The sequence below is a fragment of the Dendrobates tinctorius genome, unplaced genomic scaffold, assembly GCF_039654945.1.
Source record: "Dendrobates tinctorius isolate UK_male_01 unplaced genomic scaffold, ASM3965494v1 ptg000134l, whole genome shotgun sequence".
NCBI lineage: Eukaryota > Metazoa > Chordata > Amphibia > Anura > Dendrobatidae > Dendrobates > Dendrobates tinctorius.
This window is the reverse complement of record NW_027361802.1, coordinates 1,191,591-1,335,769: the sequence shown is the minus strand read 5'-3', so window position 1 is coordinate 1,335,769 and position 144,179 is coordinate 1,191,591. Positions and strand designations below refer to the sequence as shown.

Sequence of the window (144,179 nt, the reverse complement as noted above, 5' to 3'; positions counted from 1 at the left end):
CGCGGCACGGCTCCGCACACCTTGTACACACATGGTTTTGCTCCGTACACCTCAAACACGCTTGGCTCTGCTCCATACACCCTGTACACACATGGCTCTGCTCTGTACACCTCACACACGCGGCTCTGCTCCGTACACCTTGCACACGTGGCTCCGCTCCGTACACCCTGTACACGCGTGGCTTTGCTCCGTACACCTTGTACACACATGGCTCTGCTCCGTACACCTCACACACAAGCGGCTCTGCTCTTTACACCTTGTACACACATGGCTCTGCTCCATACACCTTGCACATGTGGCTCTGCTCCGTACACCTCACACACACGGCTCGCTACATCCACTCTGTAAAACTCCCCTGACCCCACACATAAACTTACTGATCCAGCACCATGACAACCAGCACAGCAGAGTCCTGCACACACTGAGGACTGTGCCACAGGACCTGTGATGAGGTCACAGGAGGGGAGGAGTCAGGGGTCACATGATCAGGGGGCCCTGACTCCTTCCCTCCTGTGACCTCATCACCAGCGTGCAGAGGCTAAATTGTAGGTGCTGCGGGTAGCAGAGTGCATAATGCCGCCCCCTGCTGCCTGCCGCTTCAGCAGCTGGCTCAAATCGCCTTATTAAAGGTGCAGCCCTGGGAGTGCTCCAGGTATCCGGGTTCCCGATGCAGCTGTTCGTTAAGTGCTATAGTTATTCGGATAAACTCTAATCCGAAGCTATTCGGTCAACCCTATGTGACAGTTAAAAACACATGTGACATGTGTTACAGAACCACTCAGCACCCAGAATATGTTGTGCAGTTATATGTATATATAATAGGTTCCATGTGAGATGCATGTCCCTAATGTATCAGCAGTGTCCGCCCTCCCCCACCTTTGTAATTCCCACAGTAAACATCCGCAGGCTCCGGCCACCTGCGGCTTTTGTAATGCATGTCTGGCCTGACGCTTGTCTATTAGCCGGCCCTCTGTATCTGTGTGATATATTCTGTGTCCTGTGAGTAAAGTGTTGTCAGACTGGAAATACATGGAGAAGCAGTGATCTTTTATATGCGCCCATGCACTCAGAGGAATTCCAGCCAGCGTCATTCATTCAGACTCCAGTCAACGCAAAGCGGACCTCCGAAAACACGGGGTGGTACTTGGAAGACCCCATTAGACTGGTGGCAGACAGCGGGATTTGATACCCCTTCTACAGTAGGAAAGGAATGAATGGAAAATAACTACCAGAAGTTAAAGAGGACTACATTAAAAGATCTGGTGGAAGCCCGAGGGTTGATCGCCAGCAACAAAACAAAAGCGGATTTGATAGCAGCCATCTTGGAACACGACAGTGCAGTGCCCCCCAATGTGAACGTGGAGGAGACCGAATTCCAGAGGGAGGTAAAGAACAGACTGGCGTTCTATGGCCCAAAACCTGCAGTAGAGATCATACGAGAGGTGATGGCTGATGTGCGTACTGATCTGAAGGAAAAGATGGCCGAGCGGACCAGGATAGAGCTAGCCAAGATGGAAATGGCAGAGCGGACCAAAGTGGAGCTGGCCAAGATGGAGATGGCAGAGCTGAGAGGAGAGTCAGCGAGCAGGGGGAGCTCTGGCCTTCGACCAGGTACCTTCAACAGTAAGCCACAAAAAGATCCAGTACAATGCCTTCCGCCAGTTGGGGGAGGCAGAGGAATACATTGATGGCTTTCTGCAGGACTTTGAACGGCAGTGTGCCCTTCATCAAGTAAATCCGGAGGAACGGGTTCAGATTCTGGCCAGCAAGCTGACAGGCCAGGCAGCGGACGCCTATCGCACGGTACCTGATGAGGACGGTATGGACTATGAGCGGATCAAAGAAGTGATCTTGGCCCGGTATGCACTGACACCAGAGGCCTACCGCCAAAAGTTCCGCGGACTTATAAAACACGTAACCGATACCCACGCTGAATGGGCCTGTAAATTACGGCAGTCACTGCTACAGTGGGTACAAGGGAGCCAAGCAACCACTAAGGAGGACGTCCTCCAGCTCTTCCTGTTAGAACGATTCTTTAACCCCTTCATGACCCAGCCTATTTTGACCTTAATGACCTGGCCATTTTTTGCAATTCTGACCAATGTCCCTTTATGAGGTAATAACTCAGGAACGCTTCAACGCATCCTAGCGATTCCGAGACTGTTTTTTCGTGACATATTGGGCTTCATGTTAGTGGTAAATTTAGGTCGATAATTTTTGCGTTTATTTGTGAAAAAAATGGAAATTTGGCTAAAATTTTGAAAATTTTGCAATTTTCAAATTTTGAATTTTTATTCTGTTAAACCAGAGAGTTATGTGACACAAAATAGTTAATAAATAACATTTCCCACATGTATACTTTACATTAGCAGTTTTGGAAACAACATTTTTTTTCGTTAGGAAGTTGTAAGGGTTAAAAGTTGACCAGCGATTTCTCATTTTTACAACAACATTTACAAAACCATTTTTTTAGGGACCACCTCACATTTGAAGTCACTTTGAGGGGTCTATATGGCAGAAAATACCCAAAAGTGACACCATTCTAAAAACTGCACCCCCTCAAGCTACTCAAAACTACATTCAAGAAGATTATTAACCCTTCAGGTGCTTCACAGGAGCTAAAGCAACATGGAATGAAAAAATTGACATTTTAATTTTTCCAACCAAAATGTTCTTTTAGCATCATTTTTTTCATTTTCTCATGGGTAACAGGATAAAATGTATCCTAGTATTTGTTGGGCAATTTCTCCTGAGTACACCGATACCTCATATGTGGTCATAAACCACTGTTTGGGCGCACGGCAGGGCTCAGAAGGCAAGGAGCGCCATTTGACTTTTTGAATGGAAAATATGCTTGAATAATTAGCGGTTGCCATGTCGCCTTTGGAGAGCCACTGTACGCCTAAACATTGGAGCTCCCCCACAAGTGACCCCATTTTGGAAACTAGACCCTCCAAGGAACTTATCTAGATGCATAGTGAGCACTTTGAACCCCCAGGTGCTTCACAAATTGATCCGTAAAAAAAAAAAGTACTTTTTTTTCACAAAAATTTTATTTAGCCTCAGTTTTTTTTATTTTCACATGGGCAACAGGATAATATGGATCCTAGAATTTGTTGGGCAATTTCTCCTGAGTACATCGATATCTCATATGTGGTCATAAACCACTGTTTGGGCGCACGGCAGGGCCCGGAAGGGAAGGAGCGCCATTTGACTTTTTGATTGGAAAATTAGCTCCAATCGTTAGCGGACACCATGTCGCATTTGGCGAGCCCCTGTGTGCCTAAACATTGGAGCTCCCCCACAAGTGACCCCATTTTGGAAACTAGACCCCCGAAGGAACTTATCTAGATGTGTGGTGAGCACTTTGAACCCCCAAGTGCTTCACAGAAGTTTATAACGCAGAGCAGTGAAAATAAAAAATCATTTTTTTTGCTCAAAAATGATTTTTTAGCCCGCTATTTTTTATTTTCACAAGGCTAACAGGAGAAATTGAACCACAAAAGTTGTACAATTTGTCCTGAGTACACCGATACCCCATATGTGGGGGGGAACCACTGTATGGGATCACGGGAGAGCTCAGAAGGGAAGGAGCGCCATTTTGGAATGCAGACTTTGATGGAATGTTCTGCGGGCGTCATGTTGCATTTGCAGAGCCCCTGTGTGCCTAAACAGTAGAAACCCCCACAAGTGACCCCATTTTGGAAACTAGAACCCCCAAGGAGCTTATCTAGATGTGTAGTGAGCACTCTGAACCCCCAGGTGCTTCACAGAAGTTTATAAACGCAGAGCCATGAAAATAAAAAAAATATTTTTTCCCTCAAAAATGATTTTTTTAGCCCGCTATTTTTTATTTTCCCAAGGGTAACAGGATAAATTGGACCCCAAAAGTTGTTTTCCAGTTTGTCCTGAGTACGCTGGTACCCCATATGTGGGGGGGGACCACTGTTTGAGCGCACGGCATGGCTCAGAAGGGAAGGAGCGTCATTTGACTTTTTGAATGGAAAATTAGCTCCAATCGTTAGCGGACACCATGTCGTGTTTGCAGATCCCCTGTGTGTGTAAACTTTGGAGCTCCCCCACAAATGACCCCATTTTGGAAACTAGACCCCCTAAGGAACTTATCTAGATGCATAGTGAGCACTTTTAACCCCCAGGTGCTTCACAGAAGTTTATAACGCAGAGCCGTGAAAATAAAAACATTTTTTTTCCTCAAAAAATATTTTTTTAGCCTGCTATTTTTTATTTTCACAAGGGTAACAGGATAAATTGGACCTCAAATGTTGTTGACCAGCTTGTCCTGAGTACGCTGGTACCCATAAGTGGGGGGGGACCACTGTTTGGGCACACGTTGGGGCTCGGAAGGGAAGTAGTGACGTTTTGAAATGCTGACTTGATGGAATGGTCTGTGGGCGTCATGTTACGTTTGCAGAGCCCCTGATGTACCTAAACAGTGCAAACCCCCCCACAAATGACCCCATTTTGGAAACTAGATCACCCAAGGAACTAATCTAGATGTGAGGTGTGCACTTTGAACCCCCAAGTGCTTCACAGAAGTTTATAACGCAGAGCCGTGAAAATAAAAAAATATTTTTTTTTTCCTCAAAAAATGATTTTTAGTCCACTATTTTTTATTTTCACAAGGGTAACAGGATAAATTGGACCCCAAAAGTTGTTGTCCAGTTTGTCCTGAGTACGCTGGTACCCCATATGTGGGGGGGAACCACTGTTCGGGGACACGTTGGGGCTCGGAATGGAAGTAGTGACGTTTTGAAATGTCGACTTGATGGAATGGTCTGTGGGCGTCATGTTACGTTTGCAGAGCCCCTGATGTACCTAAACAGTGGAAACCCACCACAAGTGACCCCATTTTGGAAACTAGACCCCCCAAGGAACTTATCTAGATGTGTGGTGAGCACGTTGAACCCCCAAGTGCTTCACAGAAGTTTATAACGCAGAACCGTGAAAATAAAAAATCATTTTTTTTCCACAAAAATAATTATTTTAGCCCCCATTTTTTATTTTCCCAAGGGTAACAAAAGAAATTAGACCCCCAAAGTTGTTGTGCAATTTTTCCTGAGTACGCTGATACCCCATAAGTGGGGGTACACCACTGTTTGGGCACACGTCGGGGATCGAAATGGAGGGAGCACCGTTTGACTTTTTGAACGCAAAATTGGCTGGAATAAATGGTGGCTCCATGTCGCGTTTGGAGACCCCGTGATGTGTCTAAACAGTGGAAACCCCTCAATTCTATCTCCAACCCCAACCCCAACACACCCCTAACCCTAATCCCAACCCTAATCATAACCCTAACCACAACACTAATCCCAACACACCCCTAACGAAATCTCAACTCTAACCCTAACCACAAGCCTAACCGTAATCCCAACTCCAACCCAACCCTAATCCCAATTACAACCCTAACCCTAATCCCATCCCTAATTCCAACCCTAACCCTAAGTCCAACCCTAACCCTAAGTCCAATCCTAACCCTAAGTCCAACCCTAAGTCCAACCCTAACCCTTAGTCCAACCCTAACCCTATTTCTAACCCTAACTCCAACCCTAGCCCTAACCCTAGCCCTAACCCTAGCCCTAATGGAAAAATAAAAAAATATATATATTTTTTTATTTTATTATTTGTCCCTACCTATGGGGGTGATAAGGGGGGTGGTGATTTACTTTTTTTTTATTTTGATCACTATGAAAGTTTATCATAGTGATCAAAATAAATGAATGAATCTGCAGCGTTGCAGATTCGATTTGGTGCACTGCGCATGCTCCCGCCATCTTCCAAGATGGCGGCGCCCATGACGCTGGACGGCGGGACACCGGGACGGATAGTGGGAGGTCGGAGGCACAAAGGAGGGAGTGATCGGAGGGTGAGAGGGGATGATCGGAAGACGGGGGGCAGATTATGACGGCGGCTGCTGATCGGTGCCGTCAGACGGTGGCGACAGCTGATCGGTGCCGTCAGTCGGTGTGGGGGGGGGGGTCGGGTCTCGGTCTCCAGCCATGTCTGATGCTATTTCATCATCGGCCATGGCTGGATTGTAATATTTCACCAATTTTCATTGGTGAAATATTACAATCGCTCTGATTGGCAGCTTCACTTTTAACAGCCAATTAGAGCGATCATAGGCATGTGGGGGCTAAGCCACGCCCCCACGTGTTAACTCTGAAGTGTCCTTTGTGTGTGGATCGGGTGACCTTTCAGTGACCCCGGTCACCCGACCCGCAGGGGGGCGATCAATTCATGACGCCACATAGGCGTCATGGGTCGTATTGTCACGACTTTTCATGACGCCTACATGGCGTCAAAGGTCGTGAAGGGGTTAATGGACTAAACCCCGAGACACAGGAATGGCTTCGGGACAGGCGGCCAACGACTCTTGAGGAAGCCGCTCGTCTGGCCGATGAACATCATGATGCCAAGAGGCCGCAGTTCTCCGGAACAAAGGTGGTCACTAGGGGCCCGCCCATGGACCTGGAGGGCCCCAAACCACCAAAGATTGTAGGGGGATCAGCTAGAAAACCGGCCTACCACAGTCCCCCTGGGGCGCGATGCCACACCTGCCGTCAGCTGGGCCACCTGCAAAGACAATGCCCCAACCGGACTCAGCATACCCAGTGGCCAAAGGCGGGAACAGCTACCTTCATCCGGGCTGCTGTACACTGCTACCAAGGCAAATCTGACCCGGCATTGGGGGCTACGACTAACCAAGGGGTGGAAGAGATGGAGGAAGTGCTGCATAAAGTAGACCCCGTGTAGGCAGCCCAGGCAGATAATCGACAACAGCATCGACAGGTCGTGTGGGTTAATGGGAAACGTATGCAGGGACTAAGAGATTCCGGACCAACTTTGACCCTTGTGAAGCCTCATCTCGTCCGGGACCAAGAGAAGACTGACCGGACAGTGGCAGTCCGTGTAGCAGGGGGAGCCATACATCGACTATCCACTGCCAGGATTCACCTGAACTGGGGAGTCGGGGATGGCCTTGTTGAGGTCGGCTTGATGGAGGATTTGCCTGCAGACGTCTTGCTGGGAAATGACTTGGGGCCCATGTTGTCTGCATTCTCGGTCACCCCTCTGGCTGAGACCTATCCTGTGACCACCCGGAGACAAGCTCGAGCTGCGGAGGCGGAATCACACTCAGAGGAGGCCCAGGTAAGACATCCCAGCCCTGCACGTATTCCCATAGCCAGACACATTTCTTGGGCCACCCCAGATGAATTTAAGAGGGAGTTACTTGAGGATCCTTCATTGGAGGGATATCGTGGGAAGGCACAGGAGGGGAGAGGAGTACTAGAAGGGGAACAGTTTGTATGGAAGCAGGGACTCCTCTACCGGATCACAGAGCAGCACCACACAGGGACGAGCCCCACTATAAAACAACAGCTGGTAGTTCCCAAGAAGTATAGGCAGGAGCTACTGCGAATCATGATATACCCTTGGCCGGGCACTTCGGCGTCAGTCGCACCAGGCATCGTCTGACACAAAACTTCTTTTGGCCGGGGGTAACCTATGATGTTCGTCAGTACTGCCAGACCTGTGACAGTTGTCAGCGCATTGGCAAGAGGGGGGATCGATGCAAGGCCAAATAACGCCCCCTCCCCATTGTGGAGTAACCATTTAGCCGAGTAGTGGTCGATTTGATAGGGCCGTTAGCCAAACCCAGTCCGTCCGGGAAAAAGTATATATTGACAGTGGTAGATTATACCACACGGTATCCAGAGGCGGTTGCGTTACCTAACATACTGGCAGAGACGTGGCGGCCGCCCTGCTCCAGGTTTTCTCACGGGTTGGATTTCCCCGGGAGATTATCTCGGCCTAGGGTACCCAGTTTACAGCAGAGGTGACCAACCAACTGTGGAAGCTGTGCGGCGTAAAGTCCATTAGAAGCGCCCCGTACCACCCACAAACCAATGGGTTGTGTGAACGCTTTAACGGGACATTAAAACAGCTCATTGGGACTTTTACCAGGACCTACAGGGACTGGGAGAAATTCTTGCCAAACCTCCTGTTTGCCTATCGGGAGGTGCCCCAAGAATTCACGGGGTTCTCCCCGTTCGAGCTGGTATATGGGAGACGGGTAAGGGGACCCCTAGACTTAGTGCTGGAACACTGGGAAGGGGAGGGCCTCATAGAAGGGGTACCTATCGTACCCTATGTGCTTGAATTCCGGGACCGCCTACAGGAGCTGACTCAGGCTGTACGTGAGAACATGCAGGCGACCCAGCGGTGCCAGCGCATATGGTACGATTGGAGGGCCAGAGAGCGCACCTTGGAAATAGGACAGAAGGTCCTGGTGTTAGAGCCCACTCAGCAGAATAAGTTTCAAGCTGCATGGCAGGGGCCCTACCAGGTAGTGGGGAAAATAGCCGACACAACCTATAATGTCGCCGATTGTGACGACCCCAGGGTTATCCGCATGTTCCATGTGAATATGCTGAAGCCCTACCGGCTTGGGGTAGTGACCTGAAGAGGTAGTGGCCATCTGTGCACCTGAAGCAGAGGATTTAGCCGGACTTCCCTTGTCGGATGTCTTAGGGGAAAGGACTCAGTCTAAAACATGGGACCAGGTACACTTAGGTGAAGACCTAGGCCCCCGGGAGAGACAGCAGGCGGAGGCGTTGTTGAGGCTGCGACAGAATGTTTTCAGAGAGACCGGGGTACACTCGCCTGGCACAACACAAGGTTGAGACCCAGGATCAGACCCCCCTGTGACAAAACCTCTTCCGCGTCCCTGAGTCTGTACGAGAGGGGATGCGACAAGAGATACAAGAGATGTTGCGTTTAGGGGTCATTGAAGAGTCAGATAGTCCCTGGGCATCCCCCGTAGTGTTAGTGCCCAAGAAGGATGGGACTACACGGTTTTGTGTAGACCATCTCAAGCTCAATGAGAAAACAGTGACGGATGCATACCCCATGCCGCGTGTGGATGAGTTGTTAGAACGGCTGGCGGGGGCAAAATATTTGACCACCATCGATCTATGCAAAGGCTACAGGCAGATTCCCCTTAGTCCTGACGCTATTCCCAAGTCGGCATTTGTCACCCCGTTCGGCTTATTCCAGTTTCGAGTTATGCCATTCGGGATGAAGAATGCCTCGGCGACCTTCCAAAGGCTGGCTGACCGGCTTCTGGATGGTCTCCAGGACTATGCTTTTGCCTACCTGGATGACATCGCCATCTACAGTGCGACATGGGAAGAGCATCTAAATCACCTAGAAACAGTATTGGACAGGATCCACCAGACCGGAATCACCCTGAACCCAAACAAGTGTCACGTGGGCAAAGCAGAGGTTCAGTATTTAGGGCATTGGGTGGGAAGTGTGAAACAGCGACCAGAACCAGCCAAGATTGAGGCCATAGCCAAATGGCCCATGCCACGCACTAAAACCCAGGTCATGGCGTTTCTAGGGACAGCGGGATATTACAGGAAATTCGTTCCCAATTACAGCAGCGTAGTCAAGCCCCTCACTGATTTGACCCGTAAGAACCAACCCCGCCAGGTAACCTGGACCTCAGAGTGTGAGGAAACCTTCCGCCAACTAAAGGACGCCCTCAACAATACCCCTGTATTGGCTGCACCCGATCCAAGTACACGTTTCCTTGTTCATACAGACGCTTCTATGTTTGGATTGGGGGCAGTACTGAGCCAAGTCGGGCCGGACGGCCAAGAACACCCGGCAGCTTACCTGAGTCGGAAACTACTGCCCCGTGAAGTAAGCTATGCGGCCATCGAGAAGGAGTGCCTGGCGGTGGTATGGGCACTCATGAAGTTGCAACCATATTTGTATGGACGACAGTTTTCCCGCCTAACGGACTATAATCCCCTAGTCTGGCTTAATCGGGTCTCTGGAGACAATGCCAGATTGCTGCGGTGGAGTTTAGCCCTACAACCTCTGGATTTCACCATCCACTACAGACCCGGCAAACAAAATGGTAACGCTGATGGACTAAGTCGACAAACGGAACTTGTACCAACCCCATAAACTTCGGTCATCCCCAAACCGATCCGTTGAGGAACAGACTGTGTATGCCGATCGCGTCGCTGAAAAGGAGAGCCGTGTTACAGAACCACTCAGCACCCAGAATATGTTGTGCAGTTATATGTATATATAATAGGTTCCATGTGAGATGCATGTCCCTAATGTATCAGCAGTGTCCGCCCTCCCCCCACCTTTGTAATTCCCACAGTAAACATCCGCAGGCTCCCGCCACCTGCGGCTGTAATGCATGTCTGGCTTGACGCTTGTCTATTGGCCGGCCCTCTGTATCTGTGTGATATATTCTGTGTCCTGTGAGTAAAGTGTTGTCAGACTGGAAATACATGGAGAAGCAGTGATCTTTTATATGCGCCCATGCACTCAGAGGAATTCCAGCCAGCGTCATTCATTCAGACTCCAGCCAACGCAGAGCGGACCTCCGAAAACACGGGGTGGTACTGAAAGAGGTACCCCAGCTTGGAAGACCCCGGTACACCATGCACAAGTGTGAACAAGTCTGTTGGACAATGTTCACACCATCCGTTGACCGAAACACAAACAAAAAGCACAGAATGACAAATGTGCAGAAATACCTTGCAGTAAGACATATGACAGTAGTCAGCAAGTGCTGATAAAAGGTAACAATAAATACAGGGTATTTAGTCGATACGTTATTTTGCAAAAAAATGTATGCCAAGCTGCTCCACCTCGTCAAGGTAACCCGTATTGAAGCAGTCCCTATCTAATGTATTTAAAACCTGAACATGTGAACAGTGTCTAAATGAGCAGGATTAAAACAGGTGCTTTCTAGTATGGGCACGTGGTGTAAGACAGCTCCTTATGTGCATGTCACACGAGAGGGGTGGGGTCTCTCAAACCATGCATAAGCACGGAAAAAACTGGATTAACCCCTTCATGACCAAGCCTATTTTGACCTTAATGACCAGGCCATTTTTTGCAATTCTGACCAGTGTTCCTTTATGAGGTAATAACTCAGGAACGCTTCAACGGATCCTAGCGATTCTGAGATTGTTTTTTCGTGACAATTGGGCTTCATGTTAGTGGTAAATTCAGGTCGATAATTTTTGCGTTTATTTGTGAAAAAATCAGAAATTTGGCGAAAATTTAGAAAATTTCACAATTTTCAAATTTGGAATTTTTATTCTGTTAAACCAGAGAGTTATGCGACACAAAATAGTTACTAAATAACATTTCCCACATGTCTACTTTACATCAGCACAATTTTGGAAACAAAATTTTTTTTGTGCTTCGAACATACAACACTGCCCTTCACCTCTTCAAACAAACCTATTTCAACACCCTCATCACTTCACTGTCCAATAACCCTAAACGTCTCTTTGACACTTTTCATTCTCTACTCAACCCAAGAGTACAGGCCCCATCCACGGAGCTTCCAGCTGATGATCTGGCCAATTACTTCAAAGAAAAAATTGACCAGATCCGAAATTGTTCTGGCTGCTGGTCTTATTCCCCTGGTGCTGGGTTTGTCTTGGGTCAGGTGATTGTATCAGCCTTTATTAACCTGCACAAGTCTCCCATTCTTTGCTGGACAACAGTGTTAATCCGCTTGAAGTCTGGCTTGGAGTTTTGCTGTTAGGAGTGGCGGAAGACACTAAATAAAAATAAATAAAGTGCCTTCGCCACCCGGGGTCCACCGTGCGGTGGATGGAAAAACCGCTGCTAGAGAGGCAGAGCATAAGGCGGTAATGTGCACAAGGGTTAGACGGCACCCAGTGCACAAAAGCAATTCTGTTATTCTCACAGAGCTGCAGGCAAATAAGCTCAAATTAAATGCTGAGTCTGTTCAGAGTCACAGACACACAGCGATAGTCGCGATATTCGCGGTCACAGGAGTAGCCTTAAACAGCAGGACTACTCCGTCTAGACCTACCGTCAAATAAGGTGCGAAGCGTCGCAACCGCAGACACAGAGAAAGCTGCAACTGCAGCGCGGCAAGAACTGAGCCGCTGGCAAGGCGCTGCAATAACGCTGGCGCAATGCAGACGCTAAGCTGCTGAGCAAGATGGAGCATATGCGCGCTGGCGCTAGCGCTACTACTGGCTGAACCCAAACACACAATCGTATTATCAGAGGGAAGGGGTTTCTTAATAAGTCAGTCACCAGTCCAAGCATCCATCACCATACATACAGCAGCAAGTATGAAATACTAGCGCATGGCGGAACAGCCGTGCACGCTTTTATACCAAACGGGACCTTCCGGAAGTCTCCAAGGCTCCAGGAGGAGCCAATAGGATTAGACACAGGACCTGAGCATGTGACTCCCGAACTCCAATTGGAGCTCGTCCCATGAGCATGCTCAGTGGAGGGAACAGAGGACTTAGCCTCTGGAGAGAGTTGCCGCAAGGCACTCTCCTCTGCAATCTCCTCTACCGCAGATGAAACGCTGGAGACTGCAGCATGTAAGGGTCTAGATTTAATCATAGGGAAGGAAGAAATCAGACTCCTAACATTACCCCCCCTCCTAGGGCCCCCTCCTCCCTGAGCCTTCCGAACCATCAACCTGGGCTCAAACTCACCCGAAGGCGAGCTTGATGTCCTGGTAGGTGTTACAGTAAACCGGGACACCTGGAAGGCATCAGTGGAAGTAAAGTCACCAGGTTTCAACAGAGACACCTGGGAGATGGCAGGAGCTGGCAATGCAACTGCACACCGCCGCGAATCAGCGACCGTCACCACTCTCCGCTTAGGAAGGTTAACCTGGGCACATGAACTGCAAGCCTGGATACATTTTTTAATATCCCGAGCTCTATGAGGCCACCAATACGCTCCGGCCAAGAGCTTCGAGATTTGCATGTAACCTCGATGTTGAGGCGCATGGGAGGCATGCGCCCATGCGAGAACTTGAGCCCTAAGATGAGGAGGGACAAAAGTCTCGGTGACCGGTTCAGATTCTGACCATTGCGGGGAGCTGGCTTCCGGAGAAACCGCACCTACATGGGGACAACCGCAAATGGATTCCTGATCAGAGTCTGTGTTGAGATCGGTACGAGACACCTCCATGGGCTCAGGGGGTATAACCTCTGGCTCAAACAGCTCAGGAGGTACAAAAAAATTTAGGAGCTGAGGCAGCTCTTCGCTTGGAGTGAGCCCTCTCCATACTGCGCTCCTAAAAACGGAGGTCGATACGTGAGGAGACAGAAATTAGCTCTTCCAAACTGGTGGGGATCTCTCTAGTGGAGAGAGCATCCTTCATGTGCTCTGCTAGACCTCGCCAAAAAACGGGGATTAGCGCTCTATCGGACCATTCCAACTCGGACGCCAGTGTCCAAAAACGGACGGCATACTGGCTAATCGAGAGCGACCCCTGAGTAAGGGCGAGCAGCTGCAGAGACGTATCGTGCGTGACCCGAGGAATACTTGCTTGATGGCTGTTAGCAAGTTGGCCGCAGTCCGAATCTCGAGGTCACCACGTTCCCATAGAGGCGTAGCCCATTCCAGAGCCTTGCCCGACAGTGGGGAGATAATGAAGGCCACCTTAGCCTGCTCTGTAGGGAATTGCGCAGCCAGCAGCTCCAGGTGTATAGAGCACTGGCTGATGAAACCCCTGCAGGAGGCGCCATCCCCAGAGAATTATTCGGGCAATGGGAGGCGGGTAACTGTCGGGACAAGGGAGGACACGGACATATGCCCCACGGCATCTGTGAGTGCCTAAACAGCAGCATCTGTGGCCTGCGCAGCTGCGCGAGATCTCTCAAGGGTGGCCATGCGAGCCTCGAGCTGTTGCACACACTGCACCAGTTGCTGCTGATCTGCCATCTCTAGCCAGACCCTGGCGCTAGTATTATGTTAGAAGTGGCGGAAAACGCTAAATAAAAAATAAAGTGCCTTCGCCACCCGGGGTCCACTGTGCGGTGGATGGAAAAACCGCTGCTAGAGAGACAGAGCACAAGGCGGTAATGTGCACAAGGTTTAGACGGCACCCAGTGCACAAAAGCAGGCTCTGTTATACTCACAGAGAGCTGCAGGCAAATAAGCTCAAATTAAATGCTGTCTGTTCAGAGTCACAGACACACAGCTATACAGTCGCGGTATTCGCGGTCACAGGAGTAGCCTTAAACAGCAGGACTACTCCGTCTAGACCTACCGTAAAATAAGGTGCGAAGCGTCGCAACCGCGGACGCAGAGAAAACTGCAACTGCAGCGTGGCAAGAACTGAGCCGCTTGCAAGGCGCTGCAATAACGCTGGCGCAATGCAGACGTTAAGCTGCTGAGCAAGATGGAGCATATGCGCGCTGGCGCTAGCGCTGCTACTGGCTGAACCCAAACACTCACACAATCGTATTATCAGAGGGAAGGGGTTTCTTAATAAGTCAGTCACCAGTCCAAGCATCCATCACCATACATACAGCAGCAAGTATGAAATACTAGCGCATGGCGGAACAGCCATGCGCGCTTTTTATACCAAACGGGACCTTCCGGAAGGCTCCAAGGCTCCAGGAGGAGCCAATAGGATTTGCCACAGGACCTGAGCATGTGACTCCCGAACTCCAATTGGAGCTCGTCCCATGAGCATGCTCAGTGGAGGGAACAGAGGACAGCCTCTGGAGAGAGTTGCCGCAAGGCACTCTCCTCTGCAATCTCCTCTACCGCAGATGAAATGCAGGAGACTGCAGCATGTAAGGGTCTAGATTTCATCATAGGGAAGGAAGAAATCAGACACCTAACACTTCCTTTGCCTTCTGTGTGTTTAATTAGTGCAGTTCAGGGACCTCTGGTTTGCTAGTCTTAGTTTCTGTTTTCAGTTTGTTTCTGCAGCCTTCTCGTTGTTTTCTATTAGGAGGTGACCCGTTTTTGTACCCAGTCCTTAGATCTTTCAGGGACCCCCTTCCCCCAAGCTATAAGTGTTTGCTTAAGATTAATCTATGATCATTGGTGGGTCTATTCACAAGGAATGGGTCGCCCACTCCATCGTAGGGTCTCAGCCTAGTTGCAGTGCAGGGTCAGTTTTCCCCCTCAAGGAGGTTTAGATGTAGGCCCTTTTTCCTTCTGGAATTCTGTGATTAGAGGGGGGAATGACCACTCACTGGAGTTGCTTTATGTATTTTAGTGTTTTCTATGACAAATAGCAAGACTGCAAAAGTGTAAAATGCAATAGAAGTCCGTGACAGGTAGACAGCGTAATTACACAACACGCCCCCCTTAGATATGAAGAAAGTAATTAGAGCTTTTGATACACTTATACTAATGCAATGCGTTATTTCCTTGGGCCGGTGTTCAAAATCAGTACAAGGACTCTTCAAGAAGTGTATGATATATAACGTAGTGCTTCGGCTCTGTCATGTGGAAAAATGGGTGTTATTTCAGGAACTAGAGTCGAAATGTAGTCTCTGTCCCCCCCTATAGCTTGCTTCTGGCCAGAGTAATAATTCTGCTGTTTCTTTTGTAAGAACAGTGTCAGTGGTACTGAGCTAATAATTATAAAAAAAAACTTGTTTGGCAGACATAGCAAAAGGCGTGAAGGAAACATATTGTTGCAGAAGTGCTTTCAGTCCAGTTGAGCCCTTTAAGTTGTACATTTTGTTATCTTCTATTGTAATTAAACATAAAAAAATGAAGCTTAGCTGTACGTTCACAAAAAATGTAGTAAGTGATCAGTACACAACATTTGCAACCTTTTATTTCTTTAATCTCTCGGGACACTCGGCTGAACAAACTAATTCAAGAAAGCAGCATGTCGCATTAGCAGTGCTAAACTAATAAATACTTTGGTAAGGACTGCAACATTATGTTATATATGGTGTACATCTCCATCTCCAGAGAAAACAAGCAGACTCAATGCACCTGGTAGGAAAGCGTAAAAATAATATTACAGGCATCCAGCTGCTCTGCTTGGTAGGTGGATAAAGGGTCTGTAGTCCATAGTCTAAGATGATGTTGATCCTAACCAAAACCCATTATCTGCTTCAGTGGCCTGGAACGATTGCGTTCTACATGCTGCAGTGTTTTGAGTCAATTACAGCCAGCTCTGGGATGGTACTCTTGCATATGATAGCTTGCTGCCTTCTCTACCGTTTAGTTCTGTCTTGCTGAGCAAGGAGATGAATATTGCTGCTTAAAGGGCCAATTGAATTTGTATAGCACAGATTCTATGTATTTATCAGTGGGTGATAGTCTGTGTACAGCTTTTGCTTTCCACATGGTCTGTTACAATTCAGTGCTCCTATATTTCCAGCTGCACTATCCTTACGAAAATCTTACAAATCAATTTGTTATAAAGGTATATGTAAACATGTCTACATATTATTGATGCTTTCACTGTCGGAATGTGTGACGCAGATAGGTCTCATAGAAAATAGCAACATTGCACAATATATTAAAATCAAAACTACATTAAAAAAGTATGTAAAAAAAGCAAGTGGCATATAATGACACGTTATGCAATTTTCTAATATACTTTGTGTTTCAGTCTTTTAGAGTTTCCAAAATCAGAGCTTTGTTATCAGGGCATGAAAACTTCATGAATTGTGCTTCTTAAGGCCCCGTCACACTAAGCGATATCGCTAGTAATATCGCTAAAGCGTCACCGATTTTGTGACGCAGCAGCGATATTGCTAGCGATATCGCTATGTGTGATACATACCTCCGACCGGCTCCCCCGCTGGTTATCGCTGATTGCGCGAGAACGTCCTGGACCGTTTCTCGTCGGCCGCTTCCTGCTGGCGCCGACGAGCGACGCGAGGAAGCGGGCGGGAGGACATCTTCATCGCCGCGTCTGACAGGTAAGTAATGACCGCTGCTGCGTCGCTACATCGCTAGTGATATCTGCCTGTTTGGCAGCTCACTAGCGACCACATAGTGATGCACCAGCGATCCTGACTGCGTCATATCATTGTGGGGATCGCTGGTGCATCGCTTAGTGTGACGGGGCCTTTACATAAGACCTATTACAACAGTGCAGGAAATCTTTGTCCTATCTTAATAACGCTTCCCAATATATACTAGGATTTGCAGATAAGATATTTGTAAGGGGTGCCAGGGACCTTTGGAGTGGTATATGCTCAAATCGAGTTTTCCAGATATACATTACAATAGTGTTCAAAATAATAGCAGTCCAATATGACTAAGCAGATTAATCACCGTTTTTGGTATAAATTATATTACCATATGTCAAACAATTTACCAGTTGGTGCGGTAGATTCTAAGAAAACCACCAGACTCAGCATTCATGATCTGTATGTTTTTTAGTTTATGTATTAGAATAATTAATAGAAAGGGGGGTGTTCAAAATAATAGCAGTGTGGAGTTCAACTAGTGAGGTCAATCATTGTGAAGAAACAGGTGTGAATCAAGTGGCCTTTTTTTAAGGGTGAAGTCAGGACATGTTGTACATGCAGTTCGCCTTGAAAGCCTGAGAAATATGGGTTGTTCAAGACATTGTTCAGAAGAACAGCGTACTCTGATTAAAAAGTTGGAGAGGGTAAAACTTATAAAGATGTGCAGGCAATGATAGGCTGTTCGGCTAAAATGATCTCCAATGCTTTAAAATGGAAAGCCAAACCAGAGAGACGTGGAAGAAAACGGAAGACTACCAATCGAATGGATGGAAGAATATCAAGAATGGTAAAGGCTCAGCCAATGATCAGCTCCAGGATGATCAAAGACTCAGGTTACCTGTGAGCAAGGTGACAGTTAGAAGATGCCTGAGTGAAGATAATTTTTAGCAAGAATTCCCTGCAAAGTCCCACTGTTGAAAAAAGACATGTACTGAAACGGATACAATTTGCCAAAGAACACATCAACTGGCCTAAAGAGAAATGGAGAAACATTTTGTGGACCGAGGAAAGTAAAATTGTTCTTTTTGGGTCCAAGGGCTGCAGACAGTTCATCAGACGAGCCCCAACATTCAAGCCATAGTACACTCTGAAGATAGTGAAGCATGGTGGTGCAAGCATCATGACATGGGCATGTTTCTCTTATTATGGTGCCAGACCTAGGGATCATGGACCAGTTTGCATATATTAAAATACTTGAAGAGGTCATGTTGCCTTACGCTGAAGAGAATATGCCCTTGAAGTGGATGTTTCAACAAGACAATGACACTAAACACACCAGTAAATGAGCAAAATCTTGGTTCCAGTCCAACACAATTGAGGATATGAAGTGATCATCCCAAGAACATTTATGGGGCAACATTAAAAATGCCGTTTCTTATGCAAAACCAACAAATGCCAAAAAATTGTGGAATGTAGTCCAAGCATCCTGGGCTGGAATAACCATTGACAGGTGCCAGAAGTTGGTTGACTCTATGCAGCATAGATATGAAGCAGTTCTAAAACTGTGGGTATACATCTAAATATTAAGTTATTGATTCAGAGGAATGTTAAATGCACAAAAAAAGTACATATTGTGAGTTTGTAAAGACAAATGCAGACACTGCTATTTTTTAGAGCTGCTCAATGTTCTTTTTTTGTTTTCTGTAAAGGAATGAAAATTCTATACATTTCTCTTCATGTTGTGAAGTAGAAGGTGGTGTGCAATGTTCCCAATGCAAGGAAATAAAAACTAGTATAAAGATTTTGTGATCAACTCATGTTTTTGAACACATTGCAATTATTTTGAACACTACTATAAAAGAGAATATTTTCAATGGAACTCTCTGCAATGCTTGACACAATGGATCACCAACTTCTTATTTTGCTCTGCTCTTAAGGATACCACACTTTCTTGGTTCTCTAGCTACCTTTCAGACTGCATGGCTTCTTCAGGGCTTAGTCTTTGATCCCCTCCTTTTCTCTCTCTATACTCTGACAATTAAACACATCTTTACATCATTCACTGACATCACCCCTGCACCATTACAAAATACCAGTGGCTGTCACTCTGACTCTAACATTAAGCCCTCTCACTATCTGAAATAGATTCTTTCCAAATTTGAAGTTTTGTTGTTTCTACAGTCTACTAACCTACATAAATTGGATATTTTAATTTCCATGTGTAGTAATATCATAACTCACAAGCAGTATGCCTACTTTCTTGGGGTCATACAGGTGCTTGTCACAAAATTAGAATATCATCACAAAGTTAATTTATTTCAGTTCTTCAGTACAAAAAGTGAAACTCATACTATATACAGGGTGGGCCATTTATATGGATACACCTAAATAAAATGGGAATGGTTGGTGATATCAACTTCCTGTTTGTGGCACATTAGTATATGGGAGGGGGGAAACTTTTCAAGATGGGTGGTGACCATGGCGGCCATTTCGAAGTCGGCCATTTTAGATCCAACTTTATTTTTTTCCATGGGAAGAGGGTCATGTGACACATCAAACTTATTGACAATTTCACAAGAAAACAATGGTGTGCTTGGCTTTAACGTAACTTTATTCTTTCATTAGTTATTTACAAGTTTATGATCACTTATAAAATGTGTTCAAAGTGCTGCTCATTGTGTTGGATTGTCAATGCAACCCTCTTCTCCCACTCTTGACACACTGATAGCAACACCACAGAAGAAATGCTAGCACAGGCTTCCAGTATCCATTGTTTCAGATGCTGCACATCTCGTATCGTATCTCCTATCCACACCACCAGATTACAGCAGCACATTCAATAGTTGAATGAGGCCTGCGAATAGTTGCATTCAAGGGTCTATGGATGACTGTATGACCCCAGTTATAATTTTTCCTGGCTTTGCACTTTGTGCCTTTATGTTTGTAGGAGTACATCAACTACACTTTTAAAATATCATAATAAGGCCCGCAAGTTGTTGCCTTCAAGAGTCTATGGATGACTGTATTTCTCTTATTTTTTTTTCTTGGCTTTGCAGAGCCTTTATGAGTATAGAAGAGCCACAATTACACTTTCTTAATTTTTTTATGAGGCACTCCAGTTGGTGCTTTCAAGGGTGTATGGATGACCTTGCTTGTAATTTTTGGCATGCTTTGCACAGTGTACAGAGCTTTTATGAGTGTTGAAGTACCACAACTACACTTTGTTCATAGTATTTGAATGAGGTACTACAGTGCCTTCAAGGGTGTATGGATGACCCTGCTTGCAATTTTTGGCAGTCTTTCCACTTAGTGCATAGCCTTTTTGAGTCGAGAAGTACCAATACATGACAATTTGAACAGAATGTGTATGATATTTTCCTTTTTCTCTCATACAGGGTGTAGCAGAGTCGCTCTTCCATCGTATTCTTGCTTCCTTTATAAATTACACTAAAATTTACAGTGTTTTATTACAAACTTTTTGGCCTACTTAAATTATTATTCCTTTTTAAATAATTTTTTACATTTTTCTTTATATAAAAGTCATTATACAGGAAAGAATGTTTATTAATTTTTTTTTACTGTAAACTCCAATTTCTCGTCGATTTTGAATGTTTTAATATCGGTCCTTAAAGTGGAGTAAAAGTGTGACACCATTGTTCTCAGCTGTTATCTCAGAGACAACGATGTTTGCAAGGGTCTTCCCCATGCTGTTCTCCTTCCATGCAGCATTTTTTCAATCCATTTCTGTATTTTCACTGTGCCCAAACCTCCCTATAGGGTCTGCCGGAAAAATGCTCAGATTTCCTATTGACTCCTATTATACTCGTTACTCGAAATGAGCATCCAAGCATTAGGAATTGCTTGGTTTGAGTAACGAGCATCTGAGCATTTTGGTGCTCACACATCTCTAGAAGCTATATAAACGTAATGCCAAGCTCAAAGAATGATGTGCTTAACCAAAAAGTTCTATCTTGGTCTCATCTGTCCACATGATGCTTTCTTAGAAGGATTTTGGCTTACTCATGTACATTTTGGCAAAATGCCTTCTAGCTTCGCACGCTGTTACCAGTGTCGACAGTTTGGTCACCCGGCTAACAGGTGCCCGCAGCGCTCGAAAAAACGAGCACGTACCATGGTAGTAGGTAGGTGTCTACCTGATATGAAACCATTTTCCCCCAAACCAATATTCCAAGGGACGCTAGATGGCGGTGCTTCCACTTGGGAGGTAGAGGTCACGGTGGATTCCGGGGCAGAAGATTTCATGTCCTCGTCCTTCGCCCAAAAGCACACTATTCTGCTGGTACTACTGCCCCATTCCATGACCATCAGGGTGGTTAATGGTGCGCCTTTACCGTATCAGGTTACCCACCAGACAGCACCTCTTGGTCTCTCAATCGCACCATCGCACCACGAGACCTTGTCCCTGTTCATTTTACCAGATGGCATCGACCAGGTGCTTCTCGGAGTTCCGTGGCTCCGTTGCCATTCCCTTCATACAGAATGGTCTTCGGGGAGTATACTGGGTTGGAGCAAGGCCTGTGAGGGAAGGTGCATGAGGGGCAGTGTTCAAGTAGCCTCCACGGAAGTTCCCACGGATCTTTCCGCGCTTCCTAGACACTACCGGCAGTACGCGGACGTCTTCTCCAAAAAATCTGCGGAGACGCTTCCGCCGCACCGTCCTTACGATTGTCCGATAGACCTATTGCCAGGCGCGGAACCTCCAAGAGGACGCGTGTATCCTCTATCTCTCCCGGAGACGGAGGCTATGTCACAATATATTCGTGAGAACCTGGCAAGAGGGTTTATCAGAAAATCGGTGTCACCGGCTGGTGCAAGGTTCTTCTTCATGCAGAAGAAGAATGGAGAGTTGTGCCCCTGCATTGACTACAGAGGTCTCAACGCCATTACAGTGAAAAACAAATACCCTCTCCCTTTGATCTCTGAGTTGTCCGACAGGTTGCGAGGGGCCCGGATCTTTACCAAATTGGATCTACGATTTTGTCTCTGCCAGGCAGGATGACTGGGCATCCTTACTGCCGTGGGCTGAATTTGCCCTAAATAACGCAGTGGCTGATTCCACTGGTCAGATGCCGTTCCTTCTTAATTACGGCCAGCATCCGCGCATCCCCGTCCCGATGCCAGTGTCTTCCACTGACTCCAGGGTGGCAGACTGGGCTGTGGAGGCTCGCGACATTTGGGATCGCACCCAGGATGCCATTCGAGCCTCTAAAGAGAGAATGAGAACGTCTGCCGACACACATCGGCGCCCCGCTCCAACTTTTGCCCCTGGCGACTTGGTGTGGCTCTCTGCCCGAAATATCAGGCTGTGAGCTGAGTCCTCCAAGTTCGCTCTGTGATACATTAGTCCCTTCAAAGTCCTCAAGCGGATCAGCTCAGTTTTCTACCGTCTGGCTCTTCCACCACACCTGCCCATCTATGACATCTTCCACGTGTCCCTTCTCAAGCCTGTTCACATGGCCCGGTTTTCCGAGTCATCTGCTGGGACATCAGACTTGTCTTCGGACGAGTTTGAGGTCAATGCCATTGTGGGACGCAGGATTGTGCGTGGCAAAAAATTTTATTTGGTGGACTGGAAGGGTCATGGTCCAGACCTGGGAACCAGTGGAGAACATCCACACCCCGTGTAGCGAGGCTCAGAGGAGAGGGGGCCAATGTTAGGCGTCGGGTTCCTGTAACTGCACAGCAGGAATCCAGAGCCTTGCATTCAGTGGTCTCCCATTCTCCACCGACCGCTCAGGAGCCTGCACAGCAATCCCAACGTTCCAGACGCCCTGCTCAGACCAGCTCTGTGGGTCTGGCTGTTGCTGCCACCGGTGGGCCAGCAATAGCAGTGCAGGCTGCTCAGCAGCAAGCTACTTCAGAGGCTAAGTCCTCAACTCGCGCTACTGGGCATGCTCATGAGACGACCTCCCATTGGAGATCGGGAGTCACATGCTCAGGTCCTTCTCGTGATCTGATTGGTCCATCTCAGGGATCTGGAAGCTTCCGGAAGGTCCTGGCTATAAAAGGTTCGCATGGCCGCTCGGCCATGCGCTAGCATAGACTCTACTTGCGTGAATGATGACGGATGCATGAACCTGCAAATGACTCATTTAGGCTAGTTTCACATTAGCGCTTTGGAGCGCAGCGACGGCCTGCGCACGGCCGCCGCTAAGCCCCGCCTCCGCCGGTAGCTCCGCCTACCGGCGCATGACGCTGCATGCGTCCTGCGTCCCCTATCTTTATCACTGGGGGCGCAGGCCGTGCACAGTATGCGTTTGGCGGCGCATGCGCCTTTTTGACGGTGCGCCGAGCGCAACCAAACTGCAGCAGGTTGCGTTTGGCGCAGGTCGGCGCACCGTCAAAAGGACGCATGCGCTGCCAAACGCATACTGCGCACGGCCTGCGCCCCCAGTGATAAAGATAGGGGACGCAGGATGCATGCAGCGTCATGCGCCGGTAGGCGGAGCTACCGGCGGAGGCGCGGCAGGGTGCGGGGCTTAGCGGCGGCCGTGCGCAGGCCGTCGCTGCGCTCCAAAGCGCTAATGTGAAACTAGCCTAAGACTCCCCTCCTTCTGATATTACGTGTGTGGATAGGGACTTAGTCATAGAGTCAGCGCCAGTCAGTGGCACGCTACAGGCCACGGTGCATATCATCACCTAACTAGCGTCCGACAGTGCGCCCCTCCTGGGTACTGTCGCATATCGGCTGTATCAGTAGCTGCGCTGCAGTCTGCAGCACCTGTGGGCGTCCGCGGTAGCGACACCGCACGCACAGTAGGTCTAGACGGACCCTGTCCCTCTGCTTTGGGCCCAGCTCCTGTGACCATATACCGTGAGTGCATTTCTCTGAGACCTGCGATTTCAACAGGTTCAGTACTTATGTTTATGTCTAAGGCGTCTCTGTGAAGCTAACAGAGTACGCCCAGTGCACACCGGGTGACGTTCAACCCATGTGCGATATACCGCCATATTGTGCGTCTGCCATTATTTAGCAGCAGTTTAACACCTCTGCACGGTGGACCCCGGGCGGTGAACGCACTATTTTATATTTAGTGCGTTCCGCCGTCCCTAACACTGATGCCCTTGAGCCTGCAGGACAGCTTGCATTTCTTTGGAACTTGATTTGGGCTGCTTATCCTCCATCTGGGCTATCCTGCGCTGCAACCTTTCATCAATTTTTCTCTGCCGTCCACGTCCAGGGAGATTAGCTACAGTGCCATGGGTTGTAAACTTCTTTAATGTGTTGGACAGAGCAATATCAAGATCTCTGGCCATGGACCAGTAACCTTGAGATTGTTGATAGTTTTGAACAATTTTGTTTGTCAAGTCCTCAGACAGTTCTCTTCTCGTTCTTTTCTCCAAGGTTTTAGGTGCGATTTTTAACATTGCCGACACCTGTTAATTGCCATAGGTGAGTTTAAACAAGCATCACATGCTTGCAACAAAGTTGTTTACCCACAACTTTGAAAATGTGCCACTCATTTTGTCAGGCCCATTTGTGAGGTTTTGAGTGAATTCAATTCCAATTTGCCTTTTTTTCTGTTTTTGCGTTGTTTCAATAAACACAAATGAAATAAAAGTATATATCAATACACAGGTGATTGCAATAATTTTCTGGGAGAAAAACTTCATTTACTGGAACAATTTCAAGAGTGTCAACACTTTCCGCCATGTCTGTGTGCATACATACGCGTACACACACACACCTTGTTCCAAGTTATTATGATATTTGGATTTAAGTCTCATAAAGATGTCATTTGTTTTTCACAAATTTATAGATGGTATTGTGTCTCAGGGATCTTTGGAGCAATGAAATTATGTCACAGGTTTCAAGCAATGTGGGAAAGAAAAAGGATCTCTCTTCTGTCAAAAAGCATCAAATAATGCAATGCCTTGGACAAAGTATGAAAACTTTAGATATATCACGAAAACTTAAACATGATCATCCTACTGTGAAGAGATTGGTGGTGAACACAAAGCACTGGCTGGTTTATGCAAAAGCATAATGAGGGATTTTTCTGCCAGACAAATTCATTAGATTAAGAGAGCAGCAGCAAAAATACTATTACAAATCAGCAAACAGGTATATGAAGCTGCTCGTGCCTCTGGACTCCGGCGAACCTTAAAATGTAGGATCTTCCAGAGGCTTGCAGTTGTGCATAATCCTACTATTGGGCCATCCTTAGCCCCTTTACCCCAAGGGTGGTTTGCACGTTAATGACTTTGCCAATTTTTACAATTCTGACCACAGTCCCTTTATGAAGTAATAACTCTGGAACGCTTCCATGGATCCCGGTGATTCTGACACTGTTTTTCTTGTGACATATTGTACTTCACGTTAGTTGTAAAATTTCATTCATATAACTTGTGTTTATATGTGAAAAAAACGGACATTTGGCCAAAATTTTGAAAAATTTGCAATTTTCCTACTTTGAATTTGTATGCCCTTAAATCACAGAGATACGGCGCAGCACAATATTGTTATAAGTGTTAAGTGACCAGAGATTTCTCATTTTTCCAACAGCATTTTTTTTAGGGACCACATCACATTTGAAGTCACTTTGAGGGGTCTATATGATAGAAAATACCCAAAAGTGACACCTTTCTAAAAACTGCACCCCTCGAGGTACTCAAAACCACATTCAAGAAGTTTATAACCCTTCAGGTGCTTCACAGGAATTTTTTGAAGGTTTAAAAAAAGGAACAATTAACTTTTTTTCACCAAAAAATTACTTTAGGTCCAATTTTTTTAATTTACCAAGGGTAACAGAAGAAATTGGACCATAAAAGTTATTGTGCAATTGGTCCTGAGTACGTTGATACCTGTTATGTGGGGGGGGGGGCACTGTTTCAGCGCATGGCAGAGCTCAGAAGGGAAGGAGCGCCGTTTGACTTTTTCAACGCAAAATTGGCTGGAATTGAGATGGGACGCCATGTCACATTTGGAGAGCCCCTGATGTGCCTAAGCAGTGGAAACCCCCCACAAATGACTCAATTTTGGAAAATAGACCCCCCAAGGAACTTATCTAGATATGTAGTGAGAACTTTGAACCCCCAATGGCTTCACAGAAGTTTATAACATACAGCTGTACAATTAATCATATTTTTTCCAAAAAAATTCTTTTGACCCCCAATTTTCATTTTCCCAAGGGAAACAGGACCCCAAAAGTTACTGTGCAATTTGTCCTGAGTACGCTAGTACCCCATGCATGGGGGTAAACAGCTGTTTGGGCACATGGCAGAGCTCGGAAGGGAATGAACGCCGTTTGATTTGTTCAGTGCAGAATTGGCTTGACGCCATATCGCATTTGGTGAGCCCCTGATGTGCCTAAACATTAGAAACCTCCAACAAATGACACCATTTTGGAAAGTAGAGCCCCCAAAGATCTTATCTAGATGTGTGATGAGAACTTTAAACCCCCAAGGGCTTCACAGAAGTTTATAACGTACAGCCGTACAATTAAAAAATCATATTTTTTCCACAAAAATGATCTTTTCACACCCAATTTTTATTTTCCCAAGGGTAACAGGACCCTAAAAGTTATTGTGCACTTTGTCCTGCGTACGTCAATACCCCATATGTGGGGGTAAACCACTGTTTGGGTGCATGACAGAGCTCGGAAGGGAAGGAGCGCCATTTAACGCAAAATTGGCTGGAATTGAGATCGGGCACCATGTCGCGTTTGGATAGCCCCTGATGTGCCTAAACTGTGGAAACCCCCCACCAGTGACCCCATTTTGGAAATTAGACCCCCCCAAGGAACTTATCTAGATGTGTGGTGAGCACTTTGAACCCCCAAGTGCTTCACAGAAGTTTATAACGCCCGGCGTGAAAATAAAAAAATCATATTTTTTCCACAAACATGATCTTTTAGTCCCCAATTTTTTATTTTCCCAAGGGTAACATGAGAAATTGGACCCCAAATGTTGTTGTCCAATTTGTCCTGAGTACGCTGATACCCCATATGTGGGAGAAAACTACTGTATGGGCACACGTCGGGGCTCAAAAGGGAAGTAGTGACGTTTTGGAATGCAGACTTTGATGGAATGGTCTGCGGGTGTCATGTCGCATTTGGAGAGCCCCTGATGTGCCTAAACTGTGGAAACCCCCCACAAATGACCCCATTTTGGAGACTAGACCCCCAAATAACTTATCTGGATGTGTGGTGAGCACTTTGAACCCCCATATGCTTCACATAAGTTTATAACATAGAGCCATAAAAAAATTATATTTTTTCCACAAAAATGATATTTTTGCCCCCAATTTTTTATTTTCCCAAGGGTAACAGGAGAAATTGGACCCCAAAAGTTGTTGTACAATTTGTCCTAAGTAGGCTGATACCCCATATGTGGGGGTAAACCACTGTTTGGGTGCATGGCAGAGCTTGGAAGGGAAGGAGCACCATTTGACTTTTTCAACGCAGAATTGGCTGGAATTGAGATCAGATGCCATGTTGCGTTCGGAGAGCTCCTGATGTGCCTAAACAGTGGAAACCCCCCACTTCTAACTCCAACCCTAAACCCAACACACCCCTAACCCTATTCTCAGCCCTAACCCTAACTCTAACCCTAATGAGAAAATGGAAATAAATACATTTTTTTATTTTATTTTTCCCTAAGGCGGTGATAAGGGGGGGTTTGTGGCGGGTTTTTATATTTGGCAGCTGTCACTGCTAAAAGAAGCTTTTTATTGTAAAAATAGTTTTTGCATCGCCACATTTTGAGAGCTATAAATTTTGCATATTTTGACCCACCGAGTCATGTGATGTCTTATTTTTTGCGGGACGAGTTGACGTTTTTACTTGTACCATTTTTGGGCACGTGACTTTTTTGATCACTTTATTCAGAATTTTGGGTGGGACGCAGAATGAACAAAAACCAGCATTTCATGAATTACATTGGGGGGGGGCGCTTACACCGTTCCGCGTGTGGTAAAATTGATAAAGCAGCTTTATTCTTTGGGTCAGTACGATTACAGAGATACCTCATTTATAGCACTTTTCTATGTTTTGGCGCTTTTATGCAATAAAAACAAGTTTATATAAAAAATAATTATTGTGCATCGTTTTATTCTGCGAGCTATAACTTTTTTATTTTTTTGCTGATGACAATGTATGGGGCTCGTTTTTTGCGGGACAAGATGACGGTTCAGCAGTAACATGTTTATTTATATACGTCTTTTTGATTGTGTCTTATTGCCCTTTTTGTTTGGCGGTATGATGATAAAGCATTGCTTTTTGCCTTTTTTTAGGGGTTCACTAAAGGTGTTAACTAGTGGGACAGTTTTATATTGCGGGTCGTTACGTACGCGGCGATACTAAATATGTGTATTTTTATTGTTTGTCTTTTTATTTACAAAAAAATGGAATTAGGGAATTTTTTTATTTAGGATTTAAAAAAAATATTTTTACACATGATTTTTCTTTTTTTTTTTACACTTTATTATATTGTCCCAAGTGGGGACATCACTGTATAGGGTCAGATCGCTTTGCAGTGCACTGTGTCAGATCAGCGATCTGACAGACACTGAGGATGCTTTCTCAGCGCCTGCTCTTAGCAGGCACTGAAAAAGCCATCTCCCTGCAGGACCCCGAAGGCCTCCGCGGCCATATAGAATCCGGGGACCTGCAGTGAGGAGGCCCTCGAAACAGCACGATCACATTGCGCTGTTCCGAAGGGCTCAGGGAAGCACGCAGGGAGCCCCCTCCCTGCGTGATACTTCCTTATGCCCCAATACACTGCAATCATATTTGATTGCAGTGTGCCAGGGGTTAATGTGTGGTCCATGACAGCCCCTAGCAAATAGTGCCGGGTGTCAGCTGTGATAATCAGCAGGTCACATGGACAGGATAGTACGTCATATGGCAGAAAGGGATTAAACAGTGCTCACAAGCAAAAACGTTTACTGTGGGTCCAGACATACATGAAGATTAATGTTAAAAAAAAAAAACGACTTTTAACAGGGGAAAGCGAGAATGCAGTCCCCCACCACCACAAATTATGAAGTTGAGTTTCCCGCATTTGGGGAAATTGCAGGTGTCAGCACACCCGGAGTGCAATGGATGAGCCTCACCCTGAGAGTGCCATGCAACCCTGGATGGTCCACGTGGATGACTGGTGGATAGCCACCATGTCCCAATAAGGCCTGTTTCACACATCCGTCTGTTACCATCAGTCAAAATCCGCCGTTTTGCAAAAAACCATTTTACTTGGCGGATCCATTTTTTTCCCATCGAGTTGCATTACTGGCAGATCTTGATGGATGGCCATCCGTTGGATCCTTTTTTTGCGGATCTGCCAAAATTTTGGCGTCCGCCGACATGCCTGGACGGACAATGCAACGTTTTTTCGGCCGGCCGGATCCGTATTTTACATTGTGCATGCCCGGAGAACCTGACTCAGCTGCAAATTTAACCCTAAACTCTGTTCTGGTGGCTGAAAAATCTCTCTCTCTCCAGACAGCGGTTCCTTTAAATTTCCTCCTTAGCCGGATCCGTCAAAAAAAATGGTCCGGTTGCACACGATGATGTCCGCACGCAGGCGGATCCTTTTTCCGCCATTTTGGCAGATTACAACTGACAGAAAAAACTGATGTGTGAAACAGGCCTAAGGCTGCAACATCAGTAAGGAGGTGGCAGAGTCATATTTAGGGCTCGAATCACGGTGAGAGGGTTGATCAGCCAGTTAACCCCATAGTGACAGAGCCAATTTGGTCCTTAATGACTTTGCCAATTTTTACAATTCTGACCACTGTCACTTTATGTGGTTATAGCTCTGGAACGCTTCAACGTATACCACTAAATCTACGATTGTTTTTTCTTGACATATTGTACATCATGTTAGTGGTAAAATTTCTTCTATATAACTTGCGTTTATTTATGAAAAAATGGAAATTTGGCAAAAATTTTGAAAATTTTGCAATTTTCAAACTTTTAATTTTTGTACCCTTAAATCAGAGTGGCCCATATGAGAATGCCTTGACATGGCGAGGTGGCACAAAAGAATTGATCAATTGTTTGCTAAATGTCTCATTTTGAAATACAGTTAGATATTAATATGTGCATATGCACTTTATGTATTGCGTTCTGACCATAGGCAGTGCTGGCTTCTCTCTCTTTTTTATTTGATATTGGTTGTGGCTGACCACCACTGTTGCCGTGCTCGCTGGGTTATGCACGCGATCCTCTCTGTATTCTTTGTGATTGATCTAGGCTGCTGTACACACATACAGCAGCCCTGCCCTAGGCTCTGATTGATTGTGCACCTGTGTCTGGGCCTGTTTCACACTTCATCTGTTGTTGCTGGTCAGGCAGTGTGGAGGCTGGACCTGAAATGTCTGTCCGGACCTGGTCAACCTTTATCTGCGCTTGCCCTTGCTGGCTCCATGGAAGTGATTCAGAAACTCTTCAGGTACAGTTTGCATTTAATGTGGTCTTGCTTTTAATACATTTAGGAAGCCGTAATGGCACAGTGAATATCAAAAACGTAGAGTAGGACTGCCCCATATGAGAGTGCCCTGACGTGGCGGGGTGGCTCAAAAAATTGATCAATTGTTTTCTAACTGTATTTCAAAATGAGACATTTAGCAAACAATATGTGCATATGCACTTTATGTATTGCATTCTGACCATAGGGAGCGTTGGCTTCTCTCTCTTTTTTACTTAAATCAGAGTGGTGTTACACAAAATAGTTAATAAATAACATTTCCCACATGTCAACTTTACATCAGCACAATTTTGGAAACAATTTTTTTTTGCTAGGAATATAAGGGTTAAAAGTCATTTTTCCAACAAAATTTACAAAACCTTTTTTTAGGGACCACCTCAAATTTGAACTGAGTTTTCGGGGTCAATATAACAGAATATACCCCAAAGTGATACCATTCTAAAAACTGTACCCCTAAAAGGTGCTCAAAACCACATTCAAGAAATGTATTAACCTTTCAGGTGCTTCACAAGAAAAGCAATGTGGAAGGAAAAAATGAACGTTTTACTTTTTTCACAAAAAATTTACTTTGGAACCAATTTTTTTTATTTTCAGAAGGGTTTCAGGAAAAAATGGACCACAAAGTTTGTTGCGCAATTTCTCCTGAGTACGCCAATACCCTGTATGTAGAGGAAAGCCACTGTTTGGGTGCATGGCAGGGCTCAAAAGGGAGAGAGCACAGTTTGACTTTTTGAACGCAAAATTGGCTGGAATCAATGGTGGCGCCATGTCGCGTTTGGAGACCCCCTGATGTACCTAAACAGTGGAAACCCCCCAATTTTAACTCCAACCCTAAGGGTATGTGCACACGTTGCGGATTCCATTGTGGATTTTGCTGCATCTGCAGGTAAAATGACCTGCGTTTTAGCTGCGGATTCCCTGCGGGTTTTCTGCGGATTTCACCTGCGTTTTTACACCTGTGGATTCCTATAATGGAGCAGATGTAAAACGCTGCGGAATCCGCACAAAGAATTGACATGCCGAGGAAATGAACGTGCAGCGTTTATGCTGCAGATTTTTCCGCAGCATGTGCACAGCGTTTTTCATTTTAGATTGACTTTAATGGTACTGTACAACGCAGGAGAATCTGCATTATCCTAACCATAACCCTAACCACAACACTAACCCCAACACACCTCTAACCCTAATCCCAACCCTAACCACAAACCTAACCCCAACACAGCCCTAACCCTAATTCCAACCCTAACCATAATCCCAACCATAACCACAACCCTAACCCTAGCCCAACCATAACTTTATCCCAACCCTTTAACTCCATCTATAAACCATAACCCTAACTCTAATGGACAAATGGAAATAAACACTTTTTTTACTTTATTATTTTTATCTAACAAAGGGGATGATAAAGGGGGGTTTGATTTACTATTTTTTTTATTTCGATCGCTGTGATAGAACTTATCACAGTGAATAAAATGAACCAATAGGAAAAATCTCCTATTGTAGCCGTGTGCTGGCTGGCAGATCTCGGCAGGCACACTGCACATGCAACCGCCATTTTCTTCCCGTAAGAAGACATTTGCTGCCGGGGGGATGGAGGAGGGTCATAGGACAAGGGGGTGGGAACAACAAGGTTGGAAATGTCTTGAGACAGCCCTTTGGTTTGGAAGTTTCTTGTGTGGCACTTTGGTAATGAGACATCTTTTTATAGGCCATGAGTTGAACCATCTGATGAGATTTTTCACTAAGTGGCAGGATTGCTTTCTAATTACTGATAGATTTCAGCTGGTGTCATCACTCTCCATGGCTTTTGCACCTCTCTTTCATCATGTGTTAATACTTTTCCCTGTGTCATTGCTCATAATTACATATAACTTAATTTATGGATATCTGTGATTTTATTTCTTTGGCTGTGTGAATTGGATGGGTTGTTACAGACATCTAGTGAGAACTTCATGTCAATAGCACCTTTAGAAATATATTTACTTAGAAAATTGTTGACGTGTTCAATACTTATTTCACGTGCTATATATATGCACACGCAACAGGAAAGGTGCAATAAATGGTACATGTACAGCCATTTATATTTATACACAAGCACACACTACATCTACTACAATCATATTTGTATACATATAGACAGACATATATATTTATATAATGTATATATATTTATACACAAGTTCACACTACATCTACTACAATCTACTCTAGACCCTGAGCAGGCAGTAGAATCTTGCTACCTGTGCACTATGGGAAATCTTTGCCTGTTTTCCCAGTCCTAATATTAGCAGCTTATCAGGTCATATGAAGTTGACCCTACGGTTTTTGGGGGGCAGTGATTAGAAAGTGGGACTTTATTACACACAAAATGTTGTCCTATCCATTTTTCTGCATTTACAGTAGACATAAGTGATGCGACTCATGATCATCTACAATATAATACTTTGAATATTAGACAGACTTCTTTCCACACTATTGCATCTAAATGGGTTTGGATTATTTGGGTCTGGTATTCTTTATAGTCCTCCTCCAAGTCTAATAGAAAGAAGAACCTTTTATCTCCGGTCATACACCCACAAAAAAAGAGCAGCATATGTTAGGTGCAGTGAAAAACAGAAAATGAATAACATTGATTTCTATAAAACCACCAAAAAAGCAATCTGAAAAACAACCATCACGACAAGAGAAGGCTAACAAAACCCACCCAGTTTTATTACTGAGGGATGTTATTAGCTTTTAAATTGCATTCCTCTATTTTTATATTTTAGGATAACCAATAACATTTTTATTCACGAATGTTTGCTCAACCTCTGTTGTGATCCAACATATTTTACCAAATATATATTTTATATTCGCAAAGCAAACAAACAAAAAACAATACAAATCTGCAGTACAAAATCGAGCTTGAACCAATAGATGATAAAGCAAATCTCTTAGGGCATTTGTGCCGAAATCCACGGTAAACTCCCCACATGTTCCATGTAGGTTTTGATAAATATTTTACCTTTTAAATGTACTTTTTGCTGGCACATTTTCCATACAGGCGGTAAATGGGGTCACAAACCTCGTTTGAAGAGGTTGTCCTCTACAGGGCCGGACTGGGACTAAAAGTCAGCCCTGGCATTTGAAGTTACACAGGCCCACTAGTCACATGGTGACTATATAATATTTTTGCACACTTGTAGGTAAATGTCCCAAAAGTATTTTGCTGTGTTCCAGGACATAGTGCACCAGCGCATGCACAGTAATGATTTTCGGCTTTTCCCGCAGTTGGGCAAAGCATACTGCGCGTGCGTGAGGCAAGATTGCTTTGCGCACGTGCAAAATATGGAGAACTACTCTAATTCCAGAAAATATTGCGGACGGCGGTCACGGATGGGGTGGAGAAAAAAGAAACACCGCCCATCGGACCGGACAAAGGGTATTTAAATACCCCGCAAATTTCTGGTGACAGATTCCCTTTAAGAACTGGGAAAAGCGCACAAGGCAAGCCACCGGGAGACCTGTATGAAGAACACAGACCCAGAGCAGGAGGAAGCACATCAGAGAACGAGGATGCTGCTCTTGCCTAGGCGGTATGTTGGCAACTCTGCGTCCCTTCCAGGAGGAGAGAGGAACCACGCAACCACACAGGGACTCCTGAAAAGTATTACATTACCCAGCTACCTTTAACCCTCCCTTATTCAAACCCGCAAGGCACATCTGCAGGGCAAGCGAGACATCAATATTTTCCGTGGACTCCCACGATGTATCTTCAGGACCAAATTCTCACCAGATCATTAGAACTTCGGGCCTCAGGAGCACAGGAGTAGTAGAGACCTGTTCTAGGGAAAGAATTGAAGATACCTTCTCCTGGTCCATCTTTGGTTTGGGTTCCAGGATGATATGTTCTCGAAAGGGTGAGGATCCCAGAGGCAGGTTAATGGAATAATTGTACTGCCTGTGTGGTGGCAACAACTTTGCTTCTTTCCCATTGATGACAGCAGTACTCGACCAACAAGCGGATGGCAGACCTGGCTTAGAAAATGGCATCACCAGCGGCCGGACTGGATGTACAGGGACCAGACAGCGCTCATGAATGGACTGTCCCCAACAATGCACCTCACCTTCAGTTTAGGACGGGCTCATGAGTACACAGCCATGGAAGACCCATGAGTACGCAGCCTTGGAAGACCCATGAGTATTGGGCGCAACAGACCAGGCAGCACATAAAAAAAGCAATCTTCTGCATACGCAACATTCCTACACTAAGCTATAACTGCTCCGTGATGACTTGAACGAATTTGGATAGGGCCTTTCCCTCGACAGAGGACACCATCAAGGGACTCTGGATGCATTGAACAGGAATCTGATACCAATCCACTATGGCTTGCTGAAGGAATTTTTCTGCCAAACCAAAGCTGAGGTAAGTCAAGGTAAACAAATAGTGTGCTTCCACATGATATGAATACATTTAGGGTTAACAGTGGAGAGGAACTACACCAGCTCAGGGTAACATACTACAGACCCAAGGCTTCGGATTTTCTATGGCTTCTCAGGACAAGAACGGATGTACAGTAGTAGCATAATACCTTGGCACAACAAAGATCCTGCTGCTGCTCGATTGACTTGCATAGGTTCATAGAACACTGCCCTTGTAAACAAAATAGTACAGCCACATATGGAGTATTGCTATGTTCAGCAGAAATTGTGTGATGTATTTTGGTGTCTTTTTTACCCATTTTCCCATGTGAAAATGTAAAATCTAGGAATAATTTTTTTTTTCAGTGCCCAATGGAATAAAATCATGCGAAACACCTGTGGTTGGTGTCAATCTGATCACCCCACACTTAGATGAATTAATTGAAAGGTGTAGTTTGTATAATGGCATCACTTATGGTGGAACTCTGCTGTTTTGGCACCTCAGGGGCTCTGCCAACTTGACAAGGCAGCCCCAAACCATTCTAGCAAAATATGGTGCTCCTTCCTTCTCGAAATTTTAACTTTGCCTGAAAAGTATTTCTCAATTACATGTAGGATATTGGCATACCCCGGTACAAATCGCACAAGCAGTGAGGTCCATTTTTTCCTATTAGTCCTTAAAATTTTGGGGCTAATACAACATTTTAGTGGTAAAAATGTAGTTATTCTTTCTTCATCGCTCAATGCCATAAAATTCTGCTAAAATTCTGTGAAGCACATGTGGTGTCAACATGCTCACTGCACCCCTAGATGAATTCAATTAGGTGTGTAGTTTGTAATGTGGGGGTCAGGTTCTGCCATGCAGGGTCTCTGCCAATGTAACATGGCACCCTCAAACCATTCCAGCAAAATCTGCACTCCAATATTGTACTCCTTCACTTGTTTTCCCACCACATCCTGTATGGGGTATTGTCGTACTCAGGAGAAATTGCGTAACAAATTGTATCATTCATTTTCTCGTATTTATTTTGAAAATTTAAAAACGGAGGGCCAAAGCAATATTTTAGTGGAAAAAAAAATGGTAATTTTCCATTTACTCAGCCCAACATTATACAATTCTGTGAATCGCCTCAGGATTAGTAAACCTCACTAGATGAATTCATCGAGAGGTGCAACTTCCAAAATGGGGTCACATGTGGTTTCTCTTGGTTTTGGCATATCATGGGCTCTTCAAATGTGACATGTCGTCTGCAATATATTCTAGCCAATCTTGTGCTCAAGAAGCCAAATGGTGCGCTTTCCTTTCTGAGCTCTGTGCCCAAATATTAGTTACCCCCAACATATGGGGTATCTGTTTACGCTGGAGGAATCACACAACAAAATGTATGGTACATTTTCTCCTGTTACCTTTGTGAAAATGAAAAATTTTGGGCAGAAGTAACATTGTTGTGGGAAAATTTATAATTTTTTTTTTTTTGTATTCCTTGTACATTGCTTTAATTCCTGTGAAGCACAAACTTATTGAATGTGGTTTTGCATTTTGAGGGGTGCAGTTTACCCATGTTTACAAACATATGCATAACTACATGCACACGCACACACACAGCTACATACATACAATAAATTATATATATATATATATATATATATATATATATATATATATATATATATATATATATATATATTCATATATATTCCAAACCAAGGTGAGTACACCAAAATGCATGTGTTATAAGTATAGTGATGTTCGCCCATCATATAGCCCAAATATACAGAAGGGACAAACCTGCACCAGAAAAGTGAAAGAGACCACTGCACTTAGATCTGTATGATTAATATCTATGTTCCCCTTTTCTCACAGATCTAAGTGCAGTGGTCTCTTTCACTTTTCAGGTGCATGTTTGTCCCTTCTAAACTGTGTTCCAAATTATTATGCAAAAGAAGTTTAGGAGTGATAAGGTTAGAATTTTTTTGTTTGTCATTTAAACTCATTGATCGTGATGTGTGTCAGGGCTCTTTATATATCACTGAAAGCAATTGCAGATACCTGTGCAAATTAGTTTGGCAGGTGTGTCCAAATAAAGGCAAGACTACTTAAGAAGGCTCTTCCACATTATTAAGCAGCCTACATTTTTTGCCAAAATAGGAAGGAAAAAGGATGTGTCGGCTGCTGAGAAGCAACAAATTGTGGAGTATTTAGGTCAAGGCATGACTACAATCAACATTGCCAAGACACTTCATCGTGATCATCGCACAATCAAGAAGTATGTAGCTGATTCCCAGCACACACGTGTGCATGCTGATAAGGAAAAATTGAGGACTCTTTCCAACAGGCAATTCCGTCAGGTTAAAAGAGCAGCTGCAAAAATGCCTTGTCATAGCAGCAGACAAGTTTTTGAAGCTGCTGGTGCCTCCAACGTCCCCCGAACAACAAGATGCAGGGTCCTTCAGAGGTTTGCAGCTGTGCGTAAGCCATCCTGTCGACCACCTCTATCCACTGCACACAAGCGGAAACGGCTCCAGTGGGCCAAACGATACATGAAGACTGACTTCCAAACTGTTTTGTTCACCGATGAGTGCCGTGCAACGCTCGATGGTCCAGATGGATGGAGTGGGGGATGGCTGGTTGATGGACACCCCATGAAAACACGGCTAAGGCGCCAACAAGGAGTAGGTGGAGTAATGTTTTGGGCTGGAATCATGGGGAGAGAGAGATTGTCGGCCCCTTTAGGATCCCTGAAGGGGTAAAGATGAACTCCATAATCTATGTGGAGTTTCTAAAACAGCACTTCCTGCCATGGTTCAAGAGGAAGAACCGTGCTTTCCGCAGCAAGATCATTTTCATGCATGACAATGCACCGTCTCATGCTGCAAATAACACATCTGCATCTCTGGCTGCTATGGGCATAAAAGAGGACAAACTTATGGTGTGGCCACCATCTTCCCCTGACCTCAACCCCATTGAGAACCTCTGGAGCATCATCAAAAGGAGTGTCTATGATGGCGGGAGGCAGTTCACATCTAAGCAACAGCTCTGAGAGGGTATTCTGTCCACATGCAAAACAATTGAAGCACAAACCATCCAAAAACTGACAAATTCAATGGACGAGAGAGTTCAGAAGCTTCTTTCGAACAAGGGGTCCTATGTGCAAATGTAACATCACCTAGAATAAAGTTTTGACTTGAAAACTGTTTGATTTCATTTTGTAATAAGCTGATAATGCTTATAATTTCACAATTGACCATTTTTTGTTCAAAATAAAAAAAAAAGGTTGAAAACTCTGCTGTGCATAATAATTTGGAACATGCATTTTGAGTGTTTCTTATTTTGAAAAATATACTGTTTTCATAGACATTTTTTTCAAAAACATTGCAATTATACTAGACTATTAGATGACTGGAAAATAACTGACTGCAATTCATATAAGTAATTTAGAGAAAATAGGAGGAAATATTTTTTGCATAATAATTTGGAACACAGTATATATACTTGGGCTATATGATGGGCGAACGTCACTATACTTATAACACATGCATTTTGGTGTACTCATCTTGGTTTGGAATATATATATATTTATTGTATGTAGCTGTGTGTGTGCATGTGTGTATGTGATTATGCATATGTTTGTAAACATGGGTCCATATGCACTTATGTATCCTTACATTGGTATGGACGCATGTAGGTATTAGCATATATACTTTTTCTATATATGTTCTCTTTTGACATATACCATTTTAATAGGACTATTTTCCTTCTATTAGCTCGCCCTCTTCATTATTGATTAACCCTCATGTGCACGACGTGTAGTTGGGAAGACATTACCATTTAAGTAACAGAATATAAAGTGCTTATACTTGTTAGATTTATGTGGAAAATCCCTTTAACTTTTGGCATGCTGCATATTTTCCAACATACAGTACGTTGTTTTAACCTCCGTGAGATGGATTTATATGTAATGTTTGCTTCTTAGTTTAAAAACAGTAAAACAAAAGATCCTATTTAAAACATTTCTGTTCATGGTGAAGAACACGGAGACTATTGTATGTGAATTCATCAGCCTGCGCTACAAATAAAAAAAAGGTGGGTTCCGCCGGGACGATGAACTGCGGTGACCTTTTTTATAATTATTTATTTAAATAATTAAAAAAAAAAAATTGCTTGGGTTCCACTCTATTTTTGATAACCAGCATGGCAAGACTGACAGCTGCGGGCTGCAACCCTCAACTTTATCATGGCTGGTTATCAAGATTAGAGGGGTACCCACACTGTTTTTCTAATTTAACCCCTTCCTGACATCAGACGTACTATCCCGTCCATGGGACCCAGGCCCCTATGCCCATGGACGGGATAGTACATCTACCGCAATCAGCGGCGCCCACGTGGTGAGCGCCGCTAATCGCGGCCGGGTGTCAGCTGATTATCACAGCTGATACCCGGCACTGTGTGTCAGGGGCGGTCACGGACCGCCCCCGACACGTTAACCCCTTGCACACTGCGATCAAACATGATCGCGGTGTACCGGGGGTTAAAGGGAAGCATCGGCAGGGAGGGGGCTCCCTCCGTGCTTCCCTGAGCCCCCCACAGCAGTGCAATGTGCAGCGCTGCTGCGGGGGTCTCTTTCCCGACAGGCCCCCGAATCCAAGATTGCGACGGGGCCTTCGGGGGCCTGTAGGGAGCTGACTTCCTCAGTGCCTGCAAAGCGCAGGTATGAGGAAGTCTGCAGCACTGCCTGTGACAGATTGCTGATCTGTCACAGTGATCTGTGATGTGACAGATCAGCGATCTGTCACAGGACAGTGATGTCCCACCTGGGACTATGTAATAAAGTTAAAAAAAAAAAAAAGTGTTAAAATAATTTAAAAAAAAATTCGCCAAATAAATTAGAAAAAAAAAAAAAATATTCCCCCAATAAATCCATTTTTTTGAAATAAAAAAACAATAAAAGTACACATATTAGGTATCACCGCGTCCGTAATGACCTGCCCTATAAAACTATCCCATTAGTTAACCTCTTTAGCGAACCCCTTAAAAAATAAAAAACGAAGCAAAAAATAATGATTTATTATCATACCGCCAAACAAAAAGTGCAATAACGCGCGATCAAAAAGATACATATAAATAGCCATGGTACCGCTGAAAACGTCATCTTGTCCCGCAAAAAACGAGCCGCCATACAGCATCATCAGCGAAAAAATAAAAAAGCTATAGCTTGCAGAAAAAAGCGATACAAAAATAATTTTTTATATAAAATAGTTTTCATTGCATAAAACCGACAAAACATAAAAAAACGACCTAAATGAGGTATAGCTGTAACCGTACTGACCCGAAGAATAAAACCGCTTTATCAATTTAACCGCAAGTAGAACGGTGTAAACGCACCCCCCCAAAAGATATTCATGAAACGCTGGTTTTTGTTCATTTTGCGTCCCAAAAATCGTAATAAAAAGCGATCAAAAAATGTCACGTGCCCGAAAATGGTACCAATAAAAACGTCAACTCGTCCCGCAAAAAATAAGACCTCATATGACTCAGTGAGTCAAAATACGGAAAAATTATAGCTCTCAATATGTGGTGATGCAAAAACTATTTTTACAATAAAAAGCGTCTTTTAGCGTGCGACAGCCGCCAAAAATAAAAACCGCCATAAATAGTAAATCAAACCCCCCATTATCACCCCCTTAGTAAGGGGAAAATAATAAAATTAAAAGAAGATGTATTTATTTCCATTTTCCCATTAGGGTTAGGGCTAGTGTTAGGGCCAGGGTTAGGGTTAGGGCTAGGGTTAGAGCTGAGATTAGGGTTAGGGGTGTGTTGGCGTTAGGGTTGGAGTTAGAATTGGGGGTTTCCACTGTTTGGGCACATCAGGTGCTCTCCAAATGCAACATGGCGTCTGATCTCAATTCCAGCCAATTCTGAGTTGAAAAAGTCAAATGGTGCTCCTTCCCTTCCATGCTCTGCCATGCGCCCAAACAGTGTTTTACCCCCACATGTAGGGTATCAGCCTACTCAGGACAAATTGCAAAACAACTTTTGGGGTCCCATTTCTCCTGTTACCGTTAGGAAAATAAAAAATTGGGGGCAAAAATATCATTTTTGTGGAAAAAAATGATTTTTTTTTATTTTCACGCCCGGGCGTTATAAACTTCTGTAAAGCACTTGGGGGTTCAAAGTGCTCACCACACATCTAGATAAGTTCCTTAGGGGGTCTAGTTTCCAAAATGGGGTCATTGGTGGGGGGTTTCCACTGTTTAGGTACATTAGGGGCTCTCCAAAGACAACATGACACCAGCAGACCATTCCATCTAAGTCTGCATTCCAAAACGTCACTACTTCCCTTCCAAGCCCCGACGTGTGCCCATACAGTAGTTTTCTCCCACAAATGGGGTGTCAGCGTACTCACGACAAATTGGACAACAACTTTTGGGGTTCAATTTCTCCTGTTACCCTTGGGAAAATAAAAAAATTGGGGACTAATTGATCATGTTTGTGGAAAAAATATGATTTTTTTATTTTCATGCCCGGGCATTATAAACTTCTGTGAAGCACTTGGGGGTTCAAAGTGCTCACCACACATCTAGATAAGTTCTGTGGGGGGTCTAGTGTCCTAAATGGGGTCACTTGTGGGGAGTTTCAATAGTTTAGGTAGATCAGGGGCTCTCCAAGCGCACATGACAACCGCAGACCATTCCATCAAAGTCTGCATTCCAAAACGTCACTACTTCCCTTCCAAGCCCCGACGTGTGCCCATACAGTAGTTTTCTCCCACAAATGGGGTGTCAGCGTACTCAGGACAAATTGGACAACAACTTTTGGGGTCCAATTTCTCCTGTTACCCTTAGGAAAATAAAAAAATTGGTGACTAAAAGATCATGTTTGTGGAAAAAATACGATTTTTTTATTTTCACGCCCGGGCGTTATAAACTTCTGTGAAGCACTGGTAGGGTCAAAGTGCTCACCACACATCTAGATAAGTTCCTTGGGGGGTCTAGTTTCCAAAATGGTGTCATTTGTGGGAGGTTTCTACTGTTTTGGTACATCAGGGGCTTTCCAAACACGACATGGTGTCCGATCTCAATTCCAGCCAAAAACGTCAAATGGTGCTGCTTCCCTTCCGAGCTCTGCCATGCACCCAAATAGTGGTTTACCCCCACATGTGGGGTTTCAGCGTACTCAGGACAAATTGCACAATAACTTTTTGGGTCCTGTTACCCTTGGAAAAAAAAGAATTGAGGGTGGAAAGATCATTTTTGTGGAAAAAATATGATTTTTTAATTGTACGGCTGTATGTTATAAACTTCTATGAAGCCCTTGGGGGTTCAAAGTTCTCACCACACATCTAGATAAGTTCCTTGGGGGGGTCTAGTTTCCAAAATGGTGTCATTTGTGGGGGGTTTCCACTGTTTTGGTACATCAGGGGTTTTCCAATCGCGACATGGTGTCCGATCTCAATTCCAGCCAAAAACGTCAAATGGCGCTGCTTCCCTTCCGAGCTCTGCCATGCGCCCAAATAGTAGTCTACCCCCACATGTGGGGTATCAGCGTACTCAGGACAAATGGCACAATAACTTTTAGGGTCCTGTTACCCTTGTGAAAATAAAAATTGGGGTGAAAAGATCATTTTTGTGGAAAAAATATGATTTTTTTCATTGTACCGCTGTACGTTATAAACTTCTGTGAAGCCCTTGTGGGTTCCAAGTTCTCACCACATATCTAGATAGACTCCTTGGGGAGTCTAGTTTCCAAAATGGGGTCACTTGTGGGGGGTTTCCACTGTTTAGGTACATCAGGGGCTCTCCAAACGTGACATGGCGTCCGATCTGAATTCCAGCCAATTTTGCATTGAAAAAGTCAAACGGCGCTCCTTCCATTCTGAGCTCTGCCATGCACCGAAACAGTGGTTCCCCCCAACATATCAGGTATCAGCGTACTCAGGACAAATTGCACAATAACTTTTGCAGTCCAATTTGTCCTGTTACCCTTGGTAAAATAAAAAAATTGAACCTGAAGTATTTTTTTTGTGAAAAAAAGTTAGATATTCATTTTTTTTTAAATATTCAAAAATTCCTGTGACGCACCTAAAGGGTTAATAAACTTCTTGAATGTGGTTTTGAGCACCTTAAGGGGTGCAGTTTTTAGAATGGTGCCACTTTTGGGTATTTTCTATCATATAGACCCCTCAAAGTGGCTTCAAATGTGATGTGGTCCGTAAAAATAAAATGGTGTTGCAAAAATGAGAAATCGCTAGTCAATTTTTAACCCTTATAACTTCCTAACAAAAAAAATTTTGGTTCCCAAATTGTGCTGATGTAAAGTAAACATGTGGGAAATGTTACTTATCAAGTTTTTTGTGTGCCGTATCTCTGTGATTTAAGGGCATAAAAATTCAAAGTTGGAAAGTTGCGAAATTTTCATAATTTTCGCCAAATTTCCATTTTTTTCACAAATAAACGCAAGTTATTTGAATGAAATTTTGCCACTATCATGAAGTACAATATGTCACGAGAAAACAATGTCAGAATCACCGGGATCCATAGAAGCGTTCCAGAGTTATGACCTCATAAAGGGACAGTGGTCAGAATTGTAAAAATTGGCCCGGTAATGAACGTGCAAACCACCCTGGGGGGTGAAGGGGTTAAATAAATCGCAGTTCGTCATCCCGGCTCACAGTGAAGTGTGGGGACGCAGCCTCAGTGACCTGAAGTAACTTCGATGATGTCACAGCTATTCACTGAGGCTGAGTTCGCAGTTCATTCTCCTGTTTTCAGCCTCAACGCTTGCATCATAGCACCGTACAGGTTGTAAACCACATATCGCAGACATAGATTACGGAGTAGGACATCTTCACTTCCTATAGCTGTTGGCTGCTATTTTTAGGCTGTGGGGCCCCCCCAATATCCATGGCCCCATACCAGCCTGAAAATACCAGCCCACAACAGTCTGCTTTAGCTTGGCTAGTTGTCAAAATGTATGTGTGTGGGGAACTCCACGCCATTAATTTTTTAAATAATTTAGAAAAAGCAGCGTGGGGACCCATTTATTCTTGATAACCAGCCATGATAAAGCTGACAGCCGAGGGTTGCAATCAGCAGCTGTCAGTTTTGCCCTGCTGGTTATCAAAAAGAGAACAGACCCGTCTTTTATTTATAGCGCCAGCTAATGATTACTCCTCCCATCAGCAGCGCATGCTCTCCTAGTTATCAACAACAGCAGGCATAGACTGATGGGAGTAGTACGCTCATCAGCCAACACCTGTTACTGGAGGTGCAAGTGAAGGAAGCGCAGCTCTCTGACTGGCGAGCATAGCCACTAGTGCTTCTCGCGTTGTCCCATGAACCTGAACAGTAACAGACTTCATGGAGAAGTCAGTGTTCGGGATCTATGCCCGAAAGTAGGTGTTCGGTTCAGACCCTGAACTTTACTGTTCGGGTTTGCCCATCACTACTTATGTGCAAATTAACTATGACGCCACTCAATGTGGCAGATATATCAATACTCTAAATTCCTAGACAGTGCAGACTTAAGACTACAGTTTTAAAATGCCCCAAATGTATCTTTGTGGCTCACACTGCTTGATAAATCTGCTTTATTTTTAGACTAGCTATATTAGTCGCTAACTTTGGTGCAAATTTGTGCACATTTCTGGTACACAGCGTCACACATTATGCGATGCTACACCACGCCTTTTCAGCTTAGGCATGCCCTCATGTGGGCCAAAGCCTAGTAAGTGTGAAAGTCATGACAGACATTATTTGGGGAGGGGAGCACAAATCACAATTATATTAATAAATCACCCCCCCAATATATTGCCATAATGGCAGTTCCACTATCACAAAATGTCATATGTGATTCATCTATACATATAAAATAGTGTGTGTGTGTGTGTATCAGGCCACACCCACGTCACATAGCAACCAATCACTAAGCATCTTTCATTTCACCAGAGCTGTTTAAAAGATGAAAGCTGAGCTGTGATTGGTTGCTATGAGCAACAGTTTTCCTTGTAAACAGTTGTGGTAACTGAGGCCTATTATTCTTACCATTTCTATGGTGCTATTGTCCTTCTGTAAAGCTGGAAATAACACAATTTATTACCGTGCCAACACAGACCACCCTCTGACAGACTGCAGGGGGTGCCCAAGGGGAGCCCAGTATCAGCAGACAATAACAGGAGAGGATTAGATCTACGGCTTAGCAGTCAGTATCACATAGGATAGGATTAGATATATGCTCAGCACACAGTATCACACAGGATAGGATTAGCTACACGGCTCAGCATACAGTATCACACACGACAGGATTAGATACACTGCTCAGCACACAGTATCAACAGGAGAGGATTAGATACATGGCTCAGCAGACTATCACACAGGACAGGATTAGATACACAGCTCAGCAGACACTAACACACAAGATAGGATTAGACACAGCTCAGTTGACAGTATCCCTCAGGATAGGGTTAGATACACAGCTCAGCAAACAGCATCACACAGGATAGGATTAGATACACAGCTCAGCAACAGGATGTGCCAAAGGAAAGGACATTTTCATTCCAAGAATTCCACTCGTTCCATCTGATTTGCCTTTTGATTTTAAAACGCCTCCAGTTTCCACTTCGACTGGCATTTGCAATGTCCATAAGAAGGCTCAGGGACAGTCCTTGAAAGTAGTAGGGATCTATTTGCAAACTCCATGCTTTTCTCTTGGTCAACTTTACGTGATCTGTTCAAGAGTTGGAACTGCCAAAAATCTGTTCATCTCTGCACCGAAAAAACCCCCCAAAAAAGTTGTTTATCAAAAGGCTCTTGAATCAATTGAAAATAAAATACTATCAATACTTGGGTAATCGTTTAGTTAATTTGTGTTGCAAATCTGTAGTGTTGAATATATGATGTGAAATGTTTTTATTTGCAATATAATCATTATAATTTGTTATAACGAACCACAGTTAGTTACTATGCCTGGGCAACGCCGGGCTTTTCAGCTAGTACTTACTAAAATCAAGCAACTTAGATGTTATTTGCCTTCACTAACACAGGCAATGTAGTATTTGAAAAACAATAGCTAAATCAGTATATAAAAAATACAGACATCTGTATGATACCAAAAGAAGCGGTTCCAATTAAAAGGTAAATAGATAACCATGGGCCCCTACGCCAAACCTTAAAAGGTGCCTCGCAACAATTTCCACTAGACTCAACAATTTCCACTAGTAACAGCAAGTTCATTTGAAAAACTGAAAATAATAATCACGGTCACTTGTTTATACTGCAAGACAAGTGGGCATTATTAGCTGTCAAAGGGGTATTCTCATATTGAGAAATTGCTTTTGTTAGACAGTATGAAAATAAGCAAGTTTGCAGTTTACTTACTTTTTTACACTCTTCTGCTGTGAGCACTTTTACCTTTCATAGTGTATTTTATCTCTGTAAAACTTAGCCATTAGTGCCTAGCCTAGTACATGTGGTAAATTCCAGGAGGAATTAACCCCTAATATCCCAGTCAGCTCTCTTCAGCCCATTGATTTCTATAACAGACAGGGCTTTAATCTTGCCTTGCAAGTTTCCAGAGCAGATCTCTTAATCATAGCTCTCACGTTCCTGAGCCCAGCGCTTGTTCAAAAGTCCAGTTATCTCTGAGCACGGTGGCTCAGTGGTTAGCTCTTGGTGGGTTCGAATCCCACCAAGGACAACATCTGCAAGGAGTTTGTATGCTCTCCCCGTGTTTGCATTGGCTTCCTCCGGGCACTCCGGTTTCCTCCCACACTCCAAAGACATACTTATAGGGAATTTAGATTGTGAGCCCCATCAGGGACAGTGATGATAATGTGTGCAAACTGTAAAGCGCTGCGGAATATGTTAGCGCTATATAAAAATAAAGATTTATTTATTTATTATTTATCATGACGCATGAAGAAAGTAAGAGAGGGTAAACATATCAGGGGAGTTTTATAATATTTATTTAGAGGCCTAACATATTGCATACATGGAAAGTTAGCCTACGGCAGACCAGCGAGACAAGGCTTTCTACATATAGTTTTAACATTTTATTTTTAGACAGCGTATAAATAATAATCACAGTTGTAGCAGGAACATATTAATCCACATTAGTTACTACAGAATTTTGTAAAAAAAAAAAAAAAGACATACACAACCTGAAGTCAATGTAAGAATTTAACAGATTTCACGACTTTGGCGAGAAAACCTGGTGGCTCAGAAGTAACAAGCTAACCGGATGACTTTATAAAATTCGTGCAGCTGTACACTGGAAAGCATCACAGTCTGCAAATAATTACTGACAAAGGAAAACAAAGTCACAACAATAATCTTGCAAAATCTTTAATATTCTAGGAAAATGCTTGTTGCTTTGCTCACATTCCAGACAGAATACTCAGCTGGACAGATCGGAGCATACGGTAAGAGTTTCTTTAAATGGAATCTGTCCCCAGGATTTGACCCCACAAATTGTTCATATAGGCGAGACAATTCCATCCTTACCTATATAGCTTGCTATTCTATTCTCCTGTGAAATCACCATGAGGGTATAGTGCTCTGGGCATTACAAAGTACTTTCCATGCCTCAGTCTGCTCAGTTCTATTCCCTGGATGGCATGTCTGTATTTTTCCTGCTCATGCTTCCTCTGACGCAAGTCTTCTAAGTGCATTTTAAGGAGGAGCAGTGCATGCGCAAATGCACACTGAAGCCAGTGTCCACAGAAAGGAGACAAGCCATCTGAGCATGTGCAACATTTGCATCCCTGCTTCCAGATGTAGAGCAGTGACCAACCAGCTCTGAGCGGGGGATAGAGCCAAGGAGGCTGAAGCTTAGACAGAGCTTTGACATGTCTTTGTAAGAGCTACAAGCACATATGAACAGTCAAATCTTGCTGACAGAATCCCTTTAAAAGGAATATGTCAGCAGGGTTTTGCTATGTAATCCGAGGACAGCATAATGTAGCAACTGAAGCACATATTTCAGGGATGTGTGGAGTTGTTTCCATACAATGAATGTTCTCTCAGCAAGAGATTATCACTGATTCATCCATCCCCCCCCATGATAAGCAGCTCACTGTGAATATACAACATACATAGGAATCTGTGGAATGGATGGGGTTAGCTTTCTGAACTCCGCTGCATCCAAAAACTCTGACAGTTTACTGGGTGCAGCAGTTGTGACACTAAGTGATACATTGTTAGAATCAGGGTCTTTTCCTACATTACGCTGCTCTCAGATGAGGTAGCAAAACCCGCAAACAGGAGTTTTCTAGGAAGTGTCATTCCTTGTGCAGAAAAACAGGATATTTGGTTACTCTACGTAAAGTCTGTTTCTCAGAGCCTTCATTGGGGGACACAGGAAACCATGTGTGTAAGCTGCTGCCACTAAGAGGCAGACACTGTGCTAAAAAAAACTTAGCTCCTCCTCTGCAGTGTACACCCCACCGACTGGCACTAGGGTAATCAGTTATTGAGAAAGCAGTAGGAGAAGCAACATGAAAAAGAAACAAACACAACTCTAACTGCAACAATATAACAAAGTAAGTAGAGCTGATAAACATGGTAGGATGCTGTGTCCCCCAATGAAGGCTCTGAGAAACAGATTTTACGGTGAGTAACCAAAAATCCTGTTTTCTTTATCGCTTCGTTGGGGGACACAGGAAACCATGGGACGTCCCAAAGCAGTCCCTGGGGAGAGAAAGTCTTAGTTACTCACCGGTTAACGGTATTTTTCGGAGTCCATGACAGCACCACCTGAGAGGGGATCCGCCCTTTAGGAACAGGAAACCTACAGATACAAAAGGGTGGCACCTCTCCCACGCATCAGTTGGATTACAGAGCACAAGAGGACCTCCAAGGTTAATGCATGATTTATGTACAGTATTCTTATTATTATTATAAACGTTTGTCACCAGTGGGCATATACAAGAGGAAGACGTGCACACCCAAACTAAACTAAAGGGAGGGAATATACGGGTGCGTGCTGTCATGGACTCCGAAAAATACCGTTAACCGGTGAGTAACTAAGACTTTATCGGTCGTCCATGACAGCACCACCTGAGAGAATTACAGAGAGTAAAACTATTTAGGGAGGGACTACAGCCTGCAGTACCCTTATACCAAAAGAGAGGTCTGTGGAAGCACCCAAGTCTAGCCTATAATGACTATAAAAGGTGCTCGGAGAGGACCAAGTAGCCGCCTTACATATCTGGTCAATGGAGACTTCTGATCTTTCGGCCCACGAGGTCGCCATGGCCCTGGTGGAATGCGCCCTCAGCTTCCCTGCCCTTTGAGGTGTATGCTATTGAAATCGCCTCTCTAATCCATCTGGCTAGTGTATTTTTTGACGCTCTACAACCTTTCCTAGGGCCTTGATGGGAGATAAACAGGGCATTATCTTTCTTCCAAGGGTCGGTGACTGCCAGATATTCTATGAGGCATCTCCTAACATCCAGGGTGTGTAGTTTCTCTTCCTTCTCGTTAGCTGGATTAGGGAGGAAGGATGGGAGGACTATTTCCTGTGTCCTATGAAAGCTAGAAACTACCTTAGGTAAGTACGCTGGATCAGGTCTAAGTATTACCCTATCCTCTTTGAACTGTAAATAAGGAGGACGCCTAGATAATGCCTGGATATCGCTTACTCTGCGAGCTGATGTTAGAGCTACCAGGAAGGCTATTTTGAGGGACAGGTTTTTTATGGAAGCCGATGAGATAGGTTCGAATGGGGTTTCCGTCATAGCAGTGAGGACTAGGTTCAAGTCCCATGGCATGACTCTATCCTTCACTATTGGTCTGGTTCTGCCTGCTGCTTTAATGAACCTGCTGACCCAGTAATTACCAGCGATGTTGCAGCTAAAAAGGGCCCCCAAGGCTGATACTTGTACTTTGAGGGTACTGGTGGAAAGCCCCATGTCCAGACCTTTCTGTAGAAACTCTAATATTTGAATTATAGGTGCTGAATCCCCAGCGACTACTCCTGAGTTTTGAAGGAATTTTTTCCAAATTCTAACAAATTTTCGTGGTAATGATTTTTCTACTTTTAAGTAGGGTGTTAATTAGGTCTGCGGAGAAGCCTTTCTCTTCTAGCAGTGACCGTTCAAACTCCACGCCGTCAGATGTAGGCCAGCCACCTGAGGATGGAAGACTGGGCCCTGGGATAGGAGATCCGGGATGTCCGGAAGGACCCAAGGATCGGATACCGACATGGTCCTGAGACAAGAGAACCATGCCCTCCTGGGCCAAAATGGAGCGATAACTATGACCCTTGCTCTGTCTTTTCTGATTTTCCTCATCACCAGGGGTAGTAGAGACAGAGGAGGGAAGGCGTAGGCTAGCCTGAAGTCCCACTTTATCAGAAAGGCATCTACCGCCAGAGGATTCTCTCTGGGATTTAGGGAGCAGAATTGTCTCAATTTTTTGTTCTCCTTGGTGGCGAAGAGATCTACCTCTGGATGTCCCCACTTTTGTACAATCAGGTTGAATATGGAGGTGTTTAGGGACCATTCTCCTTGCTTTAGCTGATTGCGGCTTAAAAAGTCTGCCGTGACGTTGTCCTTCCCCTTTATATGTAGAGCTGTTAAAGATAGAAAATGCTGCTCTGCTAGTTGGAACAACTGCTCTGCTACAATCATCAGGGGTCTGGAATGGGTCCCGCCTTGGTGATTGATATACGCCACGGTGACCTGATTGTCGGAGAACACTCGCACGTGATGGCCCTGTAGATACACAAGGAGCTTTTTAGCCGCCTGTTCTACTGCTGTCAATTCTTTTAGGTTAGACGACATTCCTAACTGATGATGTTCCCATTGGTCCTGGACTAGCATTTCACCCATATGAGCCCCCCAACCGGAAGGGCTAGCATCCGTGGTGACTATGCGGGTTATGTTATACTCCCAGGGTACTCCTTTAGATAAATTATCCTTGTCTAGTCACCACTCTAGGGACTCTCTTGTGTTACGGGACAAGGTTAGCTGGCCCTCCAAGTAACCCCCAAGGATTTTTTGATGTAATAAAACCTCGCTCTGTAGTTTCCTTGCATGAAACTGGGCCCACTGGACTGCCGGGATACAGGCCGAAAGAGAGCCTAGAAGGGACATGGCTTTCCTGAGGGACATAGTGGGGTTATTGGAGGCGTTCAGGACCTGGTAGTGGAGGCGAACAAGCTTCTCCGGAGGCAGATGGCATTCCTGTTTCTCAGAATCTAGGATTAGGCCCAAGAATTGTTGGACTCTCATCGGTTGCAACCGAGATTTTTTGACGTTCAGCAACCATCCTAACCGCTCTAGGGCAGACATTGCCCTTTGTAGCTGTTCCAAACAATGAATCGCCGTTTTGCCTACGATAAGAAAATCGTCCAGGTAGGGGACCACCAGAATGTCTGACTCACGTAGATGGGCCATGACCTCCGCTATCACTTTAGTAAATACTCGGGGGGCGACTGCCACCCCAAAGGGAAGGGCCGCATATTGGAAATGTCGAACTGACCCATCTAACTGAACCGCCACTCTGAGAAAACGCGGATGAGCTGCATGGATGGGTATATGGTAGTAGGCGTCTTTTAAATCTAACACCACCATAAAGCAGTTTTGGAACAGCAATTTTATTGTGGATTTAATTGTTTCCATTTTAAACGGACGTATGACCAGAAACTTGTTGAGGGCATTAAGGTTTATTATAGTCCTAAAGGAGCTGTCTGGCTTGCGGACCAGGAACAGAGGGGAGTAACCCTTCCCCCATTCTCTGGGACCTCTGTTAGGACTTTCTTGCCGCACAGGTCATGAACCTCGGCCTCCAGGGCAGCTTGTTCTGAAGTAGAAGACCTGAGTGGGGTGATTTTAAATCGATCATGGGGGATCCTAGAGAATTCTAGTCGCAGTCCCACAGCTATTACCCCCAATATCCAGATGCTATTAGAGATCAACCACCAGGTTGGGTAGAAGGCAGCTAGTCTCCCTCCTACCGGGGCAACTAGTCATTGGGGCGGCTTTTTTGTGTCACGAGCTGGACCTTCCTGGCGCCCCCCTCCTCCAAACATGAATCCTGTACCTTTCCTTCTTTTCTCATCCCATCTGCCCTGATCTCTGGACGGCCTTCTACGGAAATATCCTTTCCTGGTAAAGGGACGTCTATAAGAAGGATTCGGCAGACTGGGAAATTTCTTTTTGTCATCCCCAGCTTTTTCTAATAATTCGTCCAGGACGGGGCCGAATAGATACTCCCCCTCGCAAGGAATGGAACAGAGACGGGATCGGGCCTGAATATCTCCCGGCCAGCATTTTAACCAGAGCGCTCTCCGCGCTGCATTAGATAGACCCGCGGCTCTAGCCGCCATCCTTGCAGAGTCTGCTGAAGCATCGGCTAAAAACGCAGCGGCATTCTGGATGATAGGCAGATTTTTTCGAATGGATGCTCTTGAGGCTCCGTCTTTTAGCTCGGAATCCAGTTGATCTAGCCAGACCATCATGGATCTGGCTGTACAGGTGGCAGCTATCGCTGGTCTTAGTGCGCCTGCTGACATTTCCCATGTTCCTTTTAGAAAAGAAATTTGCTTTTTTATCTAGCGGATATTTCAAGGAGGCCATATCGTCAAAGGGTATGGAGGATTTTTTGGACGCTTTGGCTACTGCTGCGTCTAGTTTCGGGGCCTTATCCCATCTACTTACTACTGGGTCATCAAAGGGGTATCTACGCCTGAAAGCTGGTGGCATGGTGCCCCTTTTTTCAGGTCTTTTCCATTCTCGGTTTATAAGGCTCTGGACTTTATCATTTAATGGAAAAGCCCTGCGTTTTCTGGGGTCTAGACCCCCGAACATTATGTCCTGTGCTGAGAGTTCCCGTTTTGTGTCCGCTACCCCCATGGTGGACCTTATTGCCTTCACTAGTCTGTCCATTTGATCTAAGGGGAAGCAGAACAGGCTAGAGTCTTCATCCGAGGAAGACGAGGAGGCCGAGGAGTTATCGCCTTTCCTAGGGGTGACTGAGGCCTCCGAGCCTGAAACACTAGTCTCTCTTCTTCTAGACGGTTCCCCTTGAGATAAGACTTTCATCTCCGACCTGATTATCTCCCTCAGGCTTGAATTGAAGTCAGGTGTCTCTTCCGCTACCTGCGTAAACGGGGGGAGAGTATAAGGGCCTGACAATCTACCCCTGGACTCCCTGTCTCTATCAACCCCTACCGTCTGTCGTATGCATGGCTGACATAACTTTTTAGGGTGGCCATCTGGTAGGGGGCAACTACAGAGGGCACATTCCCTGTGCTTCTGTTTTCCCGTAGCTTTCTTCCCCTGCGAAAAAACATAAGGGAACACTGCATCAGGGTACATTCACGGAGATCTCTTACCCATACAGTTGAAGCAGGTACCGGATCACGGAGGGAGGCAGGGGGATCCTTTAGTCTGGAGGCTTTGGTCGCTTGTTCGTCTCTGTCTCTTTTGCTGGCCACTCGTATGTGGTTTTGTTGTGGCCTGTTTCTGCAGGCGCTCCTGCGCCTCGTCCTGCTGGTCTATGGGGGCTTCCGTTGTATCCATCGCTGGGCCCTTCGGAAGCATCCCCACCTGCCTTATATGGCCTCTTGGTGTCCGGGTCAGCAGGGATCTGGCCATGGCACCACCCACCCGTGACAATGACTGCTTTCTAGCCTGGATCATGGTCCAAAAATCACCCGATCTGAAAACCAGAATCCTTTCAGAACTGCGGTTTCAACAGCCACTCCGTTAAATTGTGCGACCGAGAATTCTGGTGGCAGATCAGTCCTTGGGACAGAAGATCCGGTCCGTCTGGAAGGCTCCAGGGGGCATCCACGAGAAGATTTATGATCTCTCCGAATCAAGACCTCCTGGGCCAATCCAGTGCAATCAGAATGACCGGCACCCATTCCGCCTTGATCTTCTTCAACAGCCTTGCAAAAAGGGGGAGGGGAGGAAACAGATAGGGAAGGGCAAACTATGACCAGGGAATTGCCAGAGCGTCAGCACCCACTGCGAGAGGATCGCGGGACCTGAAAAAGAACGGTGGAACCTTCCTGTTCAGCCGGGACGTCATGAGGTCCACATTCGGAGTAACCCATCGAAGGCAAATTTGATGGAAGACTTCCTGATGCAGACCACTCACCCACCGTGAAATGCTTGCGGCTGAGAAAGTTGGAGGCCCAATTGTCCAGGGGGGGGGATATGCACTGCAGAAATTACCAGAACCGTCGCCTCTGAATCTTGGATACCTCGGTCATCGCCAAGGGACTCAGAGTTCCTCCCTGGCGATTGACATATGCCACTGCTGTGGCACTGTCTGTAAGAACTCGAATTGGCAGATCCTTTGGAAGCCTTTCCCAGTGGCGCAGGAACAGAAGAATGGCCTGTACCTTGAGGATGTTGATCGGCAGAGAAGATTCCTCTGCCGACCAACAACCCTGGACAGTCAGGTTGCGAAATACCGCACCCCAGCTGAGAAGGCTGGCGTCCGTTGTCACCACCTGTCAGTGAACAGGAAGAAAGGACCGACCCTGAAAGATGAGAGGGGGTGACAGCCGCCAATTGAGAGATCGTTTGACTCGGGAGGAGAGCCGAACTGGACGATTCAGAGAGAGAACATACTTGTTCCACTGAGATAGGATGGCCTGCTGAAGCGGTTTTGAACGGAATTGCACAAAAGGAATCGCGCTCCTGATGCTAACACCATCATTCCCAGGACCGCCATGGCCGATCAGAAGGAAGCCGAGGACCCTGCAGAGAGCAAACCCCCTGATGGAAGTTTGCTCTCTTCTCCTTGGAGAGAAAAACCCTTGTTTGGCGGGTTTCGAACAGCATGCCTAGAAAAATGAGACACTGAGTCGGGTCAAGACAAGATTTTGCCCTGATTAGCCATCCGAATCGGGACAGGGTGTCTAGAACGATTGATAGACTTTCCTGGGCCTGATGAAAAGATGGAGCCTTGATAAGGATGTTGTCGAGGTACGGGAGGAGCACTAGACCTCTGATCTGCAAAATGGCCATTAACGCTGCCATGATCTTTATGAAAACCCTGGGAGTAGTTGCAAGCTTGAACGGCAGGTCGACAAACTGAAAATGGTTTTGGCGCACCACAATATGCAGGAATCTCTGATGCTCTGGAAAGGTAGGGACATGGAGGTAGGCGTCCTGGATGTCTATGGAGCACAGGAATTCCTGCGACTCCATGGAAGCAATTATTGAACAAAGGGACGCCATCCTGAAATGTCGCAGACGGACCCTTTTGTTCAGTAACTTTAGATTCAGGATGGGTCGAACCGCGCCGTCTTTTGTCACAACATAAAGGTTCGAATAAAACCCTGTGAAACGTTCCTGGTCTGGGACGGGAACTATGACACCTAAACTAAGAAGGGAGACAATGGACGCAAAGAAGCCTGGAACCAGAGAAGCATCTCTTGGACGACGAGATTCGAAAAATCGTTCTCGGGGCCGCAAAACAATCTATTTTGTATCCTGAGGATACAACCTCCCTGACCCATGCATCTTCTACCGAGGCGTGCCAGACGTTTCTGAAAAACCAGAGACGGCCGAACAGCCTGGGAGATTCCCTGGAATTTGGAGATGAGTCATGCAGAGGAAGATCTGCCAGGTCTAGACCTGGTGGATATACTCTGCGTGTTACGGGGACGCCAGGAGGGGGTGGGTTTAAAAGAAGCCCTTTTCCTATCCTGGCGAGCCCGTTGCCTCTCTTGGCGGGAAAAATCCTCCGAAGCAGAGAAATGGCGAAAGGGCCAAAAGCACCGAAACCTACACTTCAGAGGAAGCCGGCGAGGTTTGGACTGAGGAATGAGGGAGCTTGTCCCTCCAGTGGCCTCCTTAATAATTTGGTCCAACTTGGAGCCAAATAGACAGGAATCCTGGAAAGGCAAGCTGGTAAGGGACATTTTTGAAGATAAGTCCGCCTGCCGCGCCTTAAGCCAAATAGTCCATCGGATGGCCACAATACTGCTGGATGCCTTAGCCACGCATGAAGTGGTGTCCAGAGAGGCAGATACCATGTACTTCCCTGCGTGAGAAATTTGGTCCGCGAGGTCAGTCAATTCCTCTGGACGGGCTCCAGCAAGAATGCCTTGATGCCGTTGCTTAGTCCATGCAGCTATGGACAATGTAGAAGAGGCCGCTTTGAAGGCAGACTTCGCAAAAGACTATGATCCTATCATTGGAGTCCTTGAAGGATGCTCCATTCATGAGGACAGTGTTGGTGGATAATCTGGAAACTGGAGGGTGCACAGTTGGAGAAGCGGTCCAGTTCGCTGCGAGGGATATAGAATGCCGAGGCTTTTCCCTCTTTGGAAGGGTCTGGTCGGGTTTTCCCGTTCTCTGGAAAGTACCTCCTCAAATGTGGCAAAAACCTTGGGAGCTGGTCTCGACCGTCTAAATGAAACCGCCTGTTCTACGGGTTCCGTAGCGGTATCCGTAATATTAAAGGTCTGATTGACTGCCACAATGAAGTTCTGGACCATGTCTCTCCTATTAGAGGCCTAGTCAGAATCCAGGTCCGAGTCATCCTATGATAGTGTGTCCAAAACCGGAGGAGCGGGAAGAAGCAGTCCGCTGGGAAACACCAGGGGGAGAGAGAGCGGGAGGAAAACCTAGAATGACGCTACTGCCTGGATCTCTTACAGCCCATGTTGGTAGGCACAGCCAGTGAGTTCTGCGATCCGCTAGCAACAGCGGAGGAAGGAAGGGGGAAACCTGTCAAGAGCGAACACCAGGGTCTGTGAAACCTTGGTGAGGTCTGCCACAGATTGTGAGAGGTAGCCCACACTGGGATAGGGGCACCACTATCTCCTGGGAGTAGGGGACTCCTGGGTAGCAGGCACGGGGGGGGGGGGGGCTGCTGCAGTCCTGACAGAAGGCAGAGGACTGGCCTGAAGGGAGCTTGCAATTACCTGAAGAGCAGACTAAGTGCCTGGCAAGAGCAGAGGAAGAGGAGGAAGCAGGAGGGAGAGAGCGCTCTCCTTTAGGATTAAGCATGATAAGAAGCAGACCCGCTAACTAATGCCAGAAGGCAGAAGGTTAAGGGACAGAAAGATATATGCTGAGGAGAGTGTCAGTCTGCAGAGCAGGGCTACTCACAAGACGCAAGTCCTGTCTGGTTCCAGACTCTAGAGGGGGCATCAGTACAGTTGCAGTTGTAAATGCAGAACTTCCTGCAGAGAAAAGCCACCTTCCGGGTTTTGATGCTGGCAAATGGTGACGGCAGGGAGGAAGAGGAGGGCCCGCAGTGAAACATGCGGGGAGATTCCGTGCCACTCGAGGAAAGGGAGACGTGTGCAGAAGAACTTGCACAATAAGGCCGTGAAAAGGGGGTGGAGCTAACAGTGGGAGCCTTGAGAAGGAGCGGAGCCAACAGTGGAGCCCAGCCAACAGTGGAGCCCAAGAAGGGGGCGGACCTATTGAGATGGGAGGACGTGTCTACAACGGGTGTGAAAGAAGCCCACCCAATGATGCTGGGAAGAGGGGCGGAGCTAGCTACGCCGTGCTGAAGCCGGGGACTAAAGTGGAAAACACTCACCGATGAAGCAGGGGAGGGCAGCGCAGAGGCCCCAAAGTTAACAGTACCATAACCCTGCGTGCCCCCATCCCTGCTGCGCTGCTGGTCCCCAGTGCCTGCCCTAAATAAATTAAGGGAAAGCTAGATCTTCCTCCATTTTCATTCTTTTCTTCTTCTTTCTTCATCTTTATCTGAACCTTGTCCTCAACACCTCTGGACAGGAACCTGAGGAAGAGAAAAAGAGATGTGCCTCTCCATAGAAGACCATTGACAGAAGTCTGAGCCTCTTAGATTGAGGGACGTCCATGCCTCCTAAAACTGACAGGCTCTGATAGGCAAGTGGGTAGGAGACAGGGGCCAGAACCAAAGTTAGGAGTCACCTAAACAATCTTCTGTGTTAGGAGTTGGGGTCCTGCCGACTAGACATATGAGGATACAGGATGGCAGTACACGCCGTTCTCACAGTCTCTAAGTGGGAGTACAGTTGTGACTGTTCACACTGTATCCCTCCAGAGGTAAAGGAGAATATCCATCTGCAAAATAAGAGATTGGAAAACTCCAAAAACTGAGGTAGATATGGGTCTAGTTTCCACCTCGACACGTAGAAGCGCATATCGGCAAGAAACGGCCGTACCACTTCTTTACATTTGCATTCTAGAGTCCACCTCCTACTGACACTAAGCTAAAACTGATTAATCTAGTGCCAGTCGGTGGGGAGTACACTGCAGAGGAGGAGCTTAATTTTTAGTGCAGTGTCAGCAGCATACACCCATAGTTTCCTGTGTCCCCCAAAGAAGCAATAGAGAAAAGTGCCCTCTTTTATATGTGTTGTGTCTGGATAATGCTGTTCTGTTCCATTCAACTTAAAAGATATAGCCCCCTTCAGAAGCAATGTATTTTTAGTGACATGCATGTATTTTTGACTGGAAATAATTTTTGCAATTGGATTCAATGAAACACTTTGAACGGTTTGCCTTCTCTAGCCTCTGTGTTACTGGATGCAGAAAGAATTAATGGAGAATCCATCAGTGAGCAAGGGAGAGTTTAGAACGCTTATCTTCTTTCTTCTGAGCTCCTCTCAGCTAATTTATGATCATACGAAGACTGTGTTCACAAATCAGCTAATAGGAGCGTTACCCAACTCTTCTGTCAGAATAAGCTTACTGATGGATCCAGAGCAGCCAGAAATAGACAGTACAACACAGAGGCTATAGAAGTCGCACAAATTAACTTTTTTTTTATGAAACCCAACTGCATAAATAATTTCTAGCCAAAGATAAATGCATTTAAAGGAAAGAAAAAAAATTTGTCCTAATGTGTCAATGACTTTTAAAAGAATCAAACCTGCAATAGCACGTGGACAAGAGTTGGAGCCATTTCTGGAAATGTTTATTTTTTAGTAATTGTGGAGAACTCTTTAAATCTACAAAACCCAATGGGTTCTTGTCACCAGTGGGCAGGTGACGGTAAGTCACACCCATGCTGTCAGGTCACATACAGGTCTGCAGTTACACTGTCAAAAATAAAGCCAGAGACATTTTACTATAGATTTAAATTGTGAAGAAAGTGCCACACATAGAAGTTAAGAATTTACGAAGGTACATCACTTTGATGTACTGTAACTGTGAAATGGAGCTCAAAAGGTAAAGTTTTCCTTTAAAACATTTTTGTCAGAAGTGTCTTACCATAGAAAATGTCTCAAGATGCCTTTATACCTGTGACAGAGGTATACGTGCCGCCTTTGCCTGAAATATGACATTTCCCAGCATGGACACTTTTATACAGGAGTCTCAGCAGTGTCTGCATATTCCATCAATCATTAATGTATACGGTATCTTATTAAACAAGAAGTCTAAAAGAAACAATAGCAGAGAAAACTTTTTTCTCTCCAAAATACACAAGATTATGGGAAAACATAACTACACCAGTGTAAGACAAATACCTCATATATTGCCATATGACCCAATGCAATGTGCTTGTAAGGCAGACATGAGGTGTTCTTTAAAGTGCAGCTTAAAAATAGACATCGGAACTTTCAGCACTGCCCCAGATTTCTCAGCAATCCCTAGAATTGTGAGAGAATGCACCCAACATGAAAGATTCTGACAGTTCCAGGTGCTCAGTGATCCACAGCTAAAAAGTCATTAACACATCCCGCTCTTGTACACTGGTGTGAAAAGGCTTCCCGAAAATAAACGAATGAAGTCCCAGCTTGATCTTTTCAGCTAAAGACATCACAATGTTGAGATCGCCCTCTGCTGTCAGATCCAGATCAGTCTTCAGGCTACGCAGGGACTTGAAAACTTTCTTACCCTTTTGTCTACAGGGAAACAAAGAAAAAGGACACATACAGTTCATCAGTGAAGAGTGTGGTGTCATGGCACTAATCAGACGTATTTGTAAATGCAAACAGGTCCCTTCCACACCGAGGCCATCGGTTTACAGGTAACATGAAAAGGTAAATGCAAATATATTCCTACACTTTTCCAAGACTCCCTCAACACTTTGGAAGTGTCAGCTGCGTTTCTAAAACGGTCCATCCATGTCACTGCAGATCTGCAAGGTTGCTTTTGTTAACAAACCAAAGTTAATGACTATGCGTAGTTTTCAGCAAATACAAACCCATGTCCAGCGCCAGCTAAGCAACCATCATGTTCTTCTAAGGCCAGCAATGCCATGGCTGATCCATATGGTCATAGCCATTCCTAATAATACAGTAAGCAGGACTGTTTATGGTTAATTGGGTTACCCTCAATCACATAGTAGACCCCCGCCACTCCTCCGCACTGCTGTCAGTGGCCCTCACTGGGCTTTGACTGGCAGCAGCCGGTTGATTTTTGTCTGAGATGGAAGAAACAGTCTCCTAAACCCTTTTGTCGATCTTGAATGGAATATGACTCGTGGTTTTTCCTGTTAGGACCACCATGGGCTCATTTGTACACTAAAAAAATTGGACAACTTCATTAAAGGTGTCTCTGTACATATCTGTTTTGGAGCCACAGTAGTAGATTAAGGCACTTTTACCGAAATGAATAGCACAGCATGCAATACTATTTTTTTTACTTTGTAAAACAACGAACACCATGACAGAAACTCCTTGATGGATCTCATTAATATCAGGGGGACCCCAATTAGGAGCTGGGATGGATCAGTCCTGTACAGGAAGGCTTTTTTTCCCTATAACTGAACAGAAAAAGAAAAAAAAAAATCTCTAACAAATTAACTTTTCCTTAGAAGTCTGATATAATCTGATGTCCTGTGCCTAGTTCTTAAGGTACTGTCACACTTAGCGATGCACCAGAGATCCCGACAACGATATGACCCGGTCAGGATCGCTGGTGCATCGCTAAGTGGTCGCTAGTGAGCTGCCACACAGGCAGATCTCACCAGCGACATAGCAGCGGTCGGTGGTCGTTACTTACCTGTCAGATGAGGCGATCCTGACGTCCTCCTGCCCGCGTCCATGCGTCGCTCGTCGCCACAGCAGGAAGCATGACGACGAGAAATGGCCCAGGCCGTTCTCGCGCGATCAGTGATAACCAGCGGGGGAGCCGGTCGGAGGTAAGTATCACACATAGCGATATCGCTAGCAATATCGCTGATACATCACTAAAACGAGTGACGTTATAGCGATATCACTTAGTGTGACAGGCCCTTTAGAAATCTACCATTTAATTATCTACATTGCAATCTTCATTTAGGACAATTTCTCTTTTGTCTGTAGACTAAAGGTACTGTCACACTTAGCGATGTACCAGCGATCCCGACCAGCGATATGACGCGGTCAGGATCGCTGGTGCATCGCTAAGTGGTCGCTAGTGAGCTGCCACACAGGCAGATCTCACCAGCGACATTGCTGGGGACGGGGGTCGCTACTTACCTGTCACACTAGGCGATCCTGCGTCCTCCCGCCTGGCTCCACACGAAACAGTCCAGAACGTTCTCGCGCGATCAGCGATAACCAGCGGGGGAGCGGTCGTAGGTAAGTATCACACACAGCAATATCGCTATAACGTCACAAGTTATAGCGATATTGCTAGCGATATCGCTTAGTGTGACAGTACCTTATGGGTAGTTTCATTACTAACATATCGCACCTATCCCCAGAAGTAACAGGGTGTACTGAGCTTTTTTTTTTTTTTCTTTTTCAAATATAGTTTTGGCAGCAATGTGACAACGAGATTTTACAATATCTTGCAATAATATGTCTGGCACAACAGCAAAGCATAGCAGCATACTCGAAGGAATTTGATGCAACGTAGCGATAACAGTATATTTGAAATACAAATTTTGCAGTTTTTGAACTTACGTGTCATCTTCAATGTATTTTATTAGTGTCAGTGCTTTACGATGAAGTATCAGCATAAACTGTGCCAAAAAAGAACTTCTTAGGGAGAGGTTAGGCTTCAACTGGAATATCTGAAAACAAAAATGAGTAGCATAAATATTGCATGGGTGTCATTAGACAGGACTAATCAGCGGATTAGCAGCAATCAAAATCGACATGCTTTCTTGGCTCATTGAGAAATATAAATATTTATATATTTAATTCACACACTCAATGGGTGAGAAGTAATGAACATGTCACCAATTTTCTAAGTAAATATATGTACATAGGCTCTATGACATGAACTTCTCACCAGATGTTGGTAACAACACATCCAATCCACACAGGCAAGGAAATCAAACCATAGATGTCCATAAATAATGAGAAGTGACACAGGAAAAAAGTATTAAACATATGAAGAGAGAGGTGCAAAAAGCCATGGAAAGTCATGACACCAGTTGAAATCCATCAGTAATTAAAAAGGAATTTCTGTCACTTATTATTTTTCAATATCAGCTAGTTCAACTGATGGCCTGTAAAAAGGCGTCATCAAATCACCACAAAAGTAACATATCATGATGGGTAAAACCAGAGAGCTGTCTCAAGACCGTCACAACCTAATTGTTTCAAAACATACCGATGGCATTGGTTACAGAATTTCTAAATTACTGAAAGCTCCACGAATGAAGGTTCCAGCACTGGGGGCCATAATCTGGAAGTGAAAAGAACAATATTTCACCATGAGCCGGCCACGACCATGTGCGCCCCACAAGATTTCAGACAAAGGATTGAAAATATTTATCAGAAACATTTCAATAGGCCAAAAACAACCTGTGGAGAGCTACAGAAAGACCTGGAATCAGCAGGCACAATTGTTTCAAAGAAAACAATAACTAATGCACTTAACCTCCATGGCATGTATGCACACTCACTACGCAAGACACCATTGCTGAACAAAAAGCATGTTGAAGCGTATTTAAAGGGATCTGTCATCTACTTTTGGCGGGCTATTTAAATGAGGTCGGTCTGGTCCGATGGCCGGCGTTTCCGATCTTTGCCACCTCCCCATCCTTGGCCGCCGTCCGCAGTTTTTTCATGAATAGGAGTAGGTGTCCGCCATCTTTCGAGCGTGCACTAAGCATTCTTGGCTCGCGCAGTATGGTTTGCCCAACTGTGGGCAAAGCCGAAAAGCCTTACTGCGCATGCGCTGGTTAACTAGGCCCCGGAACACAGCAAAATACTTCCGGGGCTTAGTTTACCGATGCATGCGCAGTCAGACTTTTCGGCTTTGCCCGCAGTTGGGCAAAGCATACTGCGCGTGCGCGAGCCAAGATTGCTTAGCGCACACGCGAAAGATGGCGGACACCTACTCCTATTCATGAAAAAACTGCAGACGCCGGCCAAGGATGGGGAGGCGGCAAAGATCGGAAACACCGCCCATTGGACCGGACCGACCTCATTTAAATAGCCCGCCAAAAGTAGGTGACAGATTCCTTTAAAGTTTGCTCAATAATTTAGACAAGCCTGTGAAATACTGAGAAAATATAGTCTGGTCAGATGAGACCAAAACTAAAATGTTTGGATGCCAAAACACACACCATGTTTGAAGGCAAAAGGTACCGCATATCAACCCCAAAACACCATACCAACAGTAAAATTTGGTGGTGGGAACATCAGGGAGTGGGTCTGTTTTTCAGTATACCACACTGACAAACTCCGTTTAACTGAAGGATAAATAGACAAATGTTCCAAGATATTTTTGAAAAAAAAAAAATTGCTGCCATGTATCAGGATGATGAAGATAAGACTGGTGGACATGTCAGCAAGACAATGATCCCAAACACACAGCTAAGGAAACTCTCAATTGGTTTCAGAGAAAGAAAATAAAGCTGCTAGAATGGCCCAGCCAATCACCTCACCTGAATCCAAAAGAATATTTATGGAAGGACTTAAAACTCAGAGTTCATAGGAGTCGTCCATGGAACCTTCAGGATTTGAAGATTGTATGGAAGAATGGGCCAAAATCACACCCAAGCAATGCATGTGACTAGTTTCTCCATACAGGAGGTGTCTTGAAGCTGCCATCACCAACAAAAGGTTTTTGTATGAAGTATAAATTAAATTTCAATAAGTGTGTTCAATACTTTTACCCGTGTCATTTTTCATTATTATACACAATTATGGGACACCTATGGTTTTATTTCTCTGCCTGTGTGGTTTAGGTGGGTTGTCACAGACATCAAGGTGAGAAATTCATGTCAATAGAACCTTAAGAAATATAATTACTGTATATACTCATGTATAAGCCGAGAATTTCAGCCCATTTTTTTGGGCTGAAAGTCCTCCTCTAGGCTTATACGAGAGTCATATACGGGGTCGGCGGGGGAGGGGGAGTGTGTCAGAGACCATACTCCCCCCTCCTGGCACGGTCTCTGCAGCCCCCCTGCTTCCCCCATGATCTCCGTGTACCAGCTGTTCCTGCAATCAGCGGTCACGTGGTACCGCTCATTAAACTCATGAATATGCGCATATTTAATGAGCAGCTGCGGTACCATGTGACCGCTGAATGCAGGAACAGCCCGGGACGCCGACATCATTCTGGAAGCAGGGGCTGAAGAGACCGGGCACCAGGAGGGGGCTGGTGAGTATGACAGGGGAGCAGAGCAATACTTACCGCTCCCCGTTCCATCGCTGTCTCCGGGTCCTCTGGCTGTGACATTTAGCGGAGGGCACGATGACGTAGTCAGTGCGCGCCCTCTGCTAACGTCACTGCACAAGTTCAGAGAAAATCACTGCACACGTACAAGAAAAATAATGCTTCAGGTGAGTATTTATTGCTGATAGATGAAGCGACAATTTAAACGACGTTTCGGCCAATCAATGGCCTTTATCATATAGTCGCCTTTTCAAAAAACCATCATAGGAAAACCAGGTATGGGCTTGATTCATTGGTGGTGCAGTGGAGGGTGCAGACACTTCTGCACCCTCAGAAGGGACACAGAAGTGTCTACACCCTCCACTGCACCACCAATGAATCAAGCCCATACCCCCTGGAGAGCGGCTCCTCCTGAACTCACTGCATACACTGGGCATTGTCTCTAAACTGGACCCAATAGGCTCTGTCATATCATATTTCATTGCGGTGACACTACTTACCTGGTTTTCCCATGATGATTTTCTCTGAACTTGTGACCTCGGGTTCCTTTCACTGGCACCGTTTCGCAAAAAGTCGAGTGCTAACCATTTTTTCCTCTTAACGTCACTGCACAGGACCCGGGAAACAGCGATGGAACTGGGAACGGTAAATATAGCCAGTGCCGGAGGCCTGAGCGAGGGGCGACACCGGCACTTGACCCACAGCGACAGAGAGGTGAGTATGTCTTTTTTTTTTTAATAGCAGCAGCGGCATAGGTGGGTATTTATGTATGGAGCATCTACTTGGCCCACCATTAACCCTTGTGCAGCAATATATGGGGGGTATTTATGTATGGAGCTTCTACTTGGGCCACCATTAACCCTTGTGCAGCATATGGGGGGTATTTATGTATGGAGCATCTACTTGGGCCACCATTAACCCTTGTGCAGCAATATATGGGGGGTATTTATGTATGGAGCTTCTACTTGGGCCACCATTAACCCTTGTGCAGCATATGGGGGGTATTTATGTATGGAGCATCTACTTGGGACACCATTAACCCTTGTGCAGAAATATATGGGGGTATTTATCCTTGGAGCATCTTTTTGGACCACCACTAACCATTGTGCAGCACCACCCTCGGCTTATACATGAGTCAATAAGTTTTCCCATTTTTTTTGTGGCAAAATTAGGGGGGGGGGGGGGGGGGTCGGCTTACACGCGGGTCGGCTTATACACGAGTATATACTGTATTTAGAAAATTGATGACGTGTTCAATACTTATTATATCAACTCTATGTATAGGTGCTTCTCATAAAATTAGAATAAAAAAGTTAATTTATTTCAGTTCTTCAATATAGAAAATGAAACTCATACATTATATAGAGTCATTACAAACAGTGATCCATTTCAAGTGTTTATTTCTGTTAATGTTGCTGATTATGGCTTACAGCCAATGAAAACTCAAAAGTCATTATCTCAGTAAACTAGAATACTTTATAACATCAGCTTGAAAAATAATTTTAAAATCTGAAATGTTGGCCTACTGAAATGTATGTTTAGTAAATGCACTAAATACTTGGTCGGGGCTCCTTTTGCATCAATTACTGCATTAATGCGGTGTGGCATGGAGGCAATCAACCTGTGGCACTGCTGAGGTGTTATGGAAGCCCAGGTTGCTTTGATAGCAGCCTTCAGCTCGTCAGCATTGTTGGGTCTGGTGTCTTTCATCCTCATCTTGACAATACTCCATAGATTCTCAATGGGGTTAAGGTTGGGCGAGTTTGCTGGCCAATCAAGCACAGTGATACTGTGCATAAACCAGGTATTGGTACTTTTGGCAGTGTGGACAGGTGCCATTTCCTGCTGGACAATGAAATTTCCATTTCCAAAAAGCTTGTCGGCAGAGGGAAGCATGAATGGCTCTAAAATTTCATGGTGGCTCTTGAAGCAATGACTCCAGCAATCTTCCTTAAATTTTTGAATGACCTTTCCTTAACAATCCTTTCAAGGCTGCGATTATCCCGGTTGCTTATGCACCTTTTTCTACCACACTTTTTCCTTCCACTCAACTTACCATTAATATGCTTGGATACAGTACTCTGTGAACAGTCAGCTTCTTTATCAATATCCTTTTGTAGCTTACCCTCCTTGTGGAGTGTGTTAATGACTGCCTTCTGGACATCTGGCAAGTCAGCAGTCTACCACATGATTGTGGTGCCTACTGAAACAGACTAAGGAACCTTTTTAAACACTTAGGAAGCCTTTGCAGGTGTTTTTAATTATTCTAATTTACTGAGATAATGACTTTTGGGTTTTCATTGGCTGTAAGCTATAATCATCAACATTAACAGAAATAAGCTGAAAAAACCCCCCATAGCATGATGCTGCCACCACCACGTTTCACTGTTGGGATTGTATTGGGCAGGTGATGAGCAGTGCCTAGTTTTCTCTACACATACCGCTTAGAATTATCACCAAAAAGTTCTATCTTCATCCCATCAGACCAGAGAATCTTGTTTCTCATAGTCTGGGAGTCCTTCATTCCTTCATGTGTTTTTTAGCAAACTCTATGCAGGCTTTCATATGTCTTGCACTGAGGAGAGTGTTCCGTCAGGCCACTCTGCCATAAAAGCCTGACTGGTGGAGGGCTGCAGTGATAGTTGACTTTGTGGAACTTTCTCTCCCATCTTCCTACTGCATCTGTGGAGCTCAGCCACAGTAATCTTGGGGTTCTTCTTTACATCTCTCACCAAGGCTCTTCTCCCACGACTGCTCAGTTTTGCTGGACAGCCAGGTCAAGGAAGACTTTGGTGGTTCTAAACTTCTTCCATGTAAGGATTATGGAGGCCACTGTGCTCTTAGGAACCTTGAGTACTGCAGAAATTCTTTTCTATCCTTGGCCAGATCTGTGCCTTGCCACAATTCTGTCTCTGAGCTCCTTGGCCAGGTCCTTTGACTTCATATTTCTCATTTGGTCTGAAATGCACTGTGAGATTTGAGGTCTTACATAGACAGGTGTGTGCCTTTACAAATCAAGTCCTATCAGTTTAATTTAACACAGCTGGACTCCAATGAAGGAATCGAACCATCTCAAGGAGGATCACAAGGAAATGTACAGCATGTGACTTAAATATGAGTGTCTGAGCAAAAGGTCTGAATACTTATGACCATGTGATATTTCAGTTTCTCTTTTTTAATAAATTTGCAAAAATTTCAACATCTCTGTTTTTTTCAGTCAAGATGGGGTGCAGAGTGTGCATTGAATGAGAAAAAAAAATGAACTTTTTTGAATTTACCAAATGGCTGCAATGAAACAAAATGAAAAATGTAAAGGGGTCTGAATACTTTCCGTACCCACTGTATATTCTAAAAGACTAATGCCTAAGTGCCCTGAGGAAAAAAATGAATCTTTGTAAAATTAAGTGATAAAAATGCAAAAAAAGTATAAATCCTGAGCTGTGTAGAACAGAGCTGTCTTTGAGTCTGAAATCTGTCCTCCTCCATTAACTATTATGCTGTATTTCTAAAATCTTTGGTGCTTGCAAAACAAAACAGCAGAGCTGGCCAGAATAAAACACATGCATTTATTGCATGGTGGCCAGGCTGAGAGGGGACATTTGTCATACAAATCACAAATGGGATGATAATGATGAGCAATTCGATTTGGGCTGCCCTAGTAGGGCATACTGTCCGTCCCACCATGGCAGATAGCCTTCCTTTTTGCACCTGGCATCTTGGGTTCCATTGGCGAGTACTAGGCCCCAAGACGCGAGTCGCGATGTCATGACATCACAGGGCTTAGAAAGCGTGAGAAGCATCCAGAATGCCAGACGGACTGAAGATCATGGGTGCAGAAGTGAAGACAGACTGCCACACGATTGGTCTGTATGCCAGACTAGGGCAATGAAAATCACATTGCTCATCTCTAGGAACTAATGATAAGCAGTATAGAAGAATTTCTACTATATAATCAGGTCCTCCAAGCTTCCCCCATTGCTACATATGACATCATGGATTTCAGCATCATCCACCTTAAAAGGACCTCTGAAATGATTAAGGGGTTAAACATACCTCCTCACTGCACAAAGACAGGCGACAGGTGAGGAAGCACAAAACCGCTTCAGGGAGAAAAAAAAAAAATCATCAAGTGAATTGAGTAAAATAAGCCACATATGTTAGAGTGTATACCCTACCTGTTCCAAAAAGTTATTGACAAATGTGTCTCTGTGCAGAATATCTTGGAAGATGTTCCTGGAACAAAACATTGCAAGAAAGTAATAGAAAATGGATTAAAGTAATGCAGCGTTATCAGGCACAGCTTTACATTATGAGGAAATAGCCATCACTTTACAGCTACAACAGTTTTTTTTCCAGGATGGAGTTCCTATATTTAACTACATTAAGAAAAACATCAGAAATGTGGAGAAATTATCCAACCCCCTTGGCGGCGAGCAAGGTACAGGTGGGAAATTGACTGCTTTAGTATAAAGGAATGAAATTACCATGTCAGTAGACACTTGCTCACTGCGGCCACCCTGCTGCACCCATCCGTTCATCTGCTCAGCTGAGCAGCTAACTACAGTCTTCATCTCTCTATTAATACTATTTTCCATCAATATTTGCTAAGGCTTTTACATTAGTTTTCATACACTTAAGATGTCATGCTTCGGATGTGTCCTAGACATCAGGAAAACGTCAGCTTTTGAAGAAGAGACAAGTCTGCACAGCGGGAGCTCGCTCTATTAAGAGAAATGCTTAAAGAGGGAACTGTTAATATGAAAACTGATGGTAACACAGGCTCCACTTACAAGTTAGGGGTGAAGCTCTCATCTGTGTGGATGACTGAATCTCCTGCCAGGTCTTCATCTGAAGTGGCCTTCCACAAGGCCGCCAGTTCTGCCCTCATGTATCGGCGCTGGTTGTATGTGTGTTCATGACAGGGGGGCATCTGCTTGACAGTGTTGACATCCACATCAATATGGGTAGCAGGGTAGGGAGCATACATCACCTGGCGGAATGGCAGCACAAAGCTTCCAGTTGTGTCCTAAAATAAATTAAATGCCTTTTATGATTTACACAAAACTGAGTCCTTTTCTTGGTTTTAAACTCTTTTTATTGAAAGATACTACACAATAACATATTAAACATGTGACATTACAGTATAAGGAAAACAGAGTAATCCATCAAGTCGTCATTCACAACCTCAGTTATAAAAGCATACTTCCAATAATAAAGTAGACAAACAGCACAAATAAAATAGAACATTAAACATAGCGAATTCTGTTCTCAATAACATTGCATCATTGAAGAGTTCTAAATCAGGATTCTGAGTTAACCACAAGTCGGGATGTAGTAAGCAACTATTCCCAAGTCTATGTAAAGCATCACATTCTGCACTGAAAAATAAACACTTCAAGGGTTATATCTCACATTTGAAGAATTTATGGCATCAGCAGCTAGTTGTGTCAGGGGCGAGTCACACCACTTTTCCCAAATTTTGTGAAATTTCTGGGGACATCCTCTATTTCTGTATTCTTTTTCTTTGTTTAAATGAAACCAAATGTCAGGCTATGCCCTAATAATGAGGCACTGAGGCTTGTGATCAGTTTACAAGGTTCAGTAATTACATTTATCACCTACCCATAGGGCCACAACCATCACTGCAACGGGGGGCTCCAATCCCATCATTCATTCTCATGACTACAGTAAAAGCAAAATGGAAAGATAGCTTTTGTCCTATAAGGGGACCTTATGGCTGCAACCTTTGTACTGTATACAGTGGGGAAAATAAGTATTTGATGCAAACTCTTCAGTGTAAGTTTTCCCACCTACAAAGAACAGAGATCTGCAATTTTTGTTGTAAGTACACTTCAATTGTGTGAGACAGAATTTAAAAATAAACAGAAAATCACATTGTATGATTTTTGCATAATTAAATTTCATTTTATTACATGAAATAAGTATTTGATCACCTACCAACCAGCAAGAATTCTGGCTCTCACAGACCTGTTAGTTTTCCTTTAAAAAGCCCCCCTACTCTTCACTCATTACCTGTATTAGTTGCACCTGTTTGAATTTGTTACCTGTATAAATGACACCTGTCCACACACTCACTCAATCACACTTCAACCTCTCCACCATGGCCAAGACCGAAGAGCTGTGTAAGGACCCTAGGGACAAAACTGTAGACCTGCACAAGGCTGGGATGGGCTACAGGATAATAAACAAGCAGCTTGGTGACAAGGCAACAACAGTTGGCACAATTATTAGAAACACAAGATGACCGTCAGTCTTCCTTGGTCTGGGGCTCCATGAAAGTTCTCGCCTCGTGGATCAAGGATGATTCTGAGAAAGGTCAGTAATCAGCCCAGAACTACACAGGAGGACCTGGTCAATGACCTGAAGAAAGCTGGTGCTACTGTCTCAAATATTACCGTAACACACTACGCTATCATGGATTAAAATCCTGCAAGGCACGCAAGGTCACTCCTGCTCATGCCAGCATATGTTCAGGGCCGTTTGATGTTCACCAATGACCATCTGGATGATCCAGAGGAGGCATGGGAAAAGGTCATGAGGGTCAGATGAGACCAAAATAGAACTTTTTGGTATCAACGTCGTATTTGGAGGCAGAAGGATGAGTACAACCCCAAGAACACAGTGCCAACCGGGAAGCATGGTGGGGGAAACATCATACTTTGGGGGTGCTTTTCTGCAAAGGGGACAGGATGAATGCACCATATTGAAGTGAGGATGGATGGGGCCATGCATCTCTTCATTTTTGCCAACAACCTCCTTCCCTCAGTAGAACCATTGAAGATAGATCGTGGCTGGGTCTTCCAGCATGACAGTGACCCGAAACACACAGCCAGGGCAATTAGGAAGCGGCACCCTAAGCAGCATTTCAAGATCCTGGAGTGATCTAGCCAGTCTCCAGACCTGAACCCAATGTTGCTCAGCAACAGCCCCTGAACCTCAAAGATCTGGAGAAGATCTGTATGGAGGAGTGGGCCAAAATCCCTGCTGTAGTATGTGCAAACTTGATCAAAAACCGCAGGAAATGTCTCACCTCTGTAACTGTAAACAAAGGTTCTGTAGCAAATATTAAGTTCCATTTTAATTGTATTAAATACTTATCCCATGCAATAAAATGGAATTCATTTAAAAATCATACAATGTGATTTTCTGGATTTTTTTTAGATTCTGTCTCTCACACTTGCAGTGTATCAAATACTTATTTTTCCCCCTGTAATTACATACACAGAATGACAGCATTAAAGCGGGCTAGTGTTACACATGCCCCTGCAAAAGCTCAATAGGCATTGAGGCATTGTTAGTGCCCAAGCCACTAGAACCCAGCGTTAAGGGGCAAAACAAAGCAGCACGATACAGGCATGTGGCCCGCTAATGAAACAGCCCCAAGTAGGTAATTTGCCCCTAGCATTCATGCTACTTTTGAGAACTCCACTGATCATCAAATAAATAACAATGGACTTGAATTTTTTTTTGAGAGGTCTGGGTTGAAAACCTCAGGTCTATAGAGACTGACCTTAAGCAGCCCTTGAACGAACAGACCAGATTCATACTTGAAGGACGAGTCGGCTCTACACAGTCGGGAGCAATTGCGCTCTGCGGGAGAAAGGAAGAGGCACAGCGTCCTCACCATCTTTACCACAGGGGAAAAAGAAAATATTTAATAAATCAGTACATCCATAGTACATACACATAAAATGATTTACTTTAAGTGTACTATATAGAAGTTTCAATGACTATAAAAACAAACAATTATATCTGAATGCATGCTTTGTATAATAAAGGTTGCAAAAGATGTTCTATTAGCTATATACTTGCTGCTTATTTTCTTTTATTTTTTAACTAAATAAATGCTATCCCCCATGCTACCTGCACACAGAAGCTGCTCAGATATATACCGTGACTCAGACTATACAGTATTTCAAGTTCTTCTGACCTTGATACACTCCTAATGTCAGGTCTGCCCCATGCTGTAAGACGACTGACACTATACTGTATTGCAAGAAGATTATCACACTTGAATAGGACTGAAAGGCTTTACAGGGAGTAAAGGGATTAGAGCTGAGCAATTGCGTTTCATTTTTTTTTTATAGCATGAAAGGCTTCATGGAGCTGGAGTCATGGCACATGTGAATTACCCGATAAGAAGCAGTTTGGCTGTGTATTCCAAGCAGACTGTAGCCAAAATACCAGCACCTTGTGCTTCATAAGTGGCCAAACTAAATTTAAAGTTATATTTATGGCACGGATAACGATTTGTTTCAGGCTGGGGACAAGAGGCTGCGGCAGTAACTGTAGCCTCTGCCCCCTAATGACCTCACAACATGCACTAGGGATTCTCAAACAAAATTTCATCCAACAGGAGGTTGGTAAAAAAAAATAAAAAAAAATAAAGCAGTTAGAAAAATTAGTGAGGGAGAGGTAGAGAATTTTAAATTCAAGTATGAGAAAAGCAATTAGATTATTTTACCTTAAATAGACATTAAGGATTATATCAGTGTTAGTGTTGGACCACCCATTTAAAGTTTCCAAGATATCTACTTGCCATCAATTTAAGATTTTTTTTTCCCCGCAAAAGCTGAAAACTTGTTGACAAAAAAAAACAAAACATCAGAATCCAATCTCGGCAATATTCTGCCATGAAACAGCTCTATCTAGTGTCATCTGTCACTCTGTGATGCTGAACGCTATTGAAGTATCTGGAAGAACCCTCTCTGAACGAAATGCAAAAGTATAGCTGGCTGATTTTACTTGATCAAGCACAAGTGAAACAATGATTATAAAAAAGATTAGATTGAATTATATACCTTATTCACTTTTTCCGCACTGCTACCCACTACCACCGAGCAGCCGCATGTCTGCAGATGGGAGCTAATGGCACTGTCAATGGAAAAAATACAACATATGTTAGATTGCTTTGTAACAGGGAAAGTTGCGCGACCTTATAGTACACACTAACCAACATTAGTTCTAATCAGGCTCTGTACAAGTAATTTATTAATATCTTTATACATCTGTGTAAAAGGAATTCCACAGCAGATCAGATCTGTAAATGAAGACTGTAACGCACTATGTTGCTGTAACGTGCTGCTGCAGTGTAATAGAGCGCAACCTCCACCAGGGGGTGATGGTGAGGGAAAGAGGTTGCACGCACACACACACTGTATAGTAACACAGAGCAACAGCACAGGTGTCACAGGTAATGAAAGTAGTCAGACTACCCGAAGTCAGCAACTGTCAGAGTTGAGTGAAACAGGTCGGCCAGATACATAAGTCGCCGACTTATGGCAAAGTCGGGTTTCGCCAACCGAAAGTCGGTATTCCCAGACTGCCTGCACGTGACTTTTTTTTCAGCCAAATGAGCAAGGACATACACTGTGGGCAACAAAATGACGAGAGAGAGAGAGAGTTTGCGCGGTCCGGCATGTAGGTGTGTTTACTGTCCTCCACTCCCTGACGACTTTTCTTCCCCATTGACTTGCATTGAGTTTTGTGTTTCAGTCGGACCTTCGACTTTTCATGATAGTCGGCCGATTTCGTTCAACTTGACTTTTGAGAAAGTCGGGTTTCGTTAAACCCGTCTCGACCCTAAAAAAGGCAAAGTCGCTTATCTCTAGTCAGGAGCAGAAGTACCAAGGGAGAAGGCAAGTGCGTAGTCAGGGACAAGCGAGAAGTCAGGACCTACCAGGAACGTGGTATCAGAAACGCAAGACGTAAGCCGTTGTCAGAGTACAAGCCAGAGTAAAAAGCGGTCAGAGAGCGAGGTATCAGAGACGGAAAACAAGAGGCAGAGTCCAGAGATCAGGCCAAGTCATACACAAGTCAGGAAGTCAGAGGCAGAAGGATCACCAGTATAGGGACAGAGGTTCTATCCAGGAAGCATGAACAATAGCTGACACTGGCCCGCAGGCTGCAGAGGACCGAAATAGCCCCGCCAGCTCCAGAACGAGGCAGAGGGGATTAACCCCCACATGACCAGTCCACCGAGAAGACAGCAGAAAACAAACTCTGGACTGGATCATGACAGCTGCAGGGTACATAGGTTGTATATGGAAAGACCTGTCAAAGAGATTAGGCCACGGAGAATCCACTGGAGGAAAAGCCTCAGACTAGTTATCACGGGTTTACAGCGACAGAGAGGAGCCAGAAGACCGCATGGTCTGATTTCTCCTACTCCTGCACTGATTAGAAGCACTTCACCTTCATATTAAACAGTGCAGGTTTCTTCTAGCAGTTAAGTGGTTAATCTGTTCAGTTGAGAGCTCCTGGAAGCTTGCTTGCTTTGATGATCTCAGCTGTTCAGTGTTGGCAACTCCCCTTTCCTAATTATACTGGCCTCTGGCAAGTAGGCATTGCCAGAAGTTAGCTTTATGCTGCATGGTTCAGGGGCTGGAGGAGTTTTGTTGTTTGAGGAGGCGTTTGGTGGATTTATCTAGAGACTTGTTTGGTTTTGGTTGTGTGCATATCATCTTCTTCTTACTTTTTCCCTTCCTTCACTCCCTGATGCTTTCTGTTGTTGGTGTGTGCATTTCGTATGATCGGTATTTTCATTTATCCCTGTACGTATTCCCTTGTTAGTCTGGTTGGTGTAATTCCATACACTACTACTCCCTGCTTCCCTGGGTGTGGGAGGGGAACAAACTCGGGGCGGATTCAGGAGCTCAGCAAGGTACGTGGCCCCGGTGTCTTCACAAATGGAAGTAATCCGGGGAGCAGGGACAGAGAGAGTGCCTGCTAGGGACAGGGAAGGAGCCCCTGGCCCCGGGATACCCGACAGAGTCATGACACTAATCAGCTGAGTCACAAGAGACCCAATTTATCATTTGCACTTTTAAGTCGCTTTATTTTTTGTCTTGTTGCAAATTGCTGATTTTTTTTGGATCAAATTCATCAAAATGGTTTTGGAAAGTTTTTTTTTTTTTTTTTAACAGACATTTAACCACTTTTTGTGACTTTGTAACACAAAGTGACATACGTTTGGGAAAAATAACACGTACTATATCCTGAATGGTGAGTGGCTATATATTTTTTTAATAAAGTGATTAGAATGTTGTACCAATAAATACTACATCTTGTTACACAAATAACGAGCCTTCACACAGTTCTGTAATAAAATGAAAGCTGCACTGATGTCAGAATGTGCTCAAGGGGAGAACAGATGCTGGCAGGGTAGCCCTCAACACTTGCATCTCCCTAAGGGTAGGGTCACATGAGCGTATAAAAAAAATTGTTCAGAGTTTCATCCAGAAAAGAAGGAAGAATAGTTTCACTTGTCATCGGTGTGTAGTCAGTGCACAATCCTTTTTTTTTTTTAAGCAGCAGCTATTAATTATTAACAAGACTATTTGTAATTCTGTAACATAGCAAACTATAATGTATCCTAAAGAATCAGATGCCATACTCTGGCTCCGTATGGCATCCAAATTTTTTTTTCCCCATGGACTTGAATGGGTAAGTCTCATCCGATTTACTGAAGAAAACTACTGCATGCTACAATTGCCCCCCCCCCCCCCCCCCCCCCCCCCCCCACACACACACACACACACAGATTTGGTCAGTGGAATAGACAAATCCAAGAATACAAATGATTTGCAAAGCTTCCATGTTGGACAATAACATCAGTGCAGAATAATAAGTGGACCTCCTGTAGGTTTACAATCTGTGTGGTCTGTCAGTGGTTAAAACAAAAAAAACAACACAAAACATTAAATAAGAAGAAAGTACATTACAATTGGCAATTCTTCGCCAGCTGTATATTTGGCGGTATTCTGCCTTGAAAGCTTTTGTTCTACATAAGGACAGCCCTGTACATATGGAGCCTGATAGAACTTATATGAGAGCACCTGGCAATGTTATAGATTTCCATATGCATGAGGTCTGAAAATGAGTAAGAAAGGCTCAAAAAATTTCAATTAAAGCAGAACATCTTTCCATCATCACATCCCTCTACCTGATTATAATATGTTCTTTTAAAAATACACTGCTCAAAAAAATAAAGACAACACTTAACACAACTCTAAGTCAATCACACTTCTGCAAAGTCAACCTGTCCAGTTATGAAACACAGATTTTGAATCAATATCTACTGCTGTTGTGCAAATGGAACAGACAACAGGTAGAAATGATAGGCAATTAGTAAGACAACCCCTATAAGGCCGGGGTCAGACTTGCGAGTACAATGCGAGAAACTTGCACAAGTCTCTCGCATCAATACCCAGCACTGTCGCCAGCACTCGGGACCGGAGTGTGTGGCTGCATATATTTCTATTGTACTCGCAAGTCTGACCCCGGCCTAAAGAAATGTTTCTGCAGGTGGTGACCACATACCAACCTTTTGAAAATAGGAGATGAAGAGAAGGGAAGAGGGGGAAGACACAAGATGGGTCAAGACACGACACAAGCAGGACTTCTTCACAGAAGATCAAGAAAGCATAGCATAGTTGAGACAGGCCTGTATTTCCACATTATTTAGGGGTGACCTGAAAAACTGTCAAGTGACTTCTGGAGAGCATCTCACTAGATGCAGAAATCTGGGCCTTGGAGAAGGCTGGGCAGTGTGGTTTTGTACAGTTGAAATGTGACCACCATACAGATGGTCACTGCTCCAGAATGTAAACAGATGTCATGCCTCAACTCCAGGGTTCGATCTGGTGACCTCTGGTTGTGTGGTCGTATTCCCCCTCTGTTGGACCACAGCCTGCGTTGTCCATATCAACTGCTGATAATGCTCGTCTTTGCTTTGCAGTGTTGCTTCTAAGCAGGCATTTTCACTTCCTTGTGTGGTTTGTCCGATCACATCTAGGGAGGGGATTTTTATACTTCCCATGTACATACAGTGTTTGCTGGCTATATTCCAAGTTAGATAGATGTTTAGAGTCCCATCTCACCTGTTAATGATTATTTTGCTGAGGTTTTGTTAATTGGTTCTGAGGTTTGTGTGATCCCCTTCCTAGCACACTTCCATTTAACCCCTTCATGACACACGTCGCACATGTATGGCACATATCGTGTCCCCTCCCTTTGATGTGGGCTCCGGCGGTGAGCCCACATCTTTCCCGGTACATGTCAGCTGATTTGTGCCCAGAACCCGTTAAATGCCACTACCAAATTCTTACAGCGGCATTTAAAATGCGATTCCAGCAATCGCGCCGGAAATCCGCCCATCGGTAACGCCGCGATTGCGAGTCACCTATAGGTTGGCATAACAACCAGAGGTTTCCTGTAGACCTCTATGGTTGTCACAGCCAGATTGCTATGAGCGCCGCCTGGTGGTTGACGCTCATAGCAAATCAGTAATTCTGCTACATACAGGTGATCTGATCATCGCCTGTATGTAGCAGAGCCAGTCGGGTTATGGCAGCTTCTAGCCTCCCATGGAGACTATTGAAGCATGCCAAAAGAAAAATAAAAAAATTGTTTTTAAAAATAGCTAAAAAAATAATTAAAAAAAAAATATAAAAAAAAGTTTAAATCACTCCCCTTTCGCCCCATAAAAAAAAAAAAAAAAAAATCAAAACATACACATATTTGGTTTTGCCGCGTTCAGAATCGCCCGATCAATATAAAAAAAAGAATTAACCATATCGCTAAATGGCGTAATGAGAAAAAAAAAAGGTCAAAACGCCAGAGTTTTTTGGTTGCCGCAACATTGCATTAAAATGCAATAATGGGCGATCAAAAGACTGTATCTGCACCAAAATTATATCATTAAAAATGTCAGCTCGGTACGCAAAAAACAAGCTCTCGCCCAACCCGATGTCACGAAAAATGGAGACGCTACGGACTTGGAAAACAAGGCAATTTTTATTATTTTTTTTTTTCACCACTTAAAAAAGAACCTAGACATGTTTGTTGTCTATGAACTTGTAATGACCTGGAGAATCATAATCACTGGTCAGTTTTAGCATTTGGTTAACATGGTAAAAAACATGGTAAACAAAAAAAATCCAAAAAACCGTTGTGGAATTGCACTTTTCTTTTGCAATTTCACTGCACTTGGAATTTTTTCCCGTTTTTGAGTACACAATATGGTAAAACCAATGGTGTCGATCAAAAGTACAACTCGATCTGCAAAAAAACAAGCCCTCACATGGCCATATTGACAGAAAAATAAAAAAGTTACACTCTGTATAGGAACCTGTGGTGTTCAGGTTGAACATCTTCCCTGGTTTGCTCATCCTCGTGCGAGTGTTAGGGCTCATTCATAACTACAGACGGTGTAATGACTGCAGTTCTTAATTCAGCTCTTAGGCTACTTTCACACATCAGTTTCTCTCCGTCAGGTGCGATCCGGCATCGTGCCGGATCCGGCAAATGTTACGTCAAACCGGATGTGACGGATCCGGTTTTCTGCCGGATCAGTCTTGGTCGTCAGACCACAAACCGGATCCGTTTGATCAGTTTCATCCGTTTTGCATCGGATCCGGTTTTTAAAAATGCCCCTTGTGGCTTCAAAACGGGATTGGCTGCTGAAATCTATATATACCATGTTCCTACAGCCCATCTTTGACAGGTTGTAGAGGAGAAACTGCATGTTGGAGAGAAGAGCAAGTGACTGGCGAAGATGGATGTTGTGATTGCAAATATTTTGAAGAATTTGGTGGATTTACAGCTGAGGCGAACCGTTTGAGGGTGATTGTTCTGGAGAAGGAGAGAGCAAGACAGCAGCGCATCAGCGACGCCGTTTGTGGATCCACCCCATCACAGCCAAGAGAATGACGCGTGGGGTCTATTCTACACTCTGCATGGACCTTAGACGAAACCCGGAGAAATTTTTTGGATATGTTCGGATGAAAATGGAGAATTTTGATTACTTGGTGGAGCGCATAGCACACCTCATAAGAAAAGCCGACACCTATTGCCGCTCCTCCGTTTCACCTGCAGAGCGTCTGATGGTGACTTTAAGGTAAGCCACATTTATTGGATATGCTCGCATCAGAGCACACTTTCACTGCAATCTTGTTGGTGGTAGTTTGTATCTCCAAGTGTTATAGCTGAGTTTTGGTATGTAATGCTGTGATTTTTAACTAATTTATTGTTTTTTTAATTCCCCACAGATTTCTTGCAACTGGAGAATCCCTTTCGTCACTGCATTTCCAGTACAGACTCGGGATTTCAACCATATCTGGAATAGTGAAGTACACATGCCGTGCACTGTGGGACTCCTTAGTTGAAGAGTTTTTACCAGAGCCCACAACAGAGAGGTGGATTGAAATTTCTGAAAAGTTTCTACAGATATGTCAGTTTCCGAACTGCTTGGGTGCTGTGGATGGGAAACATATCCGCATTGTAAAGCCAGCAGGATCGGAATATTTCAATTACAAGAAATATTTCTCCATTGTCCTCATGGCCATCGCTGACGCGGAATACAAATTTATTGCTGTTGATATTGGGGCCTATGGCCGCTCCAATGACTCAAGTTTTCAAACTGTCTGCCATGGGGCGTAAACTGTATGGAAACACCTTCCAGTTCCCATCCCCAAGACCGCTGCCGCCAAACATCTGGTCCACCTATGGCTTTTGTCTGTGTAGGGGATGAAGCCTTCCAGCTGTCAGAACACCTTTTGAAACCCTACTGTAGCAGAGGATTGACAATAACAAAACGTATTTTTAATTACCGGCTAACAAGAGCAAGAAGAATGGTGGAATGCTCCTTTGGTATTCTGACAGCCAAATGGCGGGTCCTATTGACTGCGATCAACCTCAAGACAGAAACTGTGGATGAGGTGATCAAAGCTTGCGTGGTACTCCACAATTTTGTTATGTGCAAGGAACCCATTTCCATTGCGGACACCGCTGAAGAAACCACCTTGCAAGATTACCAGAACATTACCAATAGAAGTTCTGTGACGGTGTCACGAATGAGGGACAATTTTGCAGAATACTTTATGTCACCTCAAGGCAGAATAGACTGGCAGGATGACAGAATTTGATAAATTTCTGCCCTTAACCAAAGTTGTGTACCTTCTGTACCAACAGTATATACCTTTTCCAAACAAAGTTGGCTATCTTGTCGTCTATCTTGTCGTGGTTTAACTATTTTTACCTTGACCACAGTTGTGTACCTGGTTGTGTTTTAGGCAAAGTCTTAGACCTTTTACCAAAAGTTGTGTACATTGTTAGGAAATCCCCAACAAGATACACAACTATTGGTAAAAGGTGAATTACTTTGTCTAACACACAACCAGGAACACAACTGTGGCCAAAAGGTAAAATTTATTTACCGTTTACCCACAGTAATGTACCTGGATTTGTATACCTTTTTACCTTTTGTATACCCTGTACTTAACCTTTTTTTTATACCATAGTTCGCCGCAGAAATAAAAGACAGACAACCAGTGTAAACCAATACTTTAACTTTTATTGAAAAATTATTTTATTTTTTTAATAAACTGTTTAATTGTTAAAAATGTTTCTCTTTTTTATTTAAATACACACATTTATAAATGAGTGTAGTGTGGGGTGGAAATACTGCTGGAGGGGCTGCGGGACACTTCGACACTGGGAGTGTGGAGAGAGAACTGGGATCGTGGTGGGGAAGGAACAGTTAGAGGTGAAGGGGTGGAAAAAGCAAGAGAATGGGTGGACATGTGGGTGGCAGAACAGGTGGTGGAGAGGAGGGTTGGGCAGGGAATGGAGTAGCAGATGATGTGGTTGCTAAGTGGTAGGGGGAATGAGTTTGGTACTGGGAAGTAGTTTGGTGCGGGGCAGGTTGCTGGAAGTGGGGAGGTTGCTGGTACTGGGGAGTTTGCTGGTACTGGGGAGGTGGCTGGTATTGAATAGGAGGGGGGAGTATGGACAGTGGCTGGAGGGGATGCAGGTGGAGGAACTACAGTGGTGGGAGGTGGAGGTTGGGAGGTAACCTGCTGTAGAGCACCGTGGCATGAATGCATTACATGCATCTGCTGGGTAGGAGATAGTGTTGCCATGCGCTCCACAACAGACCTGAAAAAGGTGTGGTTTGGAGAAGATCTTGCTTCTGAATGCATTGTTTGCAGAAGTGTCTTCAACTCCAGAATGCCGGAGTTGAGCTGCTGAAAGCCTGCAGACATTTGCTCAGACAAGACTTTGAGACAGTTCTGGAAAGATGCATTCAGATGCAAGAACTCTGGGGCATAGCTCTTTTCCTGACCCCTCTGCCGCTGCCGCCCAGTACCCGCAGGTGTACTAGAGGTGGCAGGGGCAGAAGGGTGGGGTAAAGGGAAAGCGATCTCCTCACCAGCAGCTTCATGTAATGTAGGCGGCCACGATGCTCCTGTGCTGGTGGATGGGACAGATGGGTCGAATGTGTGGGAAGGTGCAGATGTACCGGGGCGGTCGAAGTGTCCCTCGGTGCCGGTCTCCTCAGGGATCGCTTCAGAAGGGTCCACCCGTGCAGGCTCCCGAGTGCTGGTCACCGTGCTGTGGAACAAAGAAAAAAAAACACAATTAATATACTAACATGCCATTGGCCCTGGCTGAAAAAAAAATTAGACATGTAAACATTACTTTTGGACATGGGGTGTGTAATATTTACCTTCTGGTGACCATTGTTGCCCGGAGGAACGACAGGGCTCGTGCGTACTTGTACCTGCGTCCTCCAGATCCACTCGGGGCCCGCATCTCTTTATTGAACTCCTTCTTGAAACGATCCCCTCACAGACCGCCACCGCTTCACAATTCTCTCCCCTGAAACGAGAATGCACAAAGTGGTTAGTATACAACATCAGTGTTTCACAAACTCCAGTCCTCGTGGTTCCCAACGGGTCATGTTTTCAGGATTCCAATAGTGTTGCTCAAAAGGAAAACCTGAAAACATGACCCGTGGGTACCACGAGGACTGGAGTTCGGGAAACACTGCTTGACATCAAGCAACGGGAACTGTATATACTTACGCTCTTGAATCTGGGCCCGAGCTTCAAGGTCCTCCCAGAGGTCCACAAGGAGCGAACAGATTTCCTCCCAGAGCCGTCGGGTCACAATTAGATCAGCATAGAATCATAGAAACATAGAATCGTAGAGTTGGAAGGGACCTCCTGGGCCATCTGGTCCAACCCCCTGCTCAAAGCAGGATTTGCTAAATCATCCCAGTCAGATGTCTGTCCAGCCTCTGTTTGAAGACTTCCATTGAAGGAGAACTCACCACTTCTCGTGGCAGCCTGTTCCATTCATTGATCACTCTGTCAAAAAGTTTTTTCTAATGTCTAATCTGTGTCTCCTCCCATTCAGTTTCATCCCATTGCTTCTAATCTTTCCTTGTGCAAATGAGAATAAAGATGATCCTTCTACAATGTGACAGCCCTTGAGATATTTGTAGACGGCTATTAAGTCTCCTCTCAGTCTTCTCTTTTGCAAACTAAACATTCCCAAATCCTGCAACCTTTCCTCATAAGACAGGGTATGCAGACCGGTCACCATTCTGGTCGCTCTTTTCTGAACTTGCTCCAGTTTGTTGATGTCTTTTTTAAAATGTGTCGCCCAAAACTGGACACAATATTCCAGATGAGGTCTGACCAAAGAGGAGTAGAGGGAAATGACTTCACGTGATCTAGACTGTATGCTTCTGTTAATACATCCTAGAATTGCATTTGCCTTTTTTGCTGCTGCATCACACTGTTGACTCATATTTAGTCTGTGAACTATGTATACCCAAGTCTTTTTCACATGTGCTGTTGCTTAGCCCTATTCCTCCCATTCTGTATATGCTTTTTTCATTTTTATTGCCCAGATGTAGTACTTTGCATTTTTCCCTGTTAAAAACCATTCTGTTAGTTGCTGCCCACTTCTACAGTTTATTTATATCTTTTTGAATCCTCTCTCTCTCTTCTCTAGTATTAGCTATCCCTCCTAGCTTCGGGTCATCAGCAAATTTAATCAGTTTACCCTCAATTCCTTCATCTAAGTCGTTGATAAAGATGTTGAACAATAAAGGGCCCAGGACAGAGCCCTGTGGTACCCCACTTGAGACATTTTTCCAACTGGATGTGCAGCCATTTACGACAACTCTTTGGGTCCGATCACTAAGCCAGTTATGAATCCACCTAACAGTTGCCTTGTCCATTCCATATTTAGTAATTTTTTCAATAAGGATTGTATGAGATGCTTTGTCAAATGCTTTGCTGAAGTCAAGATATACTATATCTACAGCATTTCCTTCATTCTTATCCAGGTACTGACATACATGTTGTTTAATAATTTTTTCAAAGATCTTTCCTGGTATAGAAGTCAGACTCACCGGCCTACTATCTCCTTCAGTACTCTGGGGGTGTAATTCATCTGGACCTGGAGACTTGAATTCATTTAGGTTAGCTAAGTGTTTCCTCACTATCTTTCTGTTTATAGATATCCTGGATTCTTCTATTCCCTTAATAGGACAGTGAAGAACAGTTGATGTTACATTTCCTTTCTGAGAGAAAACAGATGCAAAATAGGAATTTAAAAGTTCGGCCTTCTCAATATCCTGTCTTACCATTTCAAACATTTTCATCCTGTAAAAATCCTATAGCATCTTTGACTTTTCTTTTACTTTTGACATATCCCCAAAATCCTTTATTATTGCTTTTGACAACTCTTGCAAGCCTCAATTCATTGTCAGCTTTAGATAATCTGATTAGTGCCATGCAGGTTCTGCAGACAGCATTATATTCTTCTTTAGATATGCCTCCCTCTTTCCATTTTATAAACATTTTTTTCTTCCTTTTTAGCAAGTGCTTAAGTTCTGTGTTCATCCATCCAGGTTTCCTTATGCCGGCGGTCAGCCATATTCCAAAGCGGCTCCCTTTCTCTAACAAGATCAATGAGGTGGTCGACACCAACCCCTCCATCCTCACCGTCAGAGTCGGGAGCACGCTGTGAAGGCTGTTAAAGAAAAAGAGAAAAATAAAATAATTAGCCACCACAAGAAATCAAATAAAAAGTAAAAAAAAAACAAAGCAAAAATATTATACTTACACGCTGGTGACCGCCGCGTCGCTGTCGCCGATGACCCTGGGAGGCACTGTGGGGACCTCTTGACCGAGCACCAGATTGGGAAGACTAGAAAAGAAAAGCAAAAAAATTATGTGGTTGGATGTAGGCATATGTATTTGCTGTGTGATATCTGCGCTACATTGTTTGTTTTCTATGTGTTGTATGTAGTGTGATGTCGTGTTTCTGAGTTTGATGCAGGAAACTTACCAATTGCGAGCCCACTCCAGGTATCTGTCCACCCCTTCCTTCTTCTGGGAGCTCCTCTTCAGCTTGTGATTCCTGTTTTGAAATAAAAGCCAATGAATAGACATATATTCCAGAGATGATGGATTTTTTAAATAAAAACTCACCGTCAATTGCTGACAATGTGAGGGAGGGCTCCCAGAGGAAGATGTGGTGTCCTCCTGCTGGCCAGTCTCCACTCCTGATGCTGCTGCTGCCGGTGCTGCTGCATCTATACGGCGTGTTCTGCTGGTGAATGAAGAGAAAGAAAGGGCCACTGAATATATCGATATTCCATGGCCCTATTTTTGAGGAATGGGGGATTTAATAATTACCGTATGTCATCTGCTGGTGGACTCCCCTCCGCATGGTCACCATGGTCCCTTCGTTCCATTTGGGGTGGTGGTGGTGGCTTCTCCTGCAGCTGTCGACTCTCTTGGGTGGCATGTTGGCTGTGGTTGAGGGTCCCACTGTCATGGTTTTATATATGTTTGCTGTGGGCAGGGCTACTGAGCATGCTCAGCCCCAAAAAACCGGATCCGGCACATTGCAGCGCTCATAGACTTTCATTGTGTGAAAAAGCCGGACACGCCGTATCCGGCGCGTCCGGCTTTTTCGCCGTAGACAAAAAACGCTACAGTTGCCGTTTTTTTCCAGACGCCGGATTGCAACATTGCCGGATCCGGCCAAAACCGGACGAAACGCATGACCATTCGGCGCTAATGTAAGTCAATGGGGAAAAACCGGATCCGACATTGCATTTCGCCGGATCCGGTTTTCGTAAAAATAGCCGGATCGCGGCTGATGGCGAAAAACTGATGTGTGAAAGAGGCCTTAGGCACCTTTTCTAAAAGATGTAAAATCGTGTAGTTTTTTTACACAGTACATTGTGACAGGGTCACTGGCATTGTATATGAAGGAAGATGTGTCACTGCATATAATGGTGTCAGTGATGTTAAACCAGAGTATTCCCTCCAGCACACTAGGTGTTGAGGGTTAAATTAAAGTTGCATACATGGGTTGGTTTGGTGTGGACAGCTATAGAGTGGGTGAGAAGATGTCCACGTTATCTCCACCAATAACTCAAACATCAGCACAGCCGTGTGCTGACAGGACCTGCGTGATGTTACAGTCATGTGATCAGTCACATGGTCCTAGTTTAAATAGGTGGACTTGACAGGCAGTCGGTGTGCTGTGGATTGTTTTGCCGTTATGACAGAAAGGCTCTGTTTACTTTGCCGAACTCTGCTATGGTTTAAGTTGTTCCAAAAGAAGTGTTCCTCTGTCTTACTCAACCCCTCACAACATACACTGCTCCAAAAAATAAAAGGTAACACTAAAATATCACATCCTATAGATCACCGAATTAAATATTCCAGTTGCAAATCTTTATTTATTACATAGTGGAATGCATTGAGAACAATAAAACATAGAGGTCTAGATTTGGAAAGATAGTCAAAGTGGAAAATCAAATTACAGGCTGATCCAACTTCAATGGAAATGCCTCAAGACCAAGAAAGGATGCTTAGTGGTGTGTATGGCCTCCACGTGCCTGTATGACCTCCTTACAATGCCTGGACATGCTCCCTATTGTATGAGGCAGCGGATGTTCTCCTTAGGGATCTCATCCCAGACCTGGAATAAAGCATAAGTCCAGTCCTGGACAATCTGTGGTGTTGGTGGATGGAACGAGATATGATGTCAAGATGTGCTCCATTGGATTCAGGTCTGGGGAACGGGCAGGCCAGTCCAGTCCATAGCCTCAATGCCATTGTCATGCAGGAACTGCTGACACACTTAAGACAATAGCTTAGTTACTCACCGATAACGGTGTTTCTCGGAACCCATGACAGCACCACGGAGAGAGGGGATCCGCCATTCAGGGACAGGAACCTACAGATAAAAAGGGCGGTACCTCTCCTCCGCCTTCAGTTGGTTACAGAGCATCAGAGGGTCTCCAGTTTAGTTAGACAACAGAAATATATACACAACATTATAATACTGCTTACTTATCAAAGCACCGTGCCTAAACGGAAACACTCTACTAACAGTAAAACGTGCTCACCATACTCGTGAAGGGGAGGGGAATAAGCGGGTGCTGTCATGGGTTCCGAGAAACACCGTTATCGGTGAGTAACTAAGCTATTCTCTCTCACCCATGACAGCACCACGGAGAGAATTTCAGAGATTGGTAGCTTAGGGAGGGACCACCGCCTGAAGGACCCTTCTCCCGAAGGTCAGGTCAGACGTAGAGGCTAGATCTAGGCGGTAGTGCTTGAAAAAGGTAGAAAGTGTTGACCAGGTGGCCGCCTTAGATTTGTTCTATTGATACCTCAGATCTTTCAGCCCATGAGGTCGCCATTGCCCTTGTGGAATGAGCTCTCAGCCCCTCTGGGATGGTATTTCCGCTGGATGAATATGCTAGGGCGATCGCATCCCTTATCCACCTTGCCAGGGTACTCTTGGATGCTTTGAGCCCCTTCCGAGAACCCTGGAAACACACAAAGAGAGACCCTTCCTTCCTACACTTTTTGGTGGCCTCTAAGTATTGTACTAGGCACCTTTTAACATCTAAAGTATGGAATTTTTCTTCCCCTTTATTTTTTGGATTTGGGCAGAAGGAAGGAAGGACTACCTCCTGGGACCTGTGGAAATGTGATGACACTTTAGGTAAATAGGCTGGGTCAGGTTTTAAGATGACTCTATCATCTAAAATTGTTGTAAAAGGAGGCCCTGCTGACAAGGCTTGAATATCGCTCACTCTTCGGGCTGATGTTAGTGCGACCAGAAGCACAGTTTTGAGTGATAGGATCCTTAGGGTTGCCGAGTGAATGGGTTCAAATGGAGGGACTGTCAGTGTTGAAAGTACAAGGTTCAGGTCCCATGAGGGTAATCTTTGACTGATTATTGGCCTAGATCTGGTTGCGGCTTTAATATACCATGCTACCCAGGGGTCACCTGCCACATCATGGTTATAGAGGGCGCCTAATGCCGCTATTTGTACTTTTAACGTGTTGACCGCCAGACCCTGTTCTAGGCCCTTTTGTAGGAATTCTAGGATTTTATCAATCTGAACCCCATCCTGAACCTTTGACCCAGAAGTGGATAGGAATTTTTTCCATTTTCTACCGTAAGCTCTCATCGTAACTGGTTTCCTACTTTTTTGTAGTGTAGTTATCAGGTTTTCTGAAAATCCCCTTTCCCTCATCAGTGCCCTCTCAAATTCCATGCTGTTAAATGGAGGTTTGGTGCCTGAGGATATAGCACTGGGCCCTGCGATAGCAGGTCCGGGAGATCCGGTAGGATCCAAGGGTCGGTTACTGAGAGCATTCTTAGCCAGGAAAACCAGGTTCTTTTGGGCCAGAAGGGGGCTATCAGTATCATTCTTGCCCTGTCCTCCCTGACCTTCTTTAGGACCGCTGGGATGAGCATGATTGGGGGAAAGGCATATGTTAGACTGTGTCCATGGGAGCATAAATGCGTCCAGAGATAGAGGATTCCCCCTGGGATCTAGGGAGCAGAAGGTGTCTACTTTTTTGTTTTTGAAATCGGCGAACAGATCTATGTCTGGGGTCCCCCACATTTTTACAATCTGCCGAAAAATGGACTGCTTTAGTACCCATTCCCCCTGTCGTAACTGGGTGCGGCTCAGAAAGTCTGCCCTCTGATTCTCTGTACCGCGGATGTGTATGGCTGTCAGAGATAGCAGGTTTGCCTCTGCCAGTTTGAGGATTTTGGCGGATGTGTCCATTAGGGCTTGGGACCTGGTTCCCCCCTGATGATTTATATAGGCTACTGTGACTCGATTGTCCGAAAGGATGCGGACATGGTGATTCCGGAGTAGGGGTAGGAAGTGTGTTAACGCATAGCCTACTGCTAGAAGCTCCTTTTGATTTGAGGAGGCTTTTAGTTCTTGATTTCCCCATACGCTCTGAGCCACCTCGTTGTTCATGTGTGCTCCCCATCCTGAGGGACTGGCATCCGTTGTCACTATGTGTGTTATCTTTGTTGTCCAGGGGATCCCTTTGGACAGATTCTCCTGGCTTTGCCACCAAGCTAGGGAATGAATAGTGCTTGAATTTAGGGTAATACGACCCTCTAGGTGTCCCCCTATTGATGCCTGGTTGGCCAATACGTCCCACTGGAGATCTCTTGTGTGTAACTGAGCCCATTGAACTGCTGGCAGGCAGGCGGATAGGGAACCCAACAGTTGATATAGCCTTCCTTAGTGTCATGGAGGGATTTTGGATTGCTCTTGCTGTAATTTGAGCGATCTTCTCTTTTTTGCGGTCTGGGAGGTGACACTCCTGAATGTTTGAGTCTAATGTTAGGCCCAAGAATTCCTGTACCCTGCTGGGCTCCAATCTTGATTTTTTTTAGATTTAGAAGCCAGCCCAGGTCTTGTAGAGTGTTCATCACCCTGTCTCTCTGTTCCCTGCATTTTTGAGACGAGCTGCCCGCTATTAGGAAATCGTCTAAATACGGGATTATTATTATGTCTTGTTCTCTTATATGAGCCATCATTTCCGCTACTATTTTGGTGAATACTCGCGGAGCTATCGATATCCCGAACGGCAGGGCCCTGTACTGGAATTCTTTCATTTTGCCTTTTATTGAGACGGCTAACCTTAGATATTTCCTGGAGTCTTGATGGATAGGGACGTGATAAGCGTCGCTGAGGTCCAACACCGTCATGTAGCAGTTTGGGAACAGGACTTTGGTGGTAGATTTGATCGACTCCATTTTGAAGCTCTGATTCCTGACATATTTGTTTAGTTTTTTCAGATTTATAATAGTACGAAAGGTGGCATCTGGTTTGGTCACTAGAAAGAGGGGGGAGTAGAACCCTTTGCCCATATCCTGCCGGGGAACCTCCTGGAGGGCTCCTTTTTTCACTAGGCCTAGGACCTCGCTTTCTAGCGCTTCCTGTTCTCGCATACTGGATCTCAGTGGCGTTGTTACATATTTTTGAGGCGGGAGAGAGAGGAAGTCTATCCTTAGGCCCTCCTGGATTAGGTTTATTATCCAGGGGTTTGTTGAAATTCTCCTCCAGGCTGGAAGGAAAAAGGACAACCTTCCCCCCACCCTGGGCGTACTGTCACTTGGAGGGCTTTTTGTCCCGGGGAGAGTTATTAAAGAAGAAGCCTCTATCTCTTCTTTTGTCATCCCACTTTTGTTCCCTTGGTGGTCTTCTCTGAAAAAACCTCTGATTTCGAAAGGGCCTCTTAAATGCCGCTGGCCCTAAATTTGGGAATCCTTATTTCTTATCCCCTGCTTTCTGGAGGATGTCGTCTAACGTTTCCCCAAAAAGGAATTTCCCTTCACAGGGGATTGAGCACAGATTCATCTTGGTCTGTAGGTCCCCTGGCCAACTTTTAAGCCATAGAGTTCTTCGGGCCGCATTTGAAAGTGCTGCCGTTTTGGACGATAGCCTGATTGAATCGGCCGATGAGTCCGCTAAGAATGCAGCCGCTCCCCTTATTACTGGGATAGAATCTAGGATCTTATCTCTAGGTGTCCCTTCCCTCAGTTGTTTCTCAAGTTGGTCTACCCATACCATTAGGGCTCTTGAGGTACATGTCGCCGCTATCGCTGGTCTGAGGTTACCCCCTGCCGACTCCCAAGCCCCCTTAAGAAAGGTATCCGCCTTTTTATCTAGGGGGTCCCTGAGGGTACCCATGTCCTCAAAGGGAAGGGCGAATTTCTTGGATGCCTTAGCGACTGCTACATCAAGTTTCGGGGCTTTATCCCAAGACGTAGATGCGTCCTCCTCAAAGGGATATTTCCTTTTAAGGGAAGGGACAGTAGTATTTTTTCTGTCTGGCTTATCCCATTCTTTTTTGATTAGACCCTTGACAATCTCGTTTAGCGGAAAAACTCTCCGTTTTTTCTGGCCTAGTCCCCCGAACATTATGTCCTGGACTGTTTTATCCGGCCTCGGGTCCAATACCCCCATGGTAGACCTTACAGCTTTCACTAGTTTGTCTACCTCTTCTAGGGGAAAACAATGGCGTCCTCCTGTTTCCTCGTCTGAGGAGCCGAATTCTGAGGATTTAGACGAGATTTCTCCCGATGTGGAAGAATCTGACTGGGAGGTTTCTACCGCGTCTTTTTTCCTCGTTTTATCCTTATGTTTAAGGGATTCGAGGGCACTCTGAACCTCTGATTTAATTGCGGCCCTTAGGTCAGATGCGAAATCCGGAGTCTCCTGACAAACAATTTCTTTTGTTCAGGACTCGCATAGTTTTTTCTCCCATGATACCGGTAGCGGTTTAGTGCAAGTGGGACATTGCCTGTTCTTTTTTGCCTTCTTTTTTTCCCGGTTCGGGAGACGGAGTCAGGTCCTGTATAGGCTGATCTCCTGGTGGCGTCTTGCTCCTTGCTGCTGACGTACTACGCCGCGTGGAGTGACTGCTGGAACGGCCCTCCATGCTTCGTTCCTTCTGTCGGTGGTGGTGTTGGTGGTGCTGCTGCTGCTTCAGCTGCTGCCTGACATGCTGCTCCTGTTGCTGGTCGCTATCCTCCATGATCAGGATCGCTTCCAGCCAGGAGCTTCTGCGCCTCACCACTTTTAAATTTACCGCCCCGTGACGTCACCGCTCTCCCCTGCACGCGCTGGACGGGGATCGCGCTCCTGCGCATGCGCCTGGTCCCGGGACCCGGAAGTTGTCTTCTCTACTTCCGGGGCAGCGGCCATCTTGGTACTCTCCGTACCATGGCGCTGCCCCCTTCCATCCGGCCCCGCAGAGCCCCGATCTCCTCTCCGGAGCGGCGACTCCGGCGCCTCCCCCCGCTCACTCGGCAGCCCGCATCGGCCCCGGCGGTGGCGGCTTCGGGCACCGCACCTGCCGCGACAGGGGCCTCCCCGCTGCCGATCCCCGGACAGGCCGGCCCCGGCTCCAAACAGGTACGCCGTACTGTGGGTCCCTCCGTCAGGGACAGGAACCCAACTGAAGGCGGAGGAGAGGTACCGCCCTTTTTATCTGTAGGTTCCTGTCCCTGAAGGGCGGATCCCCTCTCTCCGTGGTGCTGTCAAGGGTGAGAGAGAAATGAGTGTTGTACATAGTGCTAAGGCCATATTAAACATAGGAACGCATGCGCATGGACGTGCCCGGTGGAAAAAAACAATAATGTGAAACCAGCCTTAGATCACACAAAACAATCATGCAAAAAGTATTAAGTTACGTACCGGTAACGGTATTTTTCGGAAGCCCATGACAGCACCACGAGAGAGGGGATCTGCCCCATAGGAACAGGAAACCTACAGATACAAAAGGGCGGTACCTCTCCCACGCATCAGTTGGATTACAGAGCTTGAGAGGCTACCATGGTTAGTACACAACATATGATATATACAACCTACCTACCCCATTTAACAGAATTATTTCATACCATCTCCCACATAAGGTGATTCTATGAACAAACTTCTAAGGAGTGCACCCCTATATGTGAACAAGGGAGGGAACTAAGGGTGCTGTCATGGGCTTCCGAAAAATACCGTTACCGGTACGTAACTTAATACTTTATTCGGACTCCCATGACAGCACCACAAGAGAATTACAGAGATGTAAACTAACTTAGGGAGGGACTACAGCCTGCAGCACCCTTAGCCCGAAGGTGAGGTCTGAGGAGGCACCCATGTCTAACCGATAGTGGTTAAAAAAGGTGGAAGGAGATGACCAGGTGGCCGCCTTACATATTTGATCAATTGATACTCCAGATCTCTCTGCCCAGGATGATGCCATGGCCCGAGTGGAATGTGCCCTCAGGTTCTGTGGAGCCGGACCGCCACCTGCTGTGTAGGCAAGAGAGATAGCCTCCCTAATCCACCTTGCTAATGTGCGTTTTGATACTCTGTATCCTTTTCTGGAACCTTGGAAGGATAGGAATAATGCGTTCTCCTTCTTCCAAGGATCCGTGGCTGCTAAATATGTCAGTAAGCACCGCCTAATATCTAATGCCTGAAGTTTCTGCTCTTTAGGGTTGGTTGGATTAGGGAGGAAGGAAGGCAGAACTATCTCCTGTGTCCTGTGGAATTGTGTTGCTACCTTGGGAAGGTATGCTGGATCTGGCCTTAGGATCACTCTATCCTGTAAGAACTCTGTGTAAGGAGGCAATCTGGAGAGTGCCTGTATGTCGCTCACCCTACGTGCGGATGTTATTGCTACCAGGAATGCTGTTTTAAGGGATATAATCTTTAGTGAGGCGGAATCTAAAGGTTCAAACGGACTTTCTGTCATGGCTGTAAGGACTAAGTTTAAGTCCCACGGTACGCATCTGTCTTTGTGTATAGGTCTCGATCTGGCCGCTGCTCTGATGAACCTTGCTACCCAATAATCTTTTGCAATATCAGCTGCAAACAGGGCCCCTAAGGCTGAAACCTGTACTTTTAGCGTACTTGTGGAGAGACCCAATTCGAAACCTTTCTGGAGAAATTCCAGAATATGTTTCGTGGGAATTCCATCTCTGATGTCAAAGTGAAAGGTGGATAGGAAGCGTTTCCAGGTCCTAGCATAAATATTAGTGGTGGTTAATTTTCTGCTTCTTAGGAGGGTGTCAATTAAGTTCTTGGAGAACCCTCTATTTTTTAATAGTGACCTTTCAAACACCACGCCGTCAAATGAAGTCTCGCTACTTGTGGGTGGCTGACTGGCCCCTGGTAGAGGAGATCCGGAAGGTTCGGTAGTACCCAGGGATCGCCTACCGACATGGTCCTCAACCACGCGAACCAGGTCCTCCTGGGCCAAAAGGGGGCAATCAGTATGACTCTTGCCTGATCCTCTCTGATCTTCCTGACTACCAGGGGAAGAAGATTCAATGGTGGGAAGGCGTATGCCAGAGAAAAGTCCCATCTTATCAGTAGGGCATCCACCGCCAGGGGATTTTCCCTGGGGTTCAGAGAGCAGAACAATCTTTCTTTTCTGTTTTCTCTGGTGGCAAAGAGGTCTACCTCTGGCTGGCCCCATCTGCGGACAATCTGGCGGTAAATGTCTTTGTTCAAAGCCCATTCTCCTTGTCTTAGAGCCTTGCGGCTTAAAAAGTCTGCTCTTACATTGTCCTTTCCGCTGATGTGGAGCGCGGTCAAAGATAGACAATTTCTCTCTGCTATCTGGAGGAGCCGTTCTGTTATCTGCATCAGAGCGCTGGAGCGGGTTCCACCTTGGTGGTTGACATATGCTACCGCTACCTGGTTGTCCGAGTGTATCCTCACATGATGGCCCTGCAGGTAGATAATGAGTTTCTTGACTGCTCGCTCTATCGCCAATAGTTCTCTCTGGTTGGATGAGATTTCAGAATTAGAATCCCACTGGCCCTGTACCACTATGTCCCCCATATGGGCTCCCCAACCAAAGGAACTAGCGTCTGTGGTTATAATACGGGTTATCTGTGCTATCCAGGGCACCCCTGACGCTAGGTTCTCGCTCTGAAGCCACCATCTTAGTGATGTAATAGTTGAGGGGCTTAGACACATCCGACCTTGTAAGGAGCCTCCAAGGGCCCTGCTATTAATCAAGACGTCGTTTTGAAGGGTTCTGGTATGGAACTGTGCCCACCTTACTGCTGGGATGCATGAAGTTAGAGAACCTAACAGGGACATGGCCTGTCTGAGGGTCATAGATGGATTATCCATTGCCCGAAGAACCTGCTCCTGTATCTTTTGTAATTTATCTAGTGGTAGCAGGCACCGCTGAGTGTCTGAATTTAGTATCAATCCTAAAAATTTCTGTATTTTTAAGGGCTGGAGTCGGGATTTCTCGTAGTTTAAAATCCATCCTAGGTTTTCTAACCTGGATCTAGCTTTTTCTATCTGGGATTTACAATGACCCATCGATTTTCCTACAATCAAGAAATCGTCTAAATATGGAATGATTAAGACGTCAACCTCTCGTAAGTGAGCCATAACTTCGGCCACTAATTTTGTAAAAACCCTGGGTGCTGCTGAGAGACCAAAGGGAAGGGCTCTATACTGAAAATGACGTACTGTGCCCTCTACTGAAACTGCCACCCTCAGGAACTGCTGGAAGTCTGTATGGATAGGTACGTGATAGTACGCGTCTTTCAAATCTATGACTGCCATAAAACAACCTTTAAACAATATTTTTATTGTTGTATTAATGGACTCTATTTTGAATTTATGATTAATCAAAAATTCGTTAAGGGAACGAAGGTTTATAATCGTTCTGAATGTGTTATCAGGTTTCTGGATTAGAAACAGGGGAGAGTAAAACCCTCTTCCTCTTTCAGCCTCTGGGACCTCTACCAGAACATTTTTCTGACATAGGCTCAAGACTTCCGCTTCTAAAGCCGCTTGTTCAAGATGAGAAGATCTTAAGGGGGTCAGTTTAAAGGTGTCCCGCGGGATCTGAGTAAATTCCAACCTAAGCCCGGTGGATATTACCTTGCGCGCCCAGTCACTATTCGTAATCTGCGACCATGCCGGGAAGAAGGATGACAGTCTACCCCCTACGGGAACCGCTAGTCATTGATTTGGTTTCTTTTGATCTCTTGACGAGCGTGTAAACATATAGCCCGTACCTCGTCTCCTTCTGTCTTCCCATCTGGGTCGATCTCTAACAGGTGAAGAGTTGCGCCTTCTCCCCTGGCCAAATCTCCTTCTACCAAATGGGCGACGGTAGGACGCCGATGAAAGGTTTGGGAACTTTTTCTTGTCGTCCCCCGCCTTTTCAAGCAGCTCGTCTAGGACAGTTCCAAATAAGTATTCGCCCTCACATGGAATCGCACAGAGCTTTGCTCTGGACTGGATGTCTCCCTGCCAGCACTTTAGCCACAGGGCTCTGCGAGCTGCGTTAGAGAGACCTGCTGCTCTGGCGGCCATTCTCATTGCATCCGCTGAGGCATCTGCTAGGAAAGCTGCTCCCTCTTGGATGGTCGGTAGGGCCCCAAGAATTGTTTGTCTTGATGTACCCTGCTTTAGTTGTGACTCCAACTGGTCCAACCAGACCATCATGGACCTGGCCGTGCACGTTGAAGCCACTGCTGGTCTTAAGGACCCGGCCGCCATCTCCCAGGTGTTTTTCAGGAAGGTATCAGCTTTCCTGTCTAAGGGATCTTTAAGGGATCCCATGTCCTCAAAGGGGAGCGAGGATTTTTTTGATGCCTTCGCAATGGCAGCGTCTAATTTGGGGGCTCTGTCCCAAGAACTTACTGCCGGATGGTCGAAGGGGTATCTCCTTTTGAGGGCTGGTGGTAGCGACCCTCTTTTGTCCGGTCTTTTCCACTCTCTGTGGATCAGATCCTGTATCTTTTGGTTTAACGGAAAGACTCTCCGCTTCCTCTGTTCCAGCCCACCGAACATGACATCCTGCATGGATAAATGGGGCTTAGGCTCCTCTACCTCCATTGTCCCTCTGACTGCTTTGACCAGCTTGTCTACCCGGTCAAGAGGCAGACAAAAATCGCCCCGAGTCCTCTTCTCCTGAAGAGGACGAGGGAGATGAAGCCTGGGAGTCTCTGCTTTTTCTCCACTCTGCTGAGGAATCAGACTCCGCCGGGACCTCGCCCCTTAGACTTTGCGGCTGAGACAAGGACTTTAGGGTTTCCCTCATTTCTACCCTGACAATGTCTCTCAAACTCGCCGCTACTGCAGGTGACTCTTCTGCCACCGTCTGCTGAATACAGGGGGGGCACAATCTTTTGAGGCACGCGTCTGGTAATGGGCATGCACAGAGTGCGCATTCCCTATGTTTATTTTTATTTGTAGCTTTTTTTCCCTAGAAAAAGAAAAACACAGAAGGGGGGTCCCGTCACTGAGTGAACTTTCACGAAGATCACTTACCAGTGCCACAATCAAGTACCGGAGAACGAGGGGGATTTCTTTCAGCCGATGCTCCTGTCTGCCTGGAGGAGCTTTTACGAGTGGACTGGTCACTTCGTCCCGCATTACTGTCACGGGACCCTTTCTTTTTCTGTTTGACCTGCCGAAGGTCATCCAGGGGCGGCAGTGATGTCTGCCGCTGCTGCCCTTGCTTCTGTCGCTGCTGCTCTCGATCGCTTTCCATCACCACTGCTGCTGCTGCTGCTGCTGCTGCTGCATGTAGTAATGTGGCCAAGGCAAGGCACCCTGCCCGGGTCCCGCCTAAATACCCCTCCTCCGGTCAGCAGTTTCCATGCCGCGCTCCTCCCCCCCCTTAATGGATCTCCCTACCCCAGCTGGCGCCCCACCGCGCGCCATCGGTGTTTCCGATGGGCGCCGCCATCTTGGGATCGCCGCGCATGCGCAGTAGCGCGCTGACCCGGAAGCGCCTCCTCCGCCCGCCCCCTGACGTCACCGCTACCCCGGAAACGCCGGAAGCTCCGCGGGACGCCCGGGAGCTCCGGAGCAGCGCCCAGTCGCAGCCCTCTGCACAGCGCTGGCAACCTATCTGCGCCGCCGGAGCCGGGAATCCCGGGGGGGAAAATACTTACCGGCGGCGGCTTAATTCCGGAGACGGCCATCCTCCGGACGCCGCTCCCTGCTGTCCACGCCACCGCCGTGATACCCATCCTGGGCCACCGTGGCGTCTTCCAGAAAATCCGAACCAAGCCGAGGTAGGAGACCCCCTCGCTACCGGTGTCGGCTGGCCGGCCTGGGATCCCATTCTTCTGTAGGATCCCGTCCCCTCAGGAACAGGAAACCAACTGATGCGTGGGAGAGGTACCGCCCTTTTGTATCTGTAGGTTTCCTGTTCCTATGGGGCGGATCCCCTCTCTCGTGGTGCTGTCATGGGAGTCCGAATAAATTTCTTCTGAGGCTATATATTATGGTTTTATATTTATTGTTGGTGTCTGGTTCTTTTGAATTTCTCTCACAGAACATCCAGCTAATGTATTCCGGAAGCAGATTTTTATTGGCTGGCTTGTACAACGTAAAGATTTCTAGTACCAGCTATAAAAACTCTTGTAGCCTACAATGGGGACAAAGGAACCGTAAGTTAATATGCTGCTACAGAGAGGCTGACACTGAAGCTATGTGCACACGTTGCAGATTTGTTGCGGATCCGCAGTGTTTTTTCTGCACGGAATTGCACCAAATCCACAAAGGAGTGCTCAAGCAATGTTAATCAATGGGAATCCAGAATTGGTGTGTACATGCTGCGGAAAATTCTGTCCTGATTTTTAGCGTTTTATTTTTTGCAGCATGTCAATTCTTTTTGCGGATCTGCAGCATTTCTGCACCCATTGACTTACATTGAGTCAGTCAAATCCGCGGCTAAACCGCAGGTGTAAAAGGTTTTTGGATTTGCGTGCCAAAAACGTTGCAGAATGGAAGGAGTAAGTGGGTGGAGAATCTGCGGGTGTCGGTCGGCAGGTGTCTGTACGTGTAGCCATGCATTGTCTGATGAGCCTACTACTCCCAACCGGCTATGTCTGCTGTCACATATAACAGTGACAGCATCAGCTAATGATGGGACAAGTAGTCCCATCATCCAGCGACAGTGTTCAATTTTAAAACAAATAAAAAAAAATAAAAAAATTCATACTTACCAGACACCTAATCCCCGACGCCCACATCTCCCGCAACAAGAATAAAATAATAAACCAACATATACCATATTTTTTGGCGTATAAGACGACTGGGCGTATAAGATGACCCCCAACTTTTCCAGTTAAAATATAAAAAAATCTTCTCAAAAGTCAGGGGTCTTCTTATAGGGCGGGTGTGGAGCAATCTGCAGTCACTGCATATGGTGGTGGTCCCGATGACAAGGTGAGGGGGCGCCTCAACGGGAAGGTGTAAGTGAAGTATCCCTATTACCTCATTGCTGCAGCGGTGCTCTGTGCGGCTCTCTGTGCTGGGGCGGCTCTTTGTGCAGCGTGGGGTCTCCACCAGCATTTTGTCAAAGCCCGGAGGCCCCCGCAGCTCCATTGCTGCGCCATTTCTGGGGCGGCTGAGAGCTGATATTTTCAGTCTAGGGGTTTGCCAATATACATGGACCCTTCCTAGGGTATTTACAGTTGTGGCCAAAGGTATTGACACCCCTGCAATTCTGCCAGCTAATACTCAGTTTCTTCCTGAAAATGATTGCAAACAAAAATTCTTTGGTATTATCTTCATTTAATTTGTCTTAAATGAAAAAACACAAAAGAGAATGAAGCAAAAAATTGATCATTTCACACAAAACACCAAAAATGGGCCAGACAAAAGTACTGGCACCCTCAGCCTAATACTTGGTTGCACAACCTTTCGCCAAAATAACTGCGACCAACCGCTTCCGGTAACCATCAATGAGTTTCTTACAATGCTCTGCTGGAAATTTTAAACCATTCTTCTTTGGCAAACTGCTCCAGGTCCCTGATATTCTCCAAACTGCCATTTTTAGATCTCTCCACAGGTGTTCTATGGGATTCAGGTCTGGACTCATTGCTGGCCACCTTAGAAGTCTCCAGTGCTTTCTCTCAAACCATTTTCTAGTGCTTTTTGAAGCGTGTTTTGGGTCATTGTCCTGCTGGAAGACCCATGACCTCTGAGGAAGACCCAGCTTTCTCACACTGGGCCCTACATTATGCTGCAAAATTTGTTTGTACTCTTCAGACTTCATAATGCCATGCACACGGTCAAGCAGTCTAGTGCCAGAGGCAGCAAAGCAACCCCAAAACATCAGGGAACCTCCGCCATGTTTGACTGTAGGGACAGTGTTCTTTTCCTTGAATGCCTCTTTTTTTCTCCTGTAAACACTATGTTGATGCCTTTGCCCAAAAAGCTCTACTTTTGTCTCATCTGACCAGAGAACATTCTTCCAAAACGTTTTATGCTTTTTCAGGTAAGTTTTGGCAAACTCCAACCTGGCTTTTTTATGTCTCGGGGTAAGAAGTGGGGTCTCCTACCATACAGTCCCTTTTCAATCAGACGCCGACGGATAGTACGGGTTGACACGGTTGTACCCTCGGACTGCAGGGCAGCTTGAACTTGTTTGGATGTTAGTTGAGATTCTTTATCCAACATCCACACAATCTTGCGTTGAAATCTCTTGTCAATTTTTCTTTTCCGTCCACATCTAGGGAGGTTAGCCACAGTGCCATGGGCTTTAAACTTCTTGATGACACTGCGCACGGTAGACACAGGACCATTCAGGTCTTTGGAGATGGACTTGTAGCCTTGAGATTGCTCATGCTTCCTCACAATTTGGTTTCTCAAGTCCTCAGACAGTTCTTTGGTCTTCTTTCTTTTCTCCATGCTCAATGTGGTACACACAAGGACACCGGACAGAGGTTGAGTCAACTTTAATCCACGTTAACTGGCTGCAAGTGTGATTTAGTTATTGCCAACACCTGTTAGGTGCCACAGGTAAGTTACAGGTGCTGTTATTTACACAAATTAGAGAAGCATCACATGATTTTTCAAACAGTGCCAATACTTTTGTCCACCCTCTTTTATGTTTGGTGTGGAATTATATCCAATTTGGCTTTAGGACAATTCTTTTTGTGTTTTTTCATTTAAGACAAATTAAATGAAGATAATAATACCAAAGAATTTGTGTTTGCAATCATTTTCAGGAAGAAACTGAGTATTATCTGACAGAATTGCAGGGGTGTCAATACTTTTGGCCACAACTGTATATCAGCCAGCAGCCAAAGACGACTGAGAGGGCTCTCTCGACTTGTAAAGCAAGGGGACTGTTACAGAACCACTCAGCACCCAGAATATGTTGTGCAGTTATATGTATATATAATAGGTTCCATGTGAGATGCATGTCCCTAATGTATCAGCAGTGTCCGCCCTCCCCCCACCTTTGTAATTCCCACAGTAAACATACGCAGGCTCCGGCCACCTGCTGCTTTTGTAATGCATGTCTGGCCTGACGCTTGTCTATTGGCCGGCCCTCTTATCTGTGTGATATATTCTGTGTCCTGTGAGTAAAGTGTTTTCAGACTGGAAATACATGGAGAAGCAGTGATCTTTTATATGCGCCCATGCACTCAGAGGAATTCCAGCCAGCGTCCTTCATTCAGACTCCAGCCAACGCAGAGCGGACCTCCGAAAACACGGGGTGGTACTGAAAGAGGTACCCCAGCTTGGAAGACCCCGTTACACTGGTGGCAGCCAGCAGGATTTGATACCCCTTCTACAGGAGGAAAGGAATGAATGGAAAATAATTACCAGAAGTTAAAGAGGACTACATTAAAAGACCTGGTGGAAGCCCGAGGGTTGATCGCCATCAACAAAACAAAAGCGGATATGATAGCAGCCATCATGGAACACGACAGTGCAGCGCCCCCCAATGTGAATGTGGAGGAGACCGAATTCCAGAGGGAGGTAAAGAACAGACTGGCGTTCTATGGCCCAAACCCAGCAGTAGAGATGATACGAGAGGTGATGGCTGATGTGCGTACTGATGTGAAGGAAAAGATGGCCGAGCGGACCAGGATAGAGCTAGCCAAGATGGAGATGGCAGAGCGGACCAAAGTGGAGCTGGCCAAGATGGAGATGGCAGAGCGGAGAGAGGAGAGTCAGCGAGCAGGGGGAGCTCTGGCCTTCGACCAGGTACCTTCAACAGTAAGCCACAAAAAGATCCAGTACAATGCCTTCCGACAGTTGGGGGAGGCAGAGGAAGACATTGATGGCTTTCTGCAGGATTTTGAGCGGCAGTGTGCTCTTCATCAAGTAAAGCCGGAGGAACGGGTTCAGATTCTGGCCAGCAAGCTGACAGGCCAGGCAGCAGACTCCTATCGCACAGTACCTGATGAGGACTGTATGAACTATGAGCGGATCAAAGAAGTGATCTTGGCCCGGTATGCACTGACACCAGAGGCCTACCGCCAAAAGTTCCGCGGACTTATAAAACACGTAACCGATACCCACGCTGAATGGGCCTGTAAATTACGGCGGTCACTGCTACAGTGGGTACATTGGAGCCAAGCAACCACTAAGGAGGACGTCCTCCAGCTCTTCCTGTTAGAACGATTCTTTAATGGACTAAACCCCGAGACACAGGAATGGCTTCGGGACAGGCGGCCAACGACTCTTGAGGAAGCCGCTCGTCTGGCCGATGAACATCATGATGCCAAGAGGCCGCAGTTGTCCGGATCAAAGGTGGTCACTAGGGGCCCGCCCATGAACCTGGAGGGCCCCAAACCACCGAAGATTGTAGGGAGACTAGCTAGAAACCCGGCCTACAACAGTCCCCCTGGGGCGCGATGCCACACCTGTCGTCAGCTGGGCCACCTGCAAAGACAATGCCCCAACCGGACTCCGCATACCCAGTGGCCAAAGGCAGGAACAGCTACCTTCAGCCAGGCTGCTGTACACTGCTACCAAGGTGAAGCTGACCCGGCATTGGGGGCTACGACTAACCAGGGGGTGGAAGAGATGGAAGTGCTGCATGAAGTAGACCCCGTGCAGGCAGCCCGGGCAGATAATCGACAACAGCATCGACAAGTCGTGTGGGTTAATGGGAAACGTATGCAGGGACTAAGAGATTCCGGGGCAACTTTGACCCTTGTGAAGCCTCATCTCGTCTGGGACCAAGAGAAGACGGACCGGACAGTGGCAGTCCGTGTAGCAGGGGGAGCCATACATCGACTACCCACTGCCAGGATTCACCTGAACTGGGGAGTCGGGGATGGCCTTGTTGAGGTCGGCTTGATGGAGTATTTGTCTGCAGACGTCTTGCTGGGAAATGACTTGGGGCCCATGTCTGCATTCTCGGTGGCCCCTCTGGCTGAGACATATCCTGTGACCACCCGCAGACAAGCTCGAGCTGCGGAGGCGGAATCACACTCAGAGGAGGCCCAGGTAAGACATTCCAGCCCTACACGTATTCCCATAACCAGACACATTTCTTGGGCCACCCCAGATGAATTTAAGAGGGAGTTACTTGAGGATCCTTCATTAGAGGGATATCATGGGAAGGCACAGGAGGGGAGAGGGGTACTGGAAGGGGAACAGTTTGTATGGAAGCAGGGACTCCTCTACCGGATCAGAGAGCAGCACCACACAGGGACGAGCCCCACTATAAAATAACAGCTAGTAGTTCCCAAGAAGTATAGGCAGGAGTTACTGCAAATCTCTCATGACATACCCTTGGCCGGGCACCTCGGCGTCAGTCGCACCAGGCATCGTCTGACACAAAACTTCTTTTGTCCGGGGGTAACCTATGATGTTCATCAGTACTGCCAGACCTGTGACAGTTGTCAGCGCATTGGCAAGAGGGGGGGGGGGGGAAATCGATGCAAGGCCAGATTACGCCCCCTCCCCATTGTGGAGGAACCATTTAGCCGAGTAGCGGTCGATTTGATAGGGCCGTTAGCCAAACCCAGTCCGTCCGGGAAAAAGTATATATTGACAGTGGTAGATTATGCCACACAGTATCCAGAGGCGGTTGCGTTACCTAACATACTGGCAGAGACGGTGGCGGCCGCCCTGCTCCAGGTTTTCTCACGGGTTGAATTTCCCCGGGAGTTTATCTTGGACCAGGGGACCCAGTTTACAGCATAGGTGACCAACCAACTGTGGAAGCTGTGCGGCGTAAAGTCCATTAGAAGCGCCCCATACCACCCGCAAACCAATGGGTTGTGTGAACGCTTTAACGGGACATTAAAACAGCTCATTTGGACTTTTACCAGGACCTACAAGGACTGGGAGAAATTCTTGCCACACCTCCTGTTTGCCTATCGGGAGGTGCCCCAAGAATCCACGGGGTTCTCCCCATTCGAGCTGGTATACGGGAGACGGGTAAGGGGACCCCTAGACTTAGTGCTGGAACACTGGGAAGGGGAGGGCCTCATAGAAGGGGTACCTATTGTACCCTATGTGCTGGAATTCCGGGACCGCCTACAGGAGCTGACCCAGGTTGTACGTGAGAACGTGCAGGCGACACAGCGGCGCCAGCGCTTATGGTACGATCGGAGGGCCAGAGAGCGCACTTTGGAAATAGGACAGAAGGTCCTGGTGTTAGAGCCTACTAAGCAGAATAAGTTTCAAGCTGCATGGCAGGGGCCCTACCAGGTAGTGGGGAAAATAGCCGACACAACCTATAATGTCGCCGATTGTGACAACCCCAGGGTTATCCGCATCTTCCACGTGAATATGCTGAAGCCCTACCGGGAGCTCCCTGAAGAGGTAGTGGCCATCTGTGCACCTGAAGCAGAGGATTTAGCCGGACTTCCCTTGCCGGATGTCTTAGGGGAAAGGACTCAGTCTAAAACATGGGACCAGGTACACTTGGGCGAAGACCTAGGCCCCCGGGAGAGACAGCAGGCGGAGGCGTTGTGGAGGCTGCGACAGAGGATGTTTTCAGAGAGACCGGGGTACACTCGCCTGGCACAACACAAGGTTGAGACCCAGGATCAGACCCCCCTGTGACAAAACACCTTCCGCGTCCCCGAGTCTGTACGAGAGGGGATGCGACAAGAGATTCAAGAGATGATGCGTTTAGGGGTCATTGATGAGTCAGATAGTCCCTGGGCATCCCCCGTAGTGTTAGTGCCCAAGAAGGATGGGACTACACGGTTTTGTGTAGACTATCGTAAGCTCAATGAGAAAACAGTGACGGATGCATATCCCATGCCGCGTGTGGATGAGTTGTTAGACCGGCTGACGGGGGCAAAGTATTTGACCACCATCGATCTATGCAAAGGCTACTGGCAGATTCCCCTTAGTCCTTAGTTCCCAAGTCGGCATTTGTCTCCCCGTTCGGCTTATTCCAGTTTCGAGTTATACCATACGGGATGAAGAATGCCCCGGCGACCTTCCAAAGGCTGGCTGACCGGCTTCTGGATGGTCTCCAGGACTATGCTTGTGCCTACCTGGACGACATCGCCATCTACAGTGCGACATGGGAAGAGCATCTAAATCACCTAGAGACAGTATTGGACAGGATCCACCAGGCCAGAATCAACCTGAACCCAAACAAGTGTCACGTGGGCAAAGCAGAGGTTCAGTATTTAGGGCATTGGGTGGGAAGTGGGAAACAGCGACCAGAACCAGCCAGGATTGAGGCCATAGCCAAATGGCCCATCCCACGCACTAAAACCCAGGTCATGGCGTTTCTAGGGACAGCGGGGTATTACAGGAAATTCGTTCCCAATTACAGCAGCGTAGCCAAGCCCCTCACTGATCTGACCCGTAAGAACCAACCCCGCCAGGTAACCTGGACCTCAGAGTGTGAGGAAGCCTTCCGCCAACTAAAGGACGCCCTCACCAATACCCCTGTATTGGCCGCACCCGATCCAACTAAACGTTTCCTTGTTCACACAGACGCTTCTATGTTTGGATTGGGGGCAGTACTGAGCCAAGTCGGGCCGGACGGCCAAGAACATCCGGTAGCTTACCTGAGTCGGAAACTACTGCCCCGTGAAGTAAGCTATGCGGCCATCGAGAAGGAGTGCCTGGCGGTAGTATGGGCACGCAAGAAGTTGCAACCATATTTGTAACAGTTTTCCCTCCTAACGGACCATAATCCCCTAGCCTGGCTTAATCGGGTCTCCGGAGACAGCGCCAGATTGCTGCGGTGGAGTTTAGCCCTACAACCTCTGGACTTCACCATCCACCACAGACCCGGCAAACAAAACGGTAACGCCGATGGACTAAGTCGACAAACGGAACTTGTACCAACCCCATAAACTTCGGTCATCCCCAAACCGATCCGTTGAGGATCAGACTGTATGCAGATCGCGTCGCTGAAAAGGGAGAGCAGTGTTACAGAACCACTCAGCACCCAAAATACGTTGTGCAGATAATATATATATATATATATATATATATATATATATATATATATATATATATATATATATTAGGTTCCATGTGAGATGCATGTCCCTAATGTATCAGCAGTGTCAGCCCTCCCCCTACCTTTGTAATTCCCACAGTAAACATACGCAGGCTCCGGCCACTTGCTGCTTTTGTAATGCATGTCTGGCCTGACGCTTGTCTATTGGCCGGCCCTCTGTATCTGTGTGATATATTCTGTGTCCTGTGAGTAAAGTGTTGCCAGACTGGAAATACATGGAGAAGCAGTGATCTTTTATATGCGCCCATGCACGCAGAGGAATTCCAGCCAGCGTCCTTCATTCAGACTCCAGCCAACGCAGAGCGGACCTCCGAAAACACGGGGTGGTACTGAAAGAGGTACCCCAGCTTGGAAGACCCCGTTACAGGGACGTGGATGCCTGGTCTCGGAGCCCCTGGTTTGTGACAAGTGTTCAACCCCACAAGTTTGAACAGAGGGGTGGGTATGTGAGGCAGTGACCCCTGTTACAGCTAGGGGGCGCTGTATGTGCTCCTCAGGATATGCATGGAGGCATAACTGATGGTGAGACAGTGACTGGCATTTTAAATAGACGGTGTGTCGAGGAAGAGGTCCTCTGCACTGTAAGCCTGAAATGTTGTTGTTCTGGGACTTGTAGTTCTATAAGGGTTTAGTTTAGATGGGGGGCTTACACAGGGTTATTCGGAGAGCTGTGTGGGACTGACTAACCACACATACACCGCCCACCTATGGGGGTTGTTACAGCTACATAATGTGACAGTGGTTTGGGTCACATAGTCGGTGTGTAAGGTCCTGGATGGCCTGTGTGTTGGAAGCTCCTGGGAGTAGGATCGGATTCCTGAAAAGCACATGGTGAAGCCATGGACCTGAAGGCCTGTGTGTTGGAAGGTCCAAGGAGTGGACTTCCTGAAGACCACATGGAGAGGCTGTGTATGTGCAGCGCCTGTGACGGCACCATGTGGGGAAAGCTACCATCCTTCTGAGGGGGTCTAGACTGTCGGGAGTGCCCTGGTCGCAAGGACAGTAATCCCCATAAGGCAGATTCCCCAGGAGTGAGGACTGACAAGTAGTTAGTGTGTGGAGCAGGAGCTCCAGGAGGGTAACGCCAGAAAAGGGGGTTATATTAATGGCAGAGAAGTATCTGCCATTGGAACAGACTTTCAGTGTTGATATATGTAATGAACTGTTCGGCGTGTGGTCACCCACAGTAACGGGACGAAGTGAGAAGTCTGGCGTGTTTAGTGACTGCGAGTTAAAGCCGTATGTCATGAAGTACTATGGACTGTGTGTGATCTGTAACATGGTGGTTTATGCTGAGTAAAATAAACAAAATAGACTTTTGTGAGAAAAGCGTGCCCGCGTGCCTTTATCTCGTTGCTAAGCGAGTGTCCCACAACACATGCAGTAAGTGCTGTCTTACAATATATGTAATATATTCACTTACATTTGTTATCTGTGTGTAAATATTCTATTTGAACATGGTATGTAATGATATTAAGGTCTTCAATGGACAATGAAAGAGAGGCTGGACAAGGAAATGACATCACAATTCTGTTTTTGTTAATATATCTTTATTTAGCTTACAAATACGCATACAAATCTGCATGAAAAAAAAAAAAAAAAAATCCTGACAATCCGCATCAAAAATGCATAAAAACCGAGCGGAATTTCAACTGCATTTTCTGCCAAAAGAGGCACAATTTTACAAAAGCAAATCTGCAACGTGCGCACATACCCTACGAAGAATAGATCTTGGAAAAACAAAAAAGCAGACTCCTCCCCACTAGACTACACCTTGGAAGCTGACAGCAAGTTATTCAATAAGTGAAAAGTAGTAGGAATAGTAAAAACCAGACCCCCTTAAACAAGCTGCGTCCCCCAACGAAGGCTACGAAAAGAGATTTTACGGCGAGTATCAAACATCTTTTATTTCTCGATCACTTCATTGGGAGACAGAAGAATGATGGGACGTCCCAATGCTGTCCGTAGGGTGGGAAAACTAATACCAGTACTGCAGAAGGAAGAACAATAATCCCTTAGGTTACCACCCAAGCAACTGCCATTTGTAGCAATTTTTTTTTTTTAAGACCATTGTCAAGGGTTTACAGAGACAGAGAGGAGTCAGAAGACTGCAGCATCCGATTTCTCCTACTCCTTCACTGATTAGAAGCACTTCACCTTCATATTAAATTTTATATGTTTATTTATTTTTAGCAATGCAGGGGTTAATCTGCTCAGTTGAGAGCTCCTGGAAGCTTTCCTGGGTTAAGGCTCTCAGCTGTGCACTGTTAGCCACTCCCATCGCCTACATAATCTGGCCCCTGGCTAGCACTCATTGCCAGAGTAACTTTTGCTGAATGGCTGGAGGTTGTTGGAGAAGGCATTTGATGGATTTATCTGTGACTGTTGCAAGGTTTTGAGTGTGTGATAATTCCCTTTCTTCTTCTACTTTGGTTTAACCCCATCCTCCACTCCCTGGCGTTTACCTCTGCTTATGTGTGTATAATTGTATGATTCGTATTTTCCTTTATCCCTGTTTGAATTACCTTTTAATCTGGTTGGTGTATTAAGTACACAACTACTTCCTTCTTCCCTGGGTGGGGGAAGATTACAGACTGAGGGTGGATTCAGGAGCTAAGGCAAAGTACGTGGTCTTGGCATCTTCAACATCACAAGTCATCCAGGGAACAGAGTGAGTTAGGGTGCCTCTAGTGTTAGGTACAGGGAAAGAGCCCTTGGTGTTGAGATACCCGACAACAGAGAGGTGACAACCGTTCTGCACAACATATGACTGAACGGTGATGTGAACCGCAGAGCTGTCTGGCAGACGCTGCTCTTTCTCACCATATTCAAATGTATTTGCGTCTTCCATACACAAATACATTTGAACACTACGCCACCAGGACAGGGGTAGAAAATCGCTTGTCAGCCTCCATCCTGATGGGTAGCAGCACGATGAGGTCAGCACGTTGCTGACATCACATTGCTGTCGGCGCTGGGGCAGCACAGACGGTGTCTGGCACTAGTAAGCACACCATGAAGGAGCCAAAGATTAAGCGTCATGTTATTTTAGATGAAGGGTCGGGGGAGGAAAGGGTAGTGTCACTACGAGGGCACATAACGTGGCAATTGGGGATTGTAAAAGTGGGTATAGTATAGCGAGTGGCAGTGGGGTGGAGGGGACTTGAAAAAGGCGCAGTGTGTGTGTGTGTGTGTGCGCGCGCGCGCGCGCATATTATAGAGAAGGGTGGTATAGGTGCAATATTTTGCAAAGGGGCAGTGTGGGGGAGGGGGGAATATTTTGGAGAAGGGCAGAGTGTGTGTGTGTGGTGTGTGTACACACTTTTTTCGTGACTGAATTGGGCACTGTTGCATTTTTTAAAACTGCAGCATGTCACTTCTTTCAGTTTTTTTTCACCCATAGAAAGCAAGGATTAAGTGCAAAATTAGTGATGTGTGCAAAGTAAATATTGGCTGACCAAGGTGTGAAATTGAGCAATATCTGGTCACCTCAAGGGCCCACCAAAGTGAGAAAGCAAACAGTGTCCTACAAACTCAATGCTCTGCCAATGTCTTGGGGTCCCATTTCACTTAGCGACGCACCAGCGATCCCGACAACGATGAGACCTAGTAGGGCTTGCTGGTGCGTCGCTAAATGATCGCTAGCAAGCTGCCAAACAGGCAGATCTCTTCAGCGACGCAGCAACGATCCAGCGATCAAACACAGTGATGCGCGCTGGCCAGCGGAACACCTACGACGAAAAAATGTCCCAGGACATTCCTGCACGATCAGCGATATCCAGCAGGGGGGCCGGTCGCTGCTGCGTCACATGTAGCGAGATCGCAGGCGAAATCGATGTTGCGTCACAAATCGGTGACGCATTAGCGGTCTTGCTATGTGAGACGGGGCCTTTAGGAAAACTGTTCCTGACCAATTCACACCCTCCCCGCTGTTAATTCATAATTGTGTATTTTTTTCATATGAATGTTTTTTGTTCAGAAGTCACTTTTTTCATACCAAAAAAAATGTTTTTCCACTAAATAATTTGATCAAATTGCCCTTTTTCCCCAAAAATGGTTTTATGGTTTCACATATAGGTCTTGCATTGGTGACTTATGTTCATGCTTCTGTGGTGGAAGCAAAGCTGAACTTTGGGATCTGAAAAACAGCAAAAATGCAGCAAAACCCGCTTTTTGTAAGCAGCTTCTTTACTGCCTGCAGAAAACAGCCACAGCAAAAATGCAAACGTGTGAACATAGCCTAAGACTCACATGGAATGTAAAACGGGCCCAGACCTTCACCCTGAGCAGTCACCTACTGAGGAAAACGCTAGTGGATGAGGTAGGCTTCTTGAGAGACGGTCACAAATGTAAAGTCTCCAAACGCTCTCAAATGAGAGGGACCTCACCTAGAAGGGTAAGAAAAATGGGAACACTGCTAGTATTCCCTAACTCAGTCATCAAGGATTGTAGGCGAAAAAGAGAACAGTAAGGTGGAGACCACCTTGGAGACAGAGATAGAATAAGGGAAGAATCAAAGTGCTGAACTAGCTGCCTCGATAGCCACTCAATGCGTCTAAAATGGCGTCCTTCTAGAGACAATGCCTTCACAAGGGCAATAAATCAGGGGGAACTGCCTGGACTCTCAAGGGTATATGGGGTGACACAACTATAGGGCTCCGGAGGAAGCCCGAGTCACGGAGTAAGCTCATTCATGGTCTAAAGGCCCTTTAACATTTAGCGATGCACCAGCGATCCGACCCGGTCAGGATCGCTGGTGCATCGCTAAATGATCGCTAATGAGCTTCCACACGGGAAGATCTCACAGCGATGCAGCAGCGAACGATACTCACCTTTCACACACAGCGATCTAGACGTCCTCCCGCGCGCGTCCAGCATCGCTCGTCTCACACAGCAGGAAGCAGACGACGAGAAATGGAGCCGCCCAATCTCGAGCGATCAGCGATGGACAGCGGGGGAGCCGGCGGAGGCAAGTATCACACATAGCGATATCACTATAACGTCACAAAATCAGTGACGTTTTAGCGATATTGCTAGCGATATCGCTATGTGTAAAACCCCCTTAAGATACCAAAAACAAGAAGGACTTCTACTGGCTGGAGAAGCCTATACAGAGGTGACTCGCCACTGCAAAGCAAAAAAGACTAGCTGAGTGAGTCCGTCACCACTGCCTCTAGAATCAGGAGATGTTCCTAACCTGACTGCTACTCAGATCATGTCTTCTTCAAACTGACACCAAGCTAAACTGAATATCTGGGTGTCGGTTGCTAAGGTGTAGTCAGTTTTTTTTCCCCTAGATGTATTCTCAGGCGAGGGTCATGACCGTAAAACAAAATCTGTCCAATTTTCAGCCAGAAAAGTGGTATGATTTTTTTCTCAATTATGATACATATGCAGTTAGCATGCAAGCTGTTTTGTTTTTTATTCAGCAGCTAGTAATCCTTTTACAAGACCATTTACAATTTTCTATACTACTGAATTACAATGTTTCCGTAAAAATTGGACGCCATACTGTGGCTCTATATGACATCCAATTGTCCCCCCCCCCCCCACCTATCCGGTTTTTGAGTGAAAATGATGCGACTTTTTTTTTTTTTCTTCACACAGATAGTGTCTGTAGTAAAAAAAAAAAAAAAAAAAAGTTACCAGCGCTGTATTGAATAACATTGATCTGAGTGATATCTGATCGGGAAAAAAAAAAAAAAAAATTATTTGGTGGTGTGAGCGATCCCTTAAGGCCCTGTTACACATAACGATGTCCCAGCGATCCCACCAACGATCCGACATGATGGGACAGCCCCTCCAGCGATCAGGACCAGTGACGCTGGTTTCTAATGTAAACATCGGGTATCCAGGAGCCGCGGCTCTTGGATACCCGCTGTTTACCTTGGAATCCGGCGTACACGCTGGTTTCCAAGGTAAACATCGGGTATCTAAGAGCCACGCGACTCCTGGATTCCCGCTGTTTACATTGGAAACCTGCGTCGCTGATCGCTCGTCTCTCGCTGCCACACGCAGCGATGCGTGCTGGCCAGCGGGAGACCAGCGATCGAAAAATGGCCCAGGTCGATCGAGGACGATCAGGGATAACCGGCAGGGGGGCCGGTCGCTAATCCCCATCACACACAGCGATCTTGTTGGCGAGATTGCTGTGGCGTCACAAAATAAGGGATCTCGCTAGCGAGATCGTTGTGTGTGACGGTGCCTTTAGTGTCAAGCCTCCAGGTAGCAGCATAGTAACCCATGCTTCCTGTGTCCCCTTGTTGAGGACAGCCTTAAGTTCAAATACTTAATTAACCTCAAGTGTATTATTTCACCTTACATGAGCTTTTTCAGATCAAAGTGTGACACTAAAGATGGCTGCCATTTCCTGCTTGCCTCACACCATATGCTCATGGATCTGGCATTTCCTGTTTGCTTCACACCATGTGCTTATGGATTTGGAATTTCCTGTTTCATCACACACCATGAGCTCCATGGATCCACCCACGACGACGCCCACTCTGATGACCTCATGGATCCGCCCATGGACTAGCTCACTGCCCAACCCACTATCCAATGGAATACATCCGAACACTCCCATTTTAGAGTTAACAGAGCCCCCTTACAAGCCACATATAAACCTATGTTTGCATCAATTAAGTCTCTCTCTCTTGCTCTCTTGGAGCTGTGCCATAGATTGATCAAAGAGAGGTTACATCCAACTGTGTGGTGTGATTCTTTTAGTGCGCACTGATCAATTCCCATTGGGCAAGGAGCAGGCAACAGGTTGAACAATAAGTAATGTTCTCTAAACATCCCAATCAAGCAACCGGAAAAGCAGGACTAGCTACCAGCTGTGTACAGGAGAATAGAACTGATGTGCTTCTGCGCATGTGCGACCACCCAGCCCTCGATACAAGATGGATGTTTAGGTGGAAATAAGCAGAAATTGTTACGACAGCTGCAGGTGTGCTTTTATGATTTTAAGATAATAGAATAAATATTTATTTTAATAGGATTTCAGTGCTGGATATACTTCTCCTATCCTTTTGATTCCACTGATGGCACTTCAGTTTCTGATTCCCAAAATTAACACTGAATAACGTGTCTGGCGAGCGATCTCCATTTTCTATATTTAGAATAGGAGGAACACCAGGGGGCATCACACCAGGCACTGTAAGCAATAATATCTAGAGATGGGTGCATTGTGTGCAAAATTATTCTGTGTTGTGTGATCCAACAGCCTTACTTCATGTAGGTGTAAGCCACGTTATATCACAGTTATAAAAATCTAATTCACAGAATAATAATATTATTAATTATTATTAATTAGAAAAAGGTTATAGAAAAGGAGTTTGAGGGCACCCCAGGATATTAGAGGGGATCTATGACAACACACAATATAAAATGTCAATAGAAGAAAAAAGCAGTGTGTATAGAAGTCATGATCACCCACAATTGTACTCAATCAAAGCAATCAATATGAAATTGTAGATTTTTATTATACAAAAGCACACAAATCTGAACACACAATGGTTAAAACCAATTAAAAAGGCCTAAAAAAGGCCAAAAATAGAACCACCCAGAGTCAATGTTAAGACCCTTATAAACACATATACACCAAGCTGGCAGTTATTAATGATCAAAATATTCTATCATATGAATATGAGCAGGTAAAAAACCAAAAAAGATGTCACAATACATATACAACCATCATTCATTTGGCAGCCAATATACATATATATGTGTACAGACAGCAAAAGCCCAGTAAATAATGTGATAAGTGATCTGTTATCTCCCAATAAATGTGCAAAAAATGCATGAAAGGCATATGAGCAATTAGAAAAACACACACTTAAAATAATGGTAAAGTAAAATATCTTTAAACATGGCAGCTTATATAAGCAATGGTAAGCTAAACAATTGGCTCTAATATACCCAGCAGCAGTAAAGAAGCCCCTTGTTATTCTGATTGAGCGATCAAAGGTCGTACTTACAGCAAATAAGTGAAGCGGTGCCAGGAACCTTTCAAGCACCATTGCCCATGCTGTGCAAGCCTTCGGAATATACAGACGACCATCACTACCAGGGCACCAAGCATGCCAGCGAGAATGTCAGGGTAAACAAGGCAGACAGGTGACACGGGCTTGAGCAGGTTTATGAACATGGTTAGGACTGCAGACAGTCCACTCGGGGGAAGGATTACTGAACCAACAGCCATGATACCAGACCTAATACATCGGATTGTTATGAAGGCAGCATATAGTATACAAATCGATGGGGATGTAAAAATAGTTACAACGCCACAGGTACTCTGTCAGGAACAATTTTAGAGCAGTAGCCTTGACAAGTGCTTCACGGGAGCAGCCATAACACTTAATAGACTGTTCCCCCTGGCAAAAATAATGAAACCCGCTAGACCTAATGCTGGGTAGTTATTGAAGCGTTATTTCAGATAAACAGATAATGCCTTATGTATTTTCTTACCTTTATCAAGCAGTCAGGCACAATTACTAGTAAGAGTCTAGAGGGAATGTAAGAGTAGCAGCGGGGAGCGCAAAAGAAAAAACATGCTTTTCTACACTACAGTACAATAGACTGCTCGGAAAATACATAGACTTTTCCTAGAGCCTCATTAATCTGAAGATTTAGCTACAGTACATGGCTACTGATAGCAGTTGTAGCACAGCAGTTAGATCCCACATCTTGACAACACCTACTGGGCTCATGCAGTCACTAGAATCTGATGCCTCCTGTTCTGCGGGACCCTGAAAATCCAGGCACTATTGATTCAAAAACAAAGGAAAGGCAGAGTATTTCACAATTTATACTGCGAAAGATGAAAACCGGACAGATATTTTGCAGAAAATAAGATAAGTACTTCCTGCTGCGGGAAGGATTTCAAAGAAGCAAGCTATATGGCTGCTCCCAACATTACAGGAAAAGTAATACATTGGTGAGCAATGGGGGCCAGCTGCTGGAACCTCACTGATGCCTAAAAAAGGACTGTGACATGCACAGTTGGGTAGAGAGGTGCCCGTGCATCATCAGCCTACACTCCTGCCGAAGGCATCCGAGTACATCGCTCAGGTCTCAGGGGAATTCACATTGTCAATGAATACTGTGGCAGCACACGGGTGCATTCTGATGGAGCATTTCAGTGCTTTCTTCTCAGGATTACAAGGGGTCAAGTGGATAAGTTATCACGTGAAATGTTAGGAATGACCCTTTACACTAAGGGCTAATTCTGACGTCTGTGCAGATCGGATCCGAGCACGGACTAGCAGCAGTTCTCCCACCCAGAGCGTAACAGCTTCATATATTTCCATGAGGCTGTCACAATTGGGTCGAGCCGCGGTGAGCAGAGGACGTCTACATGAGCCTTTACAAGACATGTAAGGTAAGCAGGTAACGTCAGAGAGATGCACTTACATCAAAACGTCTGTGTGCAATCATTATGGAGCAAATCACATTCATATGAAAAGGTGAGAAAAGGCTAGAACAATACGCTTGCCATTACGTACTTGCTTAGGAAACCTTCATGGCAGCTGTCACCAATATCGTCATCGTTAAGTACAGTTGTGGCAATCTAGAAAACAAATTAGCAGAAGGAATGAGTCACCGATGGCTTAGAACGGCACATTTACACTGTAATATATACACCATCCACTGGAAACTGACCAGCGTGAAGATGTAACACAAAGAAACCAGCCTCCAGTAGTCCCTGACCTCCACTTTCTCTACATTTAAGACCAAGGACATCTGAAGGTCACATTGTTCCAAGTCTAAGGTCAGACCACCACCAATTAACAAAATTAAAGGGGCTGACCGAACTCCTTGATCATAGCAAATTCAGCCGAGATGCCCGATCCCATCAATGTGACCTTCTGATTATCCCATTTGGGTTGAATTTCCCTGTAAATAGCAGAATACAATAAGTCATTGTGGAAAGCCTACTGGGGTCTTTACGAAAGGAGCAATAAACGCATTACAGCAGCAGCAGGCACTTAGAACTGTTTACCGAGATGACACCATGATTGACGGACGGCACCATTATTCACTTTTGTCCCTGTGGACCTTGTCTGCAATATCCCAGACCCTGTATCATAGAGGACGGCTGCACTCATCCGCACTATGTCACCCGTCTTTCCTTCTCCCTTTCTCTTCCCTGCAGCAGATAACAGGTCTTGTAGATAAGTTAGTAAAACATGATTTCCCAGCTGTATAACAGAGATAAATGATCACACATGAGATAAAAGAAGACAAAGTAAAGGCTCCTTTGTGGACAAGACATGAATAAACTGGTATAGCGGGCCCTTACAGCAGATTAGCGCACGCTCTGAAAACCATCGAGGCTCTTGGCCCCCATACCCGTGCCTCCCAAGCTGGTAGCAGTTTATCATACAGCATTACCGTCAGCCATGTAACAGCATTATTCACATCTATACCGCTAAAAGCCCCCTATACACATTGGTCTCACAAACGGATTTAGCGGACAGTCCGGGCACTGGACTGATGGTTGTCAGGGAAATTATGGATCTAGCGTGTCAGATTTTGGACTACAGATCCTTTTGTTCTGTAGTTTGGCAACAGCTCTTTAATTGAGAACATAAGAGAGCTTGGCAAAGAGAGCGCTCCTGTATGTGGGAAGGACAGCCAAGATAAACTGAATGATGGTTCAGTCAGCCACTAAGTAAAAGAAAGGTCAGCACTCGCCCTTCTTTCTGAAGAAATTCAGAGATTTTTAATTTTCATCATTGTACATGTAACAGTGCAAAAGTTCTAACAGTGTGGCAGCAGGTGCAGAAAGTTCAAAAGAGAGACATGACGGACAGTGCACGTTTCGCGCTGGATTCGGCTTCTGGTCCATGTAGACCAGGAGAAGCGAGATCCAGTGCGAAACATGCACTGTCCATCATGTCTCTCGTTTGAACTTTCTGCACCTGCTGCCACACTGTTAGAGCTTTTGCACTGTTGTTACATGTACAACGATGAAAATTAAAAATCACTGAATTTCCTCAGAAAGAAGGGCGAGTGCTGACCTTTCTTTTACTTAAACTATAGCAAGACTCAGTTTGCTTCTTGTCTGTGCACCACCTTTTATTCAGAATTTCGGAGGTAGTGATATTTAAAAAAAAAAAAAAAAAAAAAAAAAGCTTCAGCACTGGTGAAATAGCTTTCAATGTTTGGTGCTCCAACTCTTTTTATTGCTATGAACCATAATTCAGCTGAGAGCCATCTAAGGTCTATGGGGGCTTGCAAACCATACCACCTGCACTTCAGACAGAGGCGAACATTGTAGAACAAGATCATGTGCCAGCAGAACAGAGCACTTAGCTATGTAGCGTTTATTGATCAAGGTAGACCTCTGCCTGGAAGAAGGTATTGTCACGGTCTTATTCCAGTAGGTTTCTCCTTAAAGAGGTTGTCTGGTCTTAAACTACAAGTCTACAGTCAATCTATGTGACCGTAGACTTGTGAATTCTCACATCATGTGCACTACCAACTCTGTGAGGTTTCTCCAGTTCCTGCGCTAGGTGCATGACCACAAGTATGTGATTTTCATACACGTGGTTACGTGCAGACTAGATTATCACAGCATGACTCAATGCAAGTTTATTGAGAGAGGCCTGCATACAGTATAGTCGGAACGTGGCCAGAAGTATGCAAATCGCATACTTACAGTCACATCACCACCCACTCCCAGAGAATCCTCACAGTGCGCTGTGCACACAATGCGAGGATTCACAAGTCTACAGTCACTCCGTGTGACTGCAGAATTGTACCTTAAAGGGAACCTGTCACCACTTTTCTGGCCTACCTGCTAAAAATATCAGTTAATTGAGTGTCAGCTATGCATTCCTCAACTACTTCTGAAACCCCTTGACTCCTCATGTATCACCCATAAAAACCTTGTTTATTTCTCCCGCGCTGTATGGTAAATGTGTTCGGTCCGATGGGCGTTGCTTCGGTTCCCTCACTCCACCCCTCCTCGGCTTGCTGTACACATCCCTTGACACGAATAACACAGATCGCTTAGAGATTTCACGCATGTGCAGTCAAATGGGATCTCGCGCATGCGCCGTACTGCTTTTCGGCTTTGCCCGCAGTTGGGCAAAGCATACTGCACACGCACTGCTTTTCGGCTTTGCCCGCAGTTGGGCAAAGCATACTGCGCACGCACGAAATCCCGTTTGACAGCGCACGCGCAAAATCTGCGTTGTTCACGTCAAGGAATGCGTACAGCAAGCCAAGGAGGGGTAGAGAGAGGGAACTGAAGCAACGCCCATCGGACTGGACCGAACACATCACCATACAGCGCGGGAGTAATAAAAAAGGTTTTTAAGGGTGATACATGGGGAGTCAGGATGTTTCAGAAGTAGTTGTGGAATGCATAGCTGACACTCAATTAACTGATATTTGTAACTGGTAGGCCACAAAAGTGGTGACAGGTTCCCTTTAAGGCCAAAACAAATGATTGCGCAAAACAAGGCATAATAAATCCCAGTTTCCCCAACATGTGCAGCTGCATTACCCCATACACACTGGGCTGTTGGTGGAGTTGTCAATTATCTACTGTGCCATCTATAATATAACGGGCTAAGCGGCACTCTGTCTGAAGCCTTTATAGACTGCACAAGCGCGACGCGCCTGCGCAGTCTGGCTTCAGACAGAGTGACCCCCCCCACCAGGAGATCACGGAAGACGCACCCCTCCCCCCCCGCCGGCACGACACCTTACCGATTCGGTGTGGCCGCGGGGTCTTGCGCCTTGCTGTGATGACAGGAGAGGGCGGGTTGTTGCTCCGGAAGCGGCGCATGCGCAGCCTGCGCTTTCCGGCGCCATTTTGGGGAAGACACACTGCAGTGTGTCTTCAAGACAATGGTGCCGGAAAGCGAGGAATGTGCAGGCGACGATTCCGGAGCAACAACCCGCCCTCTCCTGTCATCACAGCAGGCACAGGGGGATGAGGGGTACCATGCATACCAGGATTGGGGGGTGAGGAGGACCATGCATACCAGGATTGGGGGATGAGGGGTACTATGCATACCAGGATAGGGATGATGAAGTACCTTGCATACCAGGATTGGGGAATGAGGGGTACCCTGCATACTAGGATAGGGGGTGAGGGGACCATACATACCAGGTTAAGGATGAGGGAGTACCATGCATACCAGGATTGGGGGGGGGGTGGGGGTGAGAGGACCATGCATACCAGGATTGGGGGATGAGGGGTACCAAGCATACCAGGATTGGGGGGGGGATGAGAGGTGCCATGCATACCAGGATTGGGGGGGGGGGGATGAAAGGACCACGCATACCAGGATAAGGAGGTGAGGGGACCATGCATACCAGGATGAAGAATGGGGTGCCATGCATACCAGGATTGGGGGGGGGGGTGAGGGTACCATGCATACCAGGATAGGAATGAGGGGTGCCATGCATGCCAGGATAGGAGGGAGGCAGCACATACCAGGATGGGTCTATATACCAAGAAAAATGCTCGCCACCCGGGCGTAGAACGGGTTCATAGCTAGTAACAATATAATCAGAGAACGTGTTGGGTCATCTCTAGAAGGTCACACAACGTAACTTACAGTGAACAGGCTACTACAGTTTTGTGCAGATTTTAACCCATATTAAAAGGTAAAACTTCTGATCACAATAAAAACTAGCCTTTACAAAGCATAGATGTATGAATATTCTATTCCCCAGAGCAAGGAGCGAGGATTTTACTGCAGACTTTCTACATTACAGCAGACAAAGCAGAGGGCGGCAAAGAGCCGTATTGTCGGGCGCTTCCTAAGGAATGACAAATGCACGAGGTGACACCAGAATACATTAATCATTGAGCTGACAGATGGATTTGCAGACTCTCTTCAAACAGCCGGGTTTAAGGGCTTACATCTATGTCTTCAGGAACGCCATGCGACTTCATAGATGACAGCAGCTCCATAATAGGGATGACTTCTCCAGTTAACATGGAAATGATGCTCTGGCCCTGTACAAAGACAGAGGAAAAGGTTGGGGAGTGATACTATTTTAGAACCACAGAACAGAATATGAAAGTGGAAACAGCTGAATACTTTATTTTTACTGAAAGATCGGATTCCTGTATCTCTACACTGTGTTCCAAATTATTATGCAAAAAATATTTCCTCATATTTTCTCTAAATTACCTATATGAATTGCAGTCATTGTTATTTTCCAGTCATCTAATATTCTAGTATAATTGCAATGTTTTTGAACAAACTGCCTATGAAAACAGTATATTTTTAAAAATAAGAAACACTCAAAATGCATGTTCCAAATTATTATGCACAGCAGAGTTTTCAACCTTTTTATTTTGAACAAAAAATGGTCAATTGTGAAATTATAAGCATTATCAGCTTATTACAAAATGAAATCAAACAGTTTTCAAGTCAAAACTTTATTCTAGGTGATGTTACATTTGCACATAGGACCCCTTGTTCGAAAGAAGCTTCTGAACTCTCTCGTCCATTGAATTTGTCAGTTTTTGGATGGTTTGTGCTTCAATAGTTTTGCATGTGGACAGAATACCCTCCCAGAGCTGTTGCTTAGATGTGAACTGCCTCCCGCCATCATAGACACTCCTTTTGATGATGCTCCAGAGGTTCTCAATGGGGTTGAGGTCAGGGGAAGATGGTGGCCACACCATAAGTTTGTCCTCTTTTATGCCCAAAGCAGCCAGAGATGCAGCTGTGTTATTTGCAGCATGAGACGGTGCATTATCATGCATGAAAATGATCTTGCTGCGGAAAGCACGGTTCTTCCTCTTGAACCATGGCAGGAAGTGCTGTTTTAGAAACTCCACATAGATTATGGAGTTCATCTTTACCCCTTCAGGGATCCTAAAGGGGCCGACAATCTCTCTCCCCATGATTCCAGCCCAAAACATTACTCCACCTCCTCCTTGTTGGCGCCTTAGCCGTGTTTTCATGGGGTGTCCATCAACCAGCCATCCCCCACTCCATCCATCCGGACCATCGAGCGTTGCACGGCACTCATCGATGAACAAAACAGTTTGGAAGTCAGTCTTCATGTATCGTTTGGCCCACTGGAGCCGTTTCTGCTTGTGTGCAGTGGATAGAGGTGGTCGACAGGATGGCTTACGCACAGCTGCAAACCTCTGAAGGACCCTGCATCTTGTTGTTCGGGGGACGTTGGAGGCACCAGAAGCTTCAAAAACTTGTCTGCTGCTATGACAAGGCATTTTTGCAGCTGTTCTTTTAACCTGACGCAATTGCCTGTTGGAAAGAGTCCTCAATTTTTCCTTATCAGCACGCACACGTGTGTGCTGGGAATCAGCTACATACTTCTTTATTGTGCGATGATCACGATGAAGTGTCTTGGCAATGTTGATTGTAGTCATGCCTTGACCTAAATACTCCACAATTTGTTGCTTCTCAGCAGCCGACACATCCTTTTTCTCTCCCATTTTGGCAAAAAATGTAGGCTGCTTAATAATGTGGAACAGCCTTCTGAGGCTGAGTTCACACGTGGCGTTGTTTTCGCGTTTCCGCGGCGGTTTTAACCGCTCGATTTTGCCGCGAAAATGCGAAAAATAAGCATCCCATGCATTCCTATGGGATTCCGCAATGCTGTGCTAATGCTGCGGTTTTTACCGCGGCGGAATCGCTTCGCGGTAAAAACCACAGCATGCTCATTAATTTGCGGAATCGCGGCGATCCCGCACCCATAGGAATGCATTGTTCCGCTTACTTCCCGCGTGTGGCTGTGCACACCATGCGGAAAGTAAGCAGAACATTTGCGGATGGTACCCACGGTCCGGAGGAGAGGAGACTGTCCTCCGGGCTTTGGGTACCATATCCCTGTAAAAAATAGAATTTAAAAATAAAAAATATTGTTATTCTCACCCTCCGACGTCCCGCGCAGTCTTCCCGCTTCTCTTCACGCTCTCGTTCCCAGTAGTCCTTTGCGAAAATGCCCGCGATGGCGTCCGTTCTCGCGGTCATCGCGAATTACCGCGAGAACGGACGTCATCGCGGGCATTTTCGCAAAGGATTACTGGGAACGGCTGCGCGGGACATCGAAAGGTAAGAATAACACAATTTTTTATTTTTTTTACATTCTATCTTTTACTACTGATGCCGCATAGGCGGCCTCAGTAGTAAAAAGTTGGTCACACTCGTCAAACACTATGTTTGACGAGTGTGACCAACCTGTCAATCAGTTCTCCAAGCGATGCTACAGATCGCTTGGAAAACGCTAGCAATTCTGCAAGCTAATTACGCTTGCAAAATGATAGTTTTTCCGCGGGAATTTAAAATGCGATTTTCCCGCGGACTGGAATTCCGGAATTCTCGCGGTAATTTCCGCGAGAGTTCCGGTACGTGTGAACTTAGCCTTAAGTAGTCTTGCCTTTATTTGGACACACCTGCCAAAACTAATTTGCACAGGTATCTGCAATTGCTTTCAGTGATATAAAGAGCCCTGACACACATCAACATCAATGAGTTTAAATGACAGACAAAAAAATTCTAACCTTATCACTCCTAAACTCTTTTTGCATAATAATTTGCAACACAATTTATATATGTTGTTTTGACGACATAGCAATACGATCAAAAGAAACGCAAACACAACCACATGTGCTACATAAGACCCAATTCACATCTAGCTCTTCTGAAGTTTGCGTATCCGCCAGGAACGTGGCACCACATTCACTTCTGAGAGTAACTGGATGATACCGAACTTCTCATCTGTGCTGGGCACCATAAGGTTTCGCACTGATCCCTCTGCGCCCGCGAATAGTGCTGCTCCTCCGCATCCTACTTCTCTAGCTCCGATATTCCTCTATAAGGGCTTGCACAGGTAATATATCCAACTGGATGTTTAGAATGTAGGATATCTTGCAGCCTTCACATGGACTATTAGTGACAAAGTATGCCAACAACAAAATAGCTGGATTAACGAATATATATTGCTAATTATAATTTATATAGCTCAAATGCTGTAAATTCTCCTGGAACCATCAAGGTTTCTTCCACTATTTTCAAATAGTATAGGTCAGCCATAGGAAAACCTGTGGAATTTTAGATAATCCACAGCGGAAAGCAAGATTTCCACCATGAAGTGACTGGCACACACAAAACAGTCTCATTAATATTTCACAGATCTGTACATTCCTTAATCAAGAATCTGCAAAAACACTACTGCATGCCCTCATCATCTCCCACCTCGATTACTGCAGCATCCTGCTTTGTGGTCTCCCCTCTAACACACCTCCAATCTATACTGAACTCTGCAGTGCGACTAATCCACCAGTCCCCCCGCTATTCCCCACGTCTACTCTCGGCCAATCCCTTCACTGGTTCCCATTACCTAGAGATTTCAGTTCAAAACCCTAACCATGGCATACAAAGCAATCCACAACCTGTCTCCTCCATACATCTGTGACCTAATCTCCGGGTACTTACCTGCATGCAACCTCCGATGCTCACAATATCTCCTTCTCCACTCATTTGTGACCTCGTCTGCAGGTACTAACCTACACGTAACCTCCGATACTCACAAGATCTCCTTCTCTACTCCCCTCTTATCTCCTATTCCCACAATCACATACAAGATATCTCCTGTGCATCCCCCCTATTCTGGAACTCTCTACCCCAACAGATCAGACTGTTACCTACCATGGAAACCTTCAAACCTACCTCTTCCGACAAGCCTACAACCTGCAGTAACCATCAAACCGCTAAACGACCAGCTCTCCCCTCACCCATCCCTTGTAGACTTTGAGCCCTCACAGGCAGGGTCCTCTCTCCTCCTGTATTAGTCGGTGACTTCTATTGTTTAAGGTTACTGTACTTTTTATTATGTCTACCCCTTTTCACTTTTAAAGCGCCATGGAATAAATGGTACTATAATAATAAATAACATATTACTTCATTCACATGCACAGCCAGGACACCAGTGAAAATTTAGGTGCAAATTCCATACCTAAATCCTGACAGTCGTCCCCCCCAATACACATTAGACTAGCGCTGGCCGAATCTGCTAATGTCGACGGGTTCATCTGACAGTCTGATAAATATGGGGTCCTCCGATGGATGACTGTTGGGTAGTTAAGGAACTGCCATGTTTGATTCTGAATTGACAATTCTTTTGTTCTCCGGGAGATAAGCCAGCACGACAGATGCCTGGCAGCGGCTTTTTCAGAGAACACAGAGCACTTTAGCTGGCAGCCAGCCATTTAAAATGTATGAGGAGGCTTTAGTGTGTGAAGATAGCCATTCATTGAGGACTTAAAAGTTTCTGATATATAGACATTAAAAAAGAAAAGTAATCGTGACAAACACTATATTTAAAAAGGGCTGGATGTCGTAGCATGACCAATATTTTTTTCTTATTAAAGGGGGTAACTCCATCTACAAGATTCTATTACAACATGTAGTAAATACTATTAACAAATACCTAAAATTAGAAGTGTACTATAGTTCTTCTGATTCGCTATGTCGCTTTCCCCAAGTGCGGGGCACTGCAGTGGCTTAACTCCTGGGACACATTCACTTTCCTTCATGAAAGCCTCTTCATGGCATTAGCACTGACATTTCCCAAGTGCTATCCAATCTCTGGCTATCATTGCATCCAAGACAAAAGCAGGACTCATCACTGAAAAGGATAGGTCTCCATTCGTGTCTTGCTCAGCATCATTATAGCCGTTGGGAGAGATGGCAGGAGGAAAATGGATCATCTGTAGCCAAATGCCTTGCTTGTGGCCCAATGAGTGCAATCAGGGGGGGGGTGCAGGGAGATATTAGTCACCGCTCATTCTCTGGAACTGCCAGCGTGCTCCGCAGCACTGTGTGTGCAGCATACTTGTGCAGGGCAGGCTGCCAAACAACGTTCAGGGCAGTCATGATAACCAAGTTCACTATGTAGTGAGCAGTCACCGTAACCTCTACCGACCTAATGACTAGAAGAGACTGGCTGCAGGGAGAAAATAGACACCAATTTCACAATATAGCCGCTGCTCAAGTATAAATGATACCTGCAGATTAACACTATATCTGCAGGCAACAAGCATTTATGAAAGTGACAACTTCTGTATGAAAGCGGATCTGTCAGATATAGATTGCATACATTATATCAGACCTGATGAGGCTGTTGTACTTTCTTTGAAAATGCATATCAGATTGTATAATCCTTTTTGAAAGTTTGTCTCTGATATTCAAATGAGTTCTAGCAGGACCAATAAAAGGGTCATTTTACTATAAGGGTTGTAAACAGTCTTTTTTAGGCAGATTCAGCCCAAAAAAGCGCCCCACTACTGAACATGGTACCATCTATGCCACTTCTATTAACTGCTTCACAGTTCAGAAACCATAAAAGCGGTTAAAAGTCAAACGCTAATTCTTCGGTTCACATCTGATGGGAAGTCGCCCACTCTCCATACTCTCCAACGGTACTAAGTGAAAGAAAGCCAGCAGTGTGGAGGACAAGGCCAGTGGCTAGGCCACATCAGGAAAACAACCACCTTGTACATACCGTAAGGATTATATAACCACAATGAAATGGATTTTCCAAATAAGCACACCAGCCGTACACCATGCAGAAGTATTTGTGCCGCTTTTATTGTGAGAGTTTGTGACAGATTCCCTATATTAGTTTTGAAAATCTCTTTTTGCTGCTGGGTATATTATACTTGGCTAGGGATACACTGTGTTTTTGACTACTGTGAGGCTCATACACAAGTAGGTACGCACCCGACAGTGGCCACAGTCAAGATAGCTTTCATCCATGGAACCAGTGCAAAAAAAAAAAAAAAAACAGATTAAGTTCCCACAATGAGTTTTTGTTGAGTTTTTAAAGCTGTGCATTTTTTAAAAAAAAATAGTAACCTGTCACCTCAAATCGGCGCGGTATGTAAATGAGTTGTGTCCAGTCCGATGGGCGGTGTTTTGGCTCCTTCCCTCCACCTCGCCTTCGCCGCTGTACGCAATCTTTCAGGTAATTTCCGTAGTTGTCGTCCAATCTCCAATCGTGCGTGCGCAGTATGCTTTGCCCAACTGCGGGCAAAGCTGAAAGCATTAAAGCGCATGCGCCGGTGAACTATGTCCCAGAAGTATTTTGCTGCCATTTCTGTGTTCCGGGACATAGTTCACCAGCACATGCGCACTAATGCTTTTTGGCTTTGCCAGCAGTTAGGCAAAGCATACAGCGCACACGCGATTGGAGATTGCAATTCGCACGCGCGTAATCTGGACAACTATGGAAATTACCTGAAAAATTGCGTACAGCGGCCAAGGAGGGGTGGCAGGAAGGAGTCAAAACACCGACACCGCCCATCGGACCGGACACAACTCATTTACATACCGCGCCAAATTGAGGTGACAGATTCCCTTTAATGACTGCAGAAATGGTGCAGGAAATCAGCAACATCAAAACCTCACCAAAAGCTCATGGTGGGAACGTAGCCTTATACTGAAAGCTATACATTTTTTATAGTGACTGTCTGGTAGAGAGCAGACTATTGTGCTTTACTATACAGGAAAATAAATGGTATACAAGCGCATACCTGCCAGCAGAACACATTTTTGGCCTCCTTCTGCCTACAAATCTGAGCGGTGTGTATATAACACTTAGATGCTGAGCCACGTTTTCATTAGCAATTTATGACACGGAGCCCTCATTTTCTGTTTAATAGCAAATATTGCTTACATGTCCAGAAATCAGCAGTGTAGACTTACTTTGTGCATCCATATCCGTCCCTTCCTGATGATGTGTGTAAGGCGGGCCACACAGACCCTGTGCAGAGGCAGGTAGAAGCACAGTTCAGTTTGGGGTAGAATGATAGAGAGGCCATATGTACTTCGATCCCCGTTCCAGTTTCCATCAAATATCAGGGACACAATGATCACCCCCTTCTCTGCAAGTACAAAAAACTTCACATCGATGGCCCCACTTTCTGCATTCCTCAAGATCTCGCCATTCAACGTGTGATTTGCCAGGAAGGTAATCTCTCCATCGCTCAGCACCACTTCATCAGTCTTTGGGGCCCAGATATGCCTCACTCGAGGTCCCAGAATGTTGTCCCAGTAGGCAAAGGTAGCAGCTAAAAGTGGCGAGTAACCATCGATAGTGATCAGAGTCTTGGCTACAGCTGGAGAAGGTGGAGGGCAAAGAGCGGCCATTCTATACTCCAGTGAAAGGACTTTTCCTGAGGAATAAAGAATAGAACATTTATTGATCCCAAGTGCAGAACCCACAATCCAAATCCACAGGAATTCTATTCAAGGTGCGTAGTAACCCTAACATAGGATCACAACTTTTCTTTTGTTATAAATCCTTCAAGACGAGAAACTTTGAGAAATCTAAAACTAAACCATTTTATGAAGTGTTAAAGAAGACCTATCACTTGCTCAAAAAAGTGACCTTGTAAAAATCCCTCAAGGTCCTGATTCTACTGCTCTTCTCAGGTTTCCACTGCATTGCTCCAATTACAGAGATATCCACATTTGTTTCTTCTGGAGTGTACTTTGTGAAATCTCTACTTCAACTGCGAGAATCATCTCTAATGCGTATTCACCTCTCCCAGATGCTGCCAATCACAGCTCAGCAGATGATCTAGCAGTGACTGGGAGTTGGTGGTGAACCTCCAAGGAAGACTCTAAAGAAATGCCCAGTTCACTCCTGCACACCATGCGGCGCGCTGGAACCGGGAGATGCTGGCTTGTTTCTTCCTATATACATAAATAAGTACTCGAGTGCCAGGTCTGTGGTACAGGAGTGCTCGCCAGACCCCGTCCCGATGTGTATCAGACAGTACTGCTGCTACCACAGTGCCGTGGAGACAGCGGGCAAGGCAACATTCTTTAGACCTTGTAAAAAATTAGGCTAAAAAAAAAAAAAAAAAAAAAAAAAAATTTATCGCTAATAAATCTTTGGAGGTAAAAATTAAGGATTTTATAACTTGTGATACTAAAAGGGTAATTTATGGTATCACATGCCCCTGTGGAAAATTATATATTGTTCGTACTATACGTCCAATGCACGTAAGGGTAGGGGAACATTTGCGCAATATTTCAAACCACTTCTTAATCCATCATGGAGGCTCCAGTAAAGATATCAAAGTGACTGGCATCAAAGTGGTTAAAAGCGAGGAAAGGAAATTTCATCCATCAGATGTCTAAAGAGGAAAGTAAATGGATCTTTGAAATAAACACACTGATGCCTAATGGTTTAAATAGCGAAAATGAGCTTTGATGCAGGGTATAAAAGCGCCGCTTATGCTCCACGGAACATCCCTGAAGAAGGAATCAGCGTATTCCGAAACGTGTTAGACAGTTTTGTGAGCTTCCTCGCTTTCCTTAGCCAGGCACGTGAGTATTCACGTGACCGTGACATCACGCAAGGTTCTGCAGCTTCTCTGCACCTTGCCGGCTACAGCCTGCACGCGGCGCCTTCACAGCTCACCAGCCAAGGCTGGCACACTGCAGGCAGGACGTCTGTCACCGGCCGGGACAGCGTCTGATATTCCCAACATCATTGTTCTTTCTGGAATCGACTGCTCACCTCTTGTACTGCAATAGGATATTGCCATTTGCTTCAGTGGGACCCCTTCCCCATAGGACCTGTTCTGGGAAGCACTCCATTTTATGTACCCCAGTTCTAATTTGAAGGTAATCCATTATTTTCTTGTTCTATATTTTAATGATTTCGGTAGAATCTTTTTGTCGGTATATTTTCTAACAGTTTATTAGTCAGCAGTTTGGTCATAGTAACATAGTTATTAAGGTTGAAGGAAGACTTTAAGTCCATCTAGTTCAACCCATATCCTATCCTCACTTGCCCTAACATGTTGATCTAGAGGAAGGCAAAAAAAAACCCATGTGGCAAACAGTAAGCTTCACATTGGGGAAAAAAATTCCTTCCCGACTCCACATACGGCAATCAGACTAGCTCCCTGGATCAACGCAATATTAAGGAAACTAGTGTATATACCCTGTAATATTGTACTTTTCAAGAAAGGCATCCAGTCCCTTCTTAAATTTTAGTAGGGAATCACTCATTACAACATCATATGGCAGAGAGTTCCATAGTCTCGCTGCTCTTACAGTAAAGAATCCGCATCTGTGAGTATGCTTAAGGCTGAGTTCACACGTGGCGTTTTTTTCGCATTTCCGCGGCAGTTTTAACCGCGCGATTTTGCCGCGAAAACGCGAAAAATAAGCATCCCATGCATTCCTATGGGATTCCGCAATGCTGTGCTAATGCTGCGGTTTTTACCACGGCGGAATCGCTTCTCGGTAAAAACCGCAGCATGCTCATTAATTTGCGGAATCGCGGCGATCCCGCACCAATAGGAATGCATTGTTCCGCTTATTTCCCGCATGTGGCTGTGCACACCATGCGGAAAGTAAGCAGAACAATTGCGGATGGTACCCACGGTCCGGAGGAGAGGAGACTGTCCTCCGGGCTTTGGGTACCATATCCCTGTAAAAAATAGAATTTAAAATAAAAAATATTGTTATTCTCACCCTCCGACGTCCCGCGCAGCCTTCCCGCTTCTCTTCACGCTCCCGTTCCCAGTAGTCCTTTGCGAAAATGCCCGCGATGGCGTCCGATCTCGCGGGATCGCGAAGTCTCGCGGTAATTCGTGCGACGTCATCGCGAATTACCGCGAGACGTCGCGTTCCCGCGAGAACTGACGTCATCGCGGGCATTTTCGCAAAGGACTACTGGGAACGCCTGCGCGGGACGTCGGAAGGTAAGAATAACACTATTTTTTTTTTACATTCTATCTTTTACTACTGATGCCGCATAGGCAGCCTCAGTAGTAAAAAGTTGGTCACACTCGTCAAACACTATGTTTGACGAGTGTGACCAACCTGTCAATCAGTTCTCCAAGCGATGCTACAGATCGCTTGGAAAACGCTAGCATTTTGCAAGCTAAATACGCTTGCAAAATGCTAGTTTTTCCGCGGGAAAATCGTGGGAATTTAAAATGCGATTTTCCCGCGGACTGGAATTCCGGAATTCTCGCGGTAATTTCCGCGAGAGTTCCGGTACGTGTACACTTAGCCTAAACCTTCTTTCCTCCAGACGTAGAGGATGCCCCCTTGTCCCCGTCACAGGTCTAAGAGTAAAAAGATCATTAGAAAGGTCTTTGTACTGTCTCCGCATATATTTATACATTGTAATAAGATCACCCCTAAGCCTTTGATTTTCTAAACTAAATAACCCCAAGTGTAATAACCTGTCTTGGTATTGCAGACACCCTAGTTCCCTAGTAACCTTGGTCGCTCTTCTCTGCACCCTCTCCAGTTCAGCTATGTCATTCTTATACACCGGAGACCAGAACTTTACGCAGTATTCTAAGTGTGGTCGCACTAGTCACTTATATAGAGGTAAAATTATGTTCTCCTCATGAGCATATATGCCTCTTTTAATGTATCTCATTATTTTATTTGCCTTTGCAGCAGCTGCCTGACACTGGCCACTAAATGTGAGTTTGTCGTCCACCCATACACCCAGGTCTTTTTCAGTGACAGTTTTGCCCAGTGTTTTACAAGTAAGCACATAACTATACATCTTGTTCGTTCTACCCAAGTGCATGACCTTACATTTGTCCCCATTAAAGCTCAATTGCCATTTATCAGCCCAAGCTTCTAGTTTACATAAATCCTCCTGTAATATAAAATTGTCCTCCTCTGTATTGATTACCCTGCAGAGTTTAGTGTCATCTGCAAATATTGAAATTCTACTCTCTATGCCCCCTACAAGGTCATTAATATGTTAAAAAGAAGCGGGCCCAAAACTGACCCCTGTGGTACCCCACTGCTAACCGTGACCCAGTCCGAGTGTGCTCCATTAATAACCACCCTTTGTTTCCTATCCCTGAGCCAGCTCTTATCCCACCTACACATTTTTCCCTATCCTCATTGTTCTCATTTTATGTATCAACCTTTTGTGTGGCACCGTATCAAAAGCTTTTGAAAAGTCCATATGCACTAAGTCCACTGCATTTCCTTGGTCCAGTCCTGAACTTACCTCTTCATAAAAGCTTATCAGATTAGTCTGACAGGAACGGTCCCTTGTAAACCCATGTTGATATTGGGTCATGATGTTATTCTTCTCCAGATACTCCAGTATAGTATGTCTTAGAAAACCCTCCAGGATTTTACCCACAGTTGAAATTAAACTTACTGGCCTATAATTTCCAAGTTCAGTTTTTGTTCCCTTTTTGAATATTGGCACCACATTTGCTATACGCCAGTCCTGTGGTACAGACCCTGTTATTATGGAATCTTTAAAGATTAAAAATAATGGTCTATCTATGACTGCGCTTAATTCCTGCAGTACTCGGGGGTGTATCCCATCTGGGCCCAGGGACTTGTCAATTTTAGTGATTTTTAGATGCCGCCGTACTTCCTGCTGGGTTAAGCAGGTGACATTTAATGGAGAATTTTTATCCCTGATCATGTTATCTGTCATGGGATTTTCTTGTGTAAATACTGATGAAAAAAAGTCATTTAGCATATTGGCTTTTTCCTCATCCACCATTTCACCCAGACTATTTTTAGGGGGCCAACACTATAATTTTTTAGCTTCTTACTATTTATGTAGTTAAAGAATATTTTGGGATTATTTTTACTTTCTCTGGCAATGAGTCTCTGTCTCAATCTTTGCTGTCTTGATTTGCTTTTTACAGAATTTATTTAATCTTCTGTATTTAGTTAATGCCTCAACACTACCTACTTGCTTTATTTTTTTCTCTTATTGCACCCCTTACAGCTCTATTTAGCCATAGTGGTTTCTTCCTATTTCTAACATGTTTATTCCCATACGGTATATATTGTGCACAGGTCCTATTCAGGATGCTAATAAACGTCTCCCATTTTCTGTGTGTATTTTTATGTCTCAGGATATCGTCCCAGCTAATTGCACCAAGATCATCTCTCATCCATTGGAAATTTGCCTTCCTGAAGTTTAGTGTCCTTGTAACCCCTCTACTACACATCTTATTAAAGGACACATGAAAACTTATTATTTTGTGATCACTATTACCCAAGTGACCCTCAACCCTTACATTTGATATGCGGTCTGGCCTGTTGGTTAATATTAGGTCTAGCAGTGCCCCCCCCCCCCCCCCCTCGTTGGGTCCTGAACCAGTTGTGAAAGGTAATTGTCTCTCATAGTAGTCAAAAACCTATTACCTTTGCTGGAGCTGCAGGTTTCGGTTCCCCAATGTATTTCAGGGTAGTTGAAGTCCTCCATAATAATGACTTCTCCTTGAGTCGCAGCTTCATCTATTTGCTTTATGAGGATATTCTCTGTTGCTTCCATTATTTTTGGAGACATATAACAAACCCCTATCAGTAATTTATTATTTTTCCCCCCTCCCCTTATCTCTACCCACAGGGACTCTATGTTTTCATTAGATTCATATATATTATCTGTAAATTAACTGCCCAGTCATGGCTCTCGTCCAGCCATGTCTCAGATATCCCCACATGTCATAATTATGTTCCAACAACATTAACTCCAATTCCTCCATTTTGTTGGCGAGGCTTCTGACATTAGTATACATGCACTTTATGTATCTCTCTGTACCTCTATTCTTTCTTAAATTATTAACTGTTCTAACCCCACCCCCCATGCCACCCCCAATTTCATTATTTGTGCCTAGGTCTCTATCTGCACTGTCTTCCCCTCCTATAAAAGGAATAGCTCCACCCCCGTCCCTAGTTTAAACACTCCTCCAACCTTCTAACCATTTTTTCCCCCAGCACAGCTGCACCCTCCCCACTGAGGTGCAGCCTGTCCCTAGCATAGAACCTGTAGCCAACTGAGAAGTCGGCCCAGTTCTCCAGGAACCCAAACCCCTCCTTCCTACACCAATTCCTGAGCCACTTATTAACCTTCCGGGCAGCACGGTGGCTCAGTGGTTAGCGCTGGGTCCTGGGTTCGAATCCCACCAAGGACAACATCTGCAAGGAGTTTGTATGTTCTCCCCGTGTTTGCGTGGGTTTCCTCCGGGCACTCCGGTTTCCTCCCACACTCCAAAGACATACTGATAGGGAATTTAGATTGTGCGCCCCATCGGGGACAGTGATGAAAATGTGTGCAAATTGTAAAGCGCTGCGGAATATGTTAGCGCTATATAAAAATAAAGATTATTATTATTATCATCACACATTACCTCTCTTGCGTGGTACAGGAAGTATTTCCAAAAATACCACCTTGGAGGTCCTTGCTTTAAGCTTGCAGCCTAATTCCCTGAAATCATCTTTAAGTACCTTCCACATACCTCTAACTTTGTCATTTGTGCCAATGTGCACCATGACCGCTGGATCCTCTCCAACCCCTCCCAGTAATCTGTCAACCCGATCAGCGATGTGTCGGACTCGAGCGCCAGGTAGGCAGCACACCGTTTGACGATCCCTGTCTTTGTGACAGATTGCCCTATCTGTTCCCCTAATAATTGAGTCTCCCACTACCAGAACCTGTCTGGCCTGCCCTGCTCTCCTATTTCCCCCCTTACTGGAGCAGACACTCCTCCAGCTTTCAGAGGACATGCCTTGCTGCAGCAGTGCTACTCCTGCACCAACACTCCACTCCCCTCATCTGCCAACTTAGCAAACTTATTGGGGTGTGCCAGATCAGGACTAGCCTCCCTGGTGCTCTTCCCTCTACCCCGCCTTCTAACTGTCACCCAGCTAGCTGCTTCATTGTCCTGCAGCTCCAACCTAGCATCCCCCCCCCCCCCCCCCCCATCTATCCCATTGAGCTTCTGCTCAGTCAGCAGAAGACTCCTTTCCATATTGTCTATGGATCTCAGTGTTGCCAGCTGCACATTCAGATCCAGTGTCTGGACTTCCAAATGCACAACGTGCTCACATCTCACACAGCAGTATGCACCCTCGACCGGCTGTTCAAGGATTTCATACATGCGGCAAGACGTGCACTGGATGACATTGGCAATAGTGGAGCACATCCTAATGGGGATTGCACCAGACAATAAGATAAGCAAAAATAAATAAAAAGTATTAATAAAATATAACAGTAATACCTCCCTTGGAAACTCCCTGAATCCAAAGTCACAGAATCTCAAGTCACACACTTACCACAGTTCGCACTTACGCTCAGGTCACACTCGGCTCGTTCACACTCGCTCAGGTAGAAGATTTAAGACATTTTTTTTCCCCCTTTACCAGCAAACCACCTTGCTGCTCAATGCACTTCCAATCTGATTACTATTCTGCTATGTGCACCGATTAGCCAACTGGGTGTTTTCTCTGTGTTTGATCACATTATACACAGACATTACTTTACGCACAAATATTAAATAGTTCCTATTTTAATACTGTATGGTACCACTTATGTGGGGTATTATTCTGGCACTATAGTGGTATTACTTATGTGGGGTACTATTTGGCACTGTCTGCCAGCATTCTGCACATCATAAATGGTGGGCCTCTCTCTGTAGGGGGCTTCTGGTATGTGCCCATGTCTCCTCACAGACTGATCACTGCACTGCTCCAGCTTCCCCACAATATACAGTGTGTGCATGATGCAATCAGATACCACCGCGATAAGGGTAATCCAGAGAACCACAGGCGCGATAAGGATGTGTCTAACCATAAGCCTAGTGCTGCCCACGTCACTCTGTGCCGGTATATATAATGCACACGGCACCGCCGCGCCGGTATATATAGCATACTCTCGTACCTCCCACACCGCCGCCGCCGGCCGGGACACCTGGTCACAGACGCTCTCTCTGCCGGAAGTTGTCTCACGTGTTATTATTTGCAAGCACTTCTCTACTCACAACCAATCACAATGCTCAACGAATTCCACCAATAGAGGCTTGTGGCAAGACCAGGGTCAAATGAGTATGACAAAAGAGCTCCTATTGGCTTCTGGCGTGCTGTTCAATTGATGACGTCATTTGTTGCTAGCGAGAGACACTGCAGGGGAAAAGATGGGAATGGAGGAGTGTTCTGTGCTCATTCTCCAGTTATAGCTGTTACTACAGGGGTGTCCCGCCATGGGGGTAATAGTGCCAACCATAGGGAATGCCAGCCATTGGGAATAATGCTAACCATAGGGAATAATGCCAGCCATTGGGGGAATAATGCCAACCACAGGTAGTAATAATGCCAGCCATGGGGGGTAATGATGCCAGCCATAGGGAATAATGCCAGCCATGAGGTTAATAATACCAACCATAGTGAATAATGCCAGCCATTAGGGGTAATAATGCCAGCCGTGTGGGGGTAATATTGCCAGCCATAGGGGGTAATAATGTCAATTATGGAAGAGAGTGATGCCAGCCATGGGGGACAATACCACCAGGTGGAAAGTAATGCCAGCCTTAGGGAATAATACTGCCAACCATGGAGGATGATCCTGCCAGGCATGGGGGATAATAATGCCAGTCAAAGGGGATAATAATGCCAAGCATGGGGGATAATAATGCCAATAACATATTCCACAGCACTTTACACACATTATCATCACTGTCCCCAATGGGGCTCACAATTGAAATTCCCTATCAGTATGTCTTTGAAATGTGGGAGGAAACCGGAGTACCAAGGTGAAAACCCATACAAACATGAACTTGGTGGGATTTGAACCCAGAACTCTAGCGCTGCAAGGCTGCAGTGCGATCCACTGAGCCACTGTGCTGCCCAGGCATGGGGGGAATAATGATAGTTACATAGGGTGAAAAAAAGACCTAGGTCTATCAAGTTCACCCTTTCTCCACCAATTGTACATTTTGTCACTAAATTAACTATAACCCACAATGTTATGTGTACTAAGGAAATCATCCAGCCCATTTTTCAAAGCTGTCATAGTGTCTGACATTACTGCCTCTTGTGGTAGGTCATTTCACAGTCTGACTGCTCTAACTGTAAAAAACCCTTTCCTATTTAGCTACCGGAATCGCCTTTCTTCCACCTGTACTGGCAGAAAAAAATTCATCTTGCTCCGAGAGCAAAGGGCCATGGGACTCAGCGGGGACCATGGCCTGCGCAAACTGTAACGGTCGCTTCCAGATAGGATGACGCAAGCATGGATTCAGGGGCGGACACAGACTGTAGTAGGCCCCTGTGCAAGAAATTTTTCGGGGCCCCCCCCTGTCCTTCATAGGGCAACAAAGTTATGTAAACATATAGATAGGTAATATATAGGCACCCCCGTTTCCCTTTGTTTCATAATGCTCTCCCCCATATGCGGTCTACTTTTGGCATAGTGCTTCTCGCCCTATGTGGCCGCCACAGTTTATGCTGCTTCTCCCCATGTGGCCCCCCAATTTATGCTGCTTCTCCCCTATGTGGGCCGCCCGATTCATGTTTCTTCTCCCCCCATGAGCCGTCCCATTCATGAGCAGCCAAGCTTCTCCCCCAGGGCCCCCCATTCATGAGCAGTCATGCTTCTCCCCAGGGCCCCCCCCCATTCATGAGCAGCCATGCTTCTCCCCAGGGGCCCCCCATTCATGATCAGCCAAGACCATGCTTCCCTTCTCCCCAGGCCAGAGGCCCCCCATTCATGGGCAGCCAGGCCATCATGCTTTAGTTCTCCCCCAGGACGGAGCCCCCCAAAATCATGCCTGCCATGTTCAGTTCTCCCCCACCCCAGGAGCCCCCCAAAATCATGCCTGCGCCTCGGTCCCAGTCCCTCAGTCCTGCTCTGCTCTGGTAGTACTCTTACCTGGAGCAGGCAGGGCAGGCCAGACCAAGAGGATCCATCCATTCCACACTGTCCAGTGTCCGCACTCCGCACATTCCTGAACTGCTGCAGGATATGGGCAGGGGCAGGGCTGCCACTAGGAAGTACCAGGGGGTACTGGGAACATTTTCGGGGTCCCGTAAGACTCCGCCCAGGCTCCACCCAGCCCCGCCTCCACCCTTCAAACTGTCCACAGTCCCACCGCCCTCTCTTGGAATATTCCACTTCTCACCAATCACACATTAACAGTTCCCATCACCAGATTACACAAAGAGGCGGCAGATTTTTTTTGTCGCCAAAATATTTTTTAAGCCACCATCACAACACTGTAGACATTTTTGGCCAAGCTCTACTCTACTGTAACCTATTAAATATTTGTTCAAATATGCAATACAATTTAGGTACCTTTGTATTTATTTTTTGAATTTTTAAAATGACCATTAATATCACATACAATGGAAAAATACCACCGCACCATGACCAGGCACAATATTACCACCACATAGTGACCTATAATTAATACCACATACAAGGAACAAATACCGCCACACCAGGACCAGACTATATATTACTACCACAGTGACCGAATAATATCACATACAAGGAACAAATACCACAGCACCATGACCAGACCACATATTACCTCCACAAAGTTGCCAAATAATAGCACATACAAGGGATAAATACCACAACACCATGTCCAGACCACATATTACCACCACATAGTGACTGAATACTACAATACTGATCAGTAATAAAAAAACAATACTATCGCCATAAGTGCCATTATACACAGGGGATCTGTACTTACTATCCAGCGTCTGTGTACTGGTAATACAGTGATTAATGACATTATACACAGGAGCTCTGTATATAACGTACAGGTAATACAGTGATCACTGGTGACATTATACACAGAACCTCTGTATGTATTATACAGTGTATAGGTAACACACTAACTCACCAGTGACGTCTCTAGGTAAAGTCCTTCATCCTTGCTTTTCATCTTTCATCCAGCACAGATCGCCGTCACTTCTTCCAGCCAGGGCTCGTCTCTGCAGGAAATACACAGTTATCTAGAGCTCCACTTGCAGAAGACATTACTTATTTTTTCCCAACTTCTACATTACATCACATGAAGAAAAAAGGCAACATAGTATCACTCTACACAGTAACAGGACTGCCCCCCCATTTAAAACAGTATACTCAAAAAATAAAATAAATACATCACTGCAGTAATAATATCCTTTAAATTAGCCCCATGGTAATAATATCCCCCATCCTGGCCCCCGTGTGTCTCATTCCTGGTTTCAGCCATATGTTCTCCCATCCCACCCTCATGAGTATCCATTGTGCCCCATATGATCTCCCCATCTGTCTCCATCGTATCCATCCTGCCCCATAATCCTGCCCCATCTGTCTCCAATCCTGCCCCCTGTGTCTCCAATCCTGCCCTATGTCTCCACTTTGCCCTGTTTCCAATCTGCCCCTTGTGTCTTTCATTCTGCCCCCTTTGTCTCCAATCATGCCCCCTGTGTCTGCAATCATGCCTCCTCTACCTGCAATCCTGTCCCCATGTCTTTCATCCTGCCTCCTTTGTCTCCAATCATGCCCCCTGTACCTGCAATCCTGCCCCCATGTCTCCAGTCCTGCCCCCGTGTCTCCAGTCCTGCCCCTGTGTCTCCAGTCCTGCCCCTGAGTCTCCAATCTTGCCCCCAGTGTCTGCCATCCTGCCCCCAGTGTCTGTCATCCTGCCCCCAGTGTCTGCCATCCTGCCCCCAGTGTCTCCAATCCTGCCCCCTGTATCTCCAATCCTGCCCCGTCTCCACCCTGCCCCAATCCTGCCCCAATGTTTCCATCCTGCCCCCTATGTCTCCATCCTGCCCTCAATGTCTCCAATCCTGCCCTGTCTCCATCTTGCCCCCAATGTCTCCAATCCTGCCCTGTCTCCATCTTGCCCCCAATGTCTCCAATCCTGCCCCGTCTCCATCCTGCCCCTGTCTCCATCCTGCCCCCATCTCCAATCCTGCCCCATCTCCAATCTTGTCCTGTCTCCAATCCTGCCCCGTCTCCAATCCTGCCCCTATCTTGTCCCATCTCCAATCCTGCCCCATCTCCATCTTGCCCCCAATGTCTCCAATCCTGCCCCCAATGTCTCCATCCTGCCCCATCTCCAGCCTGCCCTATTGTCTCCAATCCTGCCCCCAATGTCTCCAATGCTGCCCCAATGTCTCCAATCCTGCCCCAATGTCTCCAATCCTGCCCAAGTCTCCAATCCTGCCCCCGTCGGCATCCTGCCCCCATCTCCATCCTGCCCCATATCCAACCTGCCCCCAATGTCTCCATCCTGCCCCCAATGTCTCCATCCTGCCCCATCTCCATCCTGCCCCCATCTCCATCCTGTCCCCAATGTCTCCAATCCTGCCCCCAATGTCTTCAATCCTGCCCCGTATCCATTCTGCCCCATCTCCATCCTGCCCCATCTCCATCCTGCCCCCATCTCCATCCTGCCCCATCTCCATCCTGCCCCCATCTCCATCCTGCTCCCAATGTCTCTAATCATGCCCCGTCTGCAATCCTGCCCCGTCTCCATCCTGCCCCTGCCTCCAATCCTGCCCCATCTCCATCCTGCCCCGTCTCCATCCTGACCCCAATGTCTCCAATCCTGCCCCCCGTCTCCAATCCTGCCCGTCTCCATCTTGCCTCCCCCCTGTCTTTCTTCTTAGGCTGAGTGCACACGTACTTTTTGGCCCTGCGGATTTTTCCGCGCAGAATGGAAGAAATCCGCAGGTCAAATGACCTGCATTTTTCCTGCGGATTTCTTCCATTTTTGATGCGGTTTTCATGCGGTTTTTGTGCGGTTTTCCATTGCGGTTTTCCCCCTGCGGATTTGGTGACAGGGGAGATGGAAAACCGCACAAAAGAAGTAACATGCTGCGGATTTTGTACCGCGGGAAAACCGCGCGGAAAAATCCGCAGCGTCTGCACAGCGTGTTTTTTTTTACATTGATTTTAAGGCTACTGTACATCACAATGCAGAAATGCAACGTTTCTGTGCGGTAAAATCTGCTGCGGAACCGCTGCAAATCTGCATCGTGTGCACACAGCCTTACCTGGCCCGCTCCTGATGGAAGATGTAGCTCCTGTGTGAGCTCAGCTGAAGGACCTGTGGTGATGTCATCGTCATGTGATCAGGGGGTGGAGCTAATCAATGGTGAAGGCCTGTGATCAGCTAAGCCCCCTGATCACATGATGATGACATCACCACAGGTCCTCCAACGCTTCCGCGCTGCTCTCCTCTCCTCCTGCGCTCCACATGGCTAATTTGAAAATTGAATAATTAGCCATGTGGTGCAGGAGGCTGGAGGGGCCCACCCTCTCCCCCGGGGCCCCGTTCAATGAACCGGCTGCACAGGCGGTAGGTCTGCCCCTGCATGGATTGTGGTCCCACTGTGCCACAAACCAGACTACCCTGGAGGGGCGTGACTAAGCAGCTACTTTGGTGCTCACTGGAGCCTCTAGTGGTGAGGTCAGGCTTGTGCAGCAGGTAGCTGCCAGGTACCACTCCAGGGCAGTGTCTGGCTGTAGCAGCTGATCCCACTGGGGAACGGAACACTAATGACAGGTGCAGGCAAGTACAGACGGGCACTCGGGCACGGCTGGCACTCGGGCACGGCTGGCACTCGGGCAGGCACGGCTGTCACTGACAGGCAGGCACGGGTAGGATAAGAGACAGCTAGGAACCAGTTCAGACTGAAGGGACTGGAACCGCAAGGTGTGGAGCAGAGCAGAACTGCAAGGTGTGGAGCGGGAGCAGAGCAGAACCGCAAGGTGCAGAGCAGAACCGCAAGGTGCAGAACGGGAGCAGAGCAGAACCGCAAGGTGCGAAATGAGAGCAGAGCAGAAGGATGCGGAGCGAAGAGCAGTAGGGTGCAGAGCGAAGAGCAGAAGGAGTAGACACAAGGCTACACATAATTTCTGCAATGTGTCCAAATAATGCTGTATGGCACTTCAATAATTATACTACACAAAATCGTGGCAACAAGATATTGTATAAACCACAATGAAGCAAACCAATTTTATATATAAAAATATTCTTTTTATTAGAAAATAAACATATATTTAAAATGACCACATGTATTCATAATTCCATAAAAGAATACCCCATAAGGGGACAGCAACAGTTCACTTCAAAAATGATTTATCATACAAAATTATAATCAGAGCCAACTATCCTTATAGGTCCATATCAATAATCTTATATTATGTGCAAAATACGTATTATCTTTATAATGACTTGAAAAGGCACCATAATATTTTGTAGAGAATAATAAGTTGATTGCTATCAAAATATACTTGGATAAATAATTAGCACCCTTTAGAAAAAAGATATTATTGCCCGAATACTTGTTATATTAATAGACCAACAGAATGCCTATACAAAGATATGAGGTAGAGGTAGAAAAAACAATCCTGCTTCCTACTAAATCACAGCATTCTAACAAGGACCATAAAAACTGTCACAAGAAGGGGGCATATAAAATATTTACCCAGCCAGGTGCTGATAATCAGTGCTCCGTTACTGACCCATGCTCCCCGATGCGCGTTTCGCCCTACTGCACGCCCCTGCCACAGTAACTATATTTAATGTGTGCTATCATTGCCCTGCTATATGAATGTCCAATAATTTGCTAAAAAATTACATCTGAATAATAAAGCACAATATCCAAGCCTTCAATAGGCTAAGAGATAGATTAATGAAGCACCTATGAAGTATATGGAGCGCCCCACCAGGGCTTAGCGGGGTACTCGGTACCGGGCCCGTTGATCTCAATGGGAGTTGTCACGGAAGCTGTGACCCAGTCTGTGGCCCTGGGGCTCCATGGCAAAAGGGGTATGAATGAACAATAAAATAAGGTTTATGAATAGTTCGTGACGCCACCTGTGGTGTTCGGCAAGTGAGGTGTTAGGCCGACGCTGAATGCAGATCCTCTGGGACTGGTGGTGGGTTGCAGCCAAGATGGTGAAGCTCCCCACAGGTGGAGCTGTAGTCCCAGGACAGTGTAGATATAGCAATGGAGGAGAGGCACAGGCGATGTAGAGGCTGGTGCCCAGATGTAGTAGTGCGGAGTGTAGTGGTGCAGGAATAAGTGGAGGACACCAGGGCATGTAGTTCCAAAGCTTTACTCACAGTCTGCAGTTCACACAGATGCCTGCCTCCGTGCTGTGTCCTCCGGGTCCTGGGCTCAGTCAACCTCCAGGCAAGATAGGATGCTCCCTTCCAACACTCCGCCAACATGTACCTTTCTGAACGTCTCCTCTATAGCGCCTTTAAGTGAAGTACTCCTAATACTGAGTTACACTGGAGTGCCTCCTGACAGATGTTCCCAAGAACTCTACTTGTACGGCAGACAGCTGTAGCCTGCTTCGGAGACTCCTTACTCCTGAGTCCCGGCTCACTATCCAAGTTGCTGTTGTGCCCCAAGTCTTAGATGGGAGTAGTGCATTTACAGCCCACGACTCCACTGGTGTCTGCTGCAGAACCATTAGTGTCCATACAACCTCGGGGACCGGGCCCCGGCCTTGCGCTTAGAACTTCTAGGCAGGGTTCTTCCTCTAACCCACGTCCTCTGTGTTCCATTTTACTCCTATGTTCCGTACTTGTCTTTCTTTCTTATGGAAGCTCAGGCTTCAGTTCAATGTCTTTCTCCTTCTTTCCTTTCCCGTGCCAGCTGGCTCAGATCACTGAGGCAGCTGCAGCACTCCTTCCTCCATCCCTCTCTTAGGGATCTTCTCTCCTCACTCCTGTTATGAACGGGCAGCCGAGGAGAAAATAAAAACACCACAAGCTAAGTCTCAGAAAACCAAAGAGGTTGGTAACTATGCAGATTGCAGATCCCTGATTCTAACCACACAACCAGTAGCAGTCGTGGAGCGTTCCTACGTTGGTCCTAGACGCCTTGTCACAACTGGAGAGCTACATAAGCCTAAAGCAGGAAAAGAGGAAAACTAAGTGCCCCAGAGCAGACCCCAAAGGAAAGACAGCTCCCCACAAGTATTGACCGTGAAACAAGATGAAAACACACACAAAGGCAGGAAAATAGGCTGAGCAAACGATGGGGCCCGACTAACTAGAAAGGACAGGAAAGTTAAGACACTGTCTGCAGTCTGCCAAAAAACCCTACAAAATGTCCAACACAACTGATAGCAAAATTAACCCTGAAGTCACTAGACTTCTCCCACTATATCAGCACTCTGAAATATTCTGAGACAGAGCAAAAAGAGGCCAGTCTAACAAGGGACAAAAAAAGGCAATTTGGCAAATAAGAGTGGAAATTCAGCACAGCCCAGCCGGGCTGGCTGACCACACAAAAAACTGAAAAGACCAACAAGAGCAAGTGTGAACATTAGCAAAAAAACAAACTTATCTTGAAAGACTGGAACAGAGCTGAGTCCTAGACCTGAGAAGCAGATTGAATCACCAGCAACAGGATAGGGCGTCGGCTGTCTTATATCCAGTCTGATACTCCAGAGATCCAATCATTATCTTCCTCACCAGGTGGCACCACCAGAGGGAGAACGGAAGGAGAACTCTCAACTGGTGGAGCAGAAAATGAGCTCATAACACACTCCTCTCTGAGTGACTCTCTCCAACTGACTACTAACTAACTACTCACTGAAATTCTAAACCTTCCCACTCTTTTATGTATTCTAAACTCCACCCACCTCCCAGCACGTTTCGTGTTTCCAAGCAGGGAACCACCAAAGGTGCTCTGCTACTCTCTAAGCAAGGAGCCGCAATGTGTCTTTGCTACACTACTTTGTGGTGAGGGGTGCAGGTGTTGGAGCGTGGTTAGGAGTTCCCACCTTACCTGGATGTTGGGGCACCACACCTCAGGCGGAGGTGCAGTACCTCTGTGGCGACTGAAGCCTCAGGGGTGCCACATATAAAAGGTAAATCTAGTGCACATACATATAAAAAAGGCTCAATAGCCCGTCCTACAATAGGCTATCAGATTATTAAAGCACCTAAAAATTGCTACAGACAGATTCATATGATAAGGCACAGTGGCTGAACCTTCAATAGGCTATCAGGTAAATTATTGAAGCACCTAAATAGTGCTACAGGCAAATCAAAAATGTACATTCATAGGGTATGTGCACACGCTGCGGATTCTGCTGCGGATTCGCAGCGGTTTTGGCTCTGCGGGTCCGCAGCACATTCTGTTGCGTTGTACAGTACCTTTATTTCCTGTGGAAAAAAAAAGCACAGTGCACATGCCTTGGATTTTTCCGCATGGTTTTGCTGCGGGTTACAATCCACAGCATGTCACTTCTTTGTGCAGTTTCCACTGCGGTTTCACACCTTATCGTTATGAGGTGTGAAACCGCAGGGCAAAACCGCAGGCTAATCCGCAGATAAACTGCAGGACTTTTGTCCTGCAGATTTACCTGCGGATTTTCCAACAAAATCCGCACAACCTAAAAACTATGTGTGCACTTACCCATATAATGAGGCACAATGGCCAAACCTTCAATAGGCTATCAGATGAATTATGGAAACTCATGTGAGTTGCAGGAAGCAAATCACATATATATGCACATGAAAAGGCACAAGTGGCCCAACCTATAGGCTATTAGATTGTTTAAATTCTTATTAAATGCAGAAAGTAGTGCAAATGTACAGTATATATAATTTAGTAAGGCACTATGGCCAAGCCTCCAGTAGGCTATCAGATAAAAGTTAAAAATCCTAAAAAGTACAAAAGATAAATCAAATGTGCATGTGTAAATAGCAATGGACAGATAAAGTGTCTAAGATACAAAGGTTGAATAAGGCTTGTTATCTATCAAACAGCACTGAGCCCCGACGCGCGTTTTGCGTATAGCTTCTTCATGGGGGCGCTTGTAGTAAGGGTGGGTAAACATGTGGTTACTTTTATAGCATGAATAATCAGTGGTGGCAGCGGTAGGTAGCAGCGCTCTCACTGACGAGCCGGGTGTTACGTCACCGCCAGTCGGTGTCATGTGCCACCAGACTACGCCCCCATCCGACACATCAGAATGGGGCAGAGCCAGCAGCAGTACAGATACACCTCCACGGCGACCCTCAGCCGAAAATTTAGAGGAGCGCTCACCGCATCACTGGATACAGCTGTTAGGAGTCGAATTCCTGCGTTTACTCAGCAGGGACCCAGATCCTCACATTCTGCATTCTTCTCCTATTTTTCCACTGCAGAGGAGATTGCAGATGAGATTGCCTTGCAGCAAATCTCTCCTGAGGCTAAGTCCTTCTGTCCTCTTACTGGCATGCTCATGGGACGATCTCACATTGGAGATCGGGAGTCATGTGCTCAGGTCCCGCTCCAGTTCTCATTGGTCCATCTCAGAGATCTAGAAGCGTGCAGAAGGTCCCGGCTGCTATAAAAGGCGCGCATTGCTGTTCCGCCATGCGCTAGTATAGTCATACTTGCTGCTGTGTGTAT

At 45.7% G+C, this 144,179-nt stretch overlaps 1 protein-coding gene and 1 pseudogene across 2 annotated transcripts; both read right to left on the bottom strand.

Annotated features, from left to right (window-relative positions):
* Positions 1-28,711: 28,711 nt before the first annotated feature.
* Positions 28,712-28,865, bottom strand: LOC141048348 (U1 spliceosomal RNA; annotated as a pseudogene).
* Positions 28,866-58,459: 29,594 nt separating this feature from the next.
* Positions 58,460-133,809, bottom strand: C9orf72 (C9orf72-SMCR8 complex subunit). Of its 2 annotated transcripts, XM_073543667.1 has the most exons (10): positions 133,690-133,809; positions 125,706-126,175; positions 118,880-118,975; positions 114,498-114,562; positions 72,898-72,970; positions 71,607-71,723; positions 68,866-69,101; positions 68,251-68,308; positions 61,402-61,511; positions 58,460-59,412 (listed from the first exon to the last, which is right to left on the bottom strand). In XM_073543667.1, exons 2-10 carry the CDS (start codon positions 126,147-126,149, stop codon positions 59,226-59,228), a joined length of 1,386 nt encoding a protein of 461 aa, XP_073399768.1. In that variant the 5' UTR covers positions 126,150-126,175; positions 133,690-133,809; the 3' UTR covers positions 58,460-59,225. The 2 variants fall into 2 exon arrangements, with proteins under 2 accessions (XP_073399768.1, XP_073399769.1); XM_073543668.1 differs by lacking the exons at positions 58,460-59,412; positions 61,402-61,511; positions 68,251-68,308; ... (1 more) ...; positions 71,607-71,723; positions 72,898-72,970 and adding an exon at positions 112,457-113,756.
* Between the last annotated feature and the right edge of the window lie 10,370 nt (positions 133,810-144,179).

Excerpts from the sequence above, each read along its gene's own strand:
- C9orf72 (XM_073543667.1), bottom strand. The coding sequence starts at position 126,149 with ATGGCCGCTCTTTGCCCTCCACCTTCTCCAGCTGTAGCCAAGACTCTG. Across the intron at positions 114,563-118,879 it reads GCGTTCCTGAAGACATAGAT|ATTGCCACAACTGTACTTAA; the intron begins GTAAGCCCTTAA and ends TTTGTTTTCTAG. Across the intron at positions 68,309-68,865 it reads GAGAGCTTCACCCCTAACTT|GAACATCTTCCAAGATATTC; the intron begins GTAAGTGGAGCC and ends GTTTTGTTCCAG.